The sequence below is a fragment of the Sphaerodactylus townsendi genome, linkage group LG03, assembly GCF_021028975.2.
Source record: "Sphaerodactylus townsendi isolate TG3544 linkage group LG03, MPM_Stown_v2.3, whole genome shotgun sequence".
Taxonomy (NCBI): domain Eukaryota; kingdom Metazoa; phylum Chordata; class Lepidosauria; order Squamata; family Sphaerodactylidae; genus Sphaerodactylus; species Sphaerodactylus townsendi.
Window position 1 is genome coordinate 40,066,694 of NC_059427.1, and position 144,179 is coordinate 40,210,872.

Genomic DNA, 144,179 nt, shown 5'->3' on the forward strand with positions numbered 1-144,179 from the left:
TAATAAAAATAATAATAACTTAACATAAGCCTAGTGGACTGCAGTATCAAAAGGTGTCACACTCAGACTTAGTCCAAATAAGTGCAGAGCCCTAGTCAGTATACAGTGTCCTCTGTCCCCCTGGATATATTAGCAAATAGATGGGCTAATAAGAGCAAGAGGAGCAAGTAAAAAGAAGTAGATTTGGTATCAAAGAACGCAAGGTATTTAGTAGAGGGAGGGGTAATTGATTTGTCAGTAAAGAAAATGAAGTTGCTTGCCTGAACTACATGGGCGTAAGTGGGAGCATGGATGAGGAGAGATTCATCTGGGAATGGATGATTCAGGAAGCATACTTCAGAGTGGGACATGTTCAGCAGATTAACAGCCCAATCAGAGCTGTCAGGTGGGTGGGGATGGTGCCTCTCCAGCACCACCTCACCCACTACAAAGAGCTTTCCTGAAGCGCAGGAAGCCCCAAAAGTTTTTAAAACCCTTACTTTTATCTCCCCCATGGGGGGAAGCAGAGATATGCTGCGAAAATCATGATGTGTGTCTGAGCCCAGCTCTGCCTACACAAGACGCTAAACTGATGGTGGAAGCCAACTAAGGTTGAATTCACCCTGGGAACATCTCTGACATGCCCCCACCATGCTGCTCAGGGTGGCATGGGAGTGCCAGTGGAGAACACTGTGACTCGGTGTCTCAGGGAGGGGAGTTCTGCGGGTGCAAGCCCTCGCAGCATCCAGAGGGGGATTTGCCTCCTTGCCCTGGATTGGGTGGCCCATTTGTACATCTGCTTCCTAAGAAAGGGAGCAATGTTGAGTCTGAAGTGCAGCAAGACACAATGACCACCCCTCTAAAAATATTTCTTCTACCCCTTTACCCTTTTGCACATCTCACTGGATACATCATTATTGTTACTGCTAATGATGCTGTTGTTTGTTGGATTGAATTCCATTTCATGGGGATCAGTGGGATTCCATAGAAGGGTGGCAGGAATGTTCTCTCCTGCTAATGACAAACCCCATAGTTTCGTGATTTACAGCAGCAAATAATGATCACATAGACTTATAGTTCTGTGTGAATTGAAAATATAAAAATTTAAAATATGTTTAAAAGTGTAAAATATGCAGGTGCTTTGAATTTCTGAAAAGTTTTCCCTTTTTCTCCCTTAGCTTCTTTCCCAGCAAGCTGGACTCATTGATGCCACCCAGACTCCAACCCCACACCCTATAATTGGCATGCCAGGAACAGAAGAAACAAATATTTTCTCAATATTGGTCTTTACTAACTCTTTTCTAATCCATGTGAATTATTCAAGAATTGTTGTATTTTTTTGTAGAAATATTAAATTAGGAAATATCATGAAATGATATTCTGGGTTAAATGGAAGCTAAACTTATTTGGTATTCTATGGCAGATGAATTGTTTAACTTCTGTGAGAGAATAGTCACCTACCTGTAATGTGATTGAAATGATTATATATAGAAAGCACTTTGTCACTCTCAAACCAAAGAACATTACCTAAATTGGCATATAGGCAATATTTTATTCTGTACACTGTAATTTGACTAGAGTGCCTTTGTCTTAAGTAAAAATACATTTGATTTGCTTAATTTCAATAGAAAATACTGTACTTATTCTTCCAGCATCATATTGTATTGAACTGTTCCAGTCGTCTAAAAGCTTGCCAATAAAATCAGACACTAAAAAATTATAATTTCAAAATATGTACATTATAACTGTGACAATGTCCACTCTATAACATATTCTAGAAGTTTCCTTTATAATAGTATAAGGATTTGTACTTCAGCCTGAAAATAACTGATTGAAAACAGCAAAATGTTGTAGTACACTGTCCTTTAGAGACAGGGTCATTTGACCAATCCATTTTAAGTATTGATGTTCTACAAATAGGCTGGACAAAAAGATGATATGATACATAGATACCTGCAATAACTCAGAATTGTCCTCTATCAGTTCCCCTTGTTTTGATGAGGGAAAATGTTCTCCAGGGGGATTAATCGAAATTTCTGGATACAAAGATATGGATGATGTGAACTTATGAACTGCATACTATTTTTTTTTCTCCCCAGAAGATTTGTAGCCTTGAAAAAATGTAAAAGTTTGGCTAGATATACTTTCTGGCTCAAAGAATGCAGAGGCTACTCATACAAAATAAGTCCCATTAAAAGATAACTGAAGACTATTGATCAATCATCTAAAGAGAAGTGAAATTAAGATCACCATGAGCAATGGACTATCAGTGTAAGTGAATTTCAGAAAGGGGGAGGGGTGGAACACAAACTCCTCCAGATCAAAACTCCATATCCTATTATGAACTATACCATTCTGATTCTGAATATAACTTACAATGAACTTTCCTCCTACCTACAGATATCCCACTCTGCCAATCTTCCCTCACCCTTCATAGAAATGTTACATTTATGAAAGAATGGGGAAATAACAGCAGGGGGACATGAAGGATCATGAAAGACTTTTTCTGGGTTGGATATATTATTTCCTGTAAACATTTGTCAGATTTGTTGTTGTATGTTCCAATTTTGATGAGTGGGGGGTGGTGGTGGTGTCTGGCTAGTGGGAACATCGTTTAGGGGAAAGGGGGCTATAAGATTCTGAGACAAAGTTTGAGAAGGGGAATTCCAGGAAGAGCTTATTCAGCATTAAGCGGGACTGTACAGCAAGAGGAGGTTGCAGAGCTCAATAAGACAGGTATCATTATTTCCCCATAAATACAAATGTGTAAGTTCTACTGTAGCTGGTTAAAGGATAGAACTCCTGACTGCTAAATTAGGTAGCTTACAAGCCATAATATCTCTATCCTCCTGACCGTTAATACAAAATGATTATTCGATCTTATCTTAGAAGTGTGTTGTCAGAATTATTGATATAATGTATATGAATCATTTTAAACATGCAAAAAGTTTTTATTATTCTTTACATGGTGGGAAATGTATTGGATATCATTTGTTACAGCAGAGCAAATATAACTCCAATAACCCCCAGGACAGAATGGCCAGTTAAACTGGACCTTCCATGGAGGTTCATAGAGCTTATCAGATTCCAGAATACTCTAGGAAATTTTAGTATTCCAAATACTTGTTCTGTTGAAGTTGTGGTGAGAGCATGGACTGTGAAGCTCCTAGGTTGCACCTAATTGACCTCTTCTGTCCTTGAGGTGGAACACAATGACATGTGGTCTGTGAGATGTCTACAATGGCACTGGAAGAAAACTCATACTGAATCTGACAGTATGTGTTATAGAGTTCACTGGAAGTTTTAGGAAGGAGAGGTGACAACAACAAATAACTGTTCCTTCTCTGCTAACATTTCATCAACCAGGTCACGGCCATCACAATTGTTTAAGATATCTTGGCATCTACTGAGTCCTAAATCTGAGCCTTTATAGTTTCAGGAACAGGAAATTAGTTGTGATGTCTTTGCAGAGGTTTTTTTTCTTTTTCTTTTTGCTGACAACATCCCTCAAAAATACACTGACTTGGATGCCAGTTGGAACATAGAAATATCTAATATAGTGTCATGTGTGTTTATGGATCATGTTGACCCTGTTGCCGGGATAGACAGTGACAAGATCTTATCACTTGTGCTCTGGATCCTTGTCCATTCTGGTTGCTGAAATCATTTGTGGACCACATAAATAAGTCATTGATTCTATCATAAATTAATCATTGATTCATGGAACTGTCCCTGAGTCACTCAAAATGACAGTCACCATCTCTACAGAAAAGTGACATAGCAAATTATTGTCTGTCTCTGATTTGACCTTTCTAGGCAAAGTTAAGTGAGAGACCAGTTATAGGCTAACTCCAGGCATTCTTGGATAACTTATCTGCCCTAGACTCTTCAGTCTGACCTCAGGCCAGGATATGGGACAAATATGGAACTGGTGGTTTTCGTTGTTTAGCTTAGTTCTCTATCTGAATGTAGAAAAGACCATGATTCTTTGCTACTTTAACTGGATTTGTGCTCCTCTTATGCCCCATGATAACAACTTCACTCATCTGACCAGGAGCTTCTATAGGTGCCACTGTACTAATAGGCAAGATCAACACATGCCAGCATAGTAGCATACCAGTATTCTTTGTAGTGGTCCCCCCCCCCCACCCTATGGAACAGCCTGCCTGAGTAGGTCAAGAAGTCTCCCACACTTTTGTCTGTCTTCAAACTCAGTAAAACAGTAAAACAAACTCAGGAGGGCAGTTTTATGAAGGAATAGGGCTGCATTATAACAACCATACAGGAAGACATTTCAGTAGAGAGAACAAGATTGTGGACTATACTGTTTTTTAAGTGTCATCAAGTCACAGGCCCCTTCCGCACACACAAAATAATGCATTTTCAAACCACTTTCCCAACTGTTTGCAAGTGGATTTTGCTATTCCGCACAGCTTCAAAGAGCACTGAAAGCAGTTTGAAAGTGCATTATTCTGCATGTGCGGAATGAGCCACAGTCAACCTATGGCAATCTGGTAATGTTTTCCAAGCACGTGGGTCTCTAGAGAAGTGGCATATAAATTCTCAAATGAATATATCATTCCATCTATTTCCATTTCATCCATCCTATTTCTATCCTACCTGCTTTCTTTGGCAAATTTACTTCAGATTTACCATTTTTATTTACCATTTTTATTTCTGACTGATAACAAAACAACAGCAGTTTTGTCCCATGTATGGAGAAACTTGAAAACTTTGGAAAATTACCCTAAATTCAAAAATTCCTAATTTTAATTTTATTTTGTAGGTAATGCTTATTATTTCTCCTTCCTGTCAGAATAACAGGTGCCAGTTGGATTGTCAGATACTGTTCATCTGCCATTACAAATGCTAGTAGAATACCACTTCTGTTAGTGGAAGAGGTACATTATTATTGACTCCTTACACTTGAATCTTCCACAGAGTTGTGTACTCTATGGCCTACATCAGGCAGGGAGTGATAGGAAAGTGACTTTTTAAAACATTCACACAACTCACAGTTATTTGACTCTAACCCGCTGAATTTCCATACATCATCAAAACATAGGTTTTCTGTGTCTTACTACATGATGTGTGTCCATTTTTTAAAAATCCCATGAAGAAATTATGCAAATCACCTGTGGAATTTTTGTTAAATAAACATCAAAACTTATTTGCTTTGCTCTCAGTACATTTTCAGTTATCATTTACACTTTCCCCTTTGGGGTTATTAACTAGTCCACGCAAGAATTATCCATGTTGTGTTCTAACAGACAATTAATAATAGTGACTATATCCCCATCAAACAAGTAAGTATTATGTTCTGTGAAGGTACCGAGGTCTGAAACTAGTAGGCTATTCTAGTCTTATGGTGTCCTTTGATCCAACTTTAACACCTAGAATACTTTAATACCTGCCACTAAATAAAGCTTTGCATCCAACTCAAAAGATGCCCTGACAGTGCAACTAATCTGGGCACATTTTAGCCAAGGAAACTGATGTAGATTAGATGTAAGAAATTCCCCATTTATGCATAGTTTAGGGGAATTGTGGGATTTTATATCTGAAGTCCTGTTGAAGTACAAGAGTCATGGTTAATTGGTATTTGTTTTACAAGTGAATGAATTAAAAGCATTTAATGAAATATTCCTATTTTTTTCTACTGTATTTAAGAGTTTGAACATCAGAAACCGAACCTAAAAGCATTTCTGCAATTATCATTCCTTTGACTAACTATTATTCCTAGGCTATTTTTGAAGGGTTGCAAGATTCTGTTTTCATTTCAATGGCTTTGTGGTTAGTGTTTCAGAGAGAATGGATTATGAGGGATTTTTTCTTTCCCTACTCTTGCCACACATTTATTACTAGGATGTGAAACCAATGGCCTTCTGCTGCTGCTGCTCCCGAGCACCTGGTCTGCTAAGGCATTTGCAATCTCAGATCAAGGAGGATCAAGATTGGTAGCCAGAGATCGACTTCTCCTCCATAAATCTGTCCAAGTCCTTTTTAAAGCTATCCAAATTAGTGGCCATCACCACCTCCTGTGGCAGCATATTCCAAACACCAATCAAGCTCCCCTTCACTGCCTAGAAGCTTGGCACAAGGGAAACTCGTGCCCGGCTTAGGCAGGGAAGAGGGGCTGCCCAAATAGGGAGGGGCAGGGCCTCCAAAATGACCCAGCACCATTGAAGCTGGCAAGGGCCCCCCACAGTGATTTCACTCCAAGACCAGCTGAGAAAAGCAAAGGGGGAACAAAGAGGGGATTCGCATTTCCCGCCAAAGAGTTTCTCCTGCCTGCCCAGCTCAGCTGGTGCCTCGTGATCTCTCTTCCATCCCTTGGCCCCGCCCACATCTTTCTGTTCAGCTTCCTCTCTCTTTTCGGCCTCCCTCCAATGATGTAGGCGGGGCAGGGCTGAGGGACGGAGGCCAAAGAGAGACAAGCCAAGGCAGCAGGTCAGGAGAACAACAAGGGCAGGGAGGCAGCAGGGAGGCTGTCGGCTGCTGGTGCGACGGCACTAATAAGCCAGCAGCCAGCAGCACACAGAACTTGGCTTGGGGGGCCAGGGGGTGGGGGCCGATTTGGCAACCCCCACATGACCAAATAATTTGCGCCTGGCAACATGGGTCACCCCATGTCACCATTACCAGTAAGTATCTGGGGAAGAGCAATCCTCATTGCCATAGACAACATGGTGGAAAAGTTCTACATCAACAAACAGGGTGGCACGGACTCCCTGTCACTGTGCAAAGAGGCGTGCAAGATCTGGGAGTGAGCCATAGTACATGAAGCCTCCCTAGCAGTGATTCATGTCCAACACCAAGGGGGATGAGTTGAGTCGGACCTGCAAGACCAAACACAAGTGGGAACTAGCATGGAAGTATCTCCAACCAATATTGGAGAAATGAGGGGAAACCAGAAATAGTTTTATTTACTTCCCCAATGAATGCCAAATGTCCATAGTATTGCACCAAGGGAGAAGTGGGAGCATCCTCCTTGGGGTATGCCTTTCAGATCCAGTGGTCAGGTACACTGATATATGCTTTTCCCCAGTACCACTAATGCGAAAGCCAAATAATGAAAGCCAAACTGGACAAGACAAACTTAATTCTAATTGCTCCTTTCTGGCCCAGGAGACCCTGGTTCAGCCCATTCTGGCACATGTTCAAAGGGAGGCACATCAGCCTACCCCAGAAACCCGCCCGAGGGTGGGTCAGATACTGCACCATGACATAGACTCACTACATCTAACAGTCTGGCTCTTAACTCCTTGACTGGGTGTAAGGACGAGGTCCCAGCAGTACTGGTGACTTCAAGAAAACCCTCTACTGGACAACCACACTCCGCTAAAAGGAATGATCCATGGACTGGACAAAGGAGAAAAGTCTAGATTTCTTCTCATGTTCACTTGACAGTATTTTTACTTATTTGTTGACTTTGAAGGAGTCTGTCTTAGCCAACTTGTCTATAAAGGCACACATGGCAGCCATCTCTGCCTTCCACAAAAGTGTGAATCCACATTGACTATTTTCTTTTTCCTTATCAAAGAGGTTTTTGAAAGGGCTGAGTATTATGTACCCTCCTGCAAAAGCCCCTGCTCCTGTTTGGAATCAAATGCTGGTTTTAAACCAATTTAACAGCCTCTTATGGTTCCTTCCTTACAAGGCAGCATTCCTAGACACCATCACCTTGCACAGGGTTAGTGATTTGACAGCACTATGTTGCGATCCTCCATTCACACACTTTTTTTTTATAAAGTAGTGTTGAGGCCTAGTTTACAGCACTTGCCCAAGGTAGATTCCACCTCTCTCAGGATGTAGTCCTGCCAGGTTGTTGTTTTTTTAGGAACCTCAATCAGAGGAAGAGAGATTTATGCATTCCCTGGATGTGTGCAGATCCTTATCATATTACATAAATAGGACCAAGTCCTTTAAGAAGGACAGGGCTTTGTTTATCTGTTTCAGAAGCCCCAAGAACTGTCAGCTGTCTGTTCCCACTCTGCCTTGATGGATGACATCTACTATTAGATTGACTCATAACAAGGCTGAGGTTCCTTGAACAATTGCCATTAGGGCAGACTCTATCAGAGCCCTAACTGCTTCAACAGCTTTTAGAAACTGGTTTCATAAACCAACAGTACGTAATGACATATGCAGAGAAGCTACATGGTCTACTCCCTTGACTTTCATTAAGCATTACACTGTGAATGTTGATGCTAGGGGTGAGATGAATTTGGGTCATGCTGTATTGCAATCTGTGCTTCGTTGACAGCACATACCCACCTCCACAGCTGTAAATTTGCCAGTCTCCCAAGTGGGACTGCACAGAGACCACACAGATGAAAAACAGTGTTGCTTACTGTAACGGTTGTTCTTGTAGTGGTCCTCTGTGCACATCCCTACCTTCCTTTCCCCACTGTGGGCTTTCATTATACCTGGCTGCTAACTCCTCACAGTGGCAAAGAAAGTTCCCTCACAGTGGTGGAGACTGAGCCAGTCCAGGCTGTGAGTGTGGGGAGGAGAGCAATTATCTGCCTAAAGCTCAAATTTTTGCTATGAAAAGTTCCATGGCTAACCTGTGCAAGTGCAGTCCCACATGGGTCTACACAGAGGACCACTAAATGAACAACAGTTATGGTAAGCACACTGTTTTTATTTGCCACAAACTTCACAAATTCCCTGGATTACAGAGCCTACAGCAGCTCAAAACCAAAGTTTGTCTCACCTTCTACCACCTTTTTCTAGCAGTCTTTCCAAACTATGAAAACAATATTTATTGAAACAATTCGAACTATTAACTGGTTTCATAAACCAACAGTACTTCAAATAACCCATATTTTCACATTGTCTGAACTGGCTTTACAGGATGTATTGCAAAATATTCCCAATCAGGTTGATATGATTTCCCCTTAAATAATATATAAATTAATTCTCTTGGGTGGGGAAGGAGTGGTGTTATAGAAAGTCCTTAGTGGTTTATGCACAGCTTTCATCACTGATGGTAAGGAACTCTCATGGCTATCAATGCAAACTTGCCTAATAAATGTCTATATTTGGTTCTTAAAGATAAATTCTGAACCAAATTGCAGGTGTGGTTGGGTTTTTTTAATTTGCAGCTCAAATGTGAGTTTTCTTTCCATTAATGAGTACTTTAAATATTTCTTAATCAGTTTTAAATATGCCTATGAATATATGCTTCATTAAAGTTCAGTTTTGAATGCCACTGAAGTTTCAGGTTGATTAGCTAGACTAATTCAAATTTAAAATGTGAATTTGTTAAAATATACTCACTTGTATCCAACCAATCCCAATTTGTATACTAAAAATAAATAAATTTGAAGTTATCATAATCAAGTTAACATTTTTGAGAACTTAAATATATATTTCTTTTTTAAAAGGCAGGTCCCTTATTAACATATGCATCAATTGGTAAATTCCAGTGGATATTTATTTTAGCTAAATTAAAGCCTTATCTTGAGTGTACTTTTCAGGGCACCACATCATAAAGTGAAAATGATATCAGCTTTCTTCATGTGATGACTTTTAGGTTAAGGCAATGAAAAGTTTGCAGGATAGCTCCCTTGACCATCCGTGGATTTCGAAGGGCGCATGACACCACGAAATATATTTTTCATGCCAGACTGAGAAGAATGTATTTTTGTCTTATAGAACTAATTATTACTTTGATATCATGGATGTTTGTGTAGAGTGTGTCCAAGCAAAACCCATTAAAATATGACCTGTTCCCAGGAGATCTTCCATTTAGGCACTAATCAGATCCAGCCTGCTTAACTTCAGCAAGAAGGCTATGCTACATTCTTTCCAATTTTGCCAGCTTTCAGCTGTTAAAAGCAGGGAGCACAACAGATTCTTGTAGCACAGAAGCTGTCAAACGCTTTGGCTGTCTCCTTTTACTTTGTAGTAAAACAGAAAGGTCTTTGGTATGGGGTCTGCATTATTTTTTGCCACATGGACGCTGCCACAACATTCTTCCCTGGCAACAAACTCACACATATGGCCTGAATAAATATATCAGCGGCTTGATTCAAACATAATATGAGTCCATAGTTTATTTTATCTATTGCTACTTTGTAAATCTAAGAATAGGTTTTCAAATGATGACTCAGATAATGATTTGCCTTGACAAATGATGGTTTCAGTATCTTTACTCTGATTAGGCATCTACATAACCAATGTGCAAGGGCACCATGTTACCCTGGGAAGTCAGTCTGTACTCAAGTTGGAGGAATTAGCTAGAGACAGAGGGCGTAACTAAGATTGTGTATACCAGGATTGTCCCAGGTGAGAGTTTTCAAAATGAACGGACTGTTGTTAGAACTGAAATTGTTTTATTTTCTTTAAGTCAAATTAAACGCATTACCAATGAGCAACATACAGACATAAAACACACAAGAGCTAACTACAGAAAATGGACAGTTGGATAGCATTTAGGGGGGGAGGGGGATGATAATTATCAGTCCTGAAGGAGATGTCAATTTTAAAAAAGTGCTGAGGAGAAAAATGACTAACATGTCTAGAAGCAAAGAGAGGTCCCACATGCAAGTGGGGGCTAAAGGACCTGTTTTTATACCCTAAAAAGGGTATGAAGTATTCTAGCAGGAAAGCCTGAGAACAAAGAATTCATTGCTTTTCTGGGGTTTTGAACAAAGAACAGGAGAGGCTTAATGTTTTGTTAACTGTATTGTCGAAGGCTTTCACGGCAGAATTAAACTGGTTGTTGTGGGTTTTCTGGGCTGTGTGGCCGTGGTCTGGTAGATCTTGTTCCTAACGTTTTGCCTGCGTCTGTGGCTGGCATCTTCAGAGGTGTGTCATAGAGGGAAGTATATTACACACTGTGTCCAGTGAGAAGGGAATGTTTTAGTGGGGTATATATTGTCCATGTCCCAGGGTGGGGAACCAATCAGTAAGTGTTTGGGTGGAACTTGCTATGCAAAGGTGTGGTTGATAGTATTGTGTTGCAGGTGGGGTTTTTCAGTCCAGGGAGTGATTCACATTTGCATTCCCTGCAGCAGCAGCAGTCTTAGTGAATGCAAACCCTGTGTCTGGGTGGAGTCCATTGTCCATGAACCTAGCATGCCCTTGGCTTTGGTTTTTTTAATTACTCATAGCCAAGTTTTTTTAATTCTCAAAGTCTCATCCTTCTTGTTGAAGTTTTCTTGGTGTTTATGGATTTCAATGGCCTCCCTGTATAGTCTGACATAGTAACCTTCTGAGTTGTCCAGCATTTCAGTGTTTTCAAATAGAATGTTATGTCCAGTTTTGTTTAGAGCATTCACTAAGTTTTGTTAACTGTTTGGCTGATAGGGTGTGGTCCAAAGAGAATACTTGGATTGTTTCCTTAAGGTCTGATTGACTAGAGCAGTGGTGGTGAACCTTTGGCACTCCAGATGTTATGGACTACAATTCCCATCAGCCCCTGCCAGCATGGCCAATTGGCAGGGGCTGATGGGAATTGTAGTCCATATCATCTGGAGTGCCAAAGATTCGCCACCACAGGACTAGAGGGATGGGTACAGATAGAATGAGTAATGGTCTGATGGGAATGCTGATTAACTCACCTTTAAGGTGACACAATAGGGTCTAATTGGCCCCGTTGTTAAGTCAAGAACATGTTTAGGCTGAGGGAGAAATGTCAGTGGCTAATCCCTTCCTACCAAGGACTGACACAAAATGGATCCCAACCTCTTAGAGGCATCCATTTTGTGGGAGCAGTGCCCTGCTCTGGTGCTGGTCTGTATGGGCCAAGAAAAATGGGCGCAGGATGCTATATTGCCCATTTCAGGGAGGAGTCGGCACATTTCCTGCCCTCAAAACAAGTGTGCCTTGTGTTATTTCCCCCCAACCCATTTTTTTAAAAAAAATGCTAAACAATTGATCCTTTTGAAAAATCCCAGGTTGGGGCCACTCCTGAGCGAACGGCCAGGCAGTAGGTGCTTTACTTGTCTTCACCATCTTCCACGGTGAGGGAGAAGCCACCCGCCATTGCCTGGCCATTGCAGGGAGGCTCTTTTTCCTTTTTTAATTTTGTACACAAGTGCAGCTGGTCATATTGTGGGACATCAGTATAGCTGTGGGGGTTCATTTATGCAAGCTTGTATAGCTACGGATGTGTGGCAAGTAATTAAAAAAGAGAAAAGCATCTCCATGCAAAGGTGCAACTGCAATCTGGATTGCTTCTGTGGGCTCCAGTTGCTGCCTGGACGAAACATATGTGAACAAGAAAACAGGAAATCAGATTCCTTTATCACAACTGCAACCTGTTTTTTGCAGAATGGGCTTCATTTCCCATACTCCTGTAGGCTTCCATCAATTCCAGTGAAGAGAATGCCAAGCCAACGCTAGTCATTTTATAACACAGTATCATATATATTTGTGTTCTTTTTAAAGTTTTCTGTACCCTGTAGTGTTTCAAAATAGTTTTTCAGTAATTTGTGCTCTATTAACTGAGGGTCTATTTTAGTGAACAGAAGGTTTTCTTTTTTCATTTTTAAAGATCTTAGGCCATAGTCAAAAGCCTGACTGCTCATTCCACAGATGGAACAGAAACTCCTGTCTGGGTTACAGAGGGTTTAACCTGTCAAGGGGAGGGAGTGTCAGACAATACAAACACACACTCAAACACACATGTGTCTCAAAATGTGGGCCACAACCTGATTGGAAGGGAGCAGGAAGGGAGGGGGAAGTGGGGCAAGCTCTCTCACACAGACTCAGATTCCCTGCCACCTCTTGGTCAAGGTCAGCAACAAGGAAGGGGAGGAATGATTTTTTTCATAGTAGTGATTTAATTACACCAGGGTTTCATGTGCTGTCTAAACTGCACCTGTGTGTGTGTCAAGCTCAACATGTTGTGAGATTTTATAACACATGGTGTTTATGATCAAGCATCCAATCCTGTCTTGGCTCTTCATTCATTTACAATCACTCTTTGCCTTGAGTCACATGATCACTTAGTGTATGGTGGGTGGGTAAAATTTTCCCTTAATACAATTCTCACTTCAGTGATAATCTGTCCTCGGTCTCCAACAATGTAGTGTACCAGTCATCACCAGTTTTTCCTGTATCTTCTGAAATATATCATTTTATTGTTTGCACCACATAGTTCTACCACTCGGGGCAGCAAAGTGTCTTGAATCAGTACCTAATTCAGTCTCCTTGCTGGGCCTGATTACATAGCAACAGTTACAGCGACTGCAGGCAATAAAAGAGGACCAGTAGATGGACAAAGAGAGACAACCATTTTTAATCATTATTTCTTTCCTTGAAGGCAACCTTTGGACAACATTGATTTTTTTCAGTTAATACTCAAGCAGCATCTTTGTTTCCTGCACAGCAGTATCAGCCATTAATTATGCCTACCCTTCCCTGGAAAACACACCACCACCAAAGAATGTGATAAATGATACAGAAACCTAATCATGAGTCACAACAGTGAGCAAATTAATCCTGATATTTCAGAACTCCTTTCTACTTTTTGGTTCTCTCAGTAAGAGCACAGAATGATTCTCTGGATTTATAATACTCCAGTTGTGGTCTGTTAGCCTAAGATGAAATGGCCACATGGAAGAAAAGCAAACCATAGTCTGAGTAATCTGCCGATAAAGTTGAACAAGAGTGGGATAAAGTTGATTTAATGAAAGGTTTTTTCCCCTCTTCTTTTGTATTTAATGCCTGCTGTTCTTTTCAGCGCAAGGTAGACAGCAGTATTATTTCATGCATTTTCAAAGGTCTGAAGGCAAGTAGCATTAACTCAAAGGAAAACTCCTATGAAAATCTTTGCAGAGAGCAAGCCACTTCGTATCATAGCACCAGCTATGAGATCAAAAGAGAATCATCTGAAACCAAAATGCATAAATTACTTCTCTGTCAGACTTAAAGGATTTCAATCATACTAAAGTTTCATCCCCCCCCCCCACCATTTTAATAGGTTGTCATAATTCAGCATACAAGAGGCACTAGTAAGCAGTACTTTTCGTTCCTTGGATAGCTTAAAGGCCAGTGAGAAAGTAAGACTTTCTGCTGTGGAAACAGAAATCTTCCAACTCTTCTGATCTGTAGATTTACACCCAAACTAGACATAAGGTATGGATCAACCTGCTCCATTTTCAGATAGGGAACATTACATGTTAGCATTTATTATTATACTTGTAACTTTATGTGTCGGATATCCATTATTTGTTACTGTCTTGTGACTGGAAATCCCTTACAGTGTAATCCTAAGAAGTGTTGCCAGAGGCATACCAGGTGAAAATGGTGCCTGGGGCATGACTAGCTCCCTGCCCCCCCCCCCCAGGCCTGGCTCCCCCCAGCCTGGATCCCCGTGCTCCACTTATGGCAGCCAGCAGGGAAGCCAGGGAGGCCAGGCAGGACTTGGCTGTGGGTGGCTCAGGTGGACTGCTCAGGTGGGCAGCGTGATGGCAGGTCAGCTCCTGCCCTCCCTGACCTCCCTGGGGAGAGCAGGAACCAGCCTGCAGTCGTGGCACACAACTCAACCAGTGGGTGGTGCCCTAGCATGGAGGGAACTGCCAGGCACTGGCCGAGGCACCGCGCTACAGGAGAGGTTGGGTGCAAGGACCTGGCTGGTGCCCGGCACCCCCCCACACACATGACCAAATGGCATGCACCTGAGGACATGGGATACCCCTGAGTGTTGCATCTTTCTAGGTTCATTGACTTCTACTGACTCAGAAGAGAGTAAACTCTGTCCAGGATTGTATTGTTAATCCACTTACTTGTTCACAAAACCTGAGAGAATGGTAGAGGACAAAAGCATGGATACATAAAGGCTGAAGGTAGATGCAAAACATGAAAGAAACCCTGGTGTGCTTCCAACAAAATGTCAGTAGAGTTAATCACCAATTTAGCAGAATTCCATTAATTTGAGGTTCAGTGTACCTTAATCCTGATGAAACTGTGAGCTCTTTCCATTTCCTGCTTTGAACTATCTTTCTTTAACTATATTAATAAATCAAAAATGAAAAGATTTAGCCCAACACTCTAGTGATACTGTAGCTTCTTTGGATGAGACATCTCAATACATTGGGACATACTTCGGACAACAGCATACCACAACTTATAAACAAAAAAACTTTCTGCAAATGTAATGGTTTTTAGACCAGCAGAAGTGTACTGCAGGATGCACACAATTCCCTTCAGTTGTATTTTGGGCCTGGTTTTGGAACTGAAAAGACAGCCATGCTCTCCAGCAAATCAAACACAAGCAGCTCTTGCTTATCTCTCTACCAACATTTCCTCTTGCTCTTCCTTCTCTTGTGTCCTCCTCCATTAGGGAAAACTTACCAAATTTTCCCACAGTTGAGTATCCAAGGAGGAGGCTATGCTGCTTGAAGCATACTATATCATGTTCAGGAGAGGAGGAAGAGGTGCTGAACTGTTGGAGTCCAACAAACCTGGACACTGGGAGGCTTTACATTACTTTAAGTGTGCATAAGTGTTATTTCCTTCAATGGGATATCCTTCTCTTTGTCTTAACCTGGGAGCTGTCCTTTGACACCCTTCTACCTCTTGACCATTGTTCTTCCTACTCTTCACATGGCATTTCATGGAGTCACATGTATCTGCAGGTCTCTCCTGTGGAAACAGTGCCACATACTTCCACATACATGATGCCAGATAAGCTGGCCATTTGAGATAGGGCAAGTATTTACGTATTTAGTTATATTTCAATGTATAGGCTTCCCTTCCCCGTAAACAGGCTCATGGCGGCTTACAGCAATAGATTTGCAATTAAAACTAGCCTATTTCATAATATACTGTGGTTCCTCAGAATCAATAACTAACTAAGGAGAATGAATTAAAGTACCCTTTCAATTAGGCTTCTTTCTGTTCTTTTGACTGCAACCTGAATGTGAACAAAATCTACTTGAATAAAGGTAGTTTTACTTTTTCAATATAATTCTTGAGAGGTTTATTTACTGCACTCAATATCATGTGTCTACGACTGGGCAAACTACTATTTTAACCAAATCTCCCAATAAAGACATCTTTCCATGGCTGAGTATCCAAGGCAGGAACAGGCAGTTCTGCTTGGAGTGGGAAATTGTCTTTCCCCACAACCATACTTTGTACACAAGAGGAGGAAGAGGTGGTGAATCTGATTATATCACAGACTATTACAGAATTAGAAAACAATGTGAGGAACAAACCTCCTGGGACAACAGCCTCCTGGGACAACAGCGAATCAGTCTCCTGTTCAAGTTTTTGGCCACTCATTAGCATAGCCTGAAGACAGTGTTGACCTCTCCCTCTCCAAAGGAAAACATTGCCAGCTCCAAACATGGCTGCCAAAGCAAATTTAACCCAGATGGAGTCAGGGCAGACAGCACATGTCTAGGGAGGGAGTCCTTAGTAATACAGGGCAGTATCTGATCACTCTCTATTCATAGGGCTGGGGCAGCCAGCTCACCGCAATAGTGGCTGCTAGTACTACTGGCTCGCTGCAGTGATGGCTAATAAGGACAGATTCAAACAAAACAAGGGTCACTCCTTTCTTGCAGCTGGGATGACCCCAACAGGGAAAGATGCCTCTCCCAGACCAGCAGCTTACTGAGACCTTTTCCAATGGTCTCAATGTTTACAACTGTCCACAATAAACATTGTAGTAGTCTACAATCCTATTCCATTATACGGCGCCTGCTCTTTTCTGCTACAGATCTAATCCCTTTATAAAAATGTTCTTCTGATAATTTCTGTTTTTCACATTCAGCGTGTAAGCCTTCCCAACCTCCTCAGGCAGGCCATTCTATGAGGTGAGAGAATGGATGAGAATAAGCAGCTACTGATCTTACTCATACGCAAGGTAGGCTTGGAGATTCAGGTGCACCGAATCCAGATTCAGCCTGAATATGCACATTCGGGCATATTTGGGCCAAAATCGGCTGAAGGTATTTTGGCTTTTTTTGGTATTGTTTGATGTTTTTGCATTTTGGCCTGCAGGGGGCGCATTTTTAAAGCCAGTGGCACCAATATTTCAGGGTCTCATCCAGAGACTGTCCTGATGATATCACCTGTGTTTGGTGAAGTTTGGTTCAGGGGGGCCAAAGTTATGGACCCCAAAGTGGGTGCCCCATTCCACATTGTTTCCAATGGGAGCTAACAGGAGATGGGGCTACCTCCCCATAAATACCTCAAAAACCAAAATCATGGTTTTTTTCCCAACAAATCTATACTCCATAGATGGACCCTTCAAGAAGTTAATATTGAATGGGTAAAATTTTTAAAATATCTGGGGATCCATGTTCAATCCAATACCAACTGGGTCCACCACAGAAATGCCGCAGTAAAGGGCAGTTCAACTGCTTTAGCAGCAGTGGGCGACCTTTTTTATGCCGAAGGTCAGAAGCATATTCCATCAGCCCTAAGGGTATGCTGAGCCAAAGTATTGCAACATGTTCTTTATGGAGTACCAATATAGATTGGTACCTGGTGCAAATAGGTAGAAAAGGTCCAATTAGTGCTCTCATATAGAATCTTGGGTGTCCCCCACTGTGTTCCTTATGCGGTATTATGCTTGGAGATGGGCTTGCACCTGTTAACAACAAGGGCATGGCTACTCACCTCTACATTTTGGTTAAGAGTATGGTTTAGCCTTAGAGGATCTGGCCATGAGGGAACCACAGGAAATAGTCTGGGTAATTAAAACTAGACTAGTCACTCAAGAATTAGCCAAGCAAGATCGTCATGCTCCCCTCTATCTCTTGGCATCAATCCTGTGGCTGGTAGGATAGCCACATATCTATCACTGATTGCTGAGCCCAAGCAACGTTGGGTTCTCACAAGAGCCAGATGTAACGTAATTTCCCCTGCGCTAGTACAAGGTCGGTTTGGGAAGTCGCCCCTTTAGGGTATGTCCACACTGCCCATCCCAAGTTGAAACGCTGGAACATATTGTATGTCTTTGTCCAAAACATAACGTCTCGAGAGAAGCCTTATTATCCTGAATCATATGTAACACCACCACCACCCCCAAAGTTTTTATTATAAAATTACTTAATAGTAACAACTCGGAAATGGTAGGGAAGACAGCCCAATATTTGTTGTTGGTCATTAAGAGAATCTTAATATGTTTTGTTAACTGTGACTTTGTTATGTTACCACTTGGTATTTATGCCTAATAAAGGTTGAACTTGAACTGGAACTTGTGTTGGAATAAAACTACTATTCATTTTCTCAGTTTTTATGGTCATTTGTCAAAATACTTTCCATTGAATGCAATATAGTACACAGTGGGATACATTAAATAAGTGGTGAGAGGTGAGCTGGCATGAACTGGGAGGGGAGGTAGGAAACAAGTGTTAGCCTCTGCAGATGCGACCTCACCCACCTCAGAATTATGTCTCATCCACCCAGGTGTCCTTTACAGATTGGAAGTGGTTACCCAGGTTTACTGCACAAGTCTGCTGTATAATAGTGTGGATGTAATCAAATAATCAATCAGAAAATGAATGTTTGTTAATGTCATTATTTCAAAGATTAATTTTTAAAATTAATTAGTAATCTCTGGTAATATGCAGATCTATCTGGTAATATGCTGTCTCATTACTGGCTTAGAGTTTATAAATGTTAGAGGGAGGGAGAAGAGGAAAGGAAGAATTAATCAGCAAAGAATGTAACTGATAGGGATGCTGTCCTATCAACTGAGTTACATAGATTTTACCACTAAACAGAGTTGCAAACCTAGAGTGGATTCCACATAGGGTTAGAAGCTTTTTATCTTGAATCAAGAGCTTTTCATCCTGAATCAAGGAGTGGGATAGAGAAAAGAGTGGAAATCTGACATCTTCTGAACAAATCCGCCCCTCTTTAGACAAATCCATGGAGCAAAAAAGTATAGATTTTTTTACATGGTATGTCCTTCACAGATTTTAAAGTTTTGTATTTTCAGTACAAATCTCACTTGTGTAGAAGAAAGTAATTTTCATTCCTGGCAACAACAAAATGTTGTCAATTGATTTTTTTTTACCTCTCTCTCTCAGCTGCCCCCCCCCTGAAATCTTCTTTAAGAACCCAATCCATATGCTCATGGCTTCAGATTACCACTCTGCTTTTCCACCATAAGGGAGGAATGAGATATTCCAGTGGTTATTGAACAATGATTTCCAGCAACTCAGAAGAGACACCTGCCCAGTTGGGCACTTCAGATAGATTTTCACCAGGGTGCCTCAGAGTGATCAGCACAAAGTTATTTAGCACAGGTGTTTCTGTAATTTTGATTAATAGCAAAAGCACACAGTGCTCAGCAATGATCAGGTTCGCTCTTGCTTCCAATCTGAGGAAGCAATAGGAGATGTAGAGCTAGTGATATAGAACTTGGAGAAAGTGCGACTGGCTTATGATAGTGCACAAATCTCTTTTAGAAGCTATTTCTCTGATGCAGGGATATGTGCTTCCCTGTTCTTACTGAACCATGTCCAAAAATGCTAAAAATACGAACTGCCAGGCTTGTTCTAGACACCTGTTATGCTCCCTCCTGCATGACACACCCGGTGACTACCCACAGACTAGCAATATGTCACTGGCACCAAGCAAGGGAGAAGACGACAAGCATATGAGTTGGATGATAAATCTGTTTTCCTTACCAAGTCATCCCAGATACCCTTTTGTTTATCTCTTACACCCTGGAGTATTTGGCAAGCTATTATAAAAAACCTTTTTCACAGATGATACAATATGATTTTCGTAATTTGCCAAAAGCAAATACAACATACTTCTGAATGCAATGTTGCTGTTTTTTTCCTAAAGGAAAAAAGAAAAGTTCCATTTTTGTTTGTGTATATATTTATTTAGATAATTATAACCTACTTTCTCTGTAATGAAGACCTAAAATTATTCTCCCTTCATCCATCTTATCCTCACAACAACTCTATGAGTCACTCAGTTAGTTTCCATGGCAGACTGGGGATTTGAACCTAGATCTCTGAGATCAACACTTGAACTACCTTGCCACACTGGGGAGGATTCCACATGGGCCATAAACAGTGGTGTGCGGACAGTAAAAACGCCATTGTGCGAGAGGACTTTGCACAGCTGCTGCTGCTGGAGTGAAGTGGCAACAGCCTATATCCCCCACAATGCAGTTTTTGTGACTCGCTAAATGAGAGAGTCTTTTCAAAAACAGTGGCGTCCACCAGGTGCTGAGTGAACGGCACTGGGTGGAAGCCACCATTTTTTGGCACACCGCTTTTTTAAAAACTTACCACCTCTTCACTGCATAGCTCAGTGGGGGTGAGAGGACATGCCTCCTGGCCCTCAACCCCCAAGGCATTGCCATGGCGGCAAGTCCCTTCGTCTCTGCAGAGCTACACAGGGAAGAAGAAGTAAGTTAAAAAGTTGCATGCCACCATCTGGAGGCACCTCCGTAGGCCATGATGGCTCCGGAGCCGTGCGCACTGAAGTGTGCAAACGGCCCTGTAGGTGCACCAGTGTCATGTACACCAGTGCCCCACTGCTCCTCGGAATCTCCCTGGGAGTCCACTGACTTCTGTAAGAGTATGCTGCACTTATAAGTGAGTTCTATTGTTGGGGTTTTATTCCTTTTGGGATACAAGCAGAGAATTTGACTGAGATATATTTTAGGAGAAGTGTTTTGAATATGCTTATTGCAGTATGAAGAAAACTAAATTTCATTTCATTTTCATCCTTGCTAGCTCCATAAAATCTAATGCATGTAAAGATAAGAAGCTCCATAAAATCTATGCTGTAAAGATAAGAAGAGCAAAAACTATTATCTACAAATTAAAATTACAAAGGTTCACATGTATCTGGGAAGACACACCTTCTAATTCTAAAGTTCATCTGCTTCCCGAACACCCAGAAAAGCACTCTGACCAAGGGACTCTGTTCATTTTATATGGTCAGTAATATAATATATGTGAGACTCTGTGGTACTTGTGGTATTTTCATGTGGCCATAATAGTGTTGAATACAATAGTAATCTAAAGCTATGAGGCACACAACTCTGATGCAAACAAGTCCCTGCCCTAGGTCCATTTTACTGTGTTCAGTTGCTTGCTTTAGATTTTGGATGAAACCATGGTTCAAACTAACTAAGGTTACAGAGATCATCTGAATCATGGTCTGAAGTTGGTGCATTAAACACATTTAGTCTTGTGGGGGGACAGTGGTTGGAAAGGACCAGAACTCTGAATTGTGCCTGGGCACAAATGAGTCTTGACCTGGAAAATCCAGGCTAGCCTGATCTTGTCAGATCTCAGCAGCTAAGCAAGGTCAACCTTGGCATGTATGACATAATCAACTCCAGTACAAAATACAAAAAAAATTGGGAGTACATGAGCTTCTTGATTGAGTTTCAGCATTGGCAAATGTTTGACAGCCCATTCCATGCACCATATGGGCAACTACATGGTTTCAAAAGAATTAAATAATGTAAAGGGGCTGTGGGCTCAGTGATAGAGCATAACTTGGCATACAGATGGTCCCAGGTTCTATCTTCTATTAAAAGGATCAGGTAGAAAGTAATGTGAAAGACCTCTGCCCGAGACCCAGCAGAATCTCTGCCCATCTGAGGAGACAACACTGACTTCCCTGGACCAAGGGTTAGATTCATGGACTAAAAAAGAGTTGTGTGTTAAAGTGCAGTTTATCCAGAGTTAACATCCTTACTATTTTACCTCGGAAATCTAGGATTATATAACATTCCATTGTAGTAGCTGCTATACCCTTTTGTTAAACTGGTCTCTGCGAGTCGCACTTCAAACAAAATAATCTTTCTAGGATCCCTGGGATGAAAGTGAAACCAACAGAAAGATAGGCCATGATGTTCCACAGTTGGGAGCCAGAAAATTGTGTTTTACAGAATGTACCTATGTATTTCTGAGAAGCAGGACAGTGATTGGAAAGAAAAGTATTTACCCAGGAGCCTGATTAGTCTCCTACCTTTGTATAAAATTGTTATTCTCGGGAACTTATACTTTAGTGGAGGGCCTTTGTTCTGATTTTAAAGCCACAGATTAATCTTTCTGATTTGTGCAGTAAATAAGCCATTAGGCTGACTAGTTCTGAGAAAAGTCGGTGTTATAAGGACTTTAAAACAAACTCTAATTGTCTATTGTTTCCTTTTGGCAGTAACTAATATGGTACGGTTGGATATTTGCTGTACAAAACAGCATTAAAAACTGACCAACAGGAATTATGTAGACCTATATATTTGTCCCATTTTGTCTCATATTAGTTCTAACCTGGAAAGCCCTAGGCAAACCTGATCTTATCATATCTCAGAAGTCAAGCAGGCTTCTGATTAATATTTGGACAGACAACTGTAATGTTCAGCTGCATAGGTGGGAGGCCTCTCCCTGGGCCCAGCCAAGCAGCTGGGAGGCCTCTCCCCCGTAGGGAGGTTGCACTGGCGCTTGAGGCTGGGCCCAACCATGTGGCCAGGCGGCCTCTCCCTGGGCCCAGCCGAGCAGCTGAGAGGGCTCTTCCCCACAGGGGGGTTGCACTGGCACGCGAGGCCAAGTCTAGCCATGCAGTCAGGAGGCCTCTGCCCCCGTGGCATCCACCTGAGTTGCCCACCAGAGCCGCCACAGTAAGTGGGGGGCGAGGGTGGGGAGTGCTTTACTCGGTGCTGCCCTTGGGCACAATTTTCTCTCAATACACTACTGGTCCTGAGGTATGAAGTCAAGGGACCTCAGTAGGAATTTTGTACTTGTCGTTGCTGCTTTCTGACCACTGAAAGTTGACCAATATAAGGTATATTAAATCAATATACTGTTTCCAGCACTTCACTCTCTCACTCTCTCTCACTCTCTCACTCTCTCTCTCTCTCTCTCTCACACACACACACACACACACACACACACACACACACATTAATACAGGAGACTGGTTCCATCCATCAGTACAGGAATGATCAGTTTGGGAGGGAAATTTAAATCAGGAAAATAATACAGTATTATGGCATCAATCTCCATCATATATACCCACAACAGCAGGAACAAGAACGATACTATTAACTTCTGATCCTGGAACTCCCACTATCTTATCAAATTTCAGTCCCATAAATTGATTAGCTAAAAACTAACCTTCACCGTGTGCTGTGTAAAGTCCTGCTTTCAAATGTTAATTAAAACCACAATTACAGGAAATTCAGTTCTCCTGTGATCCTTGCATACATGTATATTGTGTGTGTAAGCATGGGGCACTGGCGTAATGCCCATTGGGCAAGGTGGGCAGCTGCCCAGGGCATCACCTTGTGGGGGGGCATCAAAATGCTGGGTTCGTTTTTGGGTATTTTAGTGGTTTTCAATTTTTGGCCTGCAGGGGGCGCAGTTTTTAGGCTAGCGGCACCAAAGTTTCAGCGTATCATCAAGAGACTGTCCTTATGCTACACCCAAAGTTTGGTGAGTTTTGGTTCAAGGAGTCCAAAGTTATGGACTCCCAAAGGGGGTGCCCCATCCCCCATTGTTTCCAATGGGAGCTAATAGGAGATGGGGGCTACAGTTTTGAGGGTCCATAACTTTGGCCCCCCTGAGCCAAACTGCACCAAACTTGGGGGGTATCATTAGGGCAGTCTCCTGATGAGACCCTGAAAGTTTTGAGACTGTGCCTTCAGAAATGTGCTCCCCCACAGCCTGCAACCCTCATTGACAGCAATGCAGAAAACTCAATGCAGAACAAAGATTCTTGGGCAAATTTCTAGGATGATGTTCCTTGCAGGGGGTGTATTTTTTGGATGGTATCGGCACCAAAATTTACCGGGGGGTATCATCTGGAGATGATGGCACCCCCCCAAGTTTGGTGCAGTTTGGTTCAGGGGGTCCAAAGTTATATGGACCTCCTGGTAAAGGGGTAGCCCCCATCTCCTTAGGCAAAGAATGGGGGGATGGGGCACTCCCTTGCTGAGGGTCCCATAACTTTGGACCCCTGAACCAAACTGCACCAAACTTTTGAGGGTACACCATAAGGGACAGTTTCCGGATGATACCCCAACATTTTGGTGCCAATACCCATCTTAAAATGCGCCCCCCGGTGAACATCCCAGAAATTTGCCCAAGAATCTTTGTTCTGCATTGAGTTTTCTGTATTGCTGTCCATGGGGGTTGCAGGCTGGGAGGGGGGGACATTTCTGAAGGCACAGTCTCAAAACTTTCAGGTTCTCATCAGGAGACTACCCTGATGATACCCCCCAGGTTTGGTGCAGTTTGGTTCAGGGGGGCAAAAGTTATGGACCCTCAAAACTGTAGCCCCCACCTCCTATTAGCTCCCATTGGAAACAATAGGGGATGGGGCACCCCCTTTGGGAGTCCATAACTTTGGACTCCTTGAACCAAAACTCACCAAACTTGGGGAGTAGCATAAGGACAGTCTCCTGATGATATGCTGAAATTGTGGTGCTGATATGTCTAAAAATGCACCCCCTGCAGGCACCAATGTCCTGGTGCCAAAAAAAATGGTCGTGGTGGAGTGGCCGCCCATGTGGGGAGGGGGCATCCAACTCAGGTTTTGCCCAGGGCTACAGTTTGCCCAGGGCTGCCTCGTTACGCCCCTGGCATGGGAGGCTAGATATTTAAGGATAGAAAGAATCATGGACACAGTTGGGTGGGGCAGGACTTTGAAAAATGCAGCAAACTGTACAGACTTCACAACAAATATTTCGGGGGTGTTCTCTCCAGAAATACTGGTGCAAAGGTCTGAAAGAAAATGAGAAAATGTTAGGAGGAACTTGGCAGAACAGTAAAAACTGATGTAGTTAAAAAACCAAGCTGGAGCAAAAATACCATATGGAAATGACCCTTGATATGATCTATTTATGTTATTTCACAATTAATTAAACCTTTTCTTTCATGACTCCTAAGATTGTATTAGGAGACAGGATCATGTACCATGCCTACAGAAAGGATATATCTGCCTGTTTCTAGGACCCAAAACTGTCCAAAATACAAGAGGCATGAGATCAGGGGAGAATATGAAATGCAATGTTTCAAACCTTTAATATTTATTTATTTATTTATTAGACTTATTAGGCCACCCCTCCCCTCCCCTTACCAGGGGTGGCCAGACACCATTTGAAAAGGCGTTCTGTTACTCACATACGTCTTGTTCCCAACTTTCTGTGAACTGTGTGGGCTAAGATATTATCGCTTTTCAATATCATGCTAAATATATTTGCAATGCTTAAATGAAGGTTAACCTTTATTTTGTTCAATAAATTCATTTCTCATTTAATGGTTCTAAGAAGGAAAAACATTTGGTCAAGATCTTATATTTTGCTGATCTTGTTTGTCTTTAATGACAGAAAGAATGGGTGGGAACCTTTGGCAAGGCATTGATGTAGAAGAAACTCAACAGGATAAAAAATAATTCTGATGATTTCTCCATGGTGCTGCAATTATATCCAGTACCTTGACGATGAAATAAACAAATAGTACAAATGAAGCCATTAATTTCCTCCCTATCTACACAATTCTAATTGGAAGCATTTAATTAGACTTGGCTTCAGTTTCTCGAGAAGATTGCAGAACACATATTGAAGCTAACATTCAACCAGAAGATGTATTTATCATAGTTTTATTAAGTACAACAAATAGATACAATGCTGCTAGGTAGCTAGTGATAAACACTGCTGTCAGGTGTAATCTTTTATCTCCAAATTTATTGGCAAACAAAGTTCATTTGTTACCAGCCTGCTGCTATTTTAATTGTTACAATAAATATTCTAACTTCTTTAATATATTCACCAACTTTTTAATATGTCATTTTTTTATAGCTAGCAATAAACATCCCTAAAGCTCCCGGTAGTTTTCCATTTGTTAAAACCAGCATTTTCCAGTACATTAACAAGCCTAAGCTTTGCAAATAAAGATAGGGGAGAGGAGCAGAATTTAGCGAATAAAATACTGTAATTCTGTCATGCTTCAGTATTATGAACCAAACAAAATTGGATAGCTGGGTCCTAGTTCCAGCAGAAGGAAATGACTACTTCTTCCCAACAGTGATGAAGGGAGGGGAAACTGCACAAAGAACATGAACTGCCTGTGTGCCTCTGCCCCTGCCCCCGCCCTGCCCCCAACCTGCCCCCGGCCCTGACCCCAACACGTGATTGTGATGGTGATGCCCAGGGCGAGCCACCCCCAATGTTCCCATTGCAGCTCCGCCTCTGCTCCCTGATGACACAGAGGCCAAAACAAGGCCTACTTCTTGTGCAGACACTACCATCAGTGATCCCACACCAATATTTCCTTGACATAGATGTGATTCAAAAATGTAGTAATGTGATACAACACAACAGGATCCCAGTTCCTTTGACTTTCAGCTTGCACGTTGTCATCACCTTGCCACTTCTGCACAAGGGGTCGGTTTTGAGGATCCCAGAAGTGTACTGGGAGTTGATTATGAATACATGGTCATTCTGAATAGTTTAAAACACAAAGCAGAGATATAGTAATGGCGAGCCATATCTTATGTTGAAAAAAAATCCAAACTTGGGGGCTTACCAAGTATCTCCAGCAACAAGCTAACAATGCAAGACAGTGGTTCATGTGTAGATTTTCAGCTTGGGGATTTTGGAATTCACATCCCTAATAAACACCACAAAACTGAATTACAAAAGTAAAGACAGTGCAATAAGATTGAGACCACACATTGACTAAACCATGGAACACACTACCATTATAAAGTCACCCTCCTGAACCATTCCATTCCACCACAGCTTTATTCCCTTTATCAAATGCAATCCATGTCTAAGCAAGAAATTTTGTGGAATACAGTCACTCACGAAACTGCTTTGTACTGAGTCTAACAGTTGTTCTGCTATGATTATTGTCTACTTTGACTGGTTGTGGCTCTGCAGGGTCACCGACTAAATAATGTTTTCATTGGAGATGCCAGGAAAGGCATCTGGGACCCTCTACAAGCAAAGCAGATGCTCTGTGACTGAGTCACAGCCCTGCAAGTCTTCATCATCTTGTAGGCATTGACCTGGAATAGGCAAGCATTGTGATCATGAGCTGGCCCTTCAGCTCCTGTTTTAAGTCTGGCTGGAGCCATCAAAATGCAGCTTTTATCGGAACCACCGGCACCTTGCCTCATCTTGAAACTGTTTGCACTCTTTTTACGAAAGTGCTGTGCCTTGTAAAACAAAGCAGCACAATCCCTTTTGAGGCCCGTAGTAATATCCATGTACTACACGTGGGGAAAGCACTTTGGAAATTTAGAAATGGATTGCCATTAAAAATGTAGTTAGACTAGTTTGCTGTTCATGCCAATAAACAACATTTCCTTCAACTGTTCACAGGCACAAGGGGGGGAGCAAAGAAAGTGCACTGAAATATACATATCAGGATTTGCTCATACCTAACAATTTTTTTACAAGCACACTGGCTCATCCTCTGGTGCTGACTATCTGAGAATCGCAGACAGTAATAAACTCCATGTAGCCTTGACTGGAAAATCGCCCCCATTGTAGTATTCTAACTTGTTCTACACATTTTTAAACGACTTGTCACTGCTGGTTCAAATCTCCCAGCATGACGTTTTCAAATAATTTGCTGACTGTTATCACCATGGGGTTAATACACGAACAAGAGCAACATACTGCGGAGAAAAGAAAATGCTTCGCTAACCTGATCAGCAGTACAGCCAAGATGTTCCTTACTAAGCTTAACCTCTTTCTGTGAAGTCTGCCTCTCAGTTTAGGCTGCCAGCCTCAAAGGGCAATGTTCACAGATGGAAATGCTGTTGACTTCCAACAGGGATTTGGCGGTACTTGTGGTTTGAGGATCACAGCCTGTTAATCTCTTTTTTCCCCCGATACAAAAATGAATTTTGGATTAGGTTTTAATAGAGTTTGGGGTTCTCAACTCAGATGAGCTGCTGAGACCTTCTGGGCTAAATATTCAATCACTGTGTAGTATTAATAGGAATCTTGTAGCATGAAAGTGACACCTTCAGGCAGTGACTATGCTGTATCAGAAATTCAAATCCTTAGTCGTGTGGTTGCTCTGGGTTGGTCATTCATAGTTCTGTCCAGTATGGTATTATGGTTAAAGTGTTGAACTAGGGCTGGGAAGACCCAGGTTCAAATTTCCAGTCAGTTATAAATCACACTTCTCCCTCCATCTGTCTCTCAGCCTAACCTATTTTACAGAGTTTTATGAACACAACATGAAAGAAGGGAAAACCATGTAGGCCATGTGAATTCTGGAAATGGGACAGATATCCATGTGTTTCATAGACTGGTATGCGGGAGTTTGGGGACAAACTGGTTATTTTAAAAATCATATTAATCATGGACTTAAACAGGTGAAATTAAGGGTTCTCAAAACTATGGCCCTTTCCACACAGGCCATTTACAGCTCCCTAGAGACGGCAAAAACGCTGTCCCTAGGGAGCTGTTCGCATGGGGGGCGCAGCTGCATCGCAGCCGCACCGTCCTCACTCCCCCCCCCCAGCGGCGCGAAGCCACCATTTTCCAGCGGCTGGAAGGCGCCATTCCCCCCTTTCCCGATCGACATACCTTCCCTGCGACCTTCCAGCGCGTCGCCCGGGCCTGGGGACACGCCCCCCTGCCCTGCGACTCCAGAGCAGTCGCACAGGGCAGGGGGGCGTGTCCCCTGACCTGGGCAACGCTCCGGAAGGTCGCAGGGAAGATACGTTGATCGGGCGACGGCACAGCACTGTGCCGTCTTCCCTGCCCTGTGCAAACAATCCGGGGGGGGGGTGTCGGCATCGTACATGGCGACGCACCCCCCAGCATGGCCTTGCGGAAGCAGCCTATGAGTCACAATGCAACTGAGATTGCTGAAAAAAAGGAGCAGAACCTTAAATCCCAGTTTGTTGGACACAAAACTGGTTCAGGGAGCTGAGAGGGAGATGTCAGGCCAGAGAGTGAACCATAGGGAAAATAGGAGCTGAGATTAGTCCAGACCAAAGGAGCTGTAAACAAACCTCATTCAGCCAGTTGACCATTTTTCTTATTACAAAAGGGGTTTTCAGTAAGTATACTGTGGGAGCCACTGAGATGGTTCACTAGAAGATTCACCAACTGATGTTGAGGAACATCCAAAGGAAAATACCAGAGCTAATCAGTAGTCAGTAATGGAGCAGGGAGCGTCTCATTCAGCACTGTGCAGGTATATTTATGTTGATGGCTAGCAATTCTCAGGTGTACACTACTGATTTCATTAGGAGTGACCTTTCAATCAACAACATGTTTGCACAGTTTCCATGGCAATCTCCTGATCAGTTCTGGTAAGGGTCATCTTTCCACTCCCCTTTTGATTATCCTGCAGAATTATCATTCATCATACACTTGGCAAGTAGGGTTCCAGGTCCTGTGTCAGCAAATGCCAGGTGACTGTTGTGGTGGTGCCCGGGGAAGGTGGAATCTCAGCTTGGTGTGACAGTCATTTCAGCTAATATTCATAGAGACAGGGAAATTCCTAGATCACCAATATCAACACCATCTCCCTCCCTATTCTTATCTTCTCCTCAAATAACTGAGGATAGAGGATGGGGGTGGGGAGTCTACTATCAAGCTTTTTTTTCTATTGCCAAATGTATGGCAGGAAGTCAACAAGGCAAGTGGGAAATAGTGCAACCATTTTGTTCATGATTGTCCTTAATACAGCAACTACTGCCAAATTCTCAAATTTGAGCTGAGCAGCACAAATAGTAAAATTATGCCATATCTTCATCATGTAAGATTTCACACAGATTCCATTCTCTCCCAGCTTGCTTGGTTGTGTCCTGTGCAACCACTGTTTATTTATTTTGTTTTCTGTCTTTCCCCTATGGAGGCCAGAACAGCGTGCATAGAACTGAGCTATTCCATTTTATCTTTACATAGCCTTGACTTAGGTTGGGTTGTGACTTGCAATATTATTGATTAGTTTATTATTTAAGAAGTTGTGCAAGCTGACAGTGTAAAACAACACATACTGTATTGTTCCTGAAGGTATACTATCTTTTAACTTACCGATTATAAATCTAGTCATTGAAACTTTACTGATAATGCTGAACAGCTTTAGATAGAATTGCTTAATGAACTGACATGTCCTAACAGTGCCAGCATGGTGTAGTGGTTAAGAGCAGTGGACTCTAATCTGGAGAACTAAGTTTGATTCCCCACTCCTCCACCTGAACAGTGGACTGTTATCTGGTAAACTGCATTTGTTTCCCCACTGTTACACATGAAGTCTGTTGGGTGATCTTAATTGGCATATCTTGGGGAGGGGGCAGGGTGTTATTTGACCAGGCACCATTTGCCTGGGTCAGATGTCTGAAACATGCTGGCCATCACCTTCACCAGAGGCCTTGCACAGCAAGATCTACATTCAATCACTTATTCCTCCAAAGGACCCCCTCCCTTTTAAAGCAGAGTTTTCTCTTTTCTCTTCTCTTCTCCTCTCCTCTCCCCCTGCCCCTTCACCCTTAGCACCCCAGCCAGAAAGCCCAGTTGCAGCCAAGAGAACAAGATAAAAAAGGCCATTCAGGTGACTTCTGAGGGTCAAAGTGTAGGAGGGTTGCAGAGAGGCTTCCCTTGGTGCCCTTGCAATGAGTCTGGCTCTGCTCAAGGAGCCAGTGGTGTACCACCACAAAAGGCCAGGGCAGCCACTCAGAAAAGGAAAAGGAGGAGGAAAAGTTTTGTTGGGTTTTTTAGGGGGCGGCGGCATGGTAGTGGGGGCAGTGGCAGGGGAGTTCAACGGGGGAGTTTGGTTGGGGGATGGGCATTGTTTTATAGTGGTATGCCACTGCTCACCTTGGGCAAGTCACAGTTCTTTCTGAACTGTCTGAATCTCACCTACCTCACAAGGTGTCTGTTGTGTCTGTTGTGGGGAGAGGAAAGGAAAAAAGTCTTTAAGTCATTTGAGTCTCTTTACAAGAGAGAAAGTGTGGGATATAAATCCAAACTCTCTTCTTCTAATAATAATGAAACGCTGAGTGCTCTTTGGTGGTGGAGTGGAGTGGAGTTGTATCTTCCATTGTATTTCATTATTTTTCAACCTGACCATCCAAAATGCTCAGACACAAGGTACACTTGTTTTATGATTCTCTCACATCTCTTGTAATGTCAGATCAGTACTGCTATAAGTCTTGATTTACCTCAAAAGTTAAGTGTCATATTTTAAGCAAGTATAAATGATTAGAGTATGGCAGCTGGCAAATTATGCTAACATCTGGTAACAAATCATTTTTGACAGTTCAATACTAAAGTTCTTATAGCTTCACTATTAATATTATCAACAGTGAACTGCAAAAAATTAGCAACTGACTAATATATTTCCTGAAATGAGTTTAAAAATTGCACTGTTTACCTGCAATGTGAAAGAAATGCCATTCTGTTCTTGTGTTTGAAACATATTAGAGATGAATGCTTCTAAATGCATATGGGTAACTATCAATATTATATTTAAATTGACTGTGTGTGTGTAAAGTGCTATCAAGTTGCAACCAACTTCTGGAGACCCCAGCTTTCAAGGAAAATGAGAAGCAGAGGTGGTTTGCCATTGTCTTCTTTGGTGTTCTCCCATCCAGGTACTGACCCTGATTAGCTGCTGAGATCTGTCAAGATCAAGTCATACTGTACTGCCTTCCCTCATGCGAAGTGATTAGGAGAGAACTTTAGAAGTTTACTTTATCACTTACTTTACAACGATAATGTGACTATTCTGTGTTATGATAAATGCAAAGTTTGAGTATCTAGGACCGACTCCCTATACATCTGAACACTGATAACATTTTTGGCCAGGGCCAATGTCGGGATCAGTGTCAAGGAGCAACTGCAAGACCTGAATGTGATAGCTGGGTCTACAACCATTACATGATCTATTACTTGTCAGTAATAATAGCTGGTCTGCACTTTTGACTATTTCAGGAATGTCTGGATTGAGACCCTGATGGGATTGAGCCTGTAGTTTATGCATGGGATCCAGAATGAATTTTCCAACAGCAGATTGGAATTTTTCTGGCTCCAGCCTCCCATGGAAGCTAACTGCATGCATGAAATGTTGCTCATGGGAGAAAAGGGAGTCAAAGGAATGACATGAGGGAGCTCTGCAGCAGGACTTAGTGCTGACAGCCTCTGACTGGCAACCATCTGGAGGCTTCCTGTGAACATTACTGCCAACACAATGACATCATTTCCAGTTTAAGCTTGAAATGATGTCATCATGTTGGGCCAATGCTCCAGCATTCACCCAAAACATCCAACACAATTTTATCATGTCTAAGTTGTCCCAGAAGTTATGAGGGCCTGTAATTAGTACTTCCAACTTCCCCTCTATTTACCCAGGGTCAGGAGGGAATAGTTCTGCCACTGGGAGTTGCCCCACCAAACTATCCCACCACTGACAAGGGCAAATTGGTGAAAATTGCCGATTATTCTAGATCAAGCATGGTGTCTAGGACATATTTGGATGTCACATTGTCTAACTCTGTTTTGAATGTATTGTCAAAGGTTTTCACAGTTGGATTCAACTGGTTGTGGTGGGTTTTACGGGCTGTGTGGCCATGGTCTGGTGGATCTTGTTCCTAACGTTTTGCCTGCATCTGTGGCTGGCATCTTCAGAGGTGTATCACAGAGGAAAGTCTGATACACACTGTGGCAGTGAGAAGGGAAAGTTTAGTGGGATATATATTGTCCATGTCCCAGGGTGGCTGATAGTATTGTATTGTGGGTGGAGTTTATCAGTCCAGGGAGTAATTCACATTTTCATGCCCTGCAGCAGCAGTATTGGTGAATGCAAATCCTGTGTTTGGACTCCACCCAATACAATACTATCAACCACATCTTTGCATAACAAGTTCCACCCAAACACTTACTGATTGGCTCCCCACCCTGGGATGCAAGCAAAACGTTAGGAACATGATCCACCAGACATGGCCACACAGCCCGGAAAACCCACCACAACCAGTCTGTTTTATTGTATTACTTATATTTTTCTTACTTCATAACATAATTTACCTGGGTCTCAGCAAGAAAAGTTGATTACAAATAAAGTAAATAGTTTCATTCTTTGCCACATGTTCAGAGGTCCAGTGGTCCTCTTCTTCCCTTTGTAAGAAAGTAGACTACAAACAATAGTGGCTCACCAACATAGTTTTAGAAATAAGGACTGAACAAATACGTTTTTTCCTCTTTCTTCCTGCACTCCCATATGTCATCCTCACTAGGTCTGAGTACCAATTGCGGGGGGGGGGGGGGGGGTGTCTTTTGGATTCCAGATTCTTGGACCCAAACATTTTGTTACCTAGGATGTGAAGGGTAGGGCAACAATTTTCAGCAAAACTGAAAAAAGCCAAATACCCATACCAGTAAATGCGTTTTTTCAGCTTTTCCCAGAACATTTTCTGCTCCATTAAAGTCAATGGGGAAATTTTTCTGCTCCATTAAAGTCAATGGGGAAATTTTTCAAGGCTCTGGGAAGGGCTTTTTTAAAGTAGAGGTACCAAATTTGCAGTATAGCTACAGTTGATTCTCTTTAGAAGAACACCAACGTTTGGTGAAGTTTGGGTCTAGGGGTCCAATTATATTGACCTCCCACAAAAGAAGTGTCCCATCTTCCATTAGAGTTTTCTGTTGTTTACAGTGGAACATGGCAAAAGCCCAAAGCTGAAAAAGTTGAAATGCTTTTTGGCCTTTTTCCATTATTGGCCTTTTGGCTTCATCTGGATGGCACATTTTTACTTTTGGCCCAAAACAAATCCCCCCAAGCTGAAATGATTTTTTTTCATGTTTATTTTTCAGTTCATTTTTGGTTTGGCTATATTCAGATGCCCAGTCCTAGTCCTCACTAATGGTTTCAGTGTGCCCATTTTTATTACTGGTATTTATTACTTTGCTTTTTTTCATAATGTGTATGCTATTTATATTCCATTTGTATGCAATTTATGTGCATTTTAAATGTACAGTTGTCCTATCCAAGGACACACAGTTGTCAGAAATGATAGTCCTTTTTTAAAAGGCTTCTGTCTATTCCTGCTTAAACTGGGTTGCAGAAAGGGGGGAGCCATTTCTGATTGTTGTGACATTTTCACAAGATTGGGTTCAAGAAAGGCAAGTTCCAAAAATATTTGTTTGCAAAATGTGAGTACATGTACATACAAAACACAAAAGCCAAAGTTTTCTCTTCACACCCATTCTTCTCCTGAGCTAGTCCAATTATCTTTTTGTTCCATTCCATGCTTTTTTCTTTCCTTTCCCACTTCACATACAGTATTCACTTCAGACATTTATCTCAATGTTTTCAGTGGCATCCCATAATAATTATTTATAGCTTTGTCACTCAATAGAGAATTCATAGTCAAAACAGAAGGGCTTCCCAGTGTCAGCAGGAAATGAAAATAAAATAACTCAAACTTCAACATATTCTTCATAAGCTGAGTAAAAAATTATCTAAAGGTCACTGGACTGATGTATATCACCCAAACAGTGTCTCTCTCTCTCTATATATATATAGCCACACATTCATATGTAACAATGCACACAGAATACTGAAAAAATGTATATTTTTATCATGAATTACTTGAGAGGAAAAAAGCAGAAAACAGTGTGAAACAGTGTGAATAGTATGAAAATTAAAACTCATGGGTACAAGTTGAACATGTGCAAAGGAAAACTGAAATGAGGAATTTCAAGTTGAATCAACAAGAATGGGAAATTTGATATGATTGTCATGATTGAGATTAAAATAACTTTTCCCTTCAATGGGGCTTGCTGTTACACCCAGCTGGCTCTGTGGTAGAGGTTTCAATGGGGGGCACTGTGGTGGAGGTCTTGTTCTGGGTAGGGGCACTTATTTCCTGCAGGACTGCTGGTGTGAGTCTTCTGAAAGGAACCAGCCAAATTTGCTAAAGTTTGCTTGGAAGGGGCAAATGCTGTGGGCACCCAGTTGAAGGTGAACCTGATAACCTAACCCTAACCCTAACCCTTTTGGGGACCCATAAAATTGAACCACCGGAAACAAAGTTCACCAAGCCTGGGTGCTATTTCCAAGAGGGCCTCCTGGAACCACCTTGAAAGTCTGGTGCCTCTATCTTCACAAATGTGCAGCCTGCTTACACACTCCCCATTAGCTACAATGGAGCCAAGGCACTGCAAAACAGAGAATCTGGGCAAATTTGTGAGGTGCCTGTCAGGGGTGTCTTTTTATAGCTAGTGGCACCAAAACTTCAGGGTCTCATCTGGAGACTGTCCTGATGATATCACCTGAGCTTGGTGAAGTTTGGTTCAGGGGGGACAAAGTTATGGATCCTCAAAGGGGTAGCCCCCATCTCCTGTTAACTCTCACTGGAAACAATGGGGGATGGGGCACCCTCTTTGGGGGTCCATAATGTTGGCCGCCCTAAACCAAACTCTTGTGGTATCATCAGAACAGTCTCTGGATGATACCCTAAAATGCTGGTGCCACTAGCTTTAAAAATGCACCCCCTGCAGGCTAAAATGCAAAAAACCACAAAAATACCAAAGGAATATCACTCTATTTCTTGCAATGGCTACACTGGCTTCAATTTGTTTCCAGGCACAATTCAAAGGGTTGACCTTCAAAGTCCTATATGGCTTGGGACCAACATATGTGAAAGACCACTTACCCTCTTATGAACCTGTCCACTATGGTTATCTTCAGCATAATGGTAGAATTGATTAAAATTGCAGCAAGTGTAAAATGTCGGATCCCTCCCTGTGACATAACACTGCTTTTTAAATGTTCCCAAAGATAGGAAGGGAATCAACACATGTGCATTTGCTACATGCTTACACTCCATGTTCACGACTTGTTGGTTATGCATGGGTAGAAAGATGTGGCTAGTGAACTAATACGTGCTCTTTATCTATATGCACTGACTTCAGTCCATGTAGTGTCATGAATCTCAGTGTTTTGATTTTTTTTTCAGCAAGACATCACATTGCAATGGAACCCCCTTTTTTCACCATGCCTGAAATTATCCACGCTATTTGAGTGACATATATGAGTCTGCTTCCCAGCCTGCACAGGTGAAGTGTATTTAAGATGTCACTCCAAACTTGCAGCAGTCCTTTTTTCATCTGATTTATGAGTATGCAGTCATGTTCTGAGATATATGGAAATTCAAACACTGGCAAATTCAAAGAATAAGCCAATACTCCCAGAACTGGAGACCTCCTATCTAATAAAAGTATGGCAGGCATCCTAATTGAACTAGGGTTGTATAATATAGCATACTTAGCATAATGATTAATCGAACCCTATTTGTTTGTTCTTTTCCCAACCCCTGGAGATTCAGGCTTCAAGCATGATTTAAACTTATTTTAATCCATTGTTTTATTTTTGCATTATTGTCAGCATTCTGATGCTCAAGAATCATTTCTCTGTTGTACATTTGAGGGTCTAAAAATAAACGAGAGCAGAAGAGTCATACATTTTACCACTTTCATAGATAATTTATGGAATAATTTTACACTTCTCTAACACCCAGCTCACAAATCATGTTCAAATACATGAGGTGTCACTTGGAGTTTGCAATGGATTCTTAATGAAACTCTCTAGGTCTTGCCTTTTAAATGTTTCACAGATTCACATTTTATGCTTGGCCAGAACATTGAAACTGAATTCACAGATGCTCCTACTGTGCTAGTGAAAAGTTACTATATATGTGTTGCAACCACATCAGCTTTGTGCTATTTTATGGTATGGCATTAAAGAGGGGTTAAGCTACAATAAATGCACTGTGTAAGAAGAATGTCTCTACATTTATATTAAACACTTGTATAAATTCCAGTATATATGTGTTTGCCCCGACCTGGATACCCCAGGCTTATCCAATCTCATCAGATCTTGGTAGTTAAACAGGGCCAGCCTTGGTTAGCATTTGGATGAAAGACCACCAAAGAAGTCCAGGGTCACTACCAGAGGTAAACAACCTCTGAACATCACTTGCCCTGAAAACCCCATACGATCACTATGAGTCAGCTGTAATTTGATGGCAAAGAATGTATATGCCAGATGAACTGTGCCACTATCAGAAAATAAAGAATGGTATTGTAGCAATATGGGGAAAAAACTGATTATGTTGAATTCCTGGAAGGAACCAGGAATTTGGCAAGAGTAACACCCATTTTCTGTTGCACTTCAGTTGGGGCTTAAGCAGCATGAGAGATGGCCAAGATTAACACGAAGTCTGCATAGGCCCAAAACAGCACCCCTGGAATGGTTAAAACATCATTCCAGGGATGCTGTTAACATGACTGCTACCTCCACAATGAGGCAGCACCATGCTTTTCCCCCCTCCCCCCCCCACCCACCGGGGTGCAAACAGCGCTTCCCTACTTTGCTCAATGAGCGAGGCTTTGGGGAAACAGCGTTTCCCTGCTGGCACTGTGGGGCCATTTTTCCCCACTCTTACCTTTTCTCCCTGCGGAGCTCTGCAAGGATAGGGAGACATGCTCATGCTGCCTTTCTATCCCCAGGGGTCAAAGGACAGAATGGGCATGCCTCCCTGCGGAGCTCTGCAGGGAAAGTAATAAGCTTAATACCTAATGAGCAAATACAAGTATGCCAGTAAATATTTGGGAGTGATTTAACATAGCTGCATGTTTCCCATATGAAACTTTACCAATTTTATCAAATTTAGTGACATGACATGGAAAACAGGTGCAACTAAAATTTGAAAGCCACTTTGTGTCCCCAAAATGGGAGAAAATCAGGGTACTAACATTTAAATGAGTGAATAAAAGTAGAAACCGGAAACCCTTGGGTGCATGTAAAGAGAGGTTTTGAACGGGATGCTCTTGTTCATTTCCAGATTGTTCCTATGCCGACTACACTATACAATTGTTTGTTTCATAAATTAGAAGGGAGGGGGGACTTTCAATAAATTATCTGAACAAGACCATAAAACTGGAACCCTTAAATTAGTATGTGGATGGATCAATGTTCTATTTTCCAGTGTTATGATAATGAGATAATTTTAGAGATATATTGAGTAACGCAGCCTTTAATTCTTACATTAGAAAATTGACTTGTGTTAGGACACAGCAGTGCAGTCTGTCATAATACAAGGTCAATCCAGCAAGACTCCTGAGCCCCAGGATTTTGCTTATTTTTATATGTTATTATTTTGCCTAAGGTGTAGACATGTCATGTGTTTTGCTTAACAGGAAAGAAACTTATCTAACTAGAAAGTTCTGACCTTACCTCATTCACACAATTCCCCACACAACTGCAGTTACCTAGCAGCTGACATAATCTCAGTTGTCAATATTCTACCAGTGCAGGCCTATCAGAGTTAAACCATTTAAATGGATTTAGACTGGAGTAACTGAATAGGATTGCAGTGCATTTCACATTATGGTCTCCCTGGCCTAGAAACTCTCCATACTTTGTTTTCTGTGTGCAAGCCTACAATTTGTGCCAATTTCAGTAAACATAAGCCCTATCTAATTTTTTTAAATCTGTGGCATCATATGGAGTCTCCTGATAGCTACAAGGTTTTCCAAAATGCAGCTACAAAGAATTTACTGCACTTTTAATATTGTTTTGGCTAATTCTTACAATTATGTTCACCATATCCAAACACTGCGCATTTTGAGTTGCACCTGGGGTGATCAACTGTTCCAGCATTTTTTGGTTTTGGCTTTAAAAGACCAAAAAATTATTTGAAAAGCCAAAAAAAGCCAATATACTATATAATCTTTTCCAGCTTTTCTGATAATTTACAATTTTTAAAAACTGAATCAACAAAATTCAAGAACCCCCCCCCACACACACACACACACACACATTTGCCAAGCTTCATAAATTAGAGGGGGGTTGTTTGCAGAGCTTGGGGGGTTGCTTGCAGAGATAGGAGCTCTGCCAAATAGTCTGGGATTTTTTAAAGGTTAACTCCCCCTCAGAAAGCTGATATGGATTTTGTGGGGGATGTAATTTGGATTTACTGATTTACCATACCTAATCATACCCTTTTCTAGAGTTGACATTTCAACTAGGCATTATATTTGTGCTTTTAGTTACTTACTTACTTACTTACTTACTTACTTACTTACTTACTTACTTACTTACTTACTTACTTACTTACTTACTTACTTACTTATAGTTTATATTTGCTATACTGCCTACCCCCGAAGGGCTCTTTTAAAATCACTTCGATGCTTAGATATTGGCTAGTATGAAAACTTCCTTTGCTGATATTTGCTTATCTTACAGGGGAAACTATCAGTTTTGTTATATTATGGTTTCTGTGCATGGTCACTCCTCGTGTTATTTTTTTCAAGCTTCCATAATCATTTTTTAAGCTTTCATAATCTTTCACATCACAGTGGTCACATGTGCAGTTATCATGTTCCTAGAAACATTGGCTTATACACAGTAATGTTAAACAAACATGGTCTCCCTATGTGACAATACACAGCTGGGAGCCACCAGGAATTTAGACATTTCATTGACCAAAGAACTGAGGTGAATGAAACTCATTTCATAATGCAGACATCCCTAGACACTGCACAATGAACAATATTTTGCTGACTTTCATAGGATTCATAATATAAAAGCATGAAGTTCATTCTTTCATCCCAAAACAGTAGCTTTGCTGACTAATTAGAAATGGGAAACCTTAGCATCCCAAGCTTCCACTGTTAACACAGAATAATCTGTAAACTTCAAAAAATTGTTGGATGATCAGATGAGTTAGTTTTGTCTGAATCATCAGCTTTTAACAACCAAAGATAAATCTACTGGCCCAGTGTGAAAGTCTCTTGTTTTTTCTCTGATATCATTTCACTATATTAATTTATATAATTGCCTAAATATGGTGAACCAAGAAGAATTCCTTTAATATCAGTCTCCTTCATGCCTACAGTTGACATTTCAAATTCCAGGTTTAAGATTGTACTTCTGAGTGATTTTTCTGCCACTTAACATAAAAATGACAACCAAAAATCAGCATAGTAGCTTACCATGTTACTAAAACTGGGAAATCTAGTTTTCTTTTATATGGTTGGATCCAACGAACTGCCATTGCAGAAGCATCTCCTCAGAATCAAATTGCATATTATGGTACACATTTTGTTTCTCCTCTCTGTACCTTTGAAAGTGCTGAAATAGCCCCCCCCCCAAAAAAACACATAGATGTTTTGGCACTTTAACAGGCACAGGGGCAACAAGATCATTTGTTGCTGCTGCATTGCATAAACCTTGTAGCAATTTAAAAATTGGTAATTTTTTCTCTAAAATTGGTAGCCACCATTTGAACACAAGTTCGCCCTAGCATGTACTTTGGCCCTCAGTCTGTGATGAAGGGAGGGGAAACTGCACCTAGGACACGAACTGCCTGCACACCCCCTCCTGCCCCTGCCCCTGAAGTGCCCTGACATGTCTCACCTCAACCCTGACACCCCCCGCCCCAACATGTGTCTGCAATGCTGGTGCCCAGGGCAAGCTGCCCCAGATGTTCCCTTTGCAGCTCTGCCTCTGCCTTCAGTACTGCTTCCTGTATCAATGGCATTTTGTCCAAGATTCTCCCCTGACCCACCTGCATCAGCTAATGGGAGAGAGTCACAGTGGGCTACTGAGAGAAGTTTCACATCCATAAGCTCTCATAGGTGTAAATGTAGCCATAGTACTTACATCTCAAAGTCAGGGATACTAATGTTTACTTATATTAATGTTTAGTTATTCTTAGTTATTTTCTTAGTTTGTGTTCTAAAATCCACTTAAATCAAAGAAAATAGGATTTTAGCTCTTGCAAGACATATTTAATTTGAGTATGATTGTTTATGATTGTATGATTGAGTATGATTGTTGATGAAATAGAAATGCAGTTTCTATTGAAAACAACAGAAATTCTGGAAAAAAACTATAGAATACTATAGTTCATACAACATTCCCATTATCTAATACAATAATTCATACAACATTCCCAATAGTTCATACAACATTCCCATTATCTAGTACAATAATTCTTGATGGGAGTCAGATTCTTTATAAATCTGGGGGGGGGGCATTCTGAACTTTAGAGACAAATGGGGCAGTTGATATTTTAAGCAGTCCCTTCTCCTCGCTTGCAATAATTTCCAGCCAGCAAGCCAAGGTGGTTTTGCCACCAACTCCACATAATGGTTTGGACATCATAAATGAGTTTTGTGCTCACTAGAATGTCTCTGAGGTGCAGTACACTTCCTCTTCCACAAAAACTTCCTTTTGCCCCAGATCAATGGCTTTCATTGGACAAACAGTGGGCTTTTCAGAAACACACCAAGGCATTTATGTGTAGGATTCAAGCTACAATCTCATTAATCCTAGATTTCTCTTTTTTTTAAGTAGTATACAGCTAATAAGAATCAAATCTTAAGATGAAGTTAGCTGATGGCCATCCGGCCCAAGGGTCTCATTGAATATATGCATGAGATCTGTTTTATTGTTTGCATTTATCACAAACACACAAGTTAATCTGCCTTGCTTGGAATATTTTTTATGTCCTATTTTTACCTTTTTCATTATTATGAGTCTGTTTGCCACATCAGAACATCCTCCTGGTTGAGTCTTCTCTTTACCCATTCAGCCACAGCTCAGGACCTCTCTTTTGAGGTGGCAACTGTGGCATTTAGGCATGCCAGAGAGGTATAGAGGACCCCATGCTGTTCACCTTCCATGAGAAATATAAACTTGACATTTTGAAGTGCATTTATGTTGTTAACTTCATAAAAAAAACTAATAATTTGAGGGAAAGTTGTGTTCTTAATTTTTTTAAAAATGTACGTTAATTGCAGATCAAGGTTTTGTGTCTGTGTGTATGAGTGTGAAGTGCCTTATGTTACAGAAGTCAATGGGAAAAGTAGCATATAAATATTATAACAAATTAATACATTGAGTGGCACTTAATAATGTTGTGTACTTGGGGGCAGTAGTGTAGTGCTCCCACTAGTTCAAACTATTGGCCTCACCCACTGCCATCTTGTCCAGTTCTCCCAGCATAGGAAGAGAAAGGGTTGCATCATCTTGTTCCTGTCTCTTTGTAGTACTGCTATGTTCTTCATCTTAGAGCTTGATCCACCATTCCTCTTCAGCCTGCTGCTCAGTCCACCATAAATGAGATTCTCAAACCCCAACCCCATAAAACCACTCTCCATCCTGCTGGATCACCTGCAGCCTGCTTTCCAGGTCACCCTACAGACAATTATGCCTTGTGGAAGAAAGCATGCCTTCTCCCTTCCATCCCTTGCTGGACTAGGGGATCAGCCAGACAAGGCAATTCTCCCATTCTGGCTGAATCCCATTTCCATTGGGATCATTCCAGTCTGGGGGTTGCTGTTGTTAGTGGACTCCTGGCTATTGGTAGGGATGGAATTCACTCAGAAGTGCCTGGTACTGGCATCATCAGTTCATGTCTGGCTGCCACTGCCACTGGAGAGATCCTGTCCATTGTCTGGGCCACCTCTGCTGGAGACAATCTCATTGTTGCCTCCACTGCTTCTTTCCCGGCGGGACTCAAGAGGTTGCTGCTGTTGCTCGTGTGAGTCTAGGATCACCTGCTCAAAAATCCACATTGTTTTTCATGTTTGGATGCTTACCATTGTCAGCAGCAGGTTCTTGTTTTTCTTAGATTCTCCAAGTTTCCCAGGCAACATCATTCCCCTTTCCAACTAAATCCTTGCAGGTGATCAGGAGTGCTCCCAAATAATCAACAGTAGGACTAGGTCCCAGAGAAGGAATTTTTAAGACTGCTCCTCAGAACTGGATGGCATTTTCAGAGGAATAAGAGGAAACCTGCTACCAGGAACTCCTTAAGTAGTAGCTAATAATCAGTGTATCTCTATAATGAATGCCAATCATGAAGAAATGTGTTTCAAGCAATTGGATAATTGATTCATAACATTCAATCACACTAACATGTGCTGCATGTTTTTTAATTCAAACTCTTTTCAAAGATTGCAATTATTGGAAAAGGGAGTTTTCTGCAATGGATGCCTTCCTTATTTTGTGAAAGGAAACAATGAATCACAACAAGAAAGGATGTTTGCTGTGCCATTATCTTTAAAAACTGCTGCATCAGACTCTCAAATTAGTTTTTCCACTGAAAATCAGGATCCCAAAACTCCTTAACCTGTAAATAAAATTGGATTTGAATCCAAAACTGGTATTGTCCAATCCCAAAATAAGAAATAATAATGAAACTGTTCACCAAAATTCCAGATCCAAAACCATTACTAAAATTTTCTTGGGCGGCCACACCCTGAACAGGAAGCACTGAGGAATGTGTACAATACAAAAATGTTATCATTTTAATTCTATATTGGAAAATCAGAAAGGGCACAATTGTCACTGACATTAAATGTCAAGAGTGCCATTATTTTTGAAAGATGTGTTAGGAAGAATTCTTATTTAATAAATATTGGAACAATATTTACAGTTTAGTACAAATGATAATCATGCCCTTTTTAAAATGTTAAAATGTTAAAATTAACATGTTAATTGCAAGGCCAGCTCTTCCCATATTTTCTAGCCCACCAGGTAAAGTCTGTGGCCTTGGTCTCTGAGCTCCCACCTCCAGAAAAAAGGCTTTGTCCAGTGATGGTGCCTTGGAATGTCCTCCTTTCTGAGATTCACCTGGTGCCTACCTTACTTTTTTTTAAGGCTTCCTGGTAGAAAAAAATATTTTCACCAAAGCTTTTAACTATGTGATTTTAACCTTTTAAAGTTTATGGTCTGCTTATGCCCCAAGGTTATTTTATCACCATAATTCTAAATTGTTCAGTATAAAATTTATATGGTTGCTATATCCTGGCTTGCTTTAAATAGCACTGAACTATTCTTTATTGACCATGCTTTGATGACATTGACCTGTATTTTAATGTTTGTGCTTTAATGGATTTTTAATGGTTGTGTTTAATGCTTCTGTTTTATTGCTTGTGTCTTTTAGCTTTATTTTTAACACTCATGGCTTTCTTTAATAAGTTACAAGCTGCCATAGCATTTCTTACCTCTCACCTGGATACCCAGATTAGCCCAATCTCATTCAATCTGGAATTCAATCTCAGATGCTAAAAAGGATTGGCCTTGGTTAGTGTTTGGATGGGAGACCGTGATGGAATACTAGGGTCACTGTGGAGAAGTAGGCAATACAAACCACTTTGAACATCTCATAAACTGACTATGAATACATGCCTCTCCCCCCTACCAAAAGGCAAATGAATGAATGAATGAATGAATGAATGAATAAATAAATAAATAAATAAATAAATAAATAATGTTTGACATGCCTCCACTTTAGATAGAAGAAGTGGGGGAAGGCACATCTCAGCCTTTTACCGGTCAATGGTGCATTGGCCCTTTAAACTTTAAAAAGTCATTATTTTCTATGGATGGAGGACCCATTCTCTAGAGACCAGAGGCCAGGCCTATTGCCCATAGAAAATGATTGCCCTTTAAAGTTTAAATGGCTGGTATGCTGCAGACATGCTGAAAATAATGGGTGATAGACCTGGCCTCCAGGTTCAGAGTTTACCACCTATAGAAAGCATAACTGCTTAAAAACCCAATGCATTGCACACCCACTCAGCACACAGATTCTTGATACAATAAGTGAACTGGAGGCTCCTTGTCACTTCAATCATCTCTCAGGGACAGCTATCAGCAGGATCTTGGCTACAGTGAAGCCAACTGTTTGCCTCCTGGATCCATGTTCCTCCTGACTGATAGGTTACAAATTTCCCTGAAATTATTCAGGGAATAACACCCCTGCTGAAAAAAAATCCCTAAACCCAACTGATTTAGGCAACTATTGTGCAGTTTCACCTTTTCTGACCAAAGTAGTTGAAAGAACAGTGACTGAGCAGCTTCAGGTATTCCTGAAAGATACATCAGCCCTTGATCCATTCCAGTCTGGCTTTCAGTCCAGCTATAGAATGGAGGCTGTGCTGACTGCCCTTACAAATTACTTCTGTCAACAGCTGGATCAAGAGGAAAAAAATAACACACTACTGTTTATCTTTTTAAAATCCTGCCTCAAAAGTTTGAGTCTTCTGAAAGGAAAATAAGTCTTACCTCAGAAAAGGAAAGCTACTAATGTACAGACATCAACATGAAGCTTTAAATACAATGCCATGGAATACCACTGCTGAGGATGAGAAGCTGAAAGGAAATGTACATAATTACCATCAAAACGAAGAAGCGTGTTAGCATTGTACTGCAGACACAGATGATGAAATCACATCATTTGTTGAAGACTCCAGGAAGGTCTTAAGAGCCACTAGTAAATTAAAAAAAATAATAGAGGCACAGGATCTATTTTGGATGTTCACTAAAATGTCCTGGCAAAATGTCAATTTTACTAACAAATGAGGGGACTAAGAATGAAATTCAACTATTTGCCAAAGGCATTTGGTAGTTCATCGTATCTTCTTGTAAATGTCAGATTTTTTTTATATAAAAAAAAGCTCACTGGCATCCTAAAATGTTGAAATGACAAATAAATGTCAACACATATGTTTTAAATTACTACTGCCCACTTCAAGTCTTTGCGATGACACAATAAAGCAAAAAGGATGTTAAAATAAGAAAGAATGAATGTAGTATCAAAAGAATGAATGAATGCAGTATCAAAATTAAATAATGAATGTAGTATCAAAATGACAGTCTCATAAATATCAAGATGGAATTGAAATAGGGCTTAAATCTAATCTATCTGTCTAATTATTTTTGCTCTATCTAGAAGCTCTGTAGGGAGAAAAAAATTATAGAAGAGAGTGACTGTCAGGAGGAGGAGGAGGAAGAGAATTCAAAGACAATCTGAACCAATCCAACTAAGAATGGGAAAGTTTCTGGCCCCTTCCACACAGCGCAGGCAGAATGGGTAGCATTTGGGATAGGGTTGCAGTTGGGATAAAGTAACCCGCTCTCCTGTTTTCGCATTTGCATGTCTCCATATAGACAGCGAACAGAGCCCGCGAAAGCAATGCAAGTTGTCGTCATGCCTTCACACAGAGGAGCATCTTTTTGAAAAAAATCACTTCCCTCCGCTACATAGCTACACGGGCAGGCAGGCATGGACCCCCACAGCCATGCTGACGTCTTGCAATGTCATGAGACATCCCTGTGACCCCACATGTCTACGCAGCTGCGAGGTGGGGACTTTTAAAAAATGGAAGTGTGATGCAAAATGAGCCATATCTGCTATGCAATTGACCCTCCCCTACCTCCTAGCACCAGCCTATTCAGGGAACAGCCGCACACACTGCAGAATGAGCCATCTCTTCTGTGCAATTGAGCCTCCCCAACCTCCTCTTGCTGCTACCCACTTGCTGCCCAGTACCCAGAGAATCTGATCCCCTCCCTGCCCCCTACCCAAGATCCAGCCCTGGTCAGACCTCATCTAGAGTACTCAAATGGAGATACAGATGAATTGGAACCTATTCAGAAGAAAGCAGTGAAGATGACTGGGGGCCTAGCTAGCTGACGACTTACTGAGGCTGAAAATTATGTAGAGAGGCAGTGGTTAAGAGCAGGTGGACTCTAATCTGGAGAACTGGCTTTGATTTTCCACTCTGTCACATGAGCGGTGGACTCTTGTGGGTGAAACAATGGACTCTTGTTGGTGAACCCACTCCTACATTCCTTCTGAGTGACCTTGGGCTAGTCACAGTTCTTTCAGAACCCTCTCAGTCCCACCTACCTCACAAGATATCTATTGTAGGGAGAGAAAGGGAAAGGAGTTTGTAGTCTTCTTACAGAAGAGAAAGGTGGGGTATAAATCCAAACCCTTCCTCTTCTTCAAATTAAGAGTTCCCACAGCCACAGCATTATCAAAAATTGTAATTTAAAAATCTTATGCGGGGGGGGGGGGGTGTTGTAGATGTCCTTCATAATCTGAACTCCTAAACTGTGAGCATAAATCTAGTTACAGGGGATTGGAAAACAAATCCCATGAGGAAAAATCGGAACTGAGTATGTTAAGCTTAGAGAAGTCTAAGTGGACACATGATTGCTCTCGTCAGCTACCTGAAAGGAAGAAGACAAAGATTTGCTCTTTGCTGTTCCAGAGGGCTAGACACTAGATTGGAAGGACTTAAGTTACAGGTGGGTTCATTCAAGCAAGCTATCCCCTGCTGTTTGAAGTATTAACCTAGGCGTAGATTTATTGCCTCCATGATAAGTAGGATCTAAATGTATTTGATGCTGAAGAAGTTAAACTCTTAGGACTGTAGGCCATTACAAATGTTCAAAGCTGTTCTGAATTCAAGCAGAGCTGCACCTAATTTACTCTGGTTGATGACTTGGCCAGACTGACTGGATCTGATTGTGTGAAGGAGTATCAGGAAATGATAACTACAATTCTCATTTGCAACAATTATATTGTGGTCCACAAATCTGTCATTTTGTCTATTAGTTATTGGAAATGTCCATTCATTTCCTGTAAAGGTTGCAATGAATAATATAACAGCAGCATCCATTTTGATGCTTTATGCTAAGAGGTACAATAGCTTTATTCTTTTCTGTTAAACCTCCAGAGAAAAATAAAACTGTAGATGCCTTGGTTTTGAACAGTTTTTTATATCCAGATTTGCTCAGGTGGTTTCTGGAAATACAGGTGGATAAGAGTGATTTTTTCTCCAATTAGTTTTGTATCATCAGAGAGAAATGAAAGAAATGTTTATTGCACATTACTCATATTTAATATGTAATAATAGTAAACTGTGATACAATAAAATACTTAATAGTGTAAGCATTCCTACTAATAAACTGGAGCAAAATAAAGTGAATGGATTTGAATTAAAATAGATGTTAGTCATTCTGGACTATGGATGAAGTTATTTTTCTGGTTTTCATGTGTTCAGTATCCGAAGCAAAACAAAACAAAATACGGGTCCAAGGGCCTTATCAACAATCAGTTAACCACTGAATCAACACAGGCTACAGTATTCTCGCAGGAATGCTACTTGGAGAGAATTTCTGTTTGAATCTGCTACCCTTCCTAAGTAAATAAAGTAATTTTTCTCATTGATTTTCCCAACAGGGAAAGCAAGAATGCCATTTAGAAAATTCAACTTATCTACTTCACATTTGCTAATAGGGGTTGATTTTACAATGACTTCTCTGTTGTGTAGATCTTCCAGTTTAGATCACTGGTTTGCAGTTCTTCAAAGATTTCTGTGGGCAGGAGAGGGGTTTTTTTACTGCATCAAATCTTGCTCCTTGAGACATAACTAGGGTAGCCCTATTGCCCAGGAAAGCATGTGGGGGCTGCATTTCTGGTCTACAACAGTGTGTGTGTGTGTGTGTATGTGCGTGCGTGTGTGTGTGGCATGAGTCTTCTATTGAACCAATTGTCTTCAAAGCTCTAAATAAACCTGCCCTTCAAATTCAGTGCCACAGTTTGAAGAGCTAGGTACTTTCAATATGACCCCCAAGATCTGCCTTGTTTTATAAACAAACCTTTCTTAAAGGGGAGGATATAGAGCAGTCCTTGGTCTATATGCATAGGAAAGCTTCTGTTTAAGAAGAGATATTCTGGATCTAGTGTTCTGTAGTGCATGGAAAGTTGGACACGCACATAATAGATTGGCTTTTTAATCTCCACTCAGAATATATTGGATTTTTAATCTCCACTCACCTTCTGGAAGTCAATAACTTGCCATGTCTGGAGTTGCCAAGCATGAAGTTGTTCTGCGTATAAACTATGACGACTCGATACATAGATACCAAGCCTTCCCATAAGATTTCTCAATACAATTTCCCATTCACATGTTTCTCTAAAGAGGTGGTCTGAGAATCACAAGAGATGATATTGAAATAAATGTTGTTAGCCTTTAAGGAGCCACTGTATTTCAATTTTATTTTGCTATGATAGGCCAACATGGCTATTTCTTTCCAATCAATGTACCCTGCCCAAGGTTCTTTGAAAGAAGGAAAGTACATAAAAGTAGAGAAAATAGTATCTAGAGATTTGGTTCCCCAGCACTCATATAAAATGGTAAAAATCTGTGATATTTGATGTTCTGTAACAAGAATAATTTACCCCATGAACACTGAGTGAGAAAGTAATTGTTTTTACCATAAAAAGTGCTGATATGATTTTGATTGCTTAGATGGCATGACCATGGGGTTGCTTATGAAGTAATTGATAGTTGACTATAGATGAGTTGATTTTACAGACAAAAGTTTCACGTCATGGATGTTTTACTGAGACATGTGCTGTCTCAAATAACTGTTATGCAAACATCTCTTCTGGTCAACATCAGTCAATTTCCACCATGGTAAGAGATGCAATTTTCTTACCCAGTGTTTTGGCCTGTTCTGAATGCTGTTTGCACACTTTATGATTTTTGAATTCAAATATTTCTGTTTGATGTTTAGTGAACGAGGTAGTACCTAATTTTCTTGGCAGGAATTATTTAACTTGAGGGGAAATGTCTTATTTTCTGTGCAAGTGTAGAAATGTAACGGATAATTGCTTGCCTAAGGCACTCTTAATCCTGCTATGCATCAGTGTAGGTAATCAATATTTTTTTTCCAAAAAATTTAATTTCAGACTACAGGCCGGAATGAAATCTGTAACCCATCAAATCTCTCCTTTATTTTTATAACTAATATTTCTACACATATGGGATTTTTTGACATATTAGGAAACTTGTATTTTCTTATACTTTATAAAATCACAGGGCACAAATTCATTAACAGAGTATAATAAGAATACTTACCTCATAAACTTAACAGCTTGATTTGAAAAGGGGCAAATTACTTAACGGTGCTTGTTCATATCACTGTTAGTAAAAACAACTATTTCATAAAGTGTCATTCTAAGCAGAATGACTTCAAACTAAGCCCATTGAAATCAATGGATTTAAACTATTGCCCAGGATTGTATTGGAAGAAAATTATAGTTAATATAGTGATTATTTTTACAGCAATTTAATCACACTGCTATCCTGGTTTTCCATATATTCTATGTAAAAACAGCATGCCTTAAGATGTCTAGATAGTCTCTCAACATAGCAGCATTGTGTGCTTTCAGGTCATTCTAAAGATTCCAAATAGATGTTTCAGAAGAAACTTTATTAGAGAGGACATGATGGTATCAACACCAAACAACAGTGACTTGCCAGTGCTATCCTAAGCAAAGTTATACCCTTCTTAGTCTATTCAGGTTAATAGTTTTAGAACAATGTCATTCTGCTTAGGATGACATTCCAAATTCCACACGTGATCAGAAATGTCACACTGTTTCCTGGGAAACCTTGCAATCCCAGATCAAAGATTGCATAAGCACAGAAGTGAAAGACACACCATCTGAATTGAATGCTGAGACAACTGTTATTGCTCATACATTATGAGTTCCATTATCTGTTTCGTATCCTATAAATCCAGAAACACACAGCATGGACAAAATAGTGCTGTTGCTGCTCTGTTATTTTAACTGTTTGATGGTTTAAAATTCTTTTGTCTGCTTTTATGTGAGCAGCATGGATCATTGAAAAGGCATAAATGGAATGAATAAATACCTGCCCTTGAAGTTGCCACATTCCAATCTCCCAAATCTACACAGCCTAATATGCATATTATGCAAAGCGTTTGCTAATTGTGCAACACACACACATACACATTCATTGTTTCATTGTCTACTCGTTGCTTCGTGTATGCCCCTGGCAATTACCGCTGCAATATGAGGGGAAGAGGGTTCATGGAACCCACCTTTTTACCAGGGCAGCATTATACCAGGACAGGTTTGCTCAGGACAGTATTTGCTTGTTTTAATCACAGAAAACAGCATGGGAAAGATATATCAGGGAAATAATTCATCTTTCTTAGATCTAGAGCTCTTGTTAAACAATTACGTCGTAAATACGCAGTTGGCCCAAATTTATTTATTTATTTATTAGACTTCTATGCCACTTTCCCACATTATGACAGGCTCAAAGAAACGAACATCAACAGTATACATAACAATAAAAAACATTAATATACAGAACATTAAAACAACATAATAAAACCTGGCACCTTAAATATGGTATCCCATGGCAGAGACATTATGGATTACAATGTTATCCCCATACTACATACATTATACATGATCAGCAAAGGGGAACTGAGGGTTCAGAAAAAAGGGAGGCCAGATAAGTTGGGGGGGGGGAATGTTTCTGTCCTCATTCAGAGGCCTGGCTAAACAGCTCCATCTTACAGGCCCTGTGGAATAGAGATGAGTTCCACAGGGCCCTGGTCTCACTGGATAGAGCATTTAACCAGGACAGGGCCTGAGAAAGCTCTGGCTCTGGTTGAGGGCAGTCGGCAGAGGTGTAGCTCCAAGAGGGAAAAGGGAGTGCCGCACCAGGGGGGGCGCCCCTGTAAGAGTGTGGTGAGGATGTTCCGGGGGCAGGAGCATGGTGGGGCGTTCTGGGGCAGGACAGGGGTGGAACGGCAGTGAAGGACACACCAGTGCACCGGGCGCTTTCCCCCCTTGCTATGCCTCTGGCAGTTGGAAACTTTTCAGTCCAGGGATCTCCCATAAGTTCGTGTTTGCTAAGCATAACACTCTTTGGAGGACAAAAGGGAAGAGACAGTCTAACAGATATGAATGTCCCACACCATTTAGGTCCCACACCAAAAAATTATAGTAAAACCTTGAGCCTGATTTGGTACTCCACACAGAGCTAATGTAGGTGATAGAGCACTGGTTAGATGTGGGCCCTTCACAGTGGCCCCATAAGGACCCAGGAAGCCACATCTTGTACCAATTGAAGTTTCTGGATCAATCTCAAGGGAAGCCCTGCATGGAGTGAGTTACAGTAATCCAGCCTGGAAGTGACCATTGCATGAATCACTGTGGCTAGGTCAGGGTGGAATAGGTAGGGTATCAGTTGCCTGACCTTGCATGGGTGGAAAAATGCTAGTCTGACTATGTTTGTGACTTGGACCTCCATGGAAAGAGAGGCATCCAGGATCACTACTAGGCTCTTGATGACTTAGTGTCAATTGCACACCATCAACATCCACTTTAAACATCAGGAAAAACTTCCTGACAATAAGGACTGTTTGACAGTGGAATGTACTACCTTGGAGTGTGGTGGAGTCTCCTTCTTTGGAGGTTTTTAAAGAGAGGCTAGATGGTCATCTGTCAGTGCTTTGATTGTGTGTTCCTACATTGCAGGGGGTTGGACTTGATGGCCCTTGGGGTCTCTTCCAACTCTATGATTCTATGATTCTAAGAGCCAGGGGCTGGCATTCTAGCCATGTGTCTCCCTGGCCCAGCTACAGGACCTCCATCTTCTATGGAATTAATTTCAGCATGCTCTACTTTATCTATCCTAGCACAGTTCCCAGGCAATTGACCAGATCCTTCAAGTAGATGAAATGACCCTATTGGGATACCCATGCTCAAAAAAACATTTAGCCTTTTTTCTGATTCAGATGTATATGTTGTTGAGCATGAAGTGTTGTATTTAACCTGCAGAAAGGAGCTGTATGGAAAGTTATTGCACAATTGAGGTGTCTGATGGCTAGGACAGTTAAAAGGAACGCTTGTCATAGGCTTGGTCTCTTATTTCCTCTAGTACATTTTTGTATCTTCTTTTTTCTGTGTCTCACGGGGTTAACTCCCTTTTGTTTATTCATCCTGTGCACACCTACATTTCAAAGAGATTTCATTGGTTTCCATGAATTTAACTCAATGACATATTGCCATCATAAAGTCAAATCCTAACAAGCTCTGAAATTACAGAAAGTGGAGGAGAAATATAAGGAAGGTTGTTGTTGTTTTTAACATAAGCTAGTGGTTTCCAAAAGTCACATATAATTAAAATTATGATATACAAGTGGTTTAGGAGTTGAAAAGAGCAGGGGGTAGAATCACAATGGAAAGGGATGTGAAACCAAGTACTGTTCTTGTGACATTTTGTTAATCTGTCACTGATAGCTCTTTCTTTCTTCAATCAATAGAGCTTGAAATAGTTGGTGGTGGAGTGAGCAAATACATATGCAGTCTCCCATACAACAACATGCTGAACAGCAGAAGCAGAGCAAGGGGAAACTGCGCCCGGAGTGCGCACACACCCTGGGCTGCACACCTGTCGCAGCGTCACCCACCTTGCCCCGGAACGCCCCTGCCATGCCCCCTCGATGGCCCGGCCACGCCTCCACCACTGCTCTGCCCAAGGCATTGCATGCACACACCAGCCCCGTGGGTGCTATGCCACTGCTAAACAGAATATGTGCCTGAGTAAAAAAAAATGGAACCCTTGGGTGCATATACTGGTACATGGACATAGTCTGAGCACATCATGTAAAATTAATCATGATGCTGATTTTATTCGAAACAATTTTGAGATTATTCAAATGACTCTGACAATTTAGCCAGATGTTTGGTTTTTACACAAAAAAAGACAATTGACCCAGAATTTAGGGTTGGCTATTGGGGAGCATATTATAAATGTACTGCCTAAGCAAAATCTGAAGGAGGAAACCATATATTCCTGTAGTTCCACTCAGAAGTTGCATAAATTCACCTGCATCTTCATCCTATGCATATGCTCATGGGAAAAGATGTTTGAGCACATGAGTTAGGCTTTACATATGCACAGCAAAAAAAAGTCACCCACTTCCACTGCACTACATAGGTGCAGGTAGATGTTGCTAATCAACCCCATCCCCCCCCACACACACACACACACACCATGCAGTATAAAGAAATAAGCTCGGATATGCATCAAAGGAATTGGCTGAGACTGAAAGAGATCTAATATTGAAGAGATCTAATTTTTCTCAGTAGGTTGTCTCTACTTTTTCCCTGTTTTGCCAGTTTCACTTCCAACCTTTTCCCATCCCAACTCCACCTGGAAGCCCAAGAAGCTAATCCTCTTCCCCCTATCTCAATCTTATTAGAAACAATGCAGGACTTCATGAATGGCCTATACAGCTTCCCAAAATACCTTCTTCACCAGTTGGAGCAACCAAAGTTGTTTCCATCCAATTCCCAGATCAGATGCCATACTGGAAAGTGTCCAGGTTATCTCTCCCTTTCAGAAAGACTTGGAAACTTGGAGCTGCTTTCTCAAGCAGAAAAGGCAAAAGTGAGATCAGTCAAATGTTATTTAGATATCTGAGGTGCAAATTTAGCACTGGGTTTACAAGATTGCCATTAGATATAGCAAAAATATACAGCTCCCAGCATAGAAAATTAGAATTAGGGTTATGTTAGTTGATATTTGAAGGGGGATTTCCTTTGAGAAGGAAAGACATGACCTAAATAAAACAAAACACAATCTTGTCTTCTTGCTTAGAGAATCATCAACAGACGGGAGTGTTTTTTATGTTGCACTTTTGGAATTGATAAAAAGTGTGTGTTATTTGATCTAGCAATTACCTGTTAAGATATATTGCTATAACATGCAGTGTTGAAACACATACTTTCTTCACTTAGCAAAATTATATCCATTAACACACTTCCATGTTAATGAGCAAATGTCAACCATGGGGTCCTTTCTCTCTTTTATTCCTGGAATTGATTGAAGTTCTTATTTGTCTCTGGAAATGCTCAGCTTACCTTTCTATCATCATGGGCTCTCTGTGGTCTTTCAAGGGAAAAACCCGTACCAATTGAAAGTGACTTTTCAGCTTTTTAACTGTATGCCATTCCTCAGATAACTCATAGTGTTTGGTCTGAGTCAGTTGACACCAACATCCAGGCAAATGTGGTATCTAGACCTTCCAATGGAATGTTTATACCTTTTGGCCCTCAGATTAATGAGGTGTAGGTGCTAACTGGTAAGATATTTGCTTTTGTTAATTCCACATGATGAAATCTAGCTAATTATTTCAATGATTTATGGAAAATCATGTGCAATGCAGTTGTCATTATCAATAAGTTCAACTAAATTACATTTGTATCTGCAATAGTCATAAAATTGACTTCCATTGCCTGCTCCCTATTTCATAATTAAGTTCACTCACATACTACCACTCAAAAGTCTGATTTGTTTATTTGAAAGAGTTTTCCAGATATACTCATCCAATCATCTACCTTCCAGAGTTTATTTATTTAAGATATTTCTTGCTTATTTCTTGCTGTGATGGCTTGCAGAATTAATTAACATATTGCTGTGATGGCTTGCAGAATTAATTAAAAATTAAAATACATCACACACCATAAAAACCAAAAATTAAATGGTGAAATAGAATGCAGATGTGAGAACTATTTTAATTTTTTAATTAAAAAGATCTTTTCTGGCTGCCAAACTATTTCAGAGAAAGCTCCCCATTGCAACTGAAGCCAGGCCACGGAGTGCCTGGCAAGAGCTTTCTCACCTTGCCCCATTCAAGCTCTCCAGGCCAAGAAGCAGGTAAGCTCATGCCAGGCTCTCATCAGCCCAGCTTGAGCTGGGATGGGTACACGTTCTCTGGGCCTTCTGCGGCCCAGGGAGCTTGAAGGGGGAAATCTGTAGCCAGGCTCGGTGATAGCTTCCCCACCTCCGCTCACCCCAAAGCTTGCCAGGCCACCGAGAGCTTCCCTGCCCCTTGGCTTGGGGAGCTTCAGGGTGAGCGGAGATGGGGAAGCTCTTGCTAAGCCTGGTGGAAGCTGCCCCCACCTAATCCCAAGCTCCCTGGGCTGCAGAAGGGGTGCCCAGTAGTGGCCTGCCAGGCTGCTCAGTCCCATGCCCCCCACCCCCATTACCCATGCCCCACTTACCTTAGATGGCAGTGGTTCTGAGCAGTCTGGTTGGGCAGGGCCTGGTGGGTGGGGCCAAAGGGGTGTGCAGTGGCACCCCACCAGGCTACTTTTTCAGCCAGTGGAGGCTCTGCATGTGAAGGAGCAGCCTGGCCGGGGGGTTGGCTGGGGGGGAAGGAGGAGGGGTGTGGGGTGATTTTCTGTCCCCCACATGACCAAACAGCACCCCACCCAGTGCAAAAGTCCCCCTATGTCTCTGTGGACAGCATCATGCTGTCAGAGGATGATGGGAACTGTAGTCCATAGCATCTGGAGGGCCACGAGTTTGACACTTGTGACCTATAGAATTCTCTATCTGTTCCATGCACCATCAACAGGTAAAATATATTTAGAACATGAGCTGTGCTTAATAATGCACCTGCAGTGGGCAATGACTTCCCAATAAACCACAGGATCTGCAAAGATGCTGCAATAATAATCCTAGTAGACAGAGTCGAGAAAGATAAACTCTTCCTGCCTTGTCCACCCATGTCTCAGAGAAACAATGAGCCAACAGACTCTGCCAACTAAGCAAAACTGCAGGACTGAAATTGAAAAATCAGCTTTGTCTCACAGGATTCAATGATTGGATGCCTGAAGTTGAATCTGAAAATGTCAGTCTCACCTGTTATTAGACAATAGAGTTTTGAGTTAGTAAATTTTCGTTTGAGTTCAGAACAAATTAAAATGACAATTCATTGGGGAGCTGACGAATGCGTAATTTGTTGCACGAAAGCAATGCCAAAATGCAATGTTAATGATCAAAAGGCTTTTAAAGCCAGGTGGCCTACATGGTCAACCACATTTCAGTAAGATGAACAAGTGAGTGATGCTAGAATCTGGATTAGAAAAGTATAAGCCTGACTGTGACTTAGGACTGAATCCAAAATGTTAATGGGTTGAACAAAATGTTGGACAGAATAGCCAGCTATAAAGATCCCAAGTTCCTCTCATCCTACTAATTAGAATTTCCCCCTTCTGGCTTCCCCTCAATTCTTCTGCCCAACAGAGAGCTTAATATGTCCAGTTTCGTAACCCTTCAATGGAAAACAGTTGTAGTCCCAAAGCGAAGAGCTTACCATGAAGTTGTTATTCCTGATGACCAACCAGAAATTGCTTTTGTTCATTTTCACTTCATTAGTTCTAGTTATACACTGCAGGATAGTGCTCCGTAATTTTTTTTTCCTGTTAACACCCTTCTGCTCTCTAGCTGGTTTTAATTTCTCCCCATATTCATTAACAGCACAATTTATATCTCTTTAGCTGCTCAGATCATCTCCAGCCTCTCTCCAGCCTCTGACTCAACTTTATTATTTTTCCCCGCAAGTATAATTAAAAAAAAAAACCCAAACCTTCAGCATATTGCTATTCAAAAGTGCCAGGAATTCGCCATAATATTTTTATGGTGAGCAATTTGTAGCTCTCTTCAACAAGATATGGCTGAAATCTGCATTTGTGGTAAAACTCAAAGCGGCCAAGGGAGCAGCAGACATGGAGGATATGTGCTGTTTAACATTTTAAAGAGTTTTTTTTAAAAAAAAATTTCCTCCATATAGTTGTTTTCTGTTGATAAAACCAAAACAGCCTCCTTTTATCACAGTGGGAAATTTGCCTCTCCCTTCAGATTTTGAATAATAACAATTCTGTGGGGTAATAATTATTCTAGATGCACTGTACCATGTAAATCTGTAGTACTTTTCCAGAAGCAACACTGACGGCAAAAGCTCAGAATGAGCAAATTAATTAGCCAAACTGTGAAATCAAATAAATCTCACAGCAGTGACCTCGCTATAAGCTGGATAAAAGAAGATATTAAGTTCATGTAAGTAGCTTTAGCTGGAGTAAAACCAGAAGTCAAAAGGAGGTTGGTTATAAACACTTTCAGTTAAAATAAATGTTCCATCCCTCCACAATAGCAGAGAAAGTTGAAGCAGTGGTGCTTGCTTAGCTCTTTATTTGGATATTGTAGGGGAAAGGAAAACATCACAGTGATAAGCAGAGCAATGTATCTCACATGGTAGAGAAGACTGGTATTATAAATGAGCCAAATGAAAAATCAAAATTTCAAGTCCCTGTGGAGAATGAAGGATACTGCACAGACTACAGCAAGTATACTGAGCTCACACACATTTGCACTGGCATCCTGAGAGTAGAATAAGCATGTGGTAAGGTAGAATGACAAGGCCTCACAAACAGGGAAGAAAGTGTAACCTCTATCTGTGGGTTCTGTGGGGCAGAACTTGGAATGAGTTTGCAACAACAAATTTTAAAAACAAAATGGTTTACTTTCTTAACATATAACATCAAACACCAACATTTAACATCACACTTCAAGGTCCTGTTCAGGTTGCATTTTCAAGTCCTTATATTTACAGTCTACTGATACTGCCAAGTCCAATTCTTCTTTGCTGGTGGTTGGTTTTGAAGACTCCAAGGGCTTGATGAACAGGATTCAACATGATGAAGGTTTCCAGGCAGGGGCTTAATGTCCATTGGGCAAAGTGGGCAGCTGTCCAGGGCACCACCTTGTGGGGGGCATCAAAATGCAGGGTTTGTTTTTGGGTATTTTAGTGGTTTTCCATTTTTGGCCTGCAGGGGGGGGCAGTTTTTAGGCTAGCAGCACCAAAATTTCAGGGATTTTTGGGAGACTCTCCTGATGATATCACCCAGGTTTGGTGAGGTTTGGCTTTGGGAGTCCAAAGTTATGGACTCCCAAAGGGAGTGCCCCATCCCCATTGTTTCCAATGGGAGCTAATGCACCCCCTGCAGGCACCAATATTGTGGTGCCTAAAAAATTTTGGGTCGTGGTGGAGTGGCCGCCCATGGGGAGGGGCATCCAACTCAGGTTTTGCCCAGGGCTACAGTTTGCCTCGTTACACCCCTGTTTCCAGGAGAACTCTCACCTATTACAAACACAAAAAACCCTGAAACAATAAACTCCAACATTTACAACATAGCAAAAATAAACAACTACCTTCCCAGTAGTTCCCAACAACATTGCAGTTTACCTTAACAAGGTGTTAAGGGCTTATACAACCAAGGTCCGAGTCTGGTAGCCTTGTCTCCTCCAACTACATGAGCTCTGCAGCCTTCTGCCTCTTTGAGTCTCCACCCCTTTCTGGGTCAACCCATTCTGAGCATGGGGGTTACAAAAGCAGGCTACAAGAGCAGCATCACAGACTATACTGCTAGAAACAAGTTCATAGCTCACTCATAGAAAGCAATGGCACCAGACACAGGATATCAACTCCTTGCAGAATATGGCCTCAACATGATAAAAAAAAAACCTCTGAGAATCCCACACCAGCAGCAATATTTTGGATGCAAGACATCGTAGTAGGAAAAAACAAATCTCTCAATCTAGAATGCAATTCTGAAACTTAAATGCAGGAAGAAGAAAAGGTGCTGTTAAAGCATTTCCTATCAGCCTAGCTTTCTTCTGGCTGATACCCTTACATAAGAGCCAAGGACACCAGACATATAAAGGAGTACTAAAGAATTTCAGTTCAGTGGAATAGCACAAGTATACCACAAAGAACACCAAGGTAAATTTTCCATTTACACTCTCGGAGAAGTCAAAATGTATAGCCTTGAATAGGACTGCCAACTTCCAGGTGGGGCTTGAAAATCTCCCAGAATTACAACTGATCCCCAGACTACAGCAATCAATTCCCCTGGAGAAAACTGCTGTTTTGGAGCATGGAGTCTACAGCATTATATCCATCTGTGTTCCCTCCATTCCCCAAACCCTGCCCTCCCCAGACTATACCCCCAAATCTCCAGGAATTTCCCAACCTAGTCTTGGCAATACAGTTCCCAGGTATCTCCTGATGACTGCTAGGGTGGGGAGGGACTTAATAAAGTTAGGCCGAGGCCTCTGGAGTCTGCAGTGTGGTCACATCATTTCCGATGTGCTCCACAAGTGATGTCACCATGTCACTGGCAACTGAGAGGATGCTGTGGTATTTGTGCAAACCTCTATGATAGAAGCCATTTTTACCATAGAGTTTTGGCCAGATACCAGAGTGTCCCCAGAGCTGTCAGTGTTGTGATGATTGTGAAAATGACATTGCCCATTGCAAACACCAGAGACATCAGCCTAAATTTACTGACACTGGCTGGCTGAATGGCACCAGGGCCAAAGTTCAAAGCAGGAGATTCCCTGCAACTAGTGTGGGTCTGGCAACCCTAGCTAGTAATCCTGTTGTTGAGACAATGTCATGCAACTGGCATGCAATGTCATGCAACTGTTTGTTTTGATAATTTGCTTCTGGTTGATTGATTGACCCGTGGCCTCATTTTGATAACTGTCTCCTTCATTCATATTTCAGGATGCTTTCATTCTGTCCAGTCCCCTTCAACTGACCCAGTCATGTCTCCCACAGCAGACAAAATGTACACCCTGCATTAATTTCATAAAATGTCAATGGGGATAAACACATAATTTTTTACAATAATTTATTTTACAGCATATTATGACAACATAGATTTTCATGGGAAAATAGCATACATTTGCTCAAGTAGTGATGAGTAGACCTATGTTTCAGATAAAATTAGGAACTACACTCTATCAGTTTCTCTACCAGCATGGCCAATTGGCCATGCTGACAGAGGCTGATGGGAATTGTAGTTCCTGAACATCTGGAGAGCCGCAGGTTCCCTACCCCTGTTCTAGAGGAACAGCATACACAAACAGCCCCATGCAAAGGGGGGGGTGCATAAATCTAATGGTGTAGGGAGTGTGGGGCTGAACTGGTGGATTTTTTCCTCTCTGGGTTACTTGCCCTGATGGAGGGGTGGATCTGCCATCAGGTGGCCACCACAGTCCTCCATGGCAGTCAAATGCAGCATAGAGTACTCCAGCATTCCTGAGTCCCTGCCGCCAGTGTAGCAGGAGTGGTCTGGAGGCATGGATGGCGGAGGACCTAATGCTATAATGGCTTTGGACTTATGTCACTTTTCAGTGGTATAAGCCCATTTGGGGGATTTCTGGCAGTGGGGAGGCTTTTTGTGTTTTTCACCTCCCCACGCTGCCAGAAAGCCCTCTTAGAAACAATAGGTCAGAGTGATCACAGCGCCATGTTTGGGTGCCTGGCTGTTTGGATGGGGCTGCCCAAACAAAGAGAATCAGCCTATACACAGGTGTACAGGTTGTGTTTGATGGAAAGTTTATTTTACCATCAACCAAAATAAGGACACTACATTAATATTTTTGCTTATAGCTGGTTGTTTCCCCATTCTGTGTGCTTTTACCAAGCTTCCCGCTCTGTCAGAGAGCATACACTCACATTTTCAGATCCCCCTGCTGGGAAAGATGGCAGTAGCATCAAGGCAATGTTAACCCACGTGCTCTATGGAGCTGTAATGGAACACTATCATTATTGTTTGTTCTGCTGTCCTCTGTCTTGGCTCCAATCTTCCAAGTAATGTTTAGACAGCACAAACAATATGTGGAATAATTGCCTTTTCCATGCAGTGTTTGTAGTCAATGGAAGTCCTTTTTTTCTCAGTGCATATATACCCTGTGTTCCCTCACTGAAAAAGGATCTGTTGTGAGCTAGTACAGTTTCCCCAATCTTGCAGGGAATACTTTGTGAACATGAGTGTTTCTGTTGGTTTCGCTGCCTCTTGGCTGTTTAAGATGGGAGAGATGTAGAGCATTAACAGACTTCCTGTGCCAGGAAGGGTTTTACAAGAGATAACCTCCTATTAGAACCAACCTTTGGTTATATTGATACAATGTAATTTTGCTACAGCAGCGTAATATTTGAAGGGCAGGCTTCTCCTCTGTGTTCTGGCGCAGGAGAGTCCCTTTTGACTGTCCTATTGATTGAACATGCTTGTCTGGTGGGTACATGAGAGAGGCCTTTTTCAGTGGCAGCCACATGATCACAGAGGCCCCAAAGAGGAGTGCCTGACCCCCTCACTCATGATCTTTACAAGGCAGCTGAAGACATTTTTTATTCAGGGCAGCATTCAATTAATTACACTTCCTCTACATAGTGGCAATTTTAAGTTATTGTTAAAATCGGTAACTTAAAACTGCCAGTATGTAGAAGAATTGTAATTCTGTAACACTCATCTATAATAATAAAAGGATCCATCCGTCCGTCCACCCATATATTCATTTGACCATCTATGGCAGATGTAACTCATCAGCAGATAAAGCAAGAAATCTCAGAATTGACCACCAGCTTTAGAATGGTCATGTCAAACTTGAAAGGAATCACAACACCCTGGAAGAGATTAGTTCCCAGTCATTTCTATGGTATCTGCAGAGGAAGCAAAAGTTTACTTACAAGAAGTCAGGAGGGGCAGGCAGCCCATAAAGGAAGATAGCCCCTCTGTCACAAAACAGAAGAGGTTTAACAAATTCCTTGACCTATCAGAGTCAGTGTAGCTGTTAAAATGCTTGCTCTTGGGCCAGTTTCACACTCTTAGCCAGACCTTTCTCACACACTTATTGTGTGAGGATAGACTACAGGAGAATGATGAGAAAGTCAGTTCAGGCAGGAAGGGTGGGACGTATCATCTCCTGTACAACAGAAAGGATGATTTAAGACTTTTCCTGAGCTATCAAAACCATTCTGGTGTAGCGGTTAGAATGTCAGACTAGGATCAAGGAGATCTGGGTTTGAATCTCTCCTTTGCCGCTGAAGATTAGTGACGGACCTGAGGCCAGTCGCACATTCTTAGCCAGACCTATGTCCCAGGGTTTTTGTGAGGATAATATGAAGGAGAGGAAAATAATGTAAGCTGCTTTGGGATCCTCCTGTATGACAGGTGCTATAAATCTAATTTTGCCTACAGTTCACAAAAAGAAAAAAAAAGATGATCGCTCTTGCTGTTGTTTCATCTGGCATTGCTACTCTTTGACAGCTTGTTGAGGATTAAAACTAATGTCAAATATTGTGAGCACTGTGCACTATGAAAGGAGCAAGCAAGCACACCTCTAGTAAATAAATTCAAAGGGTTAGGTGCATAAATATCTCAATATTTTTTTGAAACTTTATTTCTTCAGTTTGTATGGATGTGTGTAAAATGCCATTAAATCCTAGCTGGTTTAAGGTGATTGCAGCAAGGGGCTTTCAAGGCATTGCCTTCCTCTACCTTGCAGGTCTTCCTCTTGAGTACTGACCCTACTTAGATTCCAAAATCTGATATTGGGCTATACCATGCTGCCTTCCCTCCATTTCTTCAGTTTAGAATACATTTGAAGTACATTTTTGATCTCTAGATACAATTGTTCTTTTGCACTCCTTGCCATTAGAGTAAATTAACATACTCCTTGAGTGGTAAAAAGTTAGTGACAGAGGGATCATTTACAAAGCAGCGTAAGAAAAAATATTCTTTTTTAGTGCTGCCACTCACTCTTTCTCTTCCCACATGCAGACACTATAGCTTGCTAGAGTCACAAGGGAGGGAACCTAGACAGATTTAGCTTCCTTTCCTGATGGGGCTTATAAATTCCGCAGACTTCCTTCACTTTCACTTTGCGACTGAGCAGCTCCTGCCTCATTCAAGGCCCATGACAGTGCATGGAAGCACTTCACTTGGCTTTAATTGGCTCTGAATTGTAAACAGAAAAAAAATATGTTTTCTAGGGACAGCTGTGGGGGAAGTAACTGTCAGCAAAACAAATGTCTTGCTTGTTTCTTATAAGGCAAACTTTAAGTCATGGGACCTGGGCTGGTAAATTAACTCCCCATATGATTTCCCAAGGTCTCCAAACTTTTGCCTGTTCCATTCTTCCAAGGTGAGGAGCACTCAGACGCTGCTTTCCACAGAAGTAATGTCACATCAGTCACCATTCCTTTGCCTTGTTCTAAGTTTGTACCGTATTATTTTTGCATGCATTACTTTTCCTTAAGATTTTAACCAATTCATTAGTGCCACAAAGAAGTATACTAGAACTCAAAGAAGCATGAAGCCCCATTGGGTATTTAAATATCCAGGCAGCCAATAGAGACACATGTCTATTTCGGCATATATTGAAGCCACGCCTCTTCTTTGTAGCCACGCCTCTTAGCAGACTTTTCCTACTGGCTGCTGAGGAGGAAGGTTGGCTTCTGAGTGTTGTGGAGTTTGGCCTGCATTGATGGGCAAAGGAGCTTTGAGTATAATTTTGAAGCATTGTGGCTGACTGGTGTCTACGTGAGTGTGCAAGAGGGGGGAAGCTCTTATTCTTTGGGGTTAGTGTAAAGAATTAATTCCCCACCTTCTAACCCACTTTCCCCCTCCCACCCACTGCTCACTGCTTGCTGTGTGTGTTTGGAGTTAATCAGCAACCCGAGGTTCAGGCAGTATGAAGCAGGAGCCACCACCAAAGCTGTTTGCTGCCTAACAGCTCTGGGGCAGCAGTGCATTTATTTTCATCATATGCATTCTGGTGCATTCACCCTGTCCACACCCCCACACCCCCATACACTCCCACAGCTGAGGATAACTAGGTTTTCTTAGGAACAAGCTGTAGGGGGCTTGTGATGTGGCTAACCAGTGAGAGGTCCTCATTGTTCAGCTTCTGTGACTTTGCTGCATCAGTGGTTCCTCTGTATGGCTGTGCCTGAGTATTTTCAGGAGCCTTGGGGTAGTTTTCCTTCTCTTGCTTTTCCCAGGTGTTCTGAGGCACATAATTTTTTTTTAAGTGACAACACAGAAAAGAAGTGGGGCAGGGGAGGAATTGAATGGGCTTTGAGAGATAGTTGAGTTGGTTCAGCGGAGCTTTTTCTGCTATTGACTCACTCCTTCACCCATTAAGGGTACATGGGGGGGGGGGTATATGTTAGTGCTCATTTTAATCAAGGGCATACCTAAAGAAATTGACACCTGGGGAAAGAACAGTAATTGTGCCTCCACTCATGCTGTTGCCCCAGAGAGAGAGACACAGAGAGTCTATATATATAAACTATATATATATATATATATATAGTTTAACCCTTTATCTGCAAAAACAGAGCAAACACCCACACCCCAGTGCACATACACAAACAAAAGTGGTAAAGTTCTTAAAAAATAAAAAGAAACTTTGCAGCTGTTTCTCCATGGTTCACCTACTTAGCAAGGGAAAGCAGTCTGAAAATCCAATGAACATAAACACACACAAACTGTATGTCTGTAGGATCACAACTACATAGTTCTAAGCAGAGTTACATTCTTCCATGTTCACTGAATCCAGTAGATATACCTCTACAAAGGACAGCACTATAAGCGGTCTTAATTACACTTGTTGTCACTGCCATTTCCTGTCCTTACATAAATTTCCTTTTTTTTTGCTAGAACACTTCCTGTGCAATAAAACAGCTACAGCAGTAAATTTAGAGAGGTCCTGCTTGTCACTGCCCTGCTGACTTATAATCTAATCTCACCCCTCCGTTGGACACCTTTACAGAGGCATAGCTGGGCCAGAGTGAGCTCAGTGCTCACTCTGTGTTCCCCCCCCCCCGCCTCCCTTATCTTAGTTCAGCCTGGAAAAGTGACCTGTTCCCTTCAGGCTGAAAATGGCCTGGTGGGAACTACACATCCCATGACACCCTGGGGCTTGCAAGGTCTCCTGGGAAGTGTAGTTCCCACCAGGCCATTTTCAGCCTGAAGGGAACAGGCTGCTTATCCAGCCTGCCCTGTTTCACTAAGGTAAGTTGTGGGGCGCTGCAGGGGGGGCAGGGTCAATTCCCCCCTCCAGGTGCATGCCTAGTGAAATGCACGCCCCCACCCCTGATAGCTCCGCCTCTGCACCTTTACCTAACTATCACAGTAAAAGGATATCTTTCTGCTTCAGTGCCTGAATCTGTAGGAAGTCAATGTGTAACAGACAATCCACTAATAACAATCAATAAGGCTTGTTATTTGATATCTGGATGAGTTATTTCACAGACATATACTTATGTGTGTATGTGTGGGATATGAAGCCCCTTTATAAATGATTTTATAACTGTGTTGAAACTCCTGTTGTCATAGGAATCCTAAATGTTTTCATGATTTTTTTTTTGCCATTGAGACACAGCTACGGGGTCATAAAAATCTCTTGTATAGACATAGGGCTGAGTCCCATAAACTTTTCAGCTGTTGAATAAGGAAATACCACCTAAAATTGCTATGGTGAGGATCATGGGACCTACACAGTTAACTGGGTGGGGGGAGGGATCCAACTTGTGCTGGGTCCAGAGCAACCATTCTGCTAGCAGAACTATACTTATGCTTGTGGAATAGTACTTCCGTGCTAATTGCTTCCTTCTACTGCAGATGCCCACTTCACCCCCAAGTTGTCCTCAAAGACCCCGACTCCCAGGATCAGAATTTAAGGACGCTCGGAGACAGCAGTGGGATGGACAAAGCAGGTCTCACTACATAGCTTTCACTTTGTAGTACTTTTGTTCTGAAGAAAACTCATGCAATTTTATTTGGATTGGTTACAGTATGTGTTTTAAGGAATGCTATTAAAAAAACAACAAATTAGCATTAAATTATTACAGGCAAGAACAAGTTGATTTAAGATATCCATGAGATTGCTTCTCAGCATCTTAATCTTTAATCATGTTAAAGTTGGAATGGCAGATAGAACTGCTTAGTAGGATTAGAGAATGGAGAGCTGGGCATCATCAGATCACCAGAATAAATGTAATTTTGATTTTTCATCTCCACTCTTGCAATATGAGTTTCCCAAAGTATTTCATGAAATCTTAATTTAGCACATTGTGCAGGAAGTATCACAGGATTATTGGAAAGAAATACTGGGGAATGAAAAGCTCATTTGGAAGGATTTAATCCTTCCAGAAATTAGGAGTACTAAAATAATTAATTGTTGCATGTGCAACGTAATGACATTTAGAAGCCTCAGGAAACTGAGCTGATATGACTTCCTTAATTTTAAAGGATCGTATAATGCTTAAGAATTTAATCTCTTATGGGATGGTTTTGGACTCTAGTTTCTTAAGAAGTTGCAAGGAGGAATAATAGTTTTGCTTGTGTTAACAAAAGTCATGAATGAATCATGACTCAGTGTCTCATATATACACAAGTAATACCAGACACCCAGCAGAAACCAATTTTGTATAAAATTTCCAATTCATGTTGTATTCTAAATTTTTTCTTGTAAAATAAGCTGTAATAATTCTAAAAATTCCAAATCAAAATAATGTATAATTTTACAAGAACTATTTCCAATTGCTATAATCCCCCCATGGATCTGACAGCATTCCTGGTTAGTGATGGTCCAGTATATTGCAAATGAATAATATAATTTCAGGAGAACAGTGATATACTGTATTTACTTACAGGAAAATTATTATTGGACATAATTATAACTTGTATGCAAAAGAAGGATGCCCCCTTCTTTTTTATGGTATTCCTGAAAACAAAAGTCTAGACATGGACTGAAGCAAATACTGTAGATATATCAGCTGATCTAGCTTCTTGTGGTTCTGTGTTGCGGTTCGGAGCATTTATTTCCCAAGCTGTTTGCTGTGATATGTATGCGTGTATTAAGTGCCATCAAGTCACTTCTGACTCATGGTGATCCTATGAATCAATGTCCTCTAGTGCATCTTATAGTTAAAATCCTTGCTCAGGTCTTGCAACTTGAGGGCCATGGCTTCCTTTATAGAGTCAATCCATCTCATGTTGGGTCTTCCTCTTTTCCTGTTGCCTTCAATCAGTCCTAGCATTATTGTCTTTTCCGGTCACCAAAGTATGAAAGCCTCAGTTTAATCATGTTAGCTTCTATGGACAGTTCAGACTTGATTTGATCCACAACCTACTTATTTGTTTGGGTTTTTTTGGAGGTCCACAGTATTCACAACATTCTTTTCTAACACCACATTTCAAAGGAATCAACTTTCTTCTTGTCAGCTTTCTGCATTGTCTAGCTTTCACACCTTGATCTTGATTAACATGACCTTGGTTGCCAGTGACACACCCTTACACTTAAGAAACTTTTCTAGCTCCTTCCCAGTCTCAATGTGATTTCTTGGTTGAAGTCTCTCTTTTGGTTGATGATAGAGCCAAGGAATAGAAAGTCTTGAACAATTTCATTTTCTTCATTGTCAACTACTGAATAATTCTTCAGTAGTTATTATTACTGTCTTCTTGATATTCAGCTGTAGTCATGAATTAGTATTTTCTCCTTTAACTTGCAGCAGTAGTTGTTTCAAGCCTTTGTCATTATCTGCCAGTAATGTAGTATCATTGGCATATCTCAAATTGTTAATTGCCCCCTAATTTTCACTCCATTTTCATCTAAATCTAAACCATCTTTCCTTATGATATGTTTTACATGCAGATTGAAGTGGTAGGGGGATAAAATATATCCTCATCTAACACTCTTGCCAGTTGGAAACCATTCTGTTTCTCCACATTCTGTCATAATAGTAGCCTCTTGTCCAGAGAACAGGTTGTGCATCACAATAATCAGATGTTGTAGCATACCCATTTCCTTTAAAACCAGCCATATCTTTCCATGATCAAAAGCTTTTCTGTACTCTATGAAGCACAAGCTGATTTTCTTCTGAAATCCTCTCATTTGGTCCAGTAACCAATTGAAATTTGCAATATGATCTCTAGTGTCTCTTTCTGTTCTGAATCCATTTTAAACATCAGGCATTTCATGTTCCATATATGATAACAGTCTTTATTGTAAGATTTTGAGCAACAGTTTTCTCATGTGATAAATTAATGCAATGGTTCAATAGAAGCAATCTTTGAAAAAGAGAAAACAAGTTTGGATATATACCCCTTTTCTTCTTCTGGGAGAACCTTGAGTTCTCAGAGATAGAATTTCCATTATTTCTTCTAGGCCAGCCTGAACCTGTATTTCAGGACTGACTGTGTGGTACTGTTATAGGATCTGTAAGGTGTCCTTGGGGATTACATCATACTCATATGGATGTATTTTCATATATGTGCATCTGAAATAATAAATGCCTGCCTATGGATGAAGCTTGTAATTTCCTCCATAGTATGGCTCTAGAAATAGAATTGAAAGCCAACTTTAAATCAATAAAAACTGCATATAGAGACACTGCTGAATTGCTGGAATATTTTGTCATCAGATGACCAATAATCATACATTGGTTTATCTGTCATCAAATGACCCTATCTACATTCAGCATGTTCTTCATCTAAGCAATGCTTTTGTTCCATCCAGTCACAAAGTTTCCTTCAGAGATGTCTTGCAAACAACTTGCTTATGGTGCTGAGCAGACTAATAAATCTATAATTGGAGGGATCATCCCTATCGTCCTCCTTATAGATGGGTGCAGAATGACTGAAGAATGCTTGTGACATGCATGTTCCATTCAGCATGTGCAATGGGCTGCAAAGTTCCACTGTGGCTTTATGGTAAGGGAAAGGAAAGCACACTGTGCACAGGCAAGTATAAAACTAGGGTCATTCCGCACATGCAGAATAATGCATTTTCAAACTGCTTTCAGTGCTCTTTGAAGCTGTGCGGAATAGCAAAATCCACTTGCAAAGGCCCCTTCCGCACACGCAAAATAATGCGTTTTCAAACCACTTTCACAACTGTTTGCAAGTGGATTTTGCTATTCCGCACAGCTTCAAAGAGCACTGAAAGCAGTTTGAAAGTGCATTATTCTGCATGTGCGGAATGAGCCAAACAGTTGTGAAAGTGGTTTGAAAATGCATTATTTTGCGTGTGTGGAAGGGGCCTAGGTTTGTGGTAACTGCTGACTAGGTTTGGAGCAAGAATGGATTTCCCATCCCTTGTTTATTTGCACTACTCTTTGTCCAATGTGTACGTAGTCCTCTGCTGTGGTGAACATGTTCTCTGAAATGAGGACCTTTCACTCATAAAAGCCTCAACAATAAACAAAGAGGAGCATGTGAAAACAAGGGATCATAGACCCCAAGCTGATTTTTTTAAAAAAAAAAACTATAAAATGTACTACAGATAGTTCAGTTTCCAATACAAAATGGTGGTTTAATTCACCAAACCAATGGTTTACTGAATAACAGAACCATGCTGCTGGAAGAGACCACAACATTTTAAAGATCTTTTCTACATCTATATTTTCATGATAGCCACTGGAAAGCATATGCATTGGTAAATTGTTTTTGGCAGGGCAAAGCAAACAGTGGTTTTTATGGGTAGTTAAATCCTTGGTAAGTTGAATAGGCCAAGTGAAAAAGTATTTAAAAAGCCCCCACTATGGGATAGTCACAAATATGGACAACAGCTAGCATACAAGGATTATCTGCCAGAAAAGTTTTACAGACATTACACCTAATAACAGTTCAATCTTGTTAGATTCATGGGAAAGGAGTGGACTATAAATTTTTCTTTCCCCTGGTAACATTTTCCACAAAAAAGTATCAAAAATAAAATTGAGAGGATAAATTTCAAACTTATTGAAGCAGATAGCTGCCCTCCTAAAGCAAATCTTAGGACAGGTTTAAAATTAAATTCTTTGGTGAATGCAAGTCAATAGAATAGAAGATAGTAACATGGTTTCTTTTAGGAAGCATAAATCATACTCAGTTTCAGTGAAAGCATAATACATAATATCTGATTACAGACTATTATTTTGGAACAATCTTCCAGAATAAGGAATATTCAAATAACTGCCAGCAAAAGTCTGCCCTTTCAGCACTCTATTAATCAAGGTTAACTACCGGTATATCCAAATATTGTTCAGAGGTCATTTTCTGAGGCAAGTCATTCCATTATGACATAGTTGCTATGGAAGCTCTGCTACCTGAAGTTAGGATTCAGAAAGTGGCACCTCAATTCTTGTCAGAGACAAGCAGGTGGGAAAGGTATTGCCCATTCGGAAACAATTGGCTGCCACGTAGTTTCTGAATTCAATTTAAGGTGCTGCTCATGATCTTTAAAATCATTCATGATCTAGTATCCCTGTATTTGAAGGACGATTTTCTATCCTATGTCCCTGTGCACCAACTACCACAGTCAGGCAGCCATCTGTTAGCTACCCCATTACTTCGGGTAGCCTGTCTGGCACCAACAGACCTGGGCATTTTCCATCATGGCTGCATCTCTGTGGAATGGGCTCCCTGAAGAGGTGAGAGGGACTCCCTCTTCGGATATCTTCAAATGGCACTGAAAGACCTGCTGTTTGCTAGGGCTTTTGAAGGGTTTTGAATAGCAGGCATCTTTTAAGGGGGAAGGAATTGGAGGTCTGTTATTTTATCTTTGGTTTTAGTTGGGGATTTTTAATTATTATTGTAAGCCATCTTAAGTCAAGAGCAAAGGAGAGATATAAAATGCAATGAATAAATAAGGAATAAATAAATATGATGTTTTCTTGAGAGTTTCAAGAAAGGAAAACTTCATTTCTTTTATGACTGGCCAAGCAGTTTTGTGTGGGCTGCTAAGATGAACCTTCTATGATTTTATGTATAATCCATTCTTTTCTTAATTTTTTCAAAAATGTTGTTGTTTTTCCAGTGGATCCTAGATCCAGATTGATGTATTTTCCTTTTTATACATGATTGTAATTGTCTTGTACCTCAGAACATTAAATGATTAGGACAGACTGATTTCTTCTGCTTTTTCAGTAGATTTATTTAAAACCAGGCTTTCACAGCAGTATTGCCACAGCTTCTACAAAAGTATTCATAAGAACACAAAGAGAAGATGCAATGTGTTGTGACACATATTTAACTCCTTTCTAAAATAAAAGGTTGCGGAAAATTACAGGCAATACACAATGTGGGAATGTTGACGGGAATGATTAATTAAACCATTGGTCTTTTTATATAAGGATCTTAAATGTCATATAGTGATTAATTTAATGTATGTAGGTCACCATTTTATCTTGCAACACAAAGGAACCAGATATAGTACAATTGCTCATCCATTTTAGGAAAATTACCTAAGCAGCTAATAAAAGTTGTTCTGTTGAAGGGGTGCTGCCATGTGTTTGGGTATCTAATTCCCTTGGCAATCAGGCAAAGGTTTGTCCTGATCCTAAAACTTGCACTGAAATAAGCCATGGAATAAAGCAGCTTTATAGGTCATTCGGAAAGCATGAGGCATAGGCATCCTCCACATCTCCTTAACTAAACCATTCCACAGTTTTAATCTAATATCTGAAAATAACCTAGCATGGGCTGAGTAGAAATGGACCAATCTATGGCCGTTTCTGCACGGCCACGCAGCAGGGGTGCGTCGGCATATACAACGGCGACGCACCCGCACCCCCCGGGATCATTCACACGAATGGTCCTGGTAGGGGCAGGGAAGATGGCGCAGCTCTGGAGTCGCAGGGCAGGGGGGGTGTCCCCAGGCCTGGGCGACGTGCCGGAAGGTCACAGGGAAGGTACATCGATAGGGAAAGGGGGGTGGCGCCTTCCGGCTGCTGCTGTTTGCACGGCAGCAGCTGGAAGCCACTGTTTCCAGAAAACCTCGCTCAGGGAGCAAGGTTTGGAAACAGCGGCTATGTGCCGCTGGAGGGGAGCGAGGGTGGTGCGGCTGCGATGCAGCTTCACCCCCCCCCCATGCGAACAGCTCCCTAGGGATGGCGTTTTTGCCGTCCCTAGGGTGCTGTAAATGGCCTGTGTGGAAAGGGCCTATGAGTAGAGACAAGGGGAATGCAGTTGGAGTAACAGAACTAGCACAGAGATTCCCTGTGGGAGATGCTGTCCATTAGGGCTTTACAAGTGAGTCCAGTGTCTAAAAGAGCACCAGGAGTCAAACAGGCAACCAGGAGCACCAGGAGTCAAACAGACTGCCTCTAGGGGGATTCTTATAAGGACAGGGTCTAACTAAAGTTCCCTCCCTTAGAACACTATACAAAAGCTAAACCCATTGGAACTGAAGGGACAATTGAAACTTAATAAGGTAATAATAAGAGCTTCTCTGGAGGCATGATAGATACCTTTTGTCTTGAAACCCTACAGGGTGGCCATGAATTGGCTGTGCCTTGGCAGTACTTTCCACTCCCAGCTACAGTTGCTCATTCTGGCTTGGGAAATTCCTGGGGATTTGGGATAGTACTTGGGAAGGGTGGATTTTGGGAAAAGGTGAAAGCTCAGCAGGGCTGTAATGTCATAAGGTCCACCCCGCAGCTGCCATTTTCTCCAGGAGAATTGATATATGTGGCCTGGATATCATATGCAATTCCATAAGAATTCTAGCCCCCATATTGAGGTTCATAACCCAAACACTAGACATAATATTCTATCAGAAATGGAGTCCTTTGATTATTTTGTAGGAGGATTCAACAGGTGTTTTTGAATACTTATAGGCCCCTTCCGCACACGCAAAATAATGTGTTTTCAAACCACTTTCACAACTGTTTGCAAGTGGATTTTGCTATTCCGCACAGCTTCAAAGAGCACTGAAAGCAGTTTGAAAGTGCATTATTCTGCATGTGCGGAATGAGCCTTAGATTCAAAGTGGAGACAGTGTGTTTGTTAGACTTCTGGTGGACAACCTGGTTGGGATTTGGGCTACACAGTGGTCTGAACAATCTCAAACAAGGTTGGGGGGGAGTGGGGTTTTTTCCATCAAGTCATATTTGAATTATGGTGACCTTGGTCGAATCCCCACTACTGTCTTATCCAGATTTCAGAACACAAACTAACCAGGTTTGAGGGACGACCTCCCCGGTCGAATCCCAACTACCGTCTTAGCCAGGTTTCAGAACACAAACGACCTCAAACCTGGTTAGTGTGTATTCTGAAACCTGGCTAAGACAGTAGTGGGATTTGACCGGGGAGGTCGTCCCTCAAACCTGGTTAGTTTGTATTCTGAAGTCTGGCTAAGACGGTAGTGAGGATTTGACCCTAAGTGGAATTCTCAAGGCAAGAGATGTCCAGAGGTAGTTTGCCATAGCTTGCCTCTGTGTCACAACTCTGGTATTCCTTGGAGTTTACCTATCTAAACACTTGTCTAATTTGTGAGATCTGATGAGATCAGACTAGCCTGGGCTATTCAGGTCAGGACACCAACAAAGGTACCTCCCTGGATTTTGTCACCCAGCACTTCTACAATGTTCCTTCCAGTTTCTCATTATCAAGGCAGAGTTGTATTCTGGCTTTTGATTTATCCCACTGCTGTGATGCATGGACTTTTTCATTTACTATAATAAAAGAGCTACATATATTTTTAAAAAGTTACCTCTAACATTATTTCCCTGAAGATTAGTCCATCAACAGTTCTGTAATTTGTCTTCCAGATCTAGTATCTGCCTTCATCAGTTTTTACCATCTTTTCTCCCAATTTTGTTTTGTCTAGGGTTCTGTCAGCTGCCACGATCAAGTAATTTAAATCTACTTCAATTTTATAGGCCAATCACATATCTGTTATTAGGAAAATATTGTTTCTGCCCTTGAAAACATATATAACTGCAGTTCAGTGCTATACTCCTGTTTGCGTTTTGCCAAGCAGTCTCTGGTATCATTCAGATTTAATTAGTGAAGGCATTCCTTGTTGACCCATGGGTGCTTTCTGCTACCTTCATTTCTATCACTATCAGTGCTAACATTTTAGTCTTCATAAGTGAGCACATAAATGCAAAAGGTTTGGCACCTCTAATGCAGATGATGTTCTGTAAAGATTGCAAATAAAATTAATATAGTTGTGCCTGTCTTAAAATTACTATCTGAAAGTCAAACAGAGGAAGGAGGTTGACAGCTAAGGGGAGGCAAAGGAGAGGGCAGGTAGTAAATATTCTACAGTTAAAGCCTTCTAGATGTAAATAATTCTCTTATTAGTGAAGCAAGGGAGACCAGAATCCAGCTCAGTCTTCCATAGAGCTGTTTGGGTTTTTTCAGTAAATGAAGATACAGTTTTTGTATCATCAAGACAAACATGTCTTCCTCTGTAAACCCAGAAGGGATAATACTGACATTTTTATATACCATACTCTTTTTAAAAACCAGAATGACATTTACGTATCCTTCAAACCACACATTAGTTTGTACCATTTATTGGAGAAGAGCCATTATTTATTTTGAATTGAAGGCTACCGTTGAAGGCCTGATATATCCCTAGACAAAAACAAGACTATTTTTCAAGATTTTTTATTCCCCTGTAGTGTCATTTTGAAGCAGCACTACATATATCAATCACACCAGTGTTTATGACTGAACACTGAAGTTGTACTAAGAGTTCAAAGAAAGGCTGTATATTCATTGTAGTCCTTGCAGGCATGAATTTAAATTCTCTGAATAGCAATAAAGTTCACCAGACAAGCTTCCTGATAGCATTTTTTTTTTTGGGGGGGGGGGGACTTTTGCAGAAGTTTCATAGTTACTGTCTAAAAAGGCACAGTCAGTGGAGACCATTGTGGTATCCACTTGACCAGAGTCTGTTGATTCAGATTCATTGACTGCCTGCAGCTGTACAACAGAATAATCTTTAATCATCTCAGAAATTACAGTGTGGATGAAAAAAGTTGGCCTGCAAATAGATATACATTTACTTAGTGCTAGAGATGGACAAGCTCTTCCCTGCTCTCCTGGGACTGGCAGTCGAACAATCCAAGCTCTTCACTCACAAAGTGGAAATAGACTGTGCAGGCAGAATACATGGCAAAAGAAGAAAAGGGAAATAATCCATAATGAATTCAATTAAGCACCAAAAAGGTTAAGATAATATACAATATAAATGTATGTGCATATATTCAACAACCATTATTGACCATGACCGAACACATTTCTGCACACTGGCCTTTTACAGTGGTCAACTAATGTGGATATTAAACCTATGGAAAGGCTCCAGACATTAAAACAATACATACATTATCTCTAAAATAGACCAAGGTAAAAGGTAATAGTAGCAATATTCTAACCAAAGGCAGAGATATAAAACAGTCTCGCTTACTATTTTGCTGCCATGGTCAGGTAAAGGCACTCTAGATAATGATTCAATTGTGTGCCTTTCTTTCCTGGTCAAAGAATGAAGTGATGTGGGAAGCCCGTATTCATGGTAGCGTGGTAGCTACCTGGTGATGTCAGAGCCCTGCGGGAATTATGTCAATTCCACAGGGCCTGCAAGGTGACTGTTCAGCCAGGCCTTTTCCAAGTAGCCAGCCGGATTGATTGAATGTAGCAGAACACCTTTTGATCTCCTGGGGGAGGGGGGGAAAGGAAGAGTGGAAAAGGTGGGAAGGATTAATTTATGTTATCAGTTTAATTATCAGTCCAGCATTATTTTAATATTTTGTTAATTGCTTTAAATTTTAAAATTATGATTTATATTTTAAAGTTTATTGAATGTTTTAAGTTATGTTATAACCCACCCAGAGCCCTTCAGGGATAGGGCGGGATATAAATCCAATAAATGTAATAGAAGGCGTTCATTATGTTGCTCCCAGTAATTTCGTAAGGGGCACAATGGCATTCTGAAGGCTTCTCCTTCTCCTATGAATGTCTCCCTTTTGCCTTCTACTCCAGTTTAAATAATGGGAAATTATATGTTGGCAGCAGACAGTGAATTAACAAAAAATGAATTAACAAAAAATATTAAAATGAGTATATAGTAATCAGTCTACCGTTAACTTCATCTGCTGATACTTACATCTTATAACTACTATGAGGAATTTGTGTGCTGACAATGTGATCTTAGTGCTTTTGTTAAATGCTAACCCTAGATACATGAATCTACAGAAAGGACCTGCCCGTGTTCTGGTTTTATTGAATCTCTAGCGCATGTGCTCCTGAAATGTCATTTTTATGAGGATCTAAGATCAAGCTGTATTATTTCTCTTCTAACAGACTGGACTAGTATCTCTGCGTCTGATTTTGAATTAATACTTTATTTATTGACAGCGATGCTAAGGTTAGAATTATGCGGCTGAAGAATTATGAATCATGGAGCTTCTAAGGGAGAAAGGCAAGGCAAGGAATCTCTATTGCCCTCACGCACCTGAAAAGCTTTCCAGCTAGATGTCAGGTTTTCGACCAGAAACAAAATCTTCAGTCTCTCATGCAGACTAGACAGCTGTCAGAAAAAAAATATCAGACAATGACCACTTCAAAGTTACAAGCAGAAATGCTATTTGATAAATGTCAGTGCTCCTCAAAATGCTTCAGCATTTAACCAGTATATCAGAGCTCGATTACAAGCCTCAAATCAGAGAAGTTCAGCAGCATCTCTAATTAATACTGCCAGATTAAACCTGAAATACTCAGCAGCGTATGCGTTAACTAATCTGAGGCATGGTTTACATGAAAACATTTTTGTGAAGGGAAAGCCATAAAACCAAGAGATGGTTTGTCATGTGTGATGACTTCTTATATAACATTCTTGGATAATGGGCACCGAATGTGATTTCCTACTGTGCAGGCTAGGTGAAAAGCACAAGGACACAATCATTACACATACCAATATACATGCGTGTGACATTTATTGTAAAACGATAACAGGCTCTGTTGTGATCTTATCCAAAAATAAGGACATGAGATGCCAGAAATGCAGCTAGGGTTTAATTAAAATCTGTTTTGCAAAGGCTATTTAAATGCAATCCTTCCTTCCTAGTACCAAATACATACTACCCTGTTTCCCCTAAAATAAGACATCCTCTGAAAATAAGACGTAGTAGAGGTTTTGCTGAAGTGCTAAATATAAAGCATTCCCCGAAAGTAAGACGTAGCAAAGTTTTTGTTTGAAAGCATGCCCGTTGAACAGAACACCAGAGCATGCAGCTGTGGAGCGGAAAAATAAGACATCCCCTGAAATTAAGACATAGCACATCTTTGGGAGCAAAAATTAATATAAGACACTGTCTTATTTTCGGGGAAACACGGTAATGGACAATCTTGGCGACTGCTTGTTTGCTGGACAACCTCACCTTGCCTCAAAACTCAACTCAGCATTGCTATCCAGCTTCACTTTTCTTACTTATGAGGTGACCCTGTTCTGTGAAGTGTCAAGTCTTATCCCCTTTCCCTCCCTGCTGCAGAACAGGTAAAGGTCAGCTGGGACTTACCAGCAAACTCATTTAACTGGTCAGAACAACCAATAAATTGCTGGACTGAGGCCCCTTCCGCACAGCAAATGTATAACGGGTTGCAGTCAGGATAAAGTAACCCATTTTTCTGTTTTTGCGTTCACATGCATCCATGCAGGCAGCGATAGGAGCCCACGGAAACCATCTGAGTTGGTGCGAAGGTGCATCTTTTTTTAAAAAAAATACTTCCCACTGATGTGTAGCTACACAGGCATGCACAAATGAACCCCCTCAGCCATGCTGCTGTCTCACGAAATGACCATCTTCACCTGCGTAGCTATGCAGATGTAAGCCGCAAAAAAATTTTAAGAAAAGGAAAACAGAGGTGGATAAATCGCCTCCTGCCCAGCCGTTTACTCGCAAGCGGCTGAAACGCAGGATTTTTTTTTAAAGACTTGCTAGTAGCACAATTCTCAACAAAAAATCTGGTTTGAGGGAAATAACATGGGGCAGACTCGTTTTAGGGATGGGATGTGTGTGGAGCTCCCCCACAAAACAATTTTTTTAACCATCCTGCACCTGTGTTTATTGGCCAGTGCAGAATGGGCCTGAGTGACTCCTATTCCTCTGGCCCATTTACTCTACTTTGATTTCAACAACCTGCAATATTTCTGCCAAACCTAGTAGGCTGTCCAATCCCTAAATGCAAGGCTTATTTAATACTAACAAATATCACAGAGGCCTATTTAATACCACCCACTATCATGAGGCTGTTAGAAAAACCAATGAAGCCTGATTTGAATGATAGAATGTCTATAGTTTCTGAAGGGAGGAGGTTGTTTGCTCAAAATGATCACTTTAGAACTAGTTCCTACACCCCTGTGCCTCTTCAACTGACTCTTTTACCTCAGCAAGACGTTAACTGCCTTTTTGTCTACTATTTTACCTTTGTGACTCTTTAATGTTGTTCTGAAGTAAAGTTTTTTTAATTGTTCTTCAAAAGAAACATTGTTTAATCCCTCTCTAACGGGGCTACATACTTTCTTTAACCCAATGAGCAGATGAGAGAGTTTAGTTTGCCAGTGCATGTGTATGTGAGGAATCCCAACCCTTTCTGAGAAGCATGTCCCAAGGTTTTGGGGGGTTCCTTCCTCTAGTAGCTGATACCACTCGAGGCACTCACAAATGTTCTGCTCCCCATAAGCCTTCCAGTCCCTTGAGTCACCAGAGCAGATGGCAGAGTACGTATCTGTGTGCAAATGATGAGGTGTGGACATACATTTATGAACTAGCATCAGTCCTACAGAAAAGCCAGCATAGATAAATGGCAAATTAATTAGAACACTGGTAGAGATGCTGCAGAGATAGATGCTGTAGAAATAGATGAAAAAGGCAATAACTACCTGACCTTTATTGATCACTGTGTTACTCTGGCATTCTTCCTTTGAAGAAGGTAGAAGGAACTTAACAAAGCCTTTTTTCTAGGACTGGCAAGGCTTCACATTTTGTTTCCTAATTCGTCTCCTTTTTGCATGCTTTTCTCAAACAAGCAGACCATTTTATTTCTTCACCCCCTGTCTTGGACTAATCATCCATAAACAGGTGGGTGACCTACTTCCCAGCAAACCTGAATCAACCAATCTCCCCAGGTTTTGCAATACTCCACTACATTAAGGCATTTCAGGGTGCTTGCTGGTCTTCCCTACCTATTGTGATCAGCCCATCTAATCCCTGCCACACAAGGGGGCTGTCCTATCTTAATACCCTTTGCACCACCTACTGACTATAATATCTTGCAGCCACTGAAGCACATAATTTAAATAGGCGTCACACTCCTCAGATGTGGCAAATTATATTTGATAGAATTATGTGGTAAACATATACCCCTTCATCCAAACTGACCTGTGAATTGCTTTATTTGCTTTAGCCCTGCCTCCCTCTATGTGGGTGGCTTTGAGCATCCATCCAGACTCTTCTCTGCTGAAAGTACGAGCAGATTATTAATATCCCTGCAAAAATATATATTTTAAAGTCACTGAGGATCCTCAATGTCAGGGCCATTCCTTTTGCCTTTTTTAGGTCATTCTTACCCAGATGCAGGATGATAACACTGGAATGACTGCTCTCTCTCAGGACATGGTGGAAAGATGGCACAAGCTGGTTTCACAACACTCAACATGGATCCTGCCACTGCACACAGCCCCATAGATAAAGGTTCAACTGCATCCCTGCTTCAAAGGCAGCTACTCATTTTGCTTACTGATGGAATGGTCCCTCACAAGCATTGGTGGGTTCCTTGATATTCTACCACATGCAAGAAACAAAATTAATTCTTATTGAATCTAGGAGTCAAATGATCACCACCTGCCACACCATTGAATGGCCGGACAGATGACAGTTCCTCTGATAAAACATGTTAACCCTGCCTACCAATCTGCTGGATGACTTGCCTTCAGAAATTATTCTATAGTGGGGAGGTACAGAAAACTGTAATCACAAGTAGATACTGTACTGCTGCTTCTCAGTCAAAGGACTATAAATTTAAACACACATTGAAACAGAAATCGCGCCCCAGGCTTCAGCCTGGAGGCGCCGTTGCAAGGGGGGAGGGACGATTGGAGGCTTCTACCTCCTCCCGCCGGCCGGATGAGGCGGTCACGTGGCCGGGTGCCGGCACGTGACAGGGGCCTCTGGCAGCCTTAAAAGGCTGCGTCGGCGGGGGTTGGGCCTCTTTCAAGGCCAGATCGTTTTAAGGCCCTGCCTCCCCGTCCCAATTGGAAGGGGGGTTTTTTTTGAGGGGTTGTTCATATTGTTATGTTTGTCGCAGTTCACTGGGCGGTAGGGCATAAGAGCACATCCTATTTGGGGAAGGCAGAAGCTTGCATGCCAGACCTTCCCACCTCGGGGGCCTCCTTATGAGGTCCGTGGTGGCGATAGAGCTCTCGAAAGCCAAGCCTGGGGGCTGCGTTGAGAGCTCGCTGCCCGGCAGGGAGGGGTGTCACAAATTGGGTTTGCGTCCTTGTGGCACCTAGTAACTTCCTGTTCCGTTCCCTCGGGGGATGTGCCGGACAGGGGTTCTGTCCGAAGGGCCTAAGGGGTCAGCTTGGGCTGCCCTATAACCAGGTTCAGCGGTTTGCTACCTGGGGGCCAGGATGTGCTCTGGTATGCTCGCCCAGCTTCAAGGTTTCTTGGTTATGTGTTAAATAAATTTTGGGCTGCGGCCGATTTCTATTCCAACAAGTTGTGTTAGTATTCTTTCTGACGAAATGAGTCTCCAAACATCCCCATGCAATGAGTGTTGACTAAACATTGTAACCAGATGTGAAGAACTGCAAATAAATAGACTTTGGCCCTTCAGTGCAAGTGCGGAGTGGTTTCTTATTAAACAAGGAACTGTTAACAAAAAAGAAAACCTTGCTACTCATGTCCAAGATTAAAGAAACAGAACTCAAAGCAATGCCACATCTTGAGCAAAACAGAACCCGGGCCCAGTCACACCTCACACTCTAAGGGGGTACTATAAACCAAATCATCCCATGCTGTCATCTATGTATATAACTAATGACAGCAATATGTTCAGTAATGAAAATATTTCCAAGTATCCAATATTGTAATAATCAGCTCAACTCGTTTTAAGGAAACAGCATTTTAAGTGCCCTTCAAGTTTCTGGATGACCTGCCTTGGCATTCCTAGCCAAGAGACTGGTGGATGCCACCTTCTTGTGAGGGAGCCCCATGCCATATACTTGACCCCCCGCATCTGCCAGAAACCCAGAGGTGGGATTCATGGGTTCCAAAGGTTCTGTAGAACCTGTTGTTAAAATTTAAAATATCACTTTTTTAATACTTAAAATATTTTATTAAGTATTAATATTTAATACTTAAAATAAAAAGTGATATTAAAATATTTTAATGCTTTTTAACAGTCATTATTTGAATCCCACCACCATCGGATCCTGTTGTTAAAATGTTTGAATCCCACCACTGCAGAAATCTGCCATAATCCCCCACACACACATTGGTACCACATAAAAGGCAAACCACATCTTTTGCCAGCATTCTGATACATGCCTAAAGTGTCAACTCTAGGTGACGCTGGGGATCCCAGATGGCTCAAAATCATGGGATACTTCTTGCATCATTCAAAACTTAGATGGATCTATATTGAGGGCAACCTGCTTATGTGCTAAAACAAAACACCCAGGACACAACCCTGTGTTCGGGAACACCCTGAGTGCCTGAACAGGGCAACAGTGAGAATCACCCATGGTACTTTGTACCATGTAGAATCATAGAACCATAGAGGTAGAAGAGACCACAATGGCCATTGAGTCCAACCCCTCTGCCATGCAGGAATACACAGTCAACACACTCCTGTAAGACGGTCATCCAGTCTCTGTTTTAAAAGCTACAAAAAAGGAGACTCTACCATGATCCAAGGCAATGTATTCCACTGTCGAACAACCCTTACTGTCAGGAAGTTCTTCATAATGTTTAGGTGGAGTCTCTTTTCCTATACCTTGAATCCATTACTCCTTGTTCTAGTCTCTGGAACAGCAGAAAAAAAGCTTGCACCCTCTTCAACATGACATCCCTTCATATACTAAAATATGGCTATCATGTCTTTTCTCCAGACTAAACATACCTAGCTCCCTAAGCAGCTCCTTATGGGGCTTGGAATCCAGACCTTTTACCATTGTGGTATTCCAGGTGAGGTCTGACCAATGCAGAGCAGAGTGGTACTATTACATCCCTCAATCTAGACATTATATTCCTATTGATGCAACCCAGAATTGCATTGACTTTCTTGGTTGTTGTATCACATTGCTTATTCTTGTCCAACTAATCCAATTAAATTTATGTCAGAGGCAACTCATCCCTGTTGAAAGGCAACCTAGGCTGAAGCCTTGTGTTTAAAAGAACATCTGGAGTGTTTGAACTGAGTGGCACTGGGGATCCTCAATGGTCCTTAGTACCATGTGATGCCCCTTGCCCAATTGCCCCGCTTGGACTTGTGTCAGAAGTGGTTTGCCCTTGATAAAATGCAACTTGGACCACAACCCTGGATTCAAAGGAAACACTTTAAGTAGGAGGACTGGGTGACCCCAGCAGTCCTCCAAAAAATGTGGTGCCCCTTGACGTACAGTACAATGCTAATACTATTAAATCATTACTATTAAATGACAACCATGGTGTCTAATTTACCCAGTGAAGGATGGGAAGAAAAGGGGGAGGGAAAGCGGAGGGAGGGGAAGGGAAGGGAAGGGAGCCCAGCTACAATGGACACATTTCTGTTGCAGCCCTCAACCATAGGCCTGGAGGACCTATGGTTTCCAGCAGATATGTAGATAGTTAGGAGTCCCTTTTCTTATGAAAAGCCACAGTTCAAGCATTCCTGCAGCTAAGCCTGACATACTCTTTATCCTGTTATTGTTCTGACCAGACTCCAAAGATCTTATGATATTTTTTCATCCTCAATTTTATTTTCATAACTAGATTGTTAGATAATTAAGCTGAGAGTAAACAGCCCATGGTAACTCAGTGAGCTTCACAGCAAAATAAGGATTTTTAACTTTCCATCCCTGCATTTCTATTATTAGTTTAGTCCTTTATAAATATTGAATCATGTCATTTCCCTTCTTCAGGCATTGTCCAAGGAAAAGATATCTTCCTTTCTAAAATAGTGTAACAACAGACATTGCCCAGGAACTCTGGTCAAAAAGGAAGTCAGCTTTTTATATTGCCTAGTTCCAGAAACTATAACACACAGATCATCTAATGGTCATTAAAGCAATAACAGCTTCCTATTGATCCAGGTCATAATATTTATATTTTATGAACATCCATTCAGTGAAACATTTTTCATTGCAGGATCTTGCAGTTATTTTGAAATGGTTTGTTATAGATTAGCTAGGGTTTAAAATATCAAGAATGTTCCATGGTCCATAGATGAAAATAATGATTAAATTGCCCAAAGAATCAGACAAATGCCAGTGGAAGCTGACTATAGTTGGTTCCACCCCTGGGAATGCCCCAGCCTGCCCTACCCTGTGCCAGTGTCTCCTTAGATCCCAGAGTATCCCCACAGCAGTGCCCACTTCCAAGTTGGCTCCCCATGTAATCATGGGGTGGCTGGACACTGGAATCTTGACCTTCTCTGCTGGTGGGGGTGCCCCTCACTCAAGCAGAGGGGACAAATGTGGCCTTATGTGGCTCCTAATGCCCATTTGTCCCCTCCCAATCTGAATTAGGCTGTAATACCTGCTTTCTACTCTGCTTCCTTGGAGCCTTGTGCAGGTCACTGGACTCTGCTTCATTGACCCAAAGCCACTTCAGGATCTGGTACTGTATTCACCTAAGACCCCATCACCACCAGCTCCTTCATCTATTCCAAATCTATCAATTCAACACTGCTTACATCCTAGGGCTATGTGTGTGTTCTGCTTTGATTATTGTGTGCTTGTGTACCCCTATTATCCCTAAATAAAATAGTTAAACTTTATTTGCTCTCATGAGGAATTTCTTGCAAAAGCTGATCTTGATACACATAGACAACAAAGACCCCAAGCTTGCCCAACCTGTTGCTATGCCAAGAGTCTGCTCTCACTAATTTCCCCACTCTAAAACAGACTCCCACCATTTTGGATAACAGCCCCCCTTCCCCAGTTTGGTGTCATCTGCAAACATAATGTATAGACACTCCACCCTCTCACCTATACCCTTCATTTTGGGCATAAAATTAGCCCCAAGAATCTCAGCTTTTGTGTTCCAGCTGTTGGGTTCCATCTCAATAAAGGGCTCTAAACTCCTGGGTGAAAATGTGTTTTGTGGAAGGTGCATGTGACTTTTTATCAACTGTGCCATTCCTAAGCAGGCTGTGCACCTTTTTTCCATCCCGTTTTCAGCTAGATGGCTTCCTCCTCTCACTAGCAAACCTCAGTGGACTTCAATCATTGGACCAGATTTGTATGTTTCCCTTCCCTGTTCTCCTTTTCCCCCACTCTACCTTTTATATTAGTAAGGTTAGTGCTTAGTAGAAGTTAGGATCTGTAGAAATTATTTTAGAGTGTGTATATGTGTATGTATGTGCCTTCATGTTTCAGACTCTGTATTCAATTTGCTAATTCCCCTGGCAATTATCATTTTTCTTAATAAATCCTTAACTTTAAACAGTGTCTGTTTGTTATAAGGTTCTGTGCACCCTTGTGAGGTGTTACATCAAATCTTGGGGACTGGCATAAATCTGGCAATATTGTCCTAATAATATTTGAACTTAAGTACAAATGTTATAGACTTCTGAACCCCAAAAAGGAGGATGTTCCTTTGATCAAAGTACATATACCTCTTGGCCATATGGTTAACAACACCCAATAGGTCATGGCCTTACATGACTCTTGGTCCCTAGTTGGCCTTAGCCCCAAAGCTATTTGGAGCAAATGTAATTGTTCTTCAGCAGGCTTTCAGGTGTCAACAAGATAAAAAATAGGTTTTCTAGTAACAGAGTCCATTTATTTATTCATTCACTTATTTGCTTATTTATTTATTAATCACCCCTCCCAGGTCTGGCTCAGGGCGATGTACAAGCCAAATTACATTACATAAAAACTGTCTCGGCCATAAATACCCATAGTTTAAAAGTCGAAGACAGTACCCAAAATAATTAGATAAAACCAGAAAATCCATAAAATCAACAATCATAGCCTTTGTCTTACAGTGAACATCATGGGTAATGGTGGATCATCATTATGCTTCCCTGGACAATCATATTGCACACTAAAATGAAGAGCAATTGGCTTGGTAACATATTTAATGAAACTGTTGTCCATATAATGGTTAGAACTAACATGTTCTAGATGCTAGTACATATTGAAGCTGGAAATATTTTGTGCATGGTGTATCCTGGCAACTCAGCTGTGAAAAGCCCATTCAAAACAAGCTTATTCCTTCCAATTTCCCATTAGAACTTTTATTTTATTTTTATAATGGAAACTTGTCATCAGTTATTATAGCCTGATAAGGGTTGTACTTTCTGTCCACAATGGATTGAGCCACTTGCCAATCACCTCAATTCCCATACACAAAGCCATCTGGGAACCATTTGACAGATTGATTTTTTTTATAAAAATTCAGATGCTAATGCATGTTCTTTTTGATATGCTCATTATCCTCTTATTACCATGAGAAGCACTCTGATTTCATTAGTGTAAACCTGCTTAACTATCATTGAGTATGGTTATGAAGTTTTAATGGTTTTAGTTGATTTTATGCATTCTTCTGTTATTATCATTGTCATCTCTTGTAAAAATATTTTGCTTAATGCCTCTTCCTGTAATAGCACTCCATTCTCTCCCTCTGTCTCAATCTCTCTCTCTTTGTGTTTTCATACTTCCCATTTGATGAATGAATAAATCAGAGCTATTATTTCAAAATAGCTCCTCTTCCCATATCCAATCAACATTTTTGGAAAAGAAAAATCCTATGCATACTTTTTCATATGTATGAAAAACTTGCTTAGGCTACAAGACTGGCATTTGAGTATATATTTTCACAATGTATTTATTTATTTATTTGTATTTATAACCCTCCCCACCCCACCCCGAAGGGCTCAGGGCAGCATACAACAAGAGGACCAGTAGTATAACAGCAGTATAAAACAATTCAGTAAAAAGTTCATACTGGATAAAACAGATAAAAACAGATTACAACAAACCCACCCCCCTCCCACTAAACCCATGAGAGGCCAAGGCAATTTTCCACCCTGGCTGGCCAGGTAGAAAAACGTAGGAAACGTTTCATGCCTGACCTCCTTGCGCCCCGCACGCCAAGAGTCGCTGAGGCGGCTTGGGGAAGCAAGCGCGTTCGCATGCAGAAGCATGCTTGAGCGGGAGAAAGAGGAGGCCAGCAGGCGGCAGGCGAAGGCTCCACACGGAGCCGCCTCTGCGCTCCCTCCCGCAGCCCCACTCACGCATTGTCGTCTCACTGCATTAAGCCTGCGGTGGCGTCGCAGCCCGCTGCCCTCCGACCCCTGGAGGTTGGGAGGGTGACAGTGTGAAGCGGGGCTGCAACTTCCCGCGAGGCGGCGTGAAGGACACAATGAGGCAGAGACAGGAAGACAAGCGTCTTCCGGGCGCGGGGTTCACACAGCGCTGCTGGGAAGGCGCATCCCTACAGCAACAACCCTAAAGGGTTGTTGTTTAGAAGCGGCAGCGCCACCCTGGGGGGAGGGAAGAAGAGTCAGGTCGCCGCTGCTGCGTTGCAGCAGCGGCGCCTGTGCGAACGGCGGCCTGGGGGCGCCTTTTTTGGCGCCCCCAGGCCGTCATAAATGGGCCGTGCGGAAACGGCCTCTGACGAACAGGATTGCTTTACAGGCCCTGCAGGATTCCTGCAAGTCACGAAGGGCCCTAATTTCATTTGGAAGCCTGTTCCACAAAATGGAGGCCAGGGCTGTAAAAGCCCTGGCCCTCATAGAGGCCAGCCGGATGCTTTTTGGGCCAGGAACCTCTAACAGGTACTCCTCCGATGAGCAAAGGGACCTGGTGAGGCAATATGGAGAGACGCGGTCCCTCAGGTATGCAGGTTCAAGACCACTCATGGCCTTAAAGGTCAAAAACAGAACTTTGAATATGATCTGGAATTCGATCGGCAGCCAGTGAAGTTGGTACAGGACCGGTGTAATCCGATCCCAGCTGGATGCTCCCATAAGGAGCCTGGCTGCCGCATGTTGGACAAATTTAAGTTTTTGGATCACAGCCAAAGGCAGGCCAGTTGCAGTAAAGCAAGTTACAGTAATCCAATCTGGAGGTAACCATTGCATGGATCACTGTGGCTAAGTCAGAGCGGCAAAGGTATGGGGCCAGTTGCCATGCCTGCTGCAGATGATAGAAAGCCACTCAGGCCGCCTGGGTGACCTGGGTCCCCAGCGATAACGCTGGGTCCAGGATCACTCCCAGGCTATGGACAGACGAGGCTAAATGTAAGGCCTCATCATCCAGCATAGGCAGGCAGATGTCCACCAGCCTCTCACCCTGGCCCAACCACAGGACCTCCATCTTTGCTGGATTCATCTTCAGCCAACTCATTCTCTACCAACCAGCAATAGCCTCTAAACAGCGCTGGAGAGCTCCAGGGGCCGAAGATGGGTGGCCCTCCATCGTGAACACAAGCTGGGTGTCATCAGCATATTGGTGACATCACAGCCCAAAACTCTGAACCTGCCCTGCCAGGGGTGCATGCAGATGTTTAAAAGAATCAGAGAGAAGATTGCTCCCTGTGGCACCCCACATACTATAACACCTGGAATTCTCTCCCCCCAATGCCACCTGCAATCCCCGATCTTGGAGAAAGGAGGTCAGCCAAGACAAGGCTGACCCCCGGACTCCAACATTGGCGAGGCAGTGGACCAAAAGGTTGTGATCTACTATATCAAATGCTGTGGTGAGATCTAGTAACACCAGCAGTGCCAAACCACCTCTGTCTGGGTGGAGTCGGAGTTCGTCCATGACAGTGACCAGTACTGTCTCAGTCCCATGGCCACCGCGGAAGCTGGACTGGAAGGGATCCCAAAGTTTGTGTCATCCAGGGACTTCTGGAGCTGAACCGCTACCACTCTCTCAATTACCTTACCCAGAAACAGTAGGTTCGTAACCTGGCGGTAATTGGCCAGATCCACTGGATCCAATTGAGGTCTTTTCAGGAGCAGGCAGACCAATGCCTCTTTAAGCCTACCTGGGAAAACTCCTTGCTCAAGTGATATATTGATGATACTCAACAGGTGGCTCCAAAGGTCCCCCCCCCTGGCTTTAACCAGCCAGAAAGGGCACAGGTCAAAAAACGAGTGGATCATACAGCTGCCAGTGTCCTGTCAACATCCACTGGGTTGAGTAAGCTGAAGTGGTCCAAACAAGGACCAAAAGACAGCCAAAGGAGCTTCAGTTCCTGTATTGTATCAATAGTGGCAGGAAGTGCTTGGCAGAGGGACAAGACTTTGTCTGTGAAGTAAGTCGCAAAAGCCTCACAGCTAAGTGCCAATTCCTTTAATTTGGAACCCACAGAAGAGGTTGTAAGCATCTGAACTACCCTAAACAATTGTGCTGGGCACGAACTCACTGCAGCGATAGAGAAAGCAAAATAAACCCTCTTCGCTTCCTTCACAGATCTCTCGCAGGATTTCATGAGTGTCCTATATGAGTGTCTTGTCCCCTCATCATGAACTCACCATCACACTCGCTCTAGCTGTCTCGATTCCCACTTCAGTCCTCCTTGGTATACAAAGGAGATGGGCGGATACAGGCGTGGAGAGGGCATCTCAGAGTGACAACCTCGATAGCTTCAGAGAGCCTGATATCCCGGCTCTCTACCAGCTCATCAAGAGAGTCGCCAGTGGGTGGTATCTCCCACAGGACATCCTGGAACTGCTCCAGGTCCACTAGCCTCCTCAGGTGAGCCCAAATAAGCTTGTCACCTACTCGGGGGGGGGGGGGGGCAGCATCATCAATCCGAGCCTTGATGACATAGTGGTCAGACCATGGCACTCTATAGAGGATAAGCCCACATACACACGAGCCGCAAAGATCATGTTTAGAGCGTGGCCCCGTTGATGTGTGGGAGTCCCAGTGTTGACAAGAGAGAAGCCTGGCATCGCCATGGATGACATTAGATCAATGGCTACCACAGAAGAGGCCGAATCAACATGGGCGTTGAAGTCTCCCAACACTAACAGGTTAGGATACAACAATGCTCTATACTAGAAGCAATAGAATCTCGGAGGAGCATCACCATGCCACCACTGGGCCTGTGTCCAGGGTTGATGGACAAACGTGATATTTTTCTGCACTACATGCACTCACAAGTAGTAATATCCTTTCAATCCAATTCTAAGCTTATTTATTTATCTTGTACTAGGCTCGATTTGGCACATGCTGATTTGTAAGCTGATTTGAAGCTGTGGATGGAGAGAAAGGTGGGATATAAATAATTCAATAAATAAGTACATTCTTAGCCACTCTTCCATTTCCATAATGCTAGCTTTGGCAAGCCTGTCTACTTATGCTCAGCTCCATACCATCCCACTAGAGAATGCAGTGTCTCATCTTTTTTTGGCTTTACAGTTTGACCATGTCATCACTTTTTCATAGCTTTGAGTCAAAAAAGTGTTATAATGAAATGTTGACAGTTCCTTGACCAGTGTCAATCAAGTTTCTGGTTTGCTTTTAGCACTGAAAGTATAGAGACTGGAATTAGGAATACTACTCAACAGGTTATGGGCTCTCAGAAGAAACGTTGTTAGAATACTTTAATGCCTAATTTATGTTAAATAAAAAGACTGGGCCAAATCAGATGAGACTCTGGAAGGTTCATAATAGGGTCTTACTAGCATTATTTTAGAATTAGCCAGGCTGGGGCCATGATTTGTGTAGGGAAAATGAGGGTTAACCTTTCACTGATCAGACTTGATACATTCTATTTACCCAAGTTATTCTAAATTTAGAAACTAAAGATCAACAAAACTAACTCAGCAAAATTTATGATATACTATACTCCGGAGTAAAGTATAATGGAGCACCATGTTTCAGTTGAGAATTTTCCTCTCTAGATAGAATTAAAAAATTGCTGAACTATTCATCATTTGCTTGTGAGCACAGACTTCTTGCATGTGAAGAACACACACACACACACACACACACACACACATATTCAGATTCTACATGTAAGGAAAACGGAACCCTGTATTTTATTTCACGTCTCCAGAAATATGCTGCTAGCTTCCACTCTCCAGAGTATGAATCATACATTTATGTAGGAGGAGATCCATATGGTCTCTAGCTTAAAGGAATATCCTTCTGTTACCAAAGAAAGTTGTGTTTTAGGGGGGGGGGCTGCTAACATTGTAATGATCCTATTAAGATCAGAGGGGTGTGTGAATGTTACTAGGGTTTTGGCATACCTTTGCTTTAGCCAATGTAATTACAATGGGGTGCAACCTGATGTGAACCTCAACAAGATTTTTCAGTCTTCATGTGAGACAAGTTTCAGCAGTAAAGGAACCCTTTGGTGATGTGGCAGCTGTTGAGTTAGCAACAATATCCCTCTCTCTGTCTCTCTTGGCAATTTTCCTTTTCACCTGCCAAACCATCCATTTATATTCTTATATCCCGTTGTTATATAAAACCAAGATGACAAATTGTATGTCTGAAACTCTTATTGTTCCCATTCTATAACCCACTGAACATTCTTTTTTGTATACATCAGTTTTTTACAGGAGTGTAAGGTGATTGTGGCTTATGAAAAATGTTGCTCTATGTGATTCATTTTACTGCTGCGAATGCCAAGAAAACTCTATTGAAAATAATAGCATTGTTATTAGGCTTTCTTTCATCTATGGTTTCTTTTGTTTAAACTTCTGATCAGATGGAATGATCAGGCTTCTACCAGAATAACCCTCTCAAGAGTGGCATTGTGTATTGCAGGCAAACTGCTGAAAGGGGACCCTAATAATCACTATGGTATTCACCCTTGTATTGATTTGCTCTGACCCTGGTCCTAGACCTATCACAATTCTAAGAGGCAGGTTAGAATGAGTGTGTGACTGGCACAGATCATCAAGTGAGCTTCCAGAGCAAGACAGTCTAGCCTGGCAGTCTATTCACTATTCCATGCTGACTCTCATGCATACTGAAGATTCATCCAACTCCCAAAAATCAATCTTATGTTGGTTTTTTTTGGATATCACCAGTTTAATCTCCAATTTGGATCAATTTGGATGCATGTGATATTTGTACTACAGGAGTGGGGCTGCCATAAAACAGACAGGGTATTCCTGTTAACTCATTTGTCACTTCTCCAATTTAGCATCCAAACATTTAAACTTTAAGCAAGGACACTGTACTCTGATCATGCACTTATTTGTAAACTGATTTGTTATCCATATCAATATTACTACAATCAGCTGAGGGGCTGATCTGTAGTATCTTTCTCAATGTTGTATTGAAAACTCCATGACTCACATGGCATCATACCAAACCAGCTATAAAGATAATCCATACCCACCTGTAAGGTTAATTTTACATCATGAGCTAGCCACAGTGACTGAGATCCAAAATGTCATCTCTAAAACAAGGCTACTGTGAATAAATATTGTCATGTGGGCAATGGGATGTGATCTTTGTAAGCCAATCCTGTCTGCTGTAAATAAGGCATAATTAACTGGGGAGGACTTATACTGGGTAGGAGACATAGCTCTGTGACAAACATCTGCTATGACAGAAGAGTCTTTGGTGAAGCACCTTATCAAATGCCTTTTGGAAGTGCAAATATATATTGTCAAAGGTTTTCACGTCCGGAATCACTTGGGTGCTGTGTGGTTTCCGGGCTGTATGGCCGTGTTCTAGCAGCATTCTCTCCTGACGTTTCGCCTGTGTATGGCCGTGTTCTAGCAGCATTCTCTCCTGACGTTTCGCCTGAAACGTCCTCTGAATCCTCTGGATCCTCTGAAGATGCCAACCACAGACGCAGGCGAAACGTCAGGAGAGAATGCTGCTAGAACACGGCCATACAGCCCGGAAACCACACAGCACCCAAGTGCAAATATATATTTACCATCTCACTGTTATCTACATGCTTGTTCACATTCTCAAAGAACTCCAAAAGGTTGGTGAGGAAATACATCTCTTTGCAGGGACCAAGCTGATTTTCTTTCCACAGGTTTCGTTCCTCTCTGTGCTTAATAATTGTATGCTTAATAACAGTTTAATGTTAACATAGCATTGGGCAACTGTCATGATGGATGGCAGAATGACCACGGTGGTTTTAAACAGGTTTATTTACAGCTAACAAAATGATCTATTAGAACAGTTAACAGCTATCCAGAAGCAATCAACCTTAACTCTCTCAGGTCTCAGTTCCAACTTCTTTTCCTGGATCTCTCAACTCCGCCCATCAATTCAAACACTTAAAGGCACACATCACCACAGGAACAACACCTACATCTTGCACCAGATATCAAGCCCTATTCAGAACCAAGATCACTAGTACCTCTGTGGTCAGCTTCCTGGCCAATTGTTTCACGGCACAGTCATTTATGATGTCTAGAAACAACATTTCTACTGTATGACTTGAGCTCACATTTGGTCTCTCAGTGTGAGAGATGTTGAGTCAGCCTGCATTACAATATTTCTGCTAGTCACATTCTCTTCTCCATCTCGAAACCATCCTCAAGGGTTGATCAAAAGGGCAGCAGTACACTCCCATTTTGAAGTAACCTTGAGGGCCCAGTGTTTCATCCCAGAGAGATTTCATGGGAAAACATTTTCCCTTATTTTTTTTAGCTTGTTTGGGCTAACTTAAATATCTAATGTGCAAAAAGGTTTTGTATTGGGGGTGCCTGCAGTCAACTGTGCAAGTGTACTTCAAGATTATACTATGCCAACAATGAAATGCATCATGTATCATTATGAACATTTATAACAGTACATGCAAAAGACACTTAAGTGATCAACTCAATGACACCATAATCTCAACAAAATTCTACTGAAGTCTGTGAAGAATAAGGTACGGAAACTGAAGTGCTCAAAATGTTCTTTTACTCATTTCCAAAGTCTTTGTAATTCAAATTAACCCAAGCAGTATTGCCTCTATATCCTCCAAGAACCTGCCATGTCATATAACCCACAGTGTAGTTATCAGCACAATACCATGCAGTATTTTGTGGAGGTGCACTATATATCTTTTGTCACTACTCTATGTGCGTTTTGCACAAAATATAACCCTATTAAAATTACAGTGCATTTATCACACTGCTCTGTTTAAGAACTCATAAGGCACAAAGAATTTAATTAAAATATGATGATTTAATGGGCAGGCTCCATCTATTGTTTACTCTGGAGGTTGAGATTCTGTTTGAAATTGGATCCCGAATTTAATTTAGGTTTCTGCCAACCTTATCATAGCTCCAAGGCTGCTTCAAGATGGAGCTGCATGGCTTTTTTTAATCTCCCTCCAGAAATAGTTCAAAAAGTTCATTACAGCTATTCTTAAACTTTGCTGTATTGCAGACCTGTATGCTGATTTGCTTGTGTGTTGTCAACCAGAACTCCTCTGGTTCTGCTGCACAGTGTATGCATGTTTGAATCAGCCCAGAATAGCACTGTCTTGACTAACAAGTGCCTAGGTGACTCATGGTATGCTCCAGGCACCTACTAATGCCTGTTTGCTACCTCACAAAACTTTCTCTCTCCCTTCAGTCTCTATTCTAGAAGCAACTGCACCAGAGTACAGAAGAAATAGCTTCAGCATTTTTATATGTTTGATCTGGATTTGCATTTTGTTTAGTCCACACACTGCAGCCCTATACCTTGCCTCATCTGAAAGGGGAATGCCATGGCAGTTTCCAGAGTTTAAGGACTTGCTTGGTTGCTTTACAAGTCAGCCAAGCTGGGGGCTGCTGCTTAAATACAAGAGATAAGGTTAAGTTGGCTCCCAATTGAGTTCCGAATCATTCATAAGGTATGGGTGCTTACCTTTAAGGCCTTACGTGGCCTGGGACCTTCATACCTTCGGGACCATCTTACCCCATATGTCCCTGCACAGCCTCTACGGTCATCAGAGGCCAATTTGCTGGTGGTCCCTGGCCCCTCGATGATGCAGCTGGCCTCTACCCGGGCCAGGGCCTTTACAGCTCTGACCCCGGCCTGGTGGAACACCTTACCACCATCTATCCGGGCCCTGCAGGATCTTGGAGAGTTCCGCAGGGCCTGTAAGACCGAATTGTTCCACCGGGCCTTTGGGGGGGCTGGCTGCTGATGAGCGCTCCTCCCCCCCTTTTTTTTCTTCCCTTTTTACATTCTGGGTCTTAATACTTATGGGGGCCCTCCCCTCTCTTTTCTTGTTTTCTTCCAGGGTGGGTTTATGAAGTTTTATGCTGGACGCCAATGTAATTTTGTTAATTTATTGTTTTAATGGAGTTTAAATGTAATTGTTGTTTTATTGTGTTGTTCACCGCCCAGAGCCCTTCGGGGGAGGGGCGGTACATAAAATTAATTATAAATAAATAAATAACATTAAGTCATAGCTCTGATAGAAGGGGACATGGGTTCTTTTGTACAAGCACTGGGAGCCATTTTCTCAGTTCTAGTGCCTCTAGACAGGACTAGATTGCTCACGCAGCATGTAAAGAGCACAAAACTTTATGCCACCCAGTAAAATCATGTAGATTATAGAGCTCGTCGATATTCTTCCTGGGCCACTAAATGGCTGGACAAAGACTCCATTTGCTCAATAAAAACATATGGGTATTCTGAGCTTCCCTAACCTCCTGTTTCTGGTGGTGCCACAATATTTAACCCTTAACTTGAGTCCTTTGAAGGCTTTGCATGGGGATGTTTGGAGACTCATTTCGTCAGAAAGAATACTAACACAACTTGTTGGAATAGAAATCGGCCGCAGCCCAAAATTTATTTAACACATAACCAAGAAACCTTGAAGCTGGGCGAGCATACCAGAGCACATCCTGGCCCCCAGGTAGCAAACCGCTGAACCTGGTTATAGGGCAGCCCAAGCTGACCCCTTAGGCCCTTCGGACAGAACCCCTGTCCGGCACATCCCCCGAGGGAACGGAACAGGAAGTTACTAGGTGCCACAAGGACGCAAACCCAATTTGTGACACCCCTCCCTGCCGGGCAGCGAGCTCTCAGCGCAGCCCCCAGGCTTGGCTTTCGAGAGCTCTATCGCCACCACGGACCTCATAAGGAGGCCCCCGAGGTGGGAAGGTCCGGCATGCAAGCTTCTGCCTTCCCCAAATAGGATGTGCTCTTATGCCCTACCGCCACCGAGCAGTCACTCCAACAGCTCCCGCCCCAGCTTCAGCAGCCCAGAGTCTCACAGCTCAGTGCGTGCCGCAAAGTCACTGCAACAGAGCAGAACGGATTTCGGCCAGCTCAATGCAGGCAGCGAAGCCACTCCAGCAGAGCATGGCGGACATCGTGCAACCAGATGTCCTGGCCCCAATCCGATAAGTGGACTCCGTCGGGCAAAAACAATGCTGGCAGAGCATGAGACAAATCAACATGGGGAATAACATCCCCTCCCATGCTCAGTACCAGCCGGGCTGCGGACCGACAAACCTTGGACCTGACTTTGTTAACTCTGGCCGGAGCCACGGCGTTCCTCCAAGTCCTCCGCTCCAGCAAGCACGACCAGAACAGCTTGGATTTCGGCATCTTGCGACGAAGCAACTGTAAGTCTTCCCTCATGGCGTTCTGCAACGCTACTCCCTTGAAAGCCGGAATGTCATTTTCCCCCAGCTGAAGAACTATTGCGTCTGGGAAGCCAAACTGAAGCACCGAGTTCCGCAACTTGAAGAGCAGAGAAGACCACCGCATGCCTCGCCTCGCCAGCCAGTGAATGTCCAGGGAGGTGTCCAGTCCAAGGTGTTGTCCCCAGCCCGACTTCTTCGCATAACGCCCAGCCCAGTAAACAATGCTGTGGCCAACCATCCAAACAAGGTAACGACAGGCCAACGGAACTATAAAGAGAACAAAGTTACAAGGAAAGGTGAGGCCGGACATAAACACGATAAGCTAAAGATCTCCAGCGGCCTAAAGCCTGAATTTCGGTTGCAGATGAATTCCCTCTTGAGAGGCCGTGGTAGCTGCCCCAATCCGAAAGGAGTGGGAACCGAACTGCTCTGCTGGGAAGTCCTAAAAATTGTAAAACACAGCAGTTAACACAGCTACGTGAATGGTGAAATCTGGACACTGATGCTCCATCGTTGTGGATAAACAGGGGACCCTGCCCTGCAGGGCAGAAAGCTAAAAGCATAGCTATCCTAGCGGTGACCCGGACAGGGTGCCCCTGGTGGGGAGGGGGCCAATGTCACTCTAAGTTCCTAAACGCCGCTGGTCAGTCTTGGACCCCGTAACCATATGAGTAAAGTTCCCATCACGATATGGACACATCAGCCCCTTGCAGAGCCTTAGGAGCCAATGATGGTGGTGGGCCGGGGCCACTAGCTCACCACACCGAAAGGCCCTATAAAAAACCAAGGTAAACAAGGCCTGGAGACAGTGTAGACTCATAGAGCCAGAGTCACAGACTGATTCTGTGGCATTAAGTAAAGTTCCCAGGGAGCTCCTTGGTGATGGGGCGCCTACTATCTTAGCGGTCTGGGGGAAGCTGGCTGCCACCCGGCCACTGCTCTTCTAACCCCGAAGCAGCGGGAGTGGTCAGTGATCCCCAGGGCCTGGCTGAAAAAGGAAATGGCAGCTAAATGGACCTTAATGCGTCCTGGCAGCCAATTGGCGGTCCACTCCAAGTCAACCAAATGCGGAGCACCAAATCCTTAGCAAACCCCTGTCCAGAACAGGCTCGCCGATGGAAACGCCAAAGCAAAGAAGGTGCTCAGGGGCCTTCACTCTGTATAGCGAGGTAGCTGGAGCCAGTGACTGCAAGACACCTTCGACTGTGGCTGCCTCCAAAGGCGCCACAGATGGTGGGGACACCTCTCTCCGGAGAGTGGCTGGCTTCGAGAGCCTAGTGAGCGAAAGCGGCTGACCTGGCAGCGAGACAAAGCGTCAGCTATATTGTTAATTATACCTGGCAAGAAAACAGCTTTAAAGGAGATATTTATTAATCAGGCAAGCCATTACAAATTCCCTTACTAGCCGCATCACCAGCTCTGACCCGTACGGACTGCCAATTTACCACCCTGACCACAGCGCAGTTTGTCACGCAGAACTTAACTGCATGGTCGCGAAGCCCATCCTTCCAGATGTGAACCGCCGCCACCAGAGGGAACAACTCCAGGAAAGTCATGTCCCCTCAAAATTCCAGTCTGAGACCACGCTGGTGGTAGCCTCCTGCACACCACTGGCCCCTGAAATAAATACCAAAACTATCAGAAGCCAGCTGCTTCGGTGTGAACTTGAAAACTATCCTGCAAAGCTCCCCAGGAACACCAAAAGGAAACTCCATTATAGCGGCTCCAGAAAGCGTAGCCGCTAAGTCTTGGCGAAGACCAGAAGTAACCCTGGCGTGATGATGGGGAACTGAATAGCCCGCCAAGGACCTTGCGAGGCGGGAACAAAAAGCCCTTCCCGGGGAGACAACCCTGCAGGCAAAGTTAAAGGTGCCCAAGCAGGGGACTGTATTTCCCATAACCTGCATTTCTTTTTTGCACAGGTGTCTGCGATCAGTGCACGTAATGTTGTCAACAGCCGAGGGGCAGGGAAGATGTTCCTGCCACCATGTCCAATTGAATTCCTAAGTAGGTTAAAACAAGACGCAAGGCCCTTCAGTCTTAGCCGGCCACGCAAAGGAACCACAAGCTCCGCCCGCCAAGACCTGAAATGCTGACAACATCATCGCACATTCGTCAGAGCCAGCTGCACCTACAAACAAAAAATCATCCAGATAATGAGTGACTTTTCGCTGATGGCATCGCGATCCATGATTGCCCATTCCAAAAAGGTGCTAGAATTTTCAAAGGCTGCACAAGCTATAGAGCAACCCATGGGCATGCGTTTATCGACATACCGTATCCTTCAAATTGAAAACCTAACAGTTCGAAGTCGCTTAGGTGTATGGGCGGCAGGCGAAAGGCTGACTGTATGTCACATTTTGCCAACATCGAGGCAGTTCCCACCTCCCGGATGAGACTCACTGCTTCATCCCACAGTGGCATACCGGGCAAGAGCAGATGCCTGGAATTACGATGAAGTGGATTCACCGACCCCCCTGTGAAATTAGGACAAAATGTTGTATCATCCTATACTCCCGGGGGGCCTTTTTGGGTACTACCCCAATGGGGGAAACCCGGAGGTTGGAGTGACGGAGGCTGTGCAAAGGGATATGCAATTCTGCCCGCCAAACGCATTCTTTTTTGCAATTTTGGCAGCCACTACCGCAGGCAATTCCCTGGCTGATTTTAAGTTGGGAGCTGAGGTTGCCACCCTACACCCTAAAAATGGGATGTGAAAACCAAATTGAAATCCCTCCTTTAAGTACAATGCGTCTTCCCGAAGCGGATACCTGTCCAGCCATTGGCATGCACAAAAGGTTTACTGCACCGGGGAAGCGCCGAGACTCTGCAGAACCTCCGGGGACTTCAGCGGGCCTTCTGGGCGGGGAATGATCCTCCCTGGCAGCCACCCGTCCTTCTTAGAGTTGCCGGAGCCAGGGTTCGACCCGCGTCGAAAGGGAGGCCGAACCAGTTAGGGCATTGTACTCTGGTGTGGGCCCCAAAGCTTAGCGGGAACAGCTGTGCTTCGAACCTACATTTATCCCTCTTACAGGGAGCCTTGGTTAAAGGCCCAGCAAACTAAGCGGGGCAGGTCCCGCTGACTAAATCCTTTTTTCCTCGGCCCATCAGCCCCAGTTGGCGCCAGTAGCACCGAATGGCCTTGGTTTTAGTACATTTGTCATCGACGTCTGATGCGTGTGCCGATCCCACCCTGCGTCCGGGGCGATGTGAGGCACTCTTGTGGAATGCCTCATGCGTGCTTGATAGCAACGCATCCCCTGATAGGGATGCGTGCCCCTCAAAACATTAGCCCAGTGAGCAGACAGGTGCCAAGCCCTTGGTGGGTAAGCAGCTCCTATCCCGAAACCATATATTCAGCGAACCCTTTCAGCCAGTTGTCGAAGGAACGGCTCGAAGCTCTTTCTGGGCGTTCTCTTCTCTTCTTAGCTGACGGGGAACCTGTCTCTTCTGGATCCTCTTCCGACGCCAGAACCGTGAAGATATCTACATAGTACCCATCCAGGGCACGTTCTCTTAACTTCCTCAGCAAATGGGAGCCACCAGGGGTCCCCAGGAGTCCCTATGCCGAGCAAAGAGCTGAAGCCCCTAAGTTCCCGTCACCGTCCTCCACCGCCAGCTCCCCTTTTCTCCTCTGAGTAATCCAGAGGGGAAGAGCTGGCACCTTCTCCCCTCTTTCCCAGTATTCTCCATCTGCTTGGGCGGGATCCTCATCTGTGGACTCACCAGGCGAGGATGAGCTAGGGAAGACTTACCGAGAAGATCTAAGCGAAGCGAGAGGCCTTTTTTCCCCTCCGTCTGGTTCTGGCTCCTGGCCCCGGCAGACTGGCTGGCAGAGCCTGCTGCAGCTTCAACACTGCCGGATTGGTCCAGGCAGAGTACAATCCCCAGTCATGCGGCTCTGGACCACGAACTATTGGGACAGCGGGTCCCGAAGGAACCCACGCTCCGGGGGGTGCCTGGCAGCAAGCTCTGATGGACCTGAGTCCCCCCAAAATTGGTGGCAGAGGAACCTGAGCTCTGTTGGACCTCGCGTTCCCCTAAACTGACTACCAGAAGAACTTTGAACTTGAGAAGGCCAAAAATAAGGGAGACTGGTTCCCCATGAAAACCTCCTGGCCATTGCCCAAAACCAGGGGAGGGGTTGAATTGGCCTGTAGCCATCGCCATACCGGGGTTAGTACATTCATGCCCATATACGGAGAATATGGATAAGTATATGGCATAAAAACAGAGTTTCCAGATATGGGCAGCCCACTTTGGCCATGAGGAGGCATGAGCACAGAGGGACTATTCATCCCGGTCCGAATAGAGGGAGGCCGACGCTGGCCTGGAGTTCCCGGCCCGGGCTGCCCCATACCTCTATCCCGGACCCCTGCTATAATCTTGCGGCCTCTGGCGAGATTCATGGAAGTGCTCCAGGCATGGCAGGCGCCCCTGCGCTGGAAGAGGAGGGGATTGCACCTGTTGGAGTAAAAGAAATAGCCCAACTCCCTGTCAGGGGAGTGGCATAGCTGACTCAAATTCCGGAAGGGGGGGAGGAGTGGGCCCCACCTGCCCCTGTTCTGAAACCTGAGTGGCATGGTTTGGCCACACTTCCTTATACTTCTTGCTGTGCCTTTAGGCTTCGATGCCATAGTCCTGTTAACTCCTGGCCAATAAAATTGCTTTTGTTAATTCAAAACCGCTCTCTGCCCTTGTTTGCTGTTTGTCCTTTTTTTATATATATATATCTATGACTATATATATGTATATTCCAGTTTGACACAAGTGCAGAGTTCTTGCGAAGCGTTAAAAGTGCCTAAAAGAAATCACACCAGCGATTGGACTTTGTAGTAGCCTGTAAAGCAGCCCAAAAGTTTTCCAAAAATGGCGGCTGCCTTGCGGGGCCTTAAGCTATCTGAAAGAATACCAAAAGAAAATGGCTGCTCCTTCCAGTCCCTCCCACCGGGAAGGGGCCAAGAGGGCCGCCGCACTGCCTGCGTCGCGATGCTGGCCTAAAGGGTGTCCCTATGAGCTCACCAAACTGCCGGTCAGCAGGCAGCCCCCAGAGTAATGATCCCAAGGGAAGGAACAATGTCGCCCGACCCCCTGGATTCTTAAAACAGGCGCCCAAGGTCCCTCCGGGAGCGTTTTCTGAAATGCCGGCGGGAGACTCACGGGCAGCAAAGAAAGGAAGGCAAAACTGGCCTTGGCGGCTACCGGCCAGCGGCGGGCAACCAGCCTCCAGGGAGGCGAAGGAGAAAGGCAATGCCGCCCGGAGGGCTCACCCTGGCCGGCGGCGAAGCCCTATGATATCCCTGCAAGCCTCACGGCCGGGCAGCCAAGCGACGCCGCACGATCGTCGAGGAAGACGGATGAATCCGATGAAAGCCCTCCGATGAAAGCCCTGCACCGCCCAATATCTCCCCCGCATGCCTGAAGCCCGAGCCGTTAAGGCTGATCCTGCCTTGTCACACGCACGCGCCGCCGCACCAATAAAGGCCGGAGCAGCAGCAGCAGCCCTACAAACGCCTGTCCCGGTGAGTGGGGAGGGGGTGAAAAGCCCTACGAGTCTCGGCGAGGCCGATCCTCCTCTCACAAGGCCGCAAGGAAGCTCCGAAAAGAGTCTCCCTTAAAACGATCTGGCCTTGAAAGAGGCCCAGCCCGCCGGCGCAGCTTTTTAAAGGCTGCCAGAATATCCGCGATGCCGGCGCAAGCCGCGTGACCGCCTCATCCGGCCGGCGGGAGGAGGTAGAAGCCTCCAATCGTCCCTCCCCCCTTGCAACGGCGCCTCCAGGCTGAAGCCTGGGGCGCGATTTATTTATGTAGGTCAGAATGATGATGAACTGAAACTAGTATATTATTTGTTCATTTGCTTATCAGTGGTGATTAGTCTGCATTAATTAAAAATTGATCAGGTGGTGATTCTTAATAAACAGCAGTACATGTATTTATTTGCAGTTTTTATTCCACCTTCCTACTCACAAAGGGCAGTCATGACAGCTTGCAATGGCTGGCAAAATTTTCATGATTTTCATGAAAATGAAAATCACTAAAATCCATCCAAACAAAAAGAAGCAAGAGTGGAAAAAATCTGATCAGTAACAAAAGTAAAATATATTTCTCCCTTCTTCTAAAGCTTATCTGGATTAGGAAGGACTTGACTTGACTCCAAATGACCACCAAAAAACTAGGCTTCCCCAACAAATTGGCTCTCAGGGCAGGGCAGTTCACTTACATGATGACAATGTAATCCACAAACTGGGTTAGACCAGCAGTGGTAGAATCCGTGAAAGGAGGTTAGTGCTGAAGGAGAGTCGAGCAGCTGAATAAGCTTTTCTGATCTCTTTTCACATTATATAAGGTCACTGAAAATATTATGTAAAAAGTTTATTAGAAAAGGGGTGGTTTGAATTTCGTATGACTGTTATTATTGTCATAGTAATATTGTTATTGTGAGATAAAGTATCACTGAAGAGGGTAACCTGGTTTCTGTATTGTTCAGTTTCTGAAACAATTTAGCATTTGGTGTACTGTAAAAGTTTGATTTGGCTTCCCAAAAGTTGTTGCAAGCAAGAACTATTTTGGTTGAGTTCATAGAGATGGTCTGTTGCAAGTTTCTCATCACTATAATACCAGTGTATTTAGTTATATAAATTTTTGTTGTATTGTTCTTTGTATTGGAGAGGTTTTAAGTTAAATAAATTTTGCTTAACTTAAAGGTTGTGCAAGTTCTGTTCCTGAGTTAGGCCCAGAAGCAGTGGCGTAACTACAATGGGAACATCCAGGGACATTTGTCCTGAATGTCTCCATTGTAGGTCACATGGGGGTACAAAATGGCCCCACACATAACCACGTCCCCCTGCCAAGCCAGGCATGAGTGCCTCAGATGTCCAGGCTACATACAGGCCCATTGGCTCTGTGTGTTTAAAAAAGGTCATCTTTTAGCAGGCATGGTCCTGCCTTTGGGCTATCTTTTAAGTTATGGCAAGCATTTTTAAAATTATGATTTTTAACTGTAATGTCGGTTTAACATGTTGTTGCCACCCTGAGCCCTTCTGGGATAGGCAGGATATAAAAGTAAAAATGAAAATGAATTTTAAAAATGTTTAACAGCATACCCATGAGCCTTTGCCAAATATGCAAATTAATAATCTGCATATTTAGCAAAGGCTCATGAGTGCCATTTTGCCTTGGGCTCTGCTTCCCCTCCCTACACCTCTGTGAGAAGCTACCCTATGGACTGTCTTCGGCCCCTGCAGCTCTCCAGCATTGTCTGGAGACCATCACTGGTTTGTTGAAAGCGAGCCAGCTGAAGTTAAATCTTACATAGATGGAGGTGCTGTGGCTGGGTCGCAGGGAGTGACCAGTGGACTTTTGCCTACCGCTGCTGAACAGCGAGGCATTACAATTAGGCTTGGAGATTCGGATGCAACAAATACCAGATTCGGCCAAATCTGGGCGAATTCAGGCATTTTTGGGTGAAAATCGACCAAATATGTCCTGCCCGAATATGAACGAATCTGAATGCAAGGTATTTAGGGTTGTGGGGATTGGCCATTTTTAAAGCTAGTGGCACCAAAATTTCAGAGTATCATCCGGAGACTATCCTCATGAGACCACCTGAGTTTGGTCAAGTTTAGTTTTGGGGGGGCAAAGTTATGGACCCTCAAAAGGATAACCCCCGTCTCCTGTTTGCTCCCACAATGGGGGAACCACCTTTGGGGGTCCATAACTTTGGCTGTCCTGAACCAAACTTCACCAAACTCAGGTGGTTTCATCAGGACAGTCTCCAGATGATACCCTGCAGGCCAAAACACAAAAAACACCAAAAATACCCAAAAAATAAGACAGACCTGAATTTTTCGGGTATACCCAAATACTCAGCTATATCCGAATATGTTATTTGTCTTATTTGGGCATACAGATAATTTTATGCCTGAATAAATCTGAATTTTACCAAATTTCTAGGGTATTAACCAAGCCTAATTACAACTGTGTGATCTTACCATTTAGGCCTCCAGTGGGCTCAGTTTGGGGGAGGGTTATCGCCATTTGTCTGATAGTGTTTTATTACAGTTATTGGTTGCTGTTTGGGGGTTTTAATGTTGTTTTAAATTATTATATTACATTCGTATATTTTCATGTTGTTCATAGCCCTGAGCCCTCTGGGGGGAGGTCAGTCTATAAGTTTAATGTATGTATGTATGTATGTATGTATGTATGTATGTATGTATGTATGAATGAATGAATGAATGAATGAATGAATGAATGAATGAATGAATGAATGAATGAATGAATGAATGAATGAATGAATGAATGAATGAATGAATGAATGAATGAATAAGGTGTATCTTGGCCATCTCTTCCACTGGTACAAGGGGGCTGAATGGGGTCTCAAGACTGACTATGGTCAGTCCAATCCCCCATTGCCCTTGACATGCCCCCGGCCAGGCCCGGAGCAGTATTTTGTGCCAGTAGACCTGAGTGATGGTTGCTCCTTCCAGATTGGGCACTGCAGTGGCATAGCGCCCACAGGGTGGGGGCATGACACCCAGGGTGGAGCCACAGCAGAGGCATGGCCAGGCTGTGGAGGGGGCATGGCAGGGATGTTCTGGGGTGGGGAGGGAGTAGGTGGTGCTGCAGCAGGGGTGAAGATGTGCTCGTGCCCTGGGTGCAGTTTCCCCTTGCTCTGCCTCTGGGGCACTGTGGAGTCACATGGCACATTGCCAACCAGGTAAGTACCTTCTCCACTAGCACACCCCTTGCACCAGTGAAACATACATTTCTGCTGGTGCAGGGGTGCACCGGATCCAGAGCGGGATTTGGGGCTGAATGGGGCTGTAAAATAGGACTAAATTGGTTTCTAAAAGAAAATATGATATACAGGAATTTAGCTACCAATAAGGTTATATTCAGATCACTGTTTTGCATCAAATAACATCCCTTTGAAAATTATTGAACAATAAACATGATAAAACAGGTAAAATCCATCAATTCCTAAAACAGTATAACTGAAGCATTCTAGTATTTTGTGAGATAAAATTTCATTTTTACTCAGGCCACAGAACAAAGACTATGAAATACGGAAAATTATAAAACCTCCCATGTAATACTTCAGAAGGGTTAGCATTAAGGCAAGCTACAGCAAATGCCCTAGCATAATGAGGAACCATTGAATTTCTCAAATAAGCAAGGACCAAAGTACTGGGTTGAACAAACCTCATGAGCATGAATTACTGTGCCATCATAATCAAGCTAAGTAAAATGATGCTTGACAATAGAGAGGGTCTCTGTCTTATTTAACTGGATAATCTCTTCTAATGTAAGCCCCAGAGGATGCAATCTAGTGCCATCTATACTGAATAATAAACATTTAAAAAAAACCAGCAATATATCTGCATCTACTGCAAGCCATGCTCTAGCTTCCAACATTTGGCCTATTTCAGCTGAAGGAAACATCTGAAACACATTGAGGGATGACCATTATCCTACATAAAAACTGACAGACTGAATTATCAATAAAACGTGAGATTGCCAACATCTAGATAGCAACACCCTAGATAATTATTGTAGTTCATTTGCAGTTCCTCTTCTAAACAATAATTTGAGAAAGACTGAAACTTTGAAATCTGGTAGTACAAATCCCACAGAATGATATAAGGATCTCCTACCATCTTCTTTCCTTCCTATAAAGCAGGAACACTTTTGAAGCCTATTCTATTCTTCACTCATTATAGCAGGATGAATAAAATAGCCACGATGAATAAAATAACCAAATAAACAAAAAAAAGCTTTCATAATTCAGCAAGCATACGGTAGTAGTCAAACCTATAACAGAGAGTCAGCATGGTGTAGCGGTTAAGAGAGGCAGACTCTAATCTGGACAACTGGGTTCAATTCCCCATTCTTCCTGCTGAGAAGCCTGCTGAATGACCTTGGGCCAGTCATAGAACTCTGAGCCCAGAACTCTGAGCCCAGATGGGAAATCGTGTCTGAAAGTGTCTTGCCTTGAAACACTACAGGGTCATCTAAGTTGGCTGGTCAGCACGCATATACAAACCCAAAGAAAGAGCTTGTTTTACACATTTGTAAGGCTTTTTTTCTCTCAGTTTAAAGCTGAACAATTGATTGCATGTAGTATCGGATACTCATTTTGAGAGGAGAAACTTTCTTGGATATGTCCTATAAGCACAAAATGTTTTAAACTTGTTGAGTGCATCTGTTAATATAGAGATAACTAGAGGCAAAATGCCAGTTCCTCAGTTTTCTATTGCAACTTTGTTGAACACTTTTTTTCAGCCTCTGAAAAATATGAAAGCTGTTCTATCCAAATGCCACGTTTCTATATATTTTCTAAACTATAAATCTGAGATATGGACAGGCTTTTGGTAGATGCAGTTGGAAACATATTTTCCTTTACAAAATCGTATCTTTCTTTAAGAGATGAAGCTAATGTTCCTCCACGGAAGGCTACCTTACTCCCAGCGAGAGAGCAGGAGGGATGCCAGGAGACAAGAAGCTGAATTAACAAATAAATTTTATTCAAACCGACAAGGGTTCCAGTAGCAAAAGGGAAGAACAGACAAAGAAAGTTAGTCTTTTTATAAGGAAAAATACTAAAAAAAATAAAATGCATCTCTATTCATAACAGAACCATAAATCTTACACATGTCATGATGAAACTCTACACTTCACTATAACACTTCCAATTAACCATCTAAAAATTTCTCTTCCATTCTGAACCTATGTAATATATCAATTTAGGGAGTGTTGCTAGATCTCAGTGGTTCTCTGAAGTTCCAGGGCTAATACAAGAAGTCTTCAGGCAGGTACCTGTGATAGACAAGCCCACATTGAAGGGTTGGTATGTTTGTTAAGGTGCAGATTAGCTGGCCTTAGCAACAGCCAGGAAGTGTAAAGCACGCTCCTTATATGGAGATTCCACCTGATTGGCTGGCAGGAGGCTCAGTTCGCCTAGAGCAGTGATTTTCAACCTGGGGGTCGGGACCCTTTTGGGGGTCGAACAACCCTTTCACAGGGGTCTCCTAAGACTCTCTGCATCAGTGTTCTCCATCTGTAAAATGGACAAATGTTAGGGTTGGGGGTCACCACAACATGAGGAGCTGTATTAAAGGGTCATGGCATTAGGAAGGTTGAGAACTACTGGCCTAGAGCCTCCAGTAGGGGGAGCTAGAAGAGCTGTATTTATATAGACAGGGAAAACGTGTCAGATAACATTCTGATTCTGAGAGGGAGATGGAGTCTTTGAGCTGACTCACTCTTGTGTGCTGGAAGGAGTCAGACAGCTCTAAGCTGAGGAGACTTTTGAGTTTGGTGGTCGTGATTCTGTGGAAAGTGACCCACAGATCAGTGTGACTGTCCAGACCTAGTGTCTGTCCAACACCAGTTCCAATCCAGTTGGGGAAGTCAAGTCCAATGGGGCAGTGAGGCCTGATAGGGACTAGTGAAGAGGAAGGCGTGTGTGCCAGAGTCCTCTAGACTTAGACAGAAAGATTGGGAACAGTTGGATGTGTGTGAAAAGCTAAAATAACTGAAAACTCTTGATTAGAGGGAAGAGTACCCTCTGTGGCCACCTGCATGTGACCAAATCTGTAGTCAAGTAACTGACTAAAACATCTTTAAGGAAAAAGCTCTAACTTTCTGAAACGGCATGCTTAAGTGACCTCTCTGTGCCACCTGAGAAGAAAATCCATTTCTGGTAAATAAAACTTAAAACCTGTTTTTCATGTTACCACAAGTGCCAGCGTGTGTCTGTGTGCCTGAGCAGAGTGGTGCCTGTCTGTTTTAACGCCAAGCCCCCACAAACAGAGTTTCCCTCCATTTTTTAAAAAGAGGCTTTGTTGTTTACTCCTAGCCGCTGAGTGAGTGGGGTGTTTGGGGAGAAGTGACCATTACATTTGGTGGCAGCGACAGTTGGGCCGTTATAGTACCCATTTCTCTTGGGCAACTAGGAATTCTCTAGAACACTTGTTTGAAACAGAGGCTTATCAACTTTCAAAGGCACAAAGAACATAGTTCTCTCTATTCATTCATAATCAGGAACGTATAATACAAATTCCATTGATATGTATATTTGTCAAACTGTACATAGAATAGCTATTCTATAAAACTGTTTCAATTCTGATACATAACCTATTTAAACAAACGTAATCCATCTTCAACAAAATTCAGAAACTCCTTTAAACATTACGTTAGATCTTGTTACAAGAAACTAACAGCTTACACATGGTACTCTGGTCTCCTTTCCTTGGAGGAGTTATCTGCCAGACAAAAACAAAGGGGTGTAAATCAAAGCTTATTCATTCTGTGCCCTTTAATTAGATTAGTTTCCATATAGATAACATGTGTTGCCTAGCCTGTGTTGAAGCCAGTAAAACTTTGGTCAAGCCACAAAAGCTTCTGGATGGTGTTTTACTTCTGTCACTACACTAGCTCACTTAAGATTTTAAAAATAAAGCTCAGGAGCTTGACACTTAGGTGGCTCATTTTGCTTGTGTGGATGACTGCCAGATGTTCTCTCTCCAAATACCTCCTGTGCATTTTTTTTTTAGCTTGAGGAAGGACCACTATTGGATCCCAACTTTTGGTCAGGAGCTACATGAAACCATCGAGTTAAGTCAAGCATGTCTGGATCTGGTTAACACATGGACAGTGGCTTCTGATAAAGCCACCATCTTCCAGGTGGAGCCTCAAGCAGTTCCAGAATTACAATTGTTCTCCAGACTACAGATATATCAGTTTCCCTAGATAAAGTGGCAGCTTTGCAAGATAGAGTCTATGGAGTCTCTGCCCTCATGAAACTCCACCCTCACCAGACTGTACTCCCAAATCTCCAGAAATTTTCCAAACCAGAGTTGGCAACCTTACTTCCGGAAAACCATGTATGTGCATGTGTGCATCTTCAAGTGTGTCCTCAAGGGCTAATTTCTGTTTGCCTCTCAAGGCCAATAAGACAGGGGCCTGCCTTAATATGTTTGTGCATGTTGGTTGCAGTCTTGCTGTGTTGCATATTAGTGTTCTCCATTTGTAAGTGTTCACTTCATATTAGAAGCAATAAGGAGGCCCGGTGTTGAAGTTTCCTGTGTACTAGCTATAAAGTAGGACTGATGGGTAATTTGAGGCAGGATAGGTAAATTCACCCTTATGCACCACAGCACAGAGGATTCAAAATGATGTCAGAAGTGGCCTACTCTCCTACAACAGTTTGCAATGTTTAAAATTCTGTATTAAACAGAAATGATGGAATATTTTGACACCACTCCCCTATCCCAATAAGCTTTTCTGGGAAATGAGAAAAACTGGAGAAAATGGAAACAGAAATTAAGACTATAAATAGCAGTTACAAAAATTCAGGATGAGTCAGAGGATTATAAAACTGCTATAATGCTACACTAAGTAGGAGATGAGGCATTAGAAATACACAACAATATGTCTCATATCTATGCAAACCCCACAAACAACACACTAGCGGAAGCTCTTAGTGCACTCAAGAATTATTGGGATCTTAGGAAAAAAACTATTTAAATGGTTGCAGTTCTGATGATGATAAGGCAGCACCAATACAATATACTCAGAGACATTTCAACAGTGTGGCTTTGGCATCTTCACAGACTTGATGCTAACAAAATAGATTAGCTTAAGGATTCCAGACAACGTCAAGGATACACTCCTGAAAGCCTCCAATTTGATTCTGGCATAGGGCTCTAGCATCAACAGTAACTACTGAACCCAAATCCTAACTATGACACAGGAATGAGCATTCCACCCTGAAGAAAACAAGCCACCAGGGCAATCCTCCTCAGCAGAGGACTTTTTCATTGCAAAGAGCAAACAGGTCCACTGCTCCAAACAGTGCCAAGTTTTTGAAGAAATTTGAAATGAACATGCAGGAAGGAATCATTTTGCACAAAATATGCAAAGACAGCGTATGCCTTCTCACCTTACTAGAGATATGAATACTTGATTCACATGAGCAAAGATGATGCTTGGTACAGTATGGATTACTTAGAAGCCTTATCCATTGGTTTTATCTTACATCAGGTTCCACAGTGTTGTACCAGCCCCTTTCATGGCACCTACCAAATGTTTTTAGAAAGTGAGCAGGGCTTCTGATTGGTCACAGGAGATCTGATTGGCTATGCACGTTAAAGTAACATTGTTTAGTGACAGCTGTTACCACTGTCTTGTTTTTATTTTCTCTCACATTCCTTTTATCCATTTTTTTGAGAAAAAAATTACTACTCCTGTCCCTGGTACTTGGACTTCTGTGTGTGTGTGTATGAATTGGGCTGGGTCTTCCATGGCAGCCATTTTATGGTTGACTCTACTTCTCGTGGCAGCAATTTTGTGGTTGGCTCTGCCTCCTGTGGTGGCCATTTTGCGGTACACCTACCATCCTATATCAGAATTCCAAAGATGCCCACAGGTTCAAAGGTTGGGGACCCCTAAGTCAGATACAGGATATCAAGTCAACACAACCCCCCAGGATAGTTTATGATGCCTGCCAGTTAAAGCACATAGGACAAGAATAGATATGATACTAGCTGTTTTCAGTAGGGTTGCCAAATCCAGGTTGGGAAATCCCTAGAGATTTTGGGATGGTGTTTCTTGGAGGTTAGTCACTGGCTCACTTCCTTTCATTCTTAATAAATCCTGTAGCATTTGCTGTGTCTGCTGGTTATCTAAAATGAACAGAATTTTTGTTAAAATAACCACAACAGTAAGTTCCTATGTTCCATAAGCAATACCCAGAGTTTACTGTAAATATACACCTTTCTTTGGTCTACAGGCTTCATAGCTAGAATCCTTTACTCAAAATGTCTGTAGTGATTCTTGTTAATGCAGGATGCAAAATGGTTGTTATACATGGAAAAAATGAGTAGGCAAAAGGACCAGTTTTGTAGGCATGGGGCAGCAACTTGAGAGTTCAGTCAAGGAGATAAATATTGTTGTATACTGTGGTCTACCTGACTGAGCTTTGTTGTCAGCTCTTGCAGTAGTTCATTTGCCATTAGGGTTGAGTTCAGTGAGGTAGAAAAGGTTGTTTTCCCTCAGAAGTGTGAGCACTTTGAAGAAGCTGCTGAGTTCAGTAAGATGTGAAAAGAGTACTAGGCTTTATGAGTCACTGGCTCATATTCTGTTTTTGCTCTTTTTCTGTTTTGTATTCCTTCCCCGTGCGAGGTTTCTTTATCTCGTTTATCACTAGTGTTCTCTCTCAACGTAGGAGCTTCAGAAATACAAGACCTGATATTTATGAGACCAGTCTGTGGAGTTTAATCTCACAGGTACCATTCATAAGCTTTCTCTGTGTGTGAGAGAGAGAGTGTGTGAGTGTGTGTGTGTAATGTATGTATGTATTTCTGGTTCTTGTAAGAGTATTCATTCTTCTTGCTGGACAGGAATAAAGATGGAACAGAATAGACTCTCCTGACTTTAATTTTGGACTTTCTGGAATACTGGAATCTGTAAATGAATCCATCCCAAGCATCTGGTGGGCAGTGTTTGGGGCTGCCTGGGAGTAATTTGACAGATCTGGCTATCACATTTTATTTGAAAGTAAAATAATGTGTCTTTATCTGAATGCAACAGATTCCCTCCAAAGTGCACTTAACATAGTAAGGTCTCTCTGGATCTCACCAATCATGTAATTCAGCCCAGAATACCAAGAAACCAATACTCAAATGCAGAGTCTGAAAGTATAATTCATAGTACATTGCCCCCTCCCCAACAAAATAATGAAACTAGACCCCAATGTATGAGTTGAGCTAGATTTTATTTAATGTCTGAACAATATAAATGTCAAAAGCTTATCTTTCTTTTAGTGTGGGTTGCCATTTCTGGGCAACTTCTGCAGACTTCCAGCATTTGGGCATCCCTAATCGGGCTCTGAACTAAACTGGCATCACTGTCAATCTTGTTTTCCTGGTCAGCTAGGAAATCAATCCTGAGAAGCATTAGGCCTCCTCTATCACATGGCATATAGCAATTGGTACAAAGGGGGGTCCACCTCCCCTATTACCCATCTGCACAGGCAATCAGTGGCTGTCTTGAGAAAACTTCCCTTTATCCAGCTCTACAAAACAAGGCAGAGCAAGCTGCTACTGAGTGCACTCCACAGATTAACTCTGTCATATGAAGTGCTTTCTGGAACTAGCCGAGTGTTAATTTTATTTCCCCTATTGACCATGATTCCTGTGCGTTTTCTGAAGCTAATAATTGTTTTCACTGACAGAAAGATTGTTAAGGTGTAGCTCCGGTGTCTATCTTTTCCAAAATCGAAAGCCAACAGAACACAAGGAAACATTTCCAGAGATCATTAAAGTCAAAGCCCAAAACCAAAATGAATGTCTAGGCAAATAGCTTCCCTCCTCTGGAGACACAGCAGTTAACTTCAAAGCAGCGCAAACAGGTATTATTTGTCCAATTCCACTGATTCTGTTGTATTTATTTCAGGAATGGGTTTGGCACTAAAAGTTGACGACCCAAATAGAATCCTGCCAAGTTGCATCATTCACTACCTGTCTATAATAAAAAGAGAAAACATTCATTTATTTTGCAGCCTCTCCCCATCACCACTTCCCACCTGCCAACTGCTATTCTGTTTGAACAAACAACTTTTTGGAGAGCATTTTAAAACATTCTCTCCACATAGGGTGCTCCCCCCTCACTCAATTTTAAATTCAGCTAAGCTAGATTCTGAAATTAAGTCCAGTTTTGTCCTTTCAGTATTCAAAGGCCCCATGTTGTGTCACATTATTATCAAGTGTTTAAGTTTACTCATCCATTTCGATCTGCCCAATATTTCCTCCTACTGGTACTTATAGTTTCCATGACATCAGTAACAGTTTGGATAATGCCTAGGGTTGCCCTCCCCCCTCCACTTCTGGCCATATCCAGGTAGGGAAACTACTGGAAATTTGAGGATTTGGGGAAGGACAGGAGCTCAGTGGGATATAATGCCACAGAGTCCACTCTCCAAAGCATCCATTTTCTCCAGGGCAACTGATCTCTATAGTCTGGAGATGAGCTGTAATTCTAGGGGATTTCTAGGTCCTGGGATGGAGACTGGCATCTCTAGTAGTCTCACACCCTTTGGAGTAGTCTGTTACAGAATGCACATGAAGCACCTTCTCTGGCAAGGTGTCAGAAACTGTGTAAGAAAGTACACCCTATTCCAGGGAGCATCCTTGCTTATATTTACTGAATTTTGCTGCTTTATGATTGTTTCAGTCTACTATGTAAGCCCCAAATGGTGGCTAGGGATCTGCTGAGATTGCACCTGATTTCCAGGCAACAAAGGCCATTTTTTCACGGTGAAATTGCACGTGGGTGGATGCAGGATCTCACGTACCAGGGCAATTTTGCCCTGGTCTGTGATTCTTCACAGTTCCCCACTTCTGCCCCTGCACTGCTCTGGCATGGAATTCTGCACCATATTTCCCCTCAAAAAAATTGGAAAACATTTAATTTTGGTCAAAATGGGCTATTCTGAAAATGCTAAACTAGCAACTTTTTTCTCTGAGATGTTTTCAAAACATCCCCTGCTCATTGTGTGGAGAACAGGAAATGTTTTATTTTTCCTGCCTGGTTTAGAAGCTCTCACTTTCATTTGGGTGCTGTGTGGTTTCCGGGCTGTATGGCCGTGTTCTAGCAGCATTCTCTCCTGACGTTTCGCCTGCATCTGTGGCTGGCATCTTCAGAGGATCTCACTTTCATTTTTGTTGCACCCACCATTTTCTGGTGCTTGAGATCCTCCAGGCTGTTTGCCATTCGCTGTGTTTCCCACAGAGATTTCCTCTGCTTGCAGCTCCGCTATCTTCAATTTCAATGTGTAAAGTACATGAATAAAGTTAGTTTTGCCTTCCAATTCTGTGCACGTGTCATTTTATCTTTTATTTTGTTTTGTTTTCAGTGAGATTTGAAGCTGTGAAGCTATACAGGTAGTTATGGAGTTTTTCATTCATTGTTTTGATGCTGAAACAAGATGAATGTGCATATTATGCTGTTCTTTTAAAACTTTAAAGTTTTATTGTGCAACAAGTTATATATCCACTTTACAGTATTTTCCTCTGGTTCTCATATTCTAATATATTCTTATGATGTCCAGGAAGTCAAAATCAAAAGCATTTTAAATTCATGGTATATCATCTTCTTGTCTGCAATACCAGTGATTGTAGTTTGTGTAGTGTCGTTTGATCTTAATAAAAAACCTTTGACTTAGATCCTGAAAAATGAGTTCCATGTGCGCCACCGTCTCTGCCTTGGAGCACCCTTCCTCTTTTGCTAAATCTTCCAATTGCACAAGGACCCAGTAAAAAGCATTGATCTTGGGCAATGCACTATGAAAGGTTTAGCAAAAGAAGCAGAGACTATCTAGCATGCATGGAACTCATTCATAGGATCCTAGCCATTGTCTGCTATTGATCACTATTTTCCTATTTACTGTATTAGGTTTTGCTTCTGTATTTGCCTGAATACAGAAGTAATTAAGTTCCAGACTATTCCTTCACACTTAACATAGAAACTGTTTCCTGAAAGTTTGCCATGATTTAAATTATTTAAGCACAGCTGCTTAGGAAATGCATAGCTAGAGATTTGAAGAGATTAACTTAGAATCATAGAGACAGCAGCAGACTGCCACTAGAATTAGAACTGGGGTTCACTTTGAGTGGAAAGATCGCATAGACCAAAAATGTCTCAACAACAGCAGGCATCTCTGCTTCGCCTGACCACCAGCATAGTATAGTGGTTAAGAGCTGTGAACTCTAATCTGGAGATAGGGGTTTGATTCCCCACACCTCCACATGAGTCTCATCTGGTGAACTGGATTTGTTTCCCTGCTCCGGCACATGAAGCCTGCTGGGTGACCTTGGGCTAGTCACAGGTTTATTTTAACTCCCTCAGCCCCACTGTCAGGCCCTGCCATCATGGGCCTGCCAAAACGCACGTAACATGCCTGGGCATGTCTGGCTGCAACTGGACTCGTATCATCCTTGCACAAAGCCAGAGGCCCCTGTCTTTTGTTCTTGCTGTAACGTAGTGAATAGAGCTTCCCGGCCCTCCCTATCTATCTTTCTCAGGGAGTAGCCAGGCCATTCCCAAAACAATGTAACTACTGCAACTGTCTTCAACTGTCCTTTCACATGCTGATATTGGGGGAATGCAAAGGTGGGGGCTATCCCACTCCAACCATACTGTAATCTCAAGGTTTATACTGGGGGCCAGGGAGCTGGGACCTCAGTCTCAGCTACCTGACCCTAGGGTACTGACACAGTGCTAATAAAGCTCTTGAAGGCATTCTTGAGTCTTGTTATTGACTGGGGTACTAGACCCTTACACCCACCTACCTCACAATATGTCTGTTGTGGGGAGAGGAAGGGAAGGAGTTTATAAGCTGCTTTGAGACTCCTTACAGGAGAGAAAAGTGGGGTATAAATCCAAACTTTTCTTCTTCTCTTCAAGATTTAAGATGGAGAAGTCGGTGAGAATGATTATGGCCTCAGGATGAGAAGTGAGGCAATAAACTTCATCAAGTAAGCTCATAAGAAGCTAAGAACAGGGACAGCTGAAGTATGACAGGAAGAAAGGCGGAAGAAGCTAAAATCAAGTAGATCTGGATTTTCTTGCAGCAGGATTTAGGCAGAATCTCAAGGACAGGCAGAATCTTAAGGACAGGATGTGATTGCCAAAGAAGAGATTTATACAGTCATACCTCCCACATTATAGGAGTTAGGGACGCGGTGCCCCTAGCAATGTATAAAACCACATTAAATTTCCCCCGTTTCCAGCCCAAGCCCAGCCCACTGGACCAGGCCCTCCTTTCTCTTTAAGGCCTCCATTAGCTCCCATAGGCCACCTCCTCGACTTCTCCCCTGCTCCAGACCTCCAAGTAAGCACAGCTCCGAGAATCTGTTGGACAGCAACTTTCCACCTGAGATCTGGAAAACTGCGAAGTAGAAAGTCACAATGTGGAAAGTCACAATGTGGAAGGATACCCCATTGAAATCCTTCCTTTCCCCAAAACCCACCTTCCTCAGACTCCACTCCCAAAATGTCCAGGTATTTCCCAACCCAGAACTGGCAATCCTACCGCAAAGCTATACTGAAGTAAAAGAGAATCAGGAAAGACTGGTTGCTTCTCCAGATCTGAGGATGGCTAAGTGATTAATAGTTCATTCCCTGACAGCATGGTGTAGTGGTTAAGAGCAGTGGACTCTAATCTGGAGAACCATATTTGATTATTCACTCTTCCACATGAGCAGCAGACTCTAATCTGGTGAACCAGGTTTGTTTCCCCACTCCTGCACATGAAGCCTGCTTGGGTGGTCTTGAACCAGTCACAGTTCTCTCAGAACTCTCTCAGTCCCACCTACTTCAGAAGTTGTCTGTTGTAGAGAGAGGAAGTGAAAGAATTTGTAAGCCACTTGGAGACTCCTTACAAGAGAAAAGTGGGGTATAAATCTAAACTTTATTTCGTCTAAACACAGCAGAATCCTTTTAAGCCCATTTACATCAATGAATTTAGAAAAGTATAGCTCTTCTTAAGGTGACATGGTGATTCCTCACTCAAAAAACTTAGTGGTTCCAATACATGAAAAAAAATGTAGATAGATTTCACATAAATGCACAAATTATTCTACATTAAAATATGACCTTTGAACACTGAATAGAGTTGCCTTTTTTCCCAACAGAGTTTCTGGTCACAGTAAAAGCTGCGGCAAACAGAGACTCATCAGGTTATCTTTCTCATTCCCACATTACCTTCTTAAGGACATCTTCACTTGCTGAATTATTGCTGTTACACCTATCTAGTGACAGCAATTCTGAATACCCCCTTCTTGAACTCTTTTTTCTGATACAAGGCACTCCCTTCAAACCTGGTCTATATTTGTGGTTTGCAAAAATCTTTCCAGGGAAAGCTATAACAATAAAATTGGAAAATAGCCTGTGCACTGGTGTCCCAACAAGCAGCCAGAGTGAATGGTTTTCAGCATCTGGCACCAGACACTCAGCACCACTCTGGATAAGGAAGGAATAAGTAGGAGGAAGTAAGTAATCCATGGAATTTATGTCCTCATCTGAAAGAATTTGGCTGGATGCCTGCATAGTCTTTACAATAGGGGTTTTCCATGCTGTAGAAACTGCTTTCTGCTGAATAGAGTCATAAATTATTTACATAGACCTCATATAGTGACTTATTGACTACTGTACTGTAAAGCACCCTATTAATGCTTTAAGCATTTTACTTTATCTTAATACAAGAACATTATTTAGGAAATGTTAAGATATTTTTTATGGTTTTGACTAATGAGGGGAAAATAATGACTGTGTCCTGCTCTAATTGGCTGTTTATCTTATCTTTTGGAAACTGGGAATTTATTATTCCAGGCTTAATTAACTATGCACAAGATCCCTGATGGATCTGCAATCAACTGTTTCCTTCTTGATCTAGTCATTGAAGAACATAGAAGTATGGATTATGCGTATTGGAGAAAAAAACTGTAATTCCGTTTTGAAAGACTCACCATTGGATGCAGTGAGAATGAGCAGAAAAGTGGAATTAGTGCAATTGCTTGTTTAACATTCAGCTTGTCAAACTGTAAATTGACCCTGCTGGCCTTCTAGTTGTGTTTAATTTGTAAAGAAGGATGACAGTGAATGATCTACATGGGAGCACGGGGGAGGGGGGGGTTGTTAGTTAAAAGGGGAAAAAAGGTTTTCTCTATGGTTTTTATATTCTTTGACGTGTGTCTTGTTTCTTTTAAAGGTGTTAAATGCAGTAAGATTAGGATTCTATGTACGTGAATAAAGACATAATAAAAAAAACTTATCAAATCCTGTATGAACCTTTTTTTTCTTAAATATACTTCATTTGTGTTAGTCTGTCCTTGAGTATAGAGGAAGGAGATTCTATCTGGACCAGCATTACAAGAATGTTATTTAAGCTAATATAATAAAGTATTGCTCAGATATTAGCAAAAGAAAGCAAATCTGTCAGAAAAAAGTTTGGTAAAACCAGTTGTTTTGAATTTATTGAAAAAAGTGTACCCTGTCTTTCCAGAGAGCTTCTCAACCAAAATCATTGTTAGGCTAGTTCTCAGTGATTCTACACCTGGGAATGCCATGTATTTGACCTGCCAGTGAACCCAGGGTATATATGGAAAATCAGGCCTCTGTGAAGGAAAGGTGAGGGAGCCCATGGTGTAGAACTACCATGGTCAAGTGCAGAGGTCTGCAACCTGCGGCTCTCCAGAAGTTTGTGGACTACAAATCCCATCAGCCCCTGGAAGCATGGCCAATTGGCCATGAAGTTTAGTGGAAGATTTTGGGCCAGTCACTCTCACAGTTTTATTTGCTTCAAGCAAATCAGGGTGGAGGGACATAACTCTATCTGAGCTTTTTGGAGAAAGGGCAAGATAACAGAAAATAGACTATACTGAGAAGACAAATCTAGATTTTTCATTCCAGTCTTCAAGGGCTTATGGTTAACTCTGTTTATGTGTGTGAGGGGTCCAGCCAGTTTTTTTCATGAAGTGTCACATAAATTTGCTATTTCATACTCCCTCATTCCCATATGTCTTTTCTCTACGTAGGTACAATGAGCCCTGGAATTGCCTTTTTGTGGTCCAAAGGTGACCTTTCATCCAATTTTCACCAGTGGAATAGTTTAATGTGCCATCCTGCCAATCGGCATGATCAATAGCATCCTATGCACATGCATTTTCAATGGTGGCTGAGGTCTGGAATGCCCCCACACTTCTGCAAAATGTGCAGAAACAGTAATATTCAAGAGGATGTTTTATAAAGAACTGTGGTAGACTGGGACAGCTGAAGAGGAGATCTTTATAATGGGATAGGATTGTTATCCACTTTCAAGGGACCTACATCTGCTTTTGCTGCATTGTCTTGATTCTTTCTGCATTAAGGTTCACCATGCCTAGAGGCTGTTTTTTCACTGTTGGTTTTGTTGTATCTGCTTCCATTGTTTTTTCCTTTTCAGTAATCCTAATCTTACTGCATTGTTTACAGAACTGTTTTAAAGTTTTGTAATATGCCTTGAGTTTCTCTAAGAAAGGCAGACTATAATATAGGTAGATCAAATAAAATAAAATCCAGCCCTACCAACAATACCTTTTTATTAACAAAAGGAATAACAGCTTTATGGGTTTTGTTCTTGTGTTGTCTGCCTTAACAGATAAATTCCAGGAGTTAAAACTTATCATTGGAGTATATATAGAACATAGAAAATTCCTCAGTTTTAACCGATTGACAGTTTGTGCTCATGCCCACTTGAAGCCAGTAAAAAAGAAAAAACTCTTTGAATTTTGGGTAGAAGATGAATCACCACAAAGGACCAAAATCTTGATTTACAAAATCTTTTTAAGCACCTTTCTGTGGTGTGGATATCATGAAAGAACAACAATTACAGGATCTTTGTGAGCACTACAAAGATTGTAATTGAACCACTCCTATATGGTATGAGCGCCTGGATTTCCAGGCTTCACAATCTGAATTCTGAATCAGTAGCTGGGTGAAAAAGCTATGAGGTTGCCTGATTCTTCCATTTTAATTAAGTCTCACACTTCTGAGGGAGACATTTCTTAGAACTGAGAGTACTCAGCAGATATCTTCAAGTTTGTATTTTGGATAATTATCTGTACTTATTGATTCACTTGCTGGAAAATTTGAAACAAGGAGCATAAAATAATCAAGTCGATGACCTTTTTGCTAATTGTATGCTACTTAGGTCCTCGATTTTCATGCACCAAGTGACATCTTTTATAACGAAGCACTTCACATACTGGCGAAGTATTTGACAAATTGCATAATATTGGATACTAAATAAAAACAACTTCTATTTTAATTATAAAGACGAAACAGAATGTACTGGCTCCTACAGTTTCAGCAATTTCATTGAGCTGTCTAAGCATTTTGTCCTCATCTGTCAGGCCTGACATAGAGAAAAAAAATGATAAATAATAGTTACTGGTTTCAAACCAATAAACATACTAGATCTTTATTTTGCCAAGATGGTTCTCGTAACTTTCACCAATACATGAATAAGTTTGGTGGGATGCATTTTTTCAAGCGAGCAGAAAACATTATGAAATATCATGTGCACTTGTACAAATGAGACAGTATATTATCATACCAGTATATTATCATACCAGTATATTATCATATATGGTATGCCAGGCTGCAACCCAGAAGTCTGGCCTGTATCTTTAATACCCCAACATGCCAGAAGATGAGGTAGCTGTTTCTCCTGCCCTTTGGTACCCCTAGTGGAATAGTACTTTTGTGAATGTAAATACCTTCTCATCCTTGCAAAGGGGACCTTTAGCTCAATCCTGTAGGACAAGAATCGAAAGAACTGTGAAGAAACATTCTGCTAGGTGACAGGTGTATAGCCACCAGAGTACAGTCAGAGGGCCATATCCTGCTTGTTTTCTCACTTGAAAGGTTATATCAGAGTGAGTGGACAAAAACTGCATAAAATCTACAGTAAGGCCCTTTCCGCACGGGCCAAAGGGCGCTTCCCCACCGGCAGGAATTCTGCCAGTGGAGGGGTGGGGGCCGTTCGCACAGAAGCGTGCGAGCGGCCCCCGCAGAGGCTGGCGCAGGAGAGGCGGCTCCGCACGGAGCCGCCTCTTCCCCGTCCCTCTCCCACTCACCTCATCGCCTCCGTCGCCCTGCTGGCCTCCTGAGATCCACCCACGCTTCCCTCCGACCTCCAGGGGTTGGAGGACAGCGAGGGAGGGTCTTAGGAGGCCAGCAGGGCAACGACGGTGACGAGGTGAGTGGGAGAGGGACGGGGAAAACAGCGTGTTTCCGGCGGTGCCATTCGCACTGCGCCACCGGGAATGCGCTGTTTTTCCAAAAACCTCCCTCCAGGAGGGAGGTTTTTGGAGGTGGCCTGACACCGCCCTGGGGGTGGGGGAGGAGAGCCAGGTCAGCGCTGCTGCGTTTTGGCAGCGCCGCCTGTGCGAACGGCTCCCTGGGGACGGCATTTTTGCCATCCCCAGGGCGCCGTTTATGGCCCGTGCAGAAAGGGCCTCAGATCTACAGTAAGAACAGGAATCTAAAGAGACTGATGGGATTAGCTGGTAGGATCCAGCACAGATAATGATGAATGGAGTTGACACAATTTTATCTTCCATTCAATCCAGTGTGAAAACCTCCAGAAAAGGAGACTCCACCATCCTCCAAGGCAGTTGAACAGCCCTTACCACTGTGGAACAGGCCTTACCAACAGGAAATTCTTCCTAATGTTTAGGTAGAATCTCTTTCCTCAGTATGAATTCATTATTCCATGTCCTAATCTCTGGAGCAGCAGAAAATAAGTTTGCTCCATCTTCAACATGGCATCCATTCAATTATTTAATTGTCATATCACCCCTTAACCTTCTCTTCTCCAGACTAAACATACCCAGATCCCTAATTCTCTTGACATCGGACATGGATTCCAGAACTTTTACCATTTTGGTTGCCTGTTAGGTCTCACAACCTTAAGCCAACAAATGGACTCTGAAGCATTGATCAGTAGCATTTATTGAAAAGGCATCAAAGCACCACACTTGGCAAAGATGAAGCTGGAATTCACAATTCCCTTTATGCCCATTGAAAGTCCCCCTCCCATTTTTCCAAGAGGTTGTGAAAAAACAGTCTCTGGAGCTGAGGTGCCCCAAGGTCAGCAGCAGCTAGCAAGAGAAAGCCACCTGGCTTCCTGCCCTATGAGATAATGGATGTATTACGGTTTTCATGGGACAGAGGTACCAGGGGAAGCCTAGTTGTCTACAAAGCATATGAAGCCATAAAGTAAAGATCAAGGAAAGAATTCACAGATGGCAGTGGATACATATAGCAGGCTGGTTACATACATCTTTCTAGCAGCATCAGTTAGTTATTTTAAGCAGTTATATTGGCTTGGGAATGTATCTCAATCACCCAGAAAGCATCCCCATGACACTGCCCTCCTCTGGACATATTCCAGTTTGTCAATATCCTTCTTGAACTGTGGTGCCCAGAACTCGACACAGTATTCCAGGTGAAGTCTGACCAATGCAGAATAGAGTGGCACTCTTAATGCTCTTGATCTAGACACTACTCTCTTATTGATGAGGCCCACAATCACATTGGCTTTCTTAGCTGCCACATGTTTAGCTTGTGGTAAAAGAAGACTCCCAGATCCCTTTCCCATAGGCTGTTGTCAAGCTAGATGTTGCCCATCTTATATGTGTGCATTTCATTTTTTTCTGCCTAAGTGTAGTTCCTCACATTTTTCCTTGTTGAAATTTGTTTCATCATTTTTAGTTTTTCAGTAGCTGTAGTGACAACAGAACCTGCTGCAGATGAAGCTTCTCTGCCAATTCATTTCCACTTTGGCAATGCAAGAAAATGGAGTCTGTCAGACTAGTTAGCTTGACACTATGAATTAAATGTTCTCATTGTCAATATTAGGATTGCCAGGTTCCCACCCCCACCCCCGGCCATTGGCAGGGATCCAGGTTGGGAAGCTCCTGAGATTTGGTGGAAGAGCCTGGGATGTAGTGAGACCTCAGTGGGGTACCATACATTTTACTCTCCAAAGCATCCATTTCCTCCAGGGAACTGATCTCTTTAGTCTAGAGATTGTCTGTAATTCTAGGGGATCCCTATATTGGCATACCTAGTATTGGCATACCAGAGCCCTTCAGGGATGGGGCGGTATATCAAAACCAACATATAAATAAATAAATAAATAAATAAATAAATAAATTTATTTATTTATTTATTTATTTATTTATTTATTTATTTATTTATATGTTGGTTTTGATATACCATATATATCATATATATATATCCTGGCTAAGCCTGTAGTTCCAGGCGAACAACATTTACAATGTTTTCCATTTCCTTTTAAGTAGTCTAGCCATAATGTAAATTTGAGCTTATTTCATAAATAGTAGTTAATTAGCATTAGTCTCTTACCTGCCTCAATCCTTTTGACTAGATCTGACAGCTCTTAGCCCCCAGTGGTAGTGGCAGCAGCCATGTTAAATTCCCAGAGTACAAGATTATGGCAGGACCCTCTACCAGCAAATGTTACATCAGTCCTGCTTCACTGACAGAAGTGGGGTCATTAACATAACCAGGACTGCCGGTTGTTATCTCTGAAATGGATTTTAAGGCTGCTGTACTGTTGCAGTCCTTGCTATGGGGTTACACTTCATTTTCATTTCTCTCCTTGTCTACTTAGTATTCATTCCAAATTCTAGAAAGTTGTAATAGTGTTTCAACAACAACAAAGAGTAGCAGGTGGGAAAACCATGTGGGAGCAAAACAAAGGTTTAGGCAGGCGCAAAGAAAAAGCAGAATTCGGCACTGACAGTATTATAGACCACTAAAGATCTTGAGACCTTTTAAAAAGTGAAAGGTTAAAGGAAAGCCAAGCAACTGAAAATTGTATGAAATGTCTATCAAGGGAGCAGCAGCACTTGGTCCTACATTAACATTTTGATGCTACATCTTTCTTTTTAACAGTTTAACTAACTGTAGTGGAAAACTCATCATTTGAAACTGGCTGTTATATGAACTGCTGATGTAGGAATAAAAAGAGCAAATTAGTTTTATTCTTATTTCTTTCCCATATCAACTTCCAAAAGCAATTATATGAGATTTAGAGAACTCGTAGCATGATTACTTGGAATCTCTGTCACCTCTAGTCAAAAAGAAAGATGGAGTATGAATGTTTTCAATAAGTATCATAAAATCCAATGGCGTTTACTCTTGGGGGGGCAGAGTGGTAAGTTGCAGTACTGCAGTCCAAACTCTACTCCTGATCTGAGTTCGATTCTGATGGAAGTTAGTTTCAGGTAGCCGGCTCATCCTTCCATTCACAGCCTTTCATCCTTCCATTCACAGCATTTCTTGTCATTTTTAATGTGGTCAGTCTGATCTCTGTGATCCATAAAAGACCAACTCTGGCGCTTCAGATGTTCATGGACTACAATTCCCATCAGCCCCTGCTGGCACGGCCAATTGGGACTTGTAGTCCATGAGAATTGTAGAGCATGCAAAGGAAGGGTGAGTTAGGGAGGGGTAGCGTGCAAGGGAAGGGGAGTTAGGGAAGAGGGGGAGTGAGGAGTGGCATGCAAGGGAGGGAAGGGAGGGGTCCGGCATCTGGACATGGCCTACCCACCCTAGCGGAGGGAGAGGGAGGGGAGGGAGAGGGGAGGGAGGGGGAGAGGGACGGGTGCCATGCAAGGGAGGGGAGGGAGGAGGGGAGGGGGTGACATGCAAAGGAGGGGAGGGAGGGGGAGGAGCAGAAAGAGGAGGCAGCAGTTAAACCCTACTTTTATAGAGTGCTCAACTAATTGTATTGGTCCCCTCAGTAGCTAGTGTGAAAGGTAAGGGAAACACAAACATGCTGCATTTAAGCAAAGCCTTTAAGTGAAGAGGCCTGAGTTCAAACCTTCAACCTGAGTAAAACCACAAAATTTGGTTTGATGGTGGCAGTGATCCAATGAGAAATATCACACTCCCACACTGGGCTGAAATGAGTACTTGCAAGCCCCATTTCCAACTTTATGAAAAAAAATTTACTTCATGGACAGCCCCATTCAAACCCAGAGGCAGCAGGGCACCGTTGTGGAAGTGCCCTGCTGCCTCCAATTTGGCTTTCCGGCTGCATAGGGAGCTCAGGAAAGCCCCCCCAACCCAACCCCCCTTTTGCCGGAAAGCCCCATAGGATTTAAAGGACATATTCCACCAAAATGGCATAGAATCACAGAATTTCTTGCAGACATTACCTACATCATGTATAGATTCAATTTTAATTTGTTTGTTGCATTCATTTGACAAAAGTTTCCAGATAGTGGTCTGGGCTAACAACATCAACAGCTCAGGACAAGACAGATTTGTAGGGTGGTGGAATTAAATGTAAAACTGGGTGTCATCAACTTACTGGTGTCACTCAGAACCAATATAGCAATCCCACTCAGACATTTCATACAAATACTGAGTAGTGTTACTTACGACAATAAGCCCAGCAGCCTGTATAAATCAATTTCCACCAAACTGAGTTTGCTTCCACAGTGGCCATCTTCTAGGCAGCGGTAGACAGAAAAGAGTGCAAATAATGGAGCTGTTCAAGAAATTTCATGAGAATGTTGCTGTCTACAATATTACAAAACAACTTGAAAAACTGTTCAGATCATCAGAAACTTCTTCTCCAGTCAATGTAGATGTAGATTATACATACTACAAAATGAAAGGCAAACTGTACCAAAGTCACAGAACAACCTATAAAGAACTAAGCTGAACATAGGCTATTACAATCAATACAACAACCTGTACCTGTTGAATAAATACTTGTAGAATGCACACACTTTACTGTACAAATTATTTACTAAACCATACATATAAATGCAAGGTGATACAAAAAGCACAGAAAAGCATATTCTCAACTTTTAGCAACACATAGTTCATGAGATTTGAATAACTGTAAACATTTCATGGCATTCCAGTTCATTCCATAGTCAGACAGTAGTGGATGTCTGACAAGTGGCTGTATTGTTCTGTAGCCACAGCTATTAATGTGGAATCCAACTATTCCTCAAACGTTTCATGCACACCACTGTACTTCATCAGACTGTTCAGAACTATGAATTTTTCCTATGAATCCTTTCACTTCGCTCCTTCCACAACTGTAGGCAACTCATACTAAGGAATACTAAGGAGATGATTGCATTGGATTCTAATTGAAGCATACATGGAAAGAGCAGGTGAATCACCTGCTTTGTATTTTCTCTAAGATTCATCCTTCATCCATTCAGTGGTCCAGCATAATCTGCCCCACAGCTAGACAGACAGGTGGATAAACAGATTTGTAAAGATCTGGGATTCAAACACAGTATACATGTCTGGCTCTACATATTGAGACAGTATTGATTTCTGTGTTTATTTGATGTCGTAAAGACTTTTTAGTCTCTATTCTACTTAAAGTTCCTCCTGATCTTTGCATAAATAGGGTGCAGATTACTATAATCATATTATTGCATATATTTTACTCCACTGTAATAATTAAGTACATCACTTTTCAGAGGGAATGAGGTTTTTCTATACTGTCAGTAATTATTCAGACCACTTTCCTGTCTCAGTGTTGTGATTTTGCTTTGAAAGACTGCAATTATGGCAAGTGAATTCTGTTAACTTTTTTAAAATAAACCATTAGTAAGCAGTTCATTTTGTCTATGCTTTCTGTAGATTTCCAGTACCCCAAACAGACTGCAAATATATGTTTTGCAGGTTTGAAATTTGTATTGATTTGTGTAGTAAATCTTCTATGATGAGATTCAAGATTAGAGTGAAAGGACCAGGGCTCCATCCTTTTCTAGCGAACCTTGCAGAACATGAATGATACTACTTTTTGATTACATGCTTTCTCTGTGAGTTCTTCATATTTTTTAAAAAAACTTTCTCTTATTTTCTAATATATTTAAACATCAAATGACCATATAGAATGAGCATCAATTGAAATAAAGAAGCAATGAAGGCCTTTTGCTGAAGTTAGGCCTAGTGTACTAATAAGGTTCATCAGCTGATGAGTGTAATATCAAAAGTTGGCTTGCATATGTAAAGAAGCCATCACAAATGTAACACAAGAGTCAGAACTTTCACATCATCTCACACATGGTGCTTTTTTCAGTGGCAACTGTTCTTAGTGCTTGTAATCAAATGTAGACAAATAAAGTCATACATAATCAGCTTGCAGTAGCTAGACTTTATTTCAGAGAGAGAACCAAAATTAAACAAATCAGTTTGTACAAGATGAATGTGGTACCCCTGTGCTAATCTCTTTCTTTGATGAGATTGAAGGAGATTAAAGAGAATAAAAGTCAGTTTAACTGGAGAGTAGTAAAAGATGGAAAACCTTTCATTTGAATACTGGAACCTTATTATGTATTTTATTCATTAAGAAGTGGGATGGATGTTTTTATCAGAAATGTTGACATTAAATAGTGGTATTTTGATCCAAATACAACTCTTGAAGCTCTCTTCCAAGTGCTAAAGATTTCCCATGTTACTTTTTCATGATAAGTATTAGCACATGCCATGGGGCAAAGCATGTGCATTTTGCTTAACATAACCGTATCAGGATCATAAGCATATCAGGATCATAACCAGATCTTGCATGGACCAAAGAGAAACAAAGAGGTTGAACAGAACGAGTGCATAAATCTGTCAAAAGGTTAGCTCATTTTGGAAATGTTGTTACCCTTGGCAGACAGTCACCATTTAACAGTCTCCATTTAACAGATTAGGCTGGTGGAGAGGCTGCTGCTGCTTCAGCACTGCCCCACCCTCTCCTCAGTATGGGATGCCCCAAAAAGAAAAAAAACCCAAAACTGCCCCCAAGAATCTCTCATATGGGATAATGGAGATACACCATGAAAAACACCTCAGAGGTGGGATGCAGCCTATTCGCACCTATTTGGTAGAACCGGTTACTAAAATGTTCTCAATTCAGCGAACTGGTTATTAATTATTAACTCCACTAGGGACAAGGGGGTAATCTCTGTCCCTGGGTACAACAAATCTCGTCAAGTGGGGGGATGCAAAATTGCGCCCAGGGCCCCATGCGGCCCCCCCGCCCTCCCATGGCACCCCCATGTGTGTATGAACTGTATGAAATAATACAATATATAGTAATTCTATTTTGGGGGGTGGGAATTGGTATAAAGGTTGGGAAAGTATTATAGGTAAAGATTTTTCATTTTCTTTTTTCCCCTTGAAATTTATATTGGAAAGAGTGGAGTTTAAACTATTCTTTTAGATTAAGGATTTTGGATCTCTCCCTCTGTTAGTTTTCTTTCAAATGGAATAGATAAAGTAGTTATAGGAATCTGAAGGGGAAGTAGAAATTAGGAAGGGAGGGAAATATGGGAAGGAGGGAGGAAATATAGGATGTTTTAGTTGGAGGGTTGAGAGAGATAGATAATTAGATATATTTTTAATATGTTAACAATTGTAAACAATTTTTGGTTTCTCTCCTTATTTATGTTATTATTTAAAATCAATCAATACAATTATATTAAAAAGAAATAATACGCTACCATGCGGTATATTGCTTTTTTAATACTTTAAACAGTCATTATTTGAATCTAGAGGTGGGGCGAAGGGGAACTGCATCTGGGGCGCACACTGCCTGCGTCCTTGCCACAGCCCTGTCCAGGAATGCCCCACCCCTGGAATGCCTGGCCATGCCCCCGTTGTGCCGCACCCAGCCCCATTGGCGCTACGCCACTGTTTGAATCCCACCACCATCAGAACCTGTTGCTAAAATTTTTGAATCCCACCACTGGTGTATCTCCAAGTCCGGCTCTGTTGATACACGGGGGTTAGGCAAGCAATGGAAGCCAACTAAGCAATGGAAGCCAACTAGGCAAGCAATGGAAGCCAATGGAAGCACTGATTGCGTTAAGGTGACACAATGGCATGCCCCCTGAACACCTCCAGCCATGCTGAAACAGGATTCTGTGCTGGTGGGCCAAGACCCAGACAGCGACTTTCAGGTAGGGTGCAACAGAGCCACACAGTGCTCACCCACTTGAGTAAGTTATCCCTCCACCAGTGCATTTGTCCCTTGTACCTGTGGGGTGGGCACCCATGGTGGGCAGACCAATCTCTGGAACTGGTGCAGCACCAGCTCTAGAGATGGATTTGCCCCCTCCATTTTGTATTGGCTGCCTGTTGGGGGAATTCACTAGTGGCAGAGCGAGAGGGAGTAACTAGGATTGATAACCTATGTATACCAGGATTGTCCCAGGAGATGACTCTTAAATGAACAGGCAGTTGTTATAATTAAAACAGGTTTCATTAAAGAAGAAAAATAATAAAAATAAGAAATATGTTTCAAGCAATGAACATATACGCACACAGCAAATGAGAGCTGACTTAGAAAAGAGGCAGGAAGTTGGATAGTGTTTAGGAAAAGCTGATAGTTACCAGTCTTGAAGAGATATCCATTAAAGCAGCACCAAAGAAGAAGACAAAGAGTTTGGGTTTATATCCCCCCTTTCTCTCTTGTAGGAGACTCAAAGGGGCTTACAATCTCCTTGCCCTTCCCCCCTCATAACAAACACCCTGTGAGGTGGGTGGGGCTGAGAGAGCTCCGAAAAGTTGTGACAAGCCCAAGGTCACCCAGCTGGCATGTGTGGTAGTACACAGGCTAATCTGAATTCCCCAGATAAGCCTCCGCAGTTCAAGCAGCAGAGCGGGAAATCAAACCTGGTTCCTCCAGATTAGAAGAAAATGACCAGCATTTCTGGGAGCAAAGAAAACCAACACACAAATGGGGTGAGTGCATGGATCCAGGACACACACTCACTGTTGCAGGCTGATGGACCAGTTTTCATATCCCAAAATGCATCCTGGGGCACTGTGAGGTATTCTGGCAGGAAAACTGGAGAACAAGGAATTGATTGCTTTTCCAAGGTTCTAGACAAAAGGTAGGAGAGGCTCAATGGGTTGTCAGATTCCAAGAGAATGCCTGGGTTATTGTTCTGAATACTGATTGATTGGAGGGATGGGTGCAGATAAGGTGAGTAATGGTCTGGTAGCCCCATTTTTTAGCTAGGCAAGGGAAGGGGAAAAGGACAGGGGAAAAGGTTTGCTGCCAACTGCCTTCCTGCCCTGATTTGAACATAACAGGTGAAACCCAAGAACTCTGGGGGCATCCATTTTGTGAGAGAAGTGCCCTGCTCTGGTGTCAGTCTTGAAGACCCCCTGGGCTCCATGAAGCCCTTTAGCAGAGAGGTCTGACTGCTCATAATATAAAGGACACATATTTCATGTTCTTTGTGAATTGTTGTAATGTCTAAAATTTAACTTTTCCACCTTTCTCTATGGGCAGATACAGGGATATCTGAATTAAAGATATATTTTGATACAGGGATAATACTGAGTTGGATCCAGTGCAAAATCTCCACTTGCGTAAGACAAAACACAAGAAAATGAATTGTGCTAAATCAAACTTATGTTATCCCTTCTTGTATTTCCACTTGCACAAGGGACTGTCCAACCAATTTCTGAGCACTACATTATATAGGCAGGGAAGCACCAGGTGTTGCATAAAGTCTTGTGCAAGGGAAACTATTTTAAGTCAGTTTATGTTTGCATTTGTGTATCACTGGATTCAACCAATGGGGTGCACCACCAAAAGAACAGGTTCTACATTTTTCTCTTTCCCTGCTTTAGTGCCACAGCCCAAGTTTCCATGTGGTAATGAGAACCTTGAGAGTGAAGAAGCCTTGTTCATTCTAATTCTTTGTTGATTAAAGGTTTTGAGCCTTTAGCAGATGCCAGGTGTCCACGATTATGAAGTGTGACTGGGAAGGTAAAAAGCACGTGTTTTTGAATTCTAGACTCCAATTCTAAAAGCATCACTAGACTCGAGAAAAAAATGCCCCACATTTCATGGTGCAGCCACAGCCATGCACAGTTCTACAAACCCTAATTATACCTTCCATTGAACAAGCCACCTACCTCAGAAAATTGCAGGTATTAATTTGCAAGCTGCTATTAATAGAGCCTGCATTGGCCAGCAGCAGAAATATTGTCCATTAAAATCATTTCTGTCAATTAGCCTGTCAATTTCACAGTGAGAACTCATTAGATTATTTTAAATGGAACCTTTTTAATTGACACTAATGATAATGGGTAGTTATTTGCAGGCTTTCTATAAACTATGCTGCTACTGGGATTAAAGAGTTTATTATGTCCTTTCACCTCATACCAGTATTAGAGAGTGGGGAGAGGGGTTTCCTCTGACTTACTAACAACCTCAGGCATCTATCCAGTATCAAATGGCATGAGATGTTAATTAAATGTGCCCTTTAATGCTATATTTTACATCAAGGGGCAGTCTCAGTAATCAGGGTTTGTCCCTGCCTCCGACCAGCTGCCATTAACTTTGAAGCTCACTCAGATGGAAAGTTCCTTGAATAAGAACATAAAAGCAGATGAATTCTAAGTGGAAAAATGGGTGTGGGATCTTGTGAGAAACTCAAAGAAAGTGATAATATGTGGCAGAGGAGAGGGTTTAGAGTAAAACGGTACTGGTAGAAATTGGGAGATACTGAAAAAGAAAGAAAGCCATCCTCATCAAGACTGCATAATAGATTCCAGCCATTCCAGTTTTACTAACCACTTCATAGATTTAGGAACTTCGGCCATAATCAGACAGTTTCATGTTGGGAGTTTATTATTTATTGCTTCAAACTTAAAATATTTATATCTTTGCTGCATCTGATGCAATAATGGTGGCTTTTTTTCTCTTTAGAAATCACAAAACATTATGAGGGAACATGCTTTCATTTGATTTGATGGACAGCTTCAATTTTGGCTATATATCCTAACTAATGCACTGAAAATTGCAACATAGGAATCAATTATCTTCATTCAGTTATCTGCCCTGTAAAGGAAAAAAGAGTTTAAGCTAAATACAATCCCGCTCTGTAAGGGTTGGAGCCAGTGAAAATGCTGGTGGGGCACATATTCATCTGTCTTCCTTTTCCCCAAATAACATCTAGTTCATCCCAAAAATCCTCTTGAAGGATCAGAAGAGCTTTGCAAGCAAAATACATCACGGGGCAGGACACTCTGCAAGGGGAACCAGTAAACTTGCCTCCCTCACTGACACAAACTGCCACTGGAAGAGGAAGAAGGAAATGATTTTCTGTTGGCTGTTGTGGATTTTCCAGGCTGTGTGGCTGTGGTCTGGTAGTTTTTGCTTCTAACCTCTCATGTGCATCTATGGCTGGCATCTTCAAAGGCAAGTCACTGTAAGATGGGTTTCTCTCTGTGACACAGCGTGGAGTGATTGTGTGATGGGGTATATGTTTTGTCCACTTCACAGGTAGCAGAGTGAGGCATGTTTGTGTGTGTCCATGTAGAGGTCACTTACAGTTGCATTTATTTATTTATTTTATTTTATTTATTTATTAGGTTTATAGACCGCCCTCCCCCGAAGAGACTCAGAATGATGAACGCATACAGATGAAGACGCACAATAACAATTTAAACCACAGCATCAATAAATACAGGCTCTAATAATTAAAAATAAACCCTATCTCATCTTAAAAGCAGCATTAAAATTGGTATTAAAACAAGAATGGCATCTATTATCCTTCCTCCTATTCCCAAAAAAGAAAGAGGGGAGAAGCGGTAGAATCCCACTTGATATTTGTATAGGGAGGGGACCCCCATCAGCGGCTAGCCTCCCCAAAGGCCCAGCGGAACAGCTCAATCTTGGGCCCTGCGGAACTCGATGAGATCACGCAGGGGCCGGACTATGGTGGAAGGAAGTTCCACTAGGGCAGGGCCAGGGCTGTAAGGACCCTGGCCCGGGTGGAACCAACCCATTATCATTGAGGGGCCAGGGATCACCAGTAAGTTGGCCTCTGCCGAACGCAGAGATCGATTTGGGACATATGGGGTAAGACGGTCCCGTAGGTACGGAGGTCCCAGGCCGCGCAAGGCCTTAAAGGTTAGCACCAACACCTTGAAGATGATTCGGTATTCAATCGGTAACCAGTGCAAGCGGCGAAGCACAGGTGTAATGTGTTCTCTAATGGCACCGCCCGTGAGCATACGGGCCGCTGCATTCTGGACCATTTTCAGTCTCCGAATCAAACGCAAGGGAAGGCCCGCGTAGAGTGAGTTGCAATAATCCAGCCTGGAGGTGACCGTTGCATGGACCACAGTGGTCAGATCGGCAGGAGAGGAAGGAACCCAGCCGTGGGGCCTGCCGAAGATGGTAAAGCGCAACCCGGGTTATATGGGACACCTGGGTCTCCATAGAAAGAGGCAGATCCAGGTGGACCCCCAGATCCCGGACAGAGGGGGCTGGTGCCAATATGAGCCCCCCCTCCCACACCGGCTGACTGGAAATCTCCTCCCTCCCCTGCGGCGTCTGGCCCAGAGGATCTCCGTCTTCGTAGGATTCAGCTTCAGCCTGCTCTGTTTCTGGCAACCAGCCACAGCCTCCAAACAATGCAGGAGAGCTGCAGGGACGGCGGCTGCTCCCCCCTCCATCAACAGAATGAGCTGAGTGTCATCAGCATACAGGCGACCACGTCAGCCCGAAACTCCGCACCAACTGAGCAAGGGATCGCATATAGATGTTAAATAATGGCGGGGACAACAAAGCTCCCTGGGGCACACCACAATGAAGTGAGCACCTTCGGGATGCTTGGTCCCCACACCACACTTGCTGAGTCCGGTCCCGGAGGAACAAGGCAATCCACTTAAGGACAGTGCCCCGCTTTTTTGAAGCTGACCGGCGGTGGGTCAAAAGGTAAGTGATAAACCACATCTAACGCTAGCGGTTAGATCTAACAAAACCAGAAAAGCCGATCCTTTCGGTCTGAATTGTATGGCGGAACAAATCTGTGACGCCCAGCGAGAACAGTCTCCGTCCAGTGCCCTGCTTGGAAAGCGGACCTGAAAGGGATCAAAGCCCGATGTGTCCCCTCCAGGAAGGCCTGCTGCTCCAGCACCACTCTCTCAATTACCTTCCCCAGAAACGAAAGATTCGAGACGGGGCGGTAATTGGCCAGATCTCCAGGATCTAACGATGGTCTTTTCAAGAGTGGGCGGACCACCGCCTCTTTCAACCCACCCTCTTTCAAACCCACCCACCCTCTTTCAAACCCAGAGACATTTGAATGTCTCTGGGTTTTAGCTATGGTGTTTTTTAGTATTGGTGGCCAGGTTTTGTTGATTTTCAGACTCTTGTTCTTTTTATTGAAACTATTCATTTTCAGTTTTCATTTCAATTATATTTGTATCCTGCCCTATCCCCGAGGGGCTTAGAGTGGCTAACAACACAATAAACAATACATTTCAGCAATATAACAAAGATACACCATAACAATAGTAAAATACATATAACTAAGTAACCTCAGATGGTGACTTGATAGTACAGTCTATATAACTTCTAAGACCTAAACAGCAGCATTAACAATAAGATACAGTTAAATCCATACAATATCTAGTGCTTTAAAAATAAATCAATACATACAGTGAATCAATAGATTAACAACATCAGAGTAGCAATACAACAATCAATAGAATTATATTGATATATCTCGACATTATCAACACATTAATATGCAATATAAACTTCATGACAATATATAACCAATAACTAGTTAAAGCAACAAGGCGAACAATAACAGTACAATATAAAACACAGCAATACAATAGCAATACAATAAAAGGCAATAGCAACACAATTTCCAATACTAAAGACTGCAGAAGTGAAGGCTAGAGCTGCCTATGAACTGCTTTCTGGGAATAGCAGCCAATCTGAATAATCCTGGTTCCTGCACTTCTTCTACTAACATGGAGGAGAAGACTGATCCCTGACTAAATGCTAACTAACTGGTCACTGAGCAATTCCTGTATCCTGCTTACCTAATGGTGTGTGGCCTTTACACCTAGGGAGGGTCAATGAAAATGACGATGTAAAAGTTCAACACAGAAACTCCAGCATTTCTTGTGATATACACGCCAACCCCTTGTTTAGTCCATCATTGGTAACCTGGTGGGGGTCACTGATAGTATAATGTCCCAAAGGCACCCCCCAGTGTACTCCACTCCACAATGGAGGACTCTCAGATGTTTGGGCATTTCTGGATTTCTGGATTTCAGTGGCTTCCCTGTGTAGTCTGACATAGTAGCTGTCAGAGTTGTCAAGAATGTCTGGCTCTTTCCGCACATGCAGAATAATGCACTTTCAAACTGCTTTCAATGCTCTTTGAGGCATGTGTGAAGGACAGGTGTGAAGGACAGTTTAATATTAGGAATATATTATCGTCCCCCTGACCAAAGTGCACACGAGGATTCTGAGATGGAAAAAGAAATTAGAGAGGCCAACAAAAACAAAAATGTAGTGGTAATGGGTGATTTTAACTATCCCCATATAAACTGGAAAAATGCATATTTCAGGTGTAGGAGAGAACATTCCTGGATATGCTAAATGACTGTGGCTTAGAGCAGATGGTTGTGGAACCAACCAGGGGAGAGGTGATCCTAGATTTAATTCTATGTGGGACCCAGGACCTGGTGCAGGAAGTCAGTGTTGTTGAGCCGATAGGAACAAGAACCCTGTGCTGTCAGATTCAGTATCTCAGCATGCGAACAAGTGGCAACTGTACTAATGTGATTACATTCACCTTCAGAAAGGAAATTCTAGCTCAAAAGATAGAGGGGATAGTGCACTTGGGAAGCTGAAAGGAAAATCAAGAGATCAAAAACTATTCAGGATGCTTGGAGGTTATTTAAAAACACAATGGCCATCAGCTGGAATGTGTTCCACAGAGTTAGAAAAAGGCAGCACCAGTCAAAAGAAGCCACTATGGTTAACAAAAGGAGGATTTGAGAATTATCAGAAAAAAAAAATGTCTTTTAGAAAATGAAGTCAACCTTGTTGAAGAATGAGGAGGGAACACAAATGGTGGCAAAGAAGCAGGTTAGCTGTAGGGAGGCAAAAAAAGGATTATGAGGAGCATGGCTATGAACATCAAGACCAGCAAACAGTTCTTCAAGTACATCAAAACAGGAAGCCAGCAAAAGGAGGAGGCGGTAGGCCGTTAGATGACAAAGGAACAAAGGGTGTGCTAAAGATGGCAGGAGATTGCAGAGCTGACCAGGAATTACTGCATCTGTCTTCTGCCCAAGAGGAGGAGTGAGAACATTCCTGCATGAACCAAGCTTCTTAGGAGGCAAATCAGAACTAGCGAGAGATAGTGATGAACAAGGAAAAAAGTTCTGGCAGCCATTGATAAACTAAATGTTGCAAATCCCTGGCCCAGATTGCATTCACCCAAGAGTTCTTAAAAAAGAACTCAAGCATGGAAGTACTGATCTTCTCACTTTTAATAATACAACATCCTGAAATCAGGCTCCATCACAGAGAGACTGGAAGATGGCCAATGTCACACCAATCTTTAAGAAGAAAGGATCTAGGGGACCGAGGAAGTGACAGGCCAGTCAGTTTGACATCTGTTCCTGAAAGTAAATTAGTAGAATCTATCATTAAAGATAAAAGAATTATAAGAAACGTAATAGCAGAAAAGCAAGACCTGCTGAGAAAGAGTCAGCATGTGGCTTTTGCAGAGGTACAAATCCTGTCTTACAAACTTACTAGAGTTCCTTGAGACAAACAGGCATGTGGACGAGGGATGAACGGTGGACATTGTCTACTGGATTTCCAAAAGACTTTGACAAGTTCCTCACAAGAGACTGGTTGAGAAGCTTCAGCACTGAAGGAATATTGGGAGGTCCTCCTAGGAGATATATATACAGTTTAAGAAGCTGAAAACAGAGGCACTAAAATAGGAGAATTCTCTAATAGAGAGAATGTAAAGGTATAGTATCCCCAAAAAGGATCGTTTTAGGACCAATGCTCTTTAACCTATTCATAAATAACCCTAGAAGTAGGGGTAGGTAAGCATGGTAGCCAAATTTGCAGATGATACAAATTATATGGCAGAGGTGGTGAGAACCACAAAAGGATTCTGCAAGAGCTCCATGGACCTTGTCGAGTAGGTAGTGGGCTAAGAAATGGGCAAATGCCTGCAGTTCAATGTAGCAAAATGTTAAAGTGATGATGCACATAGGGGCAAAAAATCCCAAACTTCACATACAGCTACAGGGGTCCAGTACTGCCTTTCAGTCTACAGACCAGGAAAGGAATTTGGGCGTCTTAGTTGATAGTTCCATGGGAATGTCAACTCAATGCATGGCAGCTGTGAAAAAGGCAAACTCTATGCTGGGGATCATTAGAAAAGGAATTGAGAATAAAACTGCAAAGATTGTCATGCCCTTATATAAAAGCAGTGAGTGCGAGCCGCTTGCCAGAGTACTGTGTCCAGTTCTGAGAATACCATGCATCTCCAAAAAGGATATTGAGGAGATAGAGAAAAAGAAGTGCAGAAGGGCAACAAGGATGATTGAGGGACTGGGAGCACCTTCCTATGAGGGAGAGGCTGCAGTGTTTGGGACTCTTTGGATTTGGAGAGGAGGCTGAGGGGGGGATATGATTGAAGTCCTACAAAAGATTATGCATGGGGTGAAAATGTTGACAGAGAGAAATTTTTCTCTCTTTCTCACAATACTAGAACCAGGGGGGGCATTCATTGAAAATAATGCTGGGGAAGAATTAGGACTAATAAAAGGAAACACTTCTTCATACAGCGTGTGATTGGTGTTTGGAATACGTGCTGCCACAGGAGGTGATGGCCACTAACCTGGATATTAGCTTTAAAAGGGGGCTTGGACAGATTTATGGAGGAGAAAGTCGATTTATGGCTACCAATCTTGATCCTCCCTTGATCTGAGATTACAAATGCCTTAACAGACCAGGTGATGTCCGAGAACAACAGCTTGACACTTGCGAAGGCCATTAGCGTTCACATTCTACATGTGAGCTCCCAAAGGCACCTGGTGGGCCACTGCGAGTAGCAGAGAGCTGGACTAGATGGACTTTGGTCTGATCCAGCTGGCTTGTTCTTATGTTCTTATGTTCTTAAGCTGTGCGGAATAGCAAAATCCACTTGCAAACAGTTGTGAAAGTGGTTTGAAAATGCTTTACTCTGTGTGTGCGGAAGGGGCCTCTGTGTCTTCAGATAAGACCCTAGATCCATATTGGTTTAGAGCATGTTCAGCTACTGCTGATTTCTCAGGTTGGATTAGTCAGTGGTGCTTCTCATGTTCTTTAATTCTTGTTGGAATGCTACAATTCCCTAGCTTTACTCTGATCTTTCTCAAACCTGTTTTGCTTCAAAGTTTTGGGAAAGATCACAGCAAAGCCTTTATTTCTGCTGTGTGAATGGAAAAATTAGGATTTTCTGGCCTATGTGCCATCACTTTTGTTTCACATAAAGAAGAAAACTTGCAGTATAGTCTTAAGGAGAGTTTATTCCAGTCTAAGCCCATTTATTTTGATGGGTTTACATTGGAGTAGTTCAGCATAGGATTCTACTGTGTAGAACTGATTTTTGAATAGGAAATATTGGCAGAGATGAGGGAATGGCTAAAGGATGGTTAAGAAAGAAACAGATCAAGATACAGGCTGACTTAAAATGAAATGACATGAAAAGTCTCAGAACAAGTCAAAAAGAAGAAACAGGTTATGGCTTCCTGAAAAGTCATAGAGCAAGACAAAAGGATGAAGCATTTTAAAATTATTCTACCTCCCTACTTAACTCACAATCATGGAGGGTGTATTTTAGACCTAGGAAAAGAGGGCTGCATTTATTTTTTATTATATTTTCCTTTGTTCTGGAAGTGTTATTCTTACACATTTACACCCTTTCTTTTTTTATATAACCAACTAGAAGGGCACCTGTGCTTCATCACAGGCTCTCTATGAATTTCAGGGTGACATTCAATGCACTTCTTTACAGCCTGTTTGTGCACTTTGGGGTGACATGCAGCATATTTCTTTACAGCCTGTCTGTGGACTGATGGGTTTCGCATATTTTGCAGCAGCTTCCTGTAGTTGTCGTTTTCTAATGCAATGTGTTATTGCTCTCACCTGGTGGGCTCCAAAAGACGTCATGTGGAAGCAGCCGTTGTATTTTCGGGATGCAGAAAGGAAGTGTTCTGCAATTGGATGCTAATGAGTGAGAAGGCTGTGAAGAGGTTCAGGGTAGGGTTGAAGGACAGGGAGTTGGACTGTACCGCCCCTGCAGCACATTCCTGGGGATTCATCCCGCCACTTCAGAGCATGACACCACGCACAGGGCGATCAGAGGCCGAGAGCAATAAACTTGTCTCCACAGTAATAAAGCTGATGTCCACATGCAAAACCCGACAAATGTTTAGCAGTCCAAGGTGATAGTGTGGTTTGTAATCTGTTTTGATAGTATTTGGCTGTAGCGGTGTTATTAACGTGAGGGTGGGTGGAGGAGTACTTTTTCACAGCCTGTCTGTTAACTTCAGGGTGAAATTCATCATAGTTTTTTGCAGCCTGTTTGTGAACTTTGGGGTGACATGCAGCATATTTCCTGACAACCTGTCTGTGGACTGATGGGTTTGTTTTCAAATAGGTTCACATGCATTGTGGAGGGTGGTGGTAGAGTGCAGTTAGTGAAGGACATGAATCTGGTAGTGTTGAACTGTCACCCTTAGAATGTTCATGTAGCATGTCTGTGGACTGAGCGGTTGATTTGCCCTTAGAATGTTCGCGCAGATGGCCAGAGATGAGCAGTTAAAACAATAAATAGGTAATAAATCGAGTGAAAGTGAATATTTTGGGAAATCCTTTCTTAGTGAGCACCTGGAGTACATAAAGAAAAGGTGTGCCAAATTTCATGAGTGTGGCTTCGGTGGTTTTTGAGTTCTGTTGATGAGTCAGTCAGTGAGTCAGTCAGTGGTATTTCGCGTTTATAGAAATAAATTACTTTAATTACAAGTAAAGGGGTCCCCCCCCGATGATGGTCTGTCTGTAAAAGGGTTGCCAGCCTCCAGGCTGCAGCTGGAGATCTCCTGGAATTACAGCTGAGGGTGGGGGAAAAGAGCAAGGGATGGCTAGGGTTGGAGGAGAGTGGCAAGGAATGACTAGGGTTGAAGAAGATAAGGGGTGGCTAGGAGTTGAGGAGGGTGGCAAGGTGTGGGGAGGGGCATTGGGAGGGTGGCAAGGGGTGGCTTGGAGTAGGGGAGGGTTGCAAGTGATGGCTAAGGATGGGGGAGGGTGGCATAGGGTGGGGGAGGGTGGCATGGGATGGTTAGGAGTAGGGGAGGGTAGAAAGGGGTGGAAAGGGGTGTTGAGAGAGTGGCAAGGGGCAGGGAGGGCAGTGGGCTGGTGGCAAGGTAAGGCTAGTGGTGTAGAAGGAATGTTGAATGTGAATGATTGGGGTGGAAAGGGAGTCGGTGGTATGGTGGGCAGGAGTGGGCATGGCCTATAGACGTTCTCTGTGGGTCCTAGTTAGGTGTTGCAGTTGAAATGGGAAGGGGTGGTCTTGGCCCATGGTTGCTGGGGTTGGGGAGGGGGTGAGGAGGGCTTGGCTGTTTGAGATGGGTGGTGGGAGGTGGGTGCCTGGCAGTGGAACATTTGCTATGCCAGCTGGCCTGGCTGTTTGGGGAGGTGGGGAGGCTTCTGGCATCCTGCAGAGCAGTGGCACGAGGCTTCGTGAGTCCTGCTCCCTCATTGGTCAATGGTCTGTCATCCCAACATTCAATTGTTTATTGATATATTGTTTCGGATTGGGGTGTAGAGTGGAACAAAGCTGGAGAGGTAAATTCTAATGCTTTTGGACCTGGTCCAGCTGGGTAAACTCCACATTCCCCTTGGTAACACAAGGGGCCTGAAGAATCTGCTCTGCCATAGCAACCTCAAAGATAATCCAACCAGCAAATCTCTCTGAGCTGAAATTTGAGCCCTTTGATCCTCGATACATGGCTGTCTATCATGTACCACACACAGGAGTCAGACTAAGGAAGTGCTAATCCATCTGCTATTGCTGAACATTCCTTTAAATACAAAATAAAGATGAACTAGAAAAGGAAATGAACATGTCCATAATGGAGCTAAGCACCATTTGACAATGTTAAAATAGATAAAATATAGTGTGAGTGTTCAGCGGACGGTTGGCCTTTCCCGTAAATCTTAATAAAGATTTATGGCAGGCAGATGATAGAATCCATCTATTCATCTTAAGCACTAATAGCACACACTTTAGAAATCTGAGAATTTCAAGCATAAACAGGTAGCAGAATCTATTTTTCAGTCAGTAGAACGTCAACAGTGGAAAGGGGGTTCAGGATTAAACCCCTTGAGTACAGGCCCAGCTGCTGCAACAGAATGACAGACTACAGGGTCTCCAAAGGTTCTTTTAGTTTCTTCTGGAACAATGATCTAGGAGCTAGACAAGAATAACAGGATAGACTAGAACAGATGGGAATGATTTATGGGATTCCTCTGGGTAAAGAAAGCTGCAATCCTATGCCCACCTATTCAGAAATAAGTTCTGCTGAATGAAGCAGGATTTCGTTCTGCATTACTGTGGAAGAATATACTTTTAAAAAATAATTTGGCACATGCAAGAAGTACAGGAATAATAAACAGCAATGATTGTGACATCTTCAACAAAATAATGCATAGTTTGTCCAAAGTGAGCCTGACTATGGTCAGGGATAGGCGGGGTGTAAATATAATAAAATTAAAAAGTTTTTTAAAATATATATATTGTCCTATATTTATAGTTTCCGCTGCATATTCAGGTTCCAGCTGTGAACAAATATACATTTGTATACAAATATGAATGGAAAAAAAAGATGCTTAGCTTATTCACAATAACAAGCAGGGACGGATTAAGTTCGACTGTTGCCATAAGAACAGTCCAACCTTGGTGCCTTGGCGATTCCATTTGCAAGATTCATAATTCAGTTTACTTGCAGGCCAGTCTGACCAGATTTCACAATTTATATTCACAATTTTTTATTTCATTTATTTAACACTTTATAGCAAAAAGGCAATTTATTTGCTTATAATTAGGGCTGGGCAATAGAAAAATTCAATTTTAAAAAATGTATATATTTTAAATTGCATTAAGGAAATAATTAAAATTAAAATGTTAAATCATCTTGGGATGTCCAGTCTGAAGTTAAAAACAAAGAACAGAAAATGGCACTATTAAACCTAAAAGCTGGCTGAAATTGTTGTTCAGTAGCAGCTTATTATTAGTAACTATCACCTTGCCCACTCACCCCCTAGGTTGAGCTTAAATAAAGGCTCCCAACTAGAATAACAGAATAAAATGACCATACATTAAGTTACTCAATATCTATAATTTATTTGCTTAAACCTCGGGCTAGACAGTATAAAAATGCAATATTTCAATAATTTATATTTTCAGTTGCATTAAGGGAACAATGCAAATAAATATGTTAAAAGGTCTCATTTTGGAATGTCCAGTCTGAAATGTTTTTAAAAATTGACACTATTAAAACTAAAAGCTGGCCAAAATTGTTGAAATCAGTAGCAAATCATTATTACCACCTTGCCCACCCAAGGCATACCCTCTAGGTTGACCTTAAATAAAGGCTCTCCCCTAGAATCAGTGGCATAGTGCCCAAAGAGTGGGGGGGGGTATGCAACACACCAGGTGTGCACCGGTGCAGGGGTGTAGCAGGGTCCATGGCAGGGGTGTGGCAGGGCATTCTGGGGGCATGGCGGGGCGGAGGGTGCATGCTTGTCCCAGACGCAGTTTCCCCTTGCTCCAGCCCTGCCTAGAATAACAGAATAAAATGACCATACGTTAAGTTACTCAATATGTATCATTTCTGTGTATTAGGAAGTGGGAATGCATGTATATATTATATATAATCCATATACATGTCAATTTTTAATGTGTATATAGGCCTCCAGCCTACTGAAAGTCTACCAGATCTAGCTGCCATAGGTGCGTGCTTACTTATATATCTGTACTGATATTGTGATAATATGTATAAAAGTAAACTAGCTATTCCCAAGGTTGCTACAATATCAATGTGCATGCTTATATTTTAGCTGCCAGAATTTGCATTCTGTTGGTCGTGACACTAAAATGGGATAGAGACATGTCTGTATAGACTGCATGCATATGACAGAGGCCTTTATTGTGGGAGCCTAGTTCTCCTGAAGTTGAACTGGCTTTTTTGTGATGGTGATGCCACTTTATCACACCCCTTAGCCATGGTAATTATTTTGGTAGCACCCTTTTTTCACTTTCTGAGGGAGGCCCTTTCGCATTGGTGCCCTAAGCATGTGCTTATTATGCTGAATGGTTAATCCAGGGCTGATAGCAAATGTGGTTCAGAGACTTTTGATAATAAATAGTGCAGGTGCATTAGACAGGTAGTGTATAGACAGATGGTGCTACTGTTGCATCATGGATAAGGCTGTGGACTCAGATTCATGAACTCATTTAGATAAGTTAGTCATCTTCTGAAAAATGGAAAAAGAAAGCCAATGACATGTAATGATTAGTATTACACCTTTATGGAGGAAAATAATTGATTCTGCAGACAAAAGTGGCCAAGAACAGTGTTTATTGAAACACAGCAGTCAACTAACGAGGCAACAGCTAGGCCTCAGTAATTGTAACTTCTCCACCAATTGTGGTCACAAGACCTGAGCTTCTCCATTGCATGGGGATGTGTGGAGACTCATTCCAATCCAGACACTAACACATACTTGTTGGAAATAAATCGGCCGCAGCCCAAATTTTATTTAACATAACCAAAACCTTGAAGCTGGGCGAGCATATCAGAGCACATCCTGGCCCCCAGGCAGCAAACCGCTGAACCTGGTTATAGGGCAGCCCAAGCTGACCCCTTAGGCCCTTCGGACAGAACCCCTGTCCGGCATATCCCCCGAGGGAACTGGAACAGGAAGTTACTAGATGCCACATGGACGCAAATCCAATTTGTGACACCCCTCCCTGCCGGGCAGCGAGCTCTCAGCACGGCCCCAAGGCTTTGCTTACCAGAGCTCTATCGCCACCACGGACCTCATATGGAGGCCCCCGAGGTGGGGAAGGTCCGGCACGCAAGCTACTGCCTTCCCCAAATAGGATGTGCTCTTATGCCCTACCGCCCAGTGAACTGCGACAAATAACAAAGCCATAAGAAACCCCAAATCCTTAAAAAACTGGGAGCGGAGGGAGGGCCTTTCAACCTGCCGGCCTCGAAAAGAGGCCGGACCCCGCCGACGCAGCCCTTTTATGGGCTGCTCTGAAGCCCTTGTCACGTGCCGGTACCCGGCCACGTGACAGGCTCAGCCGGCCGGCGGGGAGAGGTTTCCATTCCTTCCTCCCCCCCTGCAATGTCGTCCCAGGCTGAAGCCTGGGACGCGATTTGCATGGGGATGTGTGGAGACTCATTCCAATCAAGACACTAACACATACTTGTTGGAAATAAATCGGCCGCAGCCCAAATTTTATTTAACATAACCAAAACCTTGAAGCTGGGCGAGCATATCAGAGCACATCCTGGCCCCCAGGCAGCAAACCGCTGAACCTGGTTATAGGGCAGCCCAAGCTGACCCCTTAGGCCCCCCGGACCAGAACCCTGTCCGGCACATCCCCCGAGGGAACTGGAACAGGAAGTTACTAGGTGCCACATGGACGCAAATCCAATTTGTGACACCCCTCCCTGCCGGGCAGCGAGCTCTCAGCGCGGCCCCAAGGCTTTGCCTTCCAGAGCTCTATCGCCACCACGGACCTCATATGGAGGCCCCCGAGGTGGGGAAGGTCCGGCATGCAAGCTACTGCCTTCCCCAAATAGGATGTGCTCTTATGCCCTACCGCCACCGAGCTGTTAAACCAACAGCTCCTGCCCCAGCTTCAGCAGCCCAGAGTCACACTGCTCAGTGCGTGCCGCAAAGC